This window comes from Staurois parvus, unplaced genomic scaffold, assembly GCF_062004578.1.
Source record: "Staurois parvus isolate SC_StPar_1 unplaced genomic scaffold, SC_StPar_1.0 ptg000218l, whole genome shotgun sequence".
Lineage (NCBI taxonomy): Eukaryota > Metazoa > Chordata > Amphibia > Anura > Ranidae > Staurois > Staurois parvus.
In genome coordinates this window covers 9,131,850-9,276,028 of record NW_028318014.1, presented here as the reverse complement: position 1 = coordinate 9,276,028, position 144,179 = coordinate 9,131,850, and positions in this window count along the sequence as shown.

The window sequence follows — 144,179 nt, the reverse complement described above, 5'->3', positions numbered from 1 at the left end:
GTATTGACAATGCAATAGGATTCTGAAAGTTAGAGATACGTTCTCAGTGAATCCAAGGGCAATTAAAGTCTCATCAGATATTAACTGGAGCATCCCAGATATAGTCAACATATGGGAGCACTTTATTGACCTTCATACCAAAATATTGCTCTGCAAAAACCAACACTTCAATTTGCAGCTAATGCGATTTTGTAAAACCATCAAAAATGTGTTTCTTCCTCACAATATGGCAATGTGAGGGTGTTTCATAAATCCTTGATGTGCAGAGTAACCCCAGGAATCCCAAGTTCTGCTTATGAAATTGGCTTATTCCTTTCCTCATAAATCTGCACTGAGTTACAAATAAAGGAGTTTCATTTTAGTGAGATTGTTCATGAGGCTCATAAACTTTTAAAGAGATATAGATATGCCATGTCATGCAAAACACAAAGTGAATGAGTTGTATTCAATCAATTATTTTGATTGCTCACACTGATATTACTGGCCAGTAACTCTCCTGAACTAGCAATTAGCTTCCCTGCATAGACCTGATGAAGAGAAGGTGTGTTTGGCCCACAGAACGTGTTGACTCTATTCCGCTATGAATACATTTTCCCATTAAATTACCTTGGATTTTTGGACTTGTGGCACTCTCATTGGATTGCATGTGTGAGTTGTAATCAACACAGTAATTTTTGTAACTATAATGCTGTACAAACATTAAAAAAAAGCTTCATAAACAAAAGTATAACTTGCTATCTGTAACAGTCTTCCGCTAACTCCAATAAAATAAAAACTCCTCTGTGATATCACTGGACACCATTATAAACACTCTGAGCTTTTACTAGAGGTTTAAGCATCAAGAATATAAGAGGTCAAATGGATCTTATAGACGAACTTCCATACAGTGAAAAAACGGAGATATCAGCTGGCCCTCCATCTATTTGAGAGGAGCATAACGTGATGACATCACTATGTTGTGTGGAAGATTGCAGGACAATGAGAAGAAGGTTTTGCCTGCTTGCTTTTTTGTACACTTACCATTGTAAGTTTTATTCTTGTTTTTATAAATAAATGTGAAGCTTTAGTCCTTCATATGAGAGTTTTCCTATAAGCACCTCTTATCTTCTTCTATAATCACCGCTTATGATCTTGAGGTCTAAACCTCTGGTAAGATTCCACAGTGTTCATAGTGTGGTGGTCAGTGATATCAGGAGTTTTTATTTTATTACGGTTGGCGATGGACCATTCAAGATCACGTTATATATTTTGTTTATGAAGATTATTTTGGGGGACCTTTAGACTGCATCATAACTATAAAAATCACTGTTTGATTACACCTCTTTCACTTTCTGTTTTTCAAAAATCTTGCAATGTAATGTATTTTTTTTCCAACAAAACTGAAGTTACACTTCAATTATCTTCACAAGTATAGTATTCACACTGTGATAGAACCTTAAAGTGGAAGAAAAGCCAAAATGTAATTGCAAGATTTCCCTCCCTCCTCCTCCTCCTACCAATCCTGCCTAACTTATATAAAAAAGATCTGTATACGTATCTATTTTTAATCTGCTTTGGTCCAGTCACATGATCCTTCAGCTTCAGCTCCCCTGTGTCAGTGAATGGCTTGGTTACTGCAGGGGAGAGGAGGGAGCATTGATAATGGCTGAAGCCAATGAGTGACACCACAGCTCATGGAATTCACAGCTGTTGTTGAGCATTCCCTTACACAGAGCTGCAGGCACACATGAACTGTGCAGAGAAGATTGAAAATAATTAAATACACAGATCTTTTTTAACAGATTAGGCAGGATAGGTAGGAGGATGGTGGAGGGAACATTTTATAATAATTGTGATAGCTAGGGTTTTCTTTGACTGTATTATTTGCTGTGTACCTGATTGCAAATGAATGGTCTGAACCATTTTAGTCTATGAAGATGTAGAGCAAAGGTTGACTACTGTGCCCTTCAGGGAAGTCCCTAAACAAGGGATTGACAATGCATAGGAAATATACTGTATATATGCACAGAATAAAAGGTACTGAGTAGTTTGAAATATACTACATTGCCAAAAGTATTTAGACGTCTGCCTTTACAAGCACATGAACTTTAATGGCATCTCAGTCTTCGTCCATAGGGTTAAAAATTAAGTTGGCCCACCCTTTGCAGCTATACTAGCTTCAACTCTTCTGGGAAGGCTGTCCACAAGGTTTAGGAGTGTGTCTATGGGAATGTGTGACCATTATTCCAGAAGCGCATTTGTGAGGTCAGGCACTAATGTCGGACGAGAAGGCCTGGCTCGCAGTGTCCACTCTAATTCATCTCACAGGTGTTCTATCAGATTAAGGTCAGGACTCTGTGCAGGTCAGTCAAGTTCCTCCACACCGCTCATCCATGTCTTTATGGACCTTGCTTTGTGCACTGGTGGACAGTCATGTTGAAACAGGAAGGGGCCATCCCAAAACTGTTCCCACAAAGTTGGGAGCATGAAATTGTCCAAAATAACTTGGTATGCTAACACCTTAAGAGTTTATTTCACTGGAATTAAGGGGCCAAGTCCAGCCCCTGGAAAATTACCCCACACCATAATCCCCCCTTCACCAAAGTTTATACTTTTGGTACAATGCAGTCAGGCAAGTACCGGTCTCCTGGCAACTGTCAAACCCAGGCACGTCCATCCGATGGCCAGACAGAGGAGCGTGCGTTGTCACTCCAGAGAACACGTCTTCGCTGCTCTAGAGTCCTTTGAATTGCACTTGGTGATTTAAGGCTTGGATGCAGCTGCCATGGAAACACATTCCATGAAGCTCTCTAATCACTGTTGTTGTGCTAATCTAAAGGCCACATGCAGTTTGGAGGTCTTTAGCTATGGACTCTGCAGACATTTGGAGACTTCCGCGCACTGCGTGCTTCAGCATGTGCTGACCCCGTTCTGCCATTTTACATGGCCTACCGCTTTGTGGCTGAGCTGCTGTTGTTCTTAGTTGCTTCTACTTTCGTATAACACCACTAACAGTTGACCGTGGAATATTTAGTAGAAAGGAAATTTCACAGGTGGACTTTTTGCACAGGTGGCAACCTATCACGGTACCAAGCTTGAATTCACTGAGCTCCTGGGAGCAATCCATTCTTTCACAAATGTTTGCAGAAGCAGTCTGCATGTCTTGGTGCTTGATTATAAATAACTGTGGCCATACAGGTGATTGGAATACCTGAATCCAATAATCCAATGAGTGTCTCAATACTTTTGTCAATATAGAGTATGTTCAGACCAAATATATTCTTGAAGGTTTTAAGGTGTTTTACTGCTCAAATCTCTTCATTATTTATTAATTTGTTATCTTAAGCAATTACAAATGTATTGCCAAATAAACAGGACTTTAGCAGAAATGTATAAATTGCTCTGATCCGTAAAAGGGATAGAGGTGAAAAAGCTGAACTGGTTAGGACTGGAAGTCCACCTTTACAGGGCTAAATACCATATTCATCCATGATTCTTCACACATTTGTTGATCACTTGCCTGATTTATAAAGCTGTTTGATCATTATTATTCACCAACACATATGGCCTGATTTACCATGTGCCCGCAATGTATGCTAAGATGTGTGCACAGGGATCAGCGTACGTACAGAGAGTTGACCAATATGCTTGCTTTTATTTGCAGTATACATGCTCACGTCTGCATGGCTAAGTGATGGGATGTCTAAAATAAAAAAGGTAATATTGTCTGATGTTTTCGTTTTTTTCCTGACTTTTGTTATAGATTTTAATTGTTTATGCAGGTGTGGGCAGGTTAGCAGCCCTAAACAAATTCAATGTGCTTTTGGGGCCACTCACCTGCACCTACATGCCTGTCTCATTAGGACGATCAGCTGTGTCCTTGCAGCCACTTCATCCTTAGAGGTTTCAATGGACTGCCTGCACGCAGAACTTTGAAGTTAGAAACTCTGGAAAAAATAGTCCATTTCCACTATATTCATGAGCATTATCACCCTGGTGGAGGAGGCCAACAAAGTAAGTGCACAGCATCTCTTTATATGTTTTGTGTATCCCTCTTTTGGGAGGGTTATAACAAATGACCCTCCCCAAACAGGATATGGTGTTAAACCTGTAGGTAAATAAGAGAACCAGAGCCTTCACTAATTGGAACAGTGGGTTTGATAATAAAGTTGTCAGTGCCTCCACCCAGGACAGGGCCTCAGTGAACAGAGGGGATCTAAACAAAGTAATTGGGAGCCGAGGAACTATTGCAACCAATATATACATTGCATCCAGAAAGTATTCACAGCACTTAACTATTGACACATTTTGTTATGTTACAGCCTTATTCCAAAATGGATTAATTTTTTTCCTCAACATTTTTACAAACAATATCCCATAATGACAACGTGAAAGAAGTTTGTTTTGAAATCTTTGCAATTTATTAAAAATAAAATATGAAAAAACTACATGTACATAAGTATTCACAACCTTTGCCATGACACTCAAAATCGAGCTCTAGTGCATCCTGTTCCCACTGTTCATCCTTGAGATGTTTCCGCAACTTGATCGGAGTCCACCTGTGGGAAATTCAGTTGATTGGACATGATTAGGAAAGGCATAAACTTGTCTATATATGGTCCCACAGTTAACAGTGCATGTTAGAGCACATACCAAGCCATGAAGTCCAAGGAATTGTCCATAGACCTCCGAGACAGAATTGAATCAAGGCACAAATCGTGGAAGGGTACAGAAAAATGTCTGCAGCGTTGAAGGTCCCAATGAGCACAGTGGCCTCCATCATCCATAAATGGAAGAAGTTTAGAACCACCAGAAGTCTTCCTAGAGAGGGTGACCCGGCCAAAATGAGCGATCGAGGGAGAAGGGCCTTAGCCGGGAGGTAACCAATACTTACCTTGTGTCTTGTTGCTGTGCTCAGTCTTGCCTTGCTGTATGACTGTGACATGAAACGTTTCTACAACCTCACCTTAGTAGCATAGTTTGGCTGTTCCTCACTCAGTTTTAAGCCTCCTACATGGATGTTTCTGTTTCAGTTAATGGCTGTGTTTCAATCTACATATTAAATTGATGATCATTAGCATCTGCTTGGTGTAATTGGTTAATCATACACCTGGCACTAATCCTACAAAATCTCTGACTTTGTGCAAGTAAGTGTACAAAGTGTGCAAGTGAATGAATTGATGCTGGTTTAAAGCCAAAGTATAGTCACACCAAACATTGATTTGATTTAGATTTTTCTTCTGTTAACTTTGCATTTTAAAAATAGTACATACTGTACATTTGATGTACAGGCAGGTATTATCAGCAAAGTTTCCAACAAGAGTCCTGGTGGAATTGGGCACATACAGTGCCTTGAAAAAGTATTCATACCCCTTGAAATTTTTCACATTTTGTCATGTTACAACCAAAACGTAAACATATTTTATTGGGATTTTATGTGATAGACCAACACAAAGGAGCACATAATTGTGAAGGAAAATGACAAATGGTTTTTAAACTTATTTACAAATAAATCTGTGAAAAGTGAAGCGTACATTTGTATTCAGCCCCCCTGAGTCAATACTTTGTAGAACCACCATTCGCTGCAATTACAGCAATTTTTGGGAATGTCTCTACCAGCTTAGCACATCAACAGTACAGAGTGAAAATTTTGCCCATTCTTCTATACAAAATAACTCAAGCTTTGTCAGATTGGGTGGAGAGCGTCTGTGAACAGCAATTTTCAGGTCTTGCCACAGATTCTCAATTGGACTTAGGTCTGGACTTTGACTGGGCCATTCTAACACATGAATATGCTTTGATCTAAACAATTCCATTGTAGCTCTGGCTGTATGTTTTGGATTGTTGTCCAGCTGAAAAGTGAACCTCCTCCCCAGTCTCAAGTCTTTTGCAGATTCTAACAGGTTTTCTTCTAAGTTTGCCCTGTATTTGTCTCCATCCATCTTCCCATCAACTCTGACCAGCTTCCCTGTCCCTGCTGAAGAAAAACATCCCCACAACATGATGCTGCCACCACCATGTTTCACGGTGGGGTTGGTGTTCAGGGTAATGTGCAGTGTTAGTTTTCCGCCAAACATACCGTTTTGCTTTTAGGCCTAAAAGTTCAATTTTGGTCTCATCTGACCAGAGCACCTTCTTCCACATGTTTGCTGTGTCCCCCACATGGCTTCTCGCAAACTGCAAACAAGACTTCTTTTGGCTTTCTTTCAACAATGGCTTTCTTCTTGCCACTCTTCCATAAAGGCCAGATTTGTGGAGTGCACAACAAATAGTTGTCCTGTGGACAGATTCTCCCACCTGAGCTGTGGATCTCTGCAGCTCCTCCAGAGTTACCATGGGCCTCTTGGCTACTGCTTTGATTAATGCTCTCCTTGCCCAGCCTGTCAATTTAGGTGGATGGCCATGTCTTGGTAGATTTGCAGTTGTGCCATACTCTTTCCATTTTTGAATGATGGATTGAACAGTGCTCCTTGAGATGTTCAAAGCTTGGGATAGTTTTATGTAACCTAACCCTGCTTTAAACTTCTCCACAAATGTATCCCTGACCTGTCTGGTGTATTCCTTGGCCTTCGTGATGTTGTTTGTGACTAATCTTCTCTAACAAACCTCTGAGAGCTTCACAGAACAGCTGTATTTATACTGAGATTAAATTACACACAGATGGGCTCTATTTACTAATTAGGGGACTTCTGCAAGCAATTGGTTCCACTAGATTTTAGTTAGGGGTATCAGAGTAAAGGGGGCTAAATACAAATGCATGCCACACTTTTCAGATATTTATTTATAAAACATTTTGAAAACCATTTATCATTTTCCTTCCATTTCACAGTTATATGTCACTTTGCGTTGGTCTATCACATAAAATCGCCATAAAATAAATTCACATTTTTGGTTGTAACATGACAACATGGGGAAAATTTCAAGGGGTAGGAATACTTTTTCAAGGCACTTTATACCTTGATATACAGTTATTACCAAAGACACATTCAGATTATTGTTGCACTAAAGTTTCAGTTGCAGGGACCCCTGAAGAAGCTTGCAATATGGCATCTGTCTTGGCGCAAAAGACCTGAAGACAAGATCAGCAATGATGGGGAGATTTCCCAACCATTGTCCAACCAGCCTGGAATGTAGCTTCTCACCAGCAGAAATTGTGATGTGGCACTGGAACTCAGTCTATCTATACCAGGACATAGCAGCTTCTAATCTGTGATGCAATTGGACCTCTAACAATAAAGTGGCTGTTGGATGCCTTACCTTGCTCTAGCTTATGCTGGTTATTGAACCCTGAACTAAAACTAGTTATAGAATCCCAGACCAAAAGGGACAAGGTTAACTATATCAACAGGAGCTGCATATAAACTCTATTGCAATAAACAAGTTCATCTACTAATATACTGGAAGGTTATCACTACATACATACAGTTGCACAACCCTAGCTACTTGGCAATGTGCATGTGAGATAATAACAATAGGTCAGAGACTTGTCTGTCACTAGGATTCAGATAAAGAACGTATGTGCAATCACAGTTAAACAGTCAGAACACAGGACAGTTACCTAATAGTCTCCACTTCTGGTTTGGATACAATACAGCAGTAACTCCATTATGTGGACATGTGGTCTCTGAAAAAAACCCTCTGTGACAATTGTGTGCAATAGAGACAGGGACGCTGTATGTGACAGACATCTTGTTAGAACTCAGCCATTTTGTCTCTCCTCTCCTCCCTTGAAATGGAATTTGTAGCTGTAAGTTGAAAGGACTTCAGAAGGGCCTTTTATTGTAAATAAAAGACAGATAGATGAGCTCCAGAGCTGTAAACTGCTAATTAGTCTGTTGCAGGAGGTCTGCTTTGAAAACCACTTTCCTCTGCCCGATCGTAAAACAATAACTCAGTCAGTCATGACTTGTTAGGCCATTAGGGTTAGAGCATGCCATAAAACGTCCATTCCACACGAAACCATTTCACATACAATTCATAAAGTTCAGCAGGAGCTGGGCACATTAGTATTAGGTATATATTTGGATAGATAATTTTAATATGAGTCAAACAAGGCCATACACGATCATATTAGCACCTAGGAGAGAGAAGAAAGCAGTCTCTTCCCTCCTGGGTGACAAAGGTACGCTGTGTTTGGTATCCCTGGGTTTGAAATATAATAATGATTATTAATCTGCCAGTTGCTAGAATACCACCTGTACATACTGGAAGTTATTAATATTAGTATGAAACTGCAGTTGGGACTTGGGTTGCAGTTGGGTGATAACTTTGGTTACCGCCTAGCACCCAACTCCAAACTGAATGATTGGTCATTTGTTCTCAGGCAACACCCCTTTAATATCATAGAAAAGTCTGACAGGCCTGGAGAAGAGAGCTCTCATTTAACATCAACCAAGAAACATCTAACGGACTTGAGAGCGAAGGCAACCTTTTTGCTCGGAAAATTGGACTCTGCTTACACCAAGGATATTGCAAGTATTCTGCCTTCTTAACTCCTTTCTTTTATTTCTCTGTTGCTTTATTGTTCTCTTTTTGACTTTGTAACAACTTTTTCTGTAAATATTTTAATTGCACCATTTTGACCTTTTTAGTAATAAGTCCTATTTTGAAAAGTGTTGAAACTGTCTCTACAGCTTTTAATGCAAACTAAAGAACCCCTGTCTCTTGAAGAGTGCTACTGTATGTAATAACCCTCTGAACATACTTGTCTGTGTGTTACAGGTGCTTATGCTAAAATCATAGTGTTATTGCTAGGATTTGTGAGTTTCCTCCTTCTCTGTAAAAAGGCGGTGGTGGCAGTGTGAAGAGTTAATTGCGTAATTAACCTAACCCAGTAACAATCGCTCCTAGGCTGCTGGCACACAGAGTGTGGTCTCAGAAGCTGGAAAATCTTTGTGCAGGGCGCAGCTGAGAGTGGCATTGTTACGTAAGTGACAGCATGGTGCAAGATCGGCTGATCCTTCAGTCACGAGTTGGTGAGTAGTGCGGGGGTCAGGCGCCACGTTTCATCACACCCTCTATCTACTTACTTCCTCTGGGGTTTTTAACCCAGCCTACCAAAGACAGGAATTGCATACATTATTAACCGTGTAATAATAAGAGCGCATGTATTCACAAATACAAACAGCAAAGGGCAGCAGATCCCTACATACGTTTAGTGAGGTGACAGGGTCATTTGAAGTACTTTTTAGTCATAAGCTCAAGATAAGCATGACATAAATAAGTGTCAGAAAAATGTCAGAATTTCTTACTGTATGTCTATACCTTTTCTGGATAAGTTACAGCAACAGTCCAAGCATTAATATGGCTGCCAGGCAACAGGTATTCTCATAAGGGGAGTTTAAAAATGGTAGCCTTCATTATAATCTCATAATGAATTCCCTTCAATAAGGAATACTCGTACATATGGATTGTTTGCTTTGACAGCACAGGATTTTTTTTACCTCTGATTTGCTTGCCGCATGCACATTTCACCTCTTAGAGAGCTGGTCACAATTATTTTTTAATTCCAGTAAATTTTTGATTGCACACTTATTTCTCCTTATCTTGCAATTACAAAGGGCACTCATGCAGCATTACTTGAATGTATGCAACTAGGACGGCACTGTATACATTGAACAGGAAAGAATATGTGTTTCAGCAACTGAATTTGTGATATACTGTAAGGTTTAATTCATACTGACTTGATGCTGGGAAATGGATGTATAGTTCTATCCATTTTATTTGTGTTTTAACCTGCATTGGCTTGCATTGATGTGTGTTTTGACGTTTGATGATGCATGTTTTAGTGCGCATTAAAATACGCTGCATTTTCAGGATTTCCTGTGACATCACATCCTGTGGGTTAGAGAAGGAGTGAGTGAAGACGGGTATACCTGTTATTCTTTTGCTGGGTGTTGTACAGGATTTTATGTGCCCGAACATGGACTAAAAATTCATCAATGTCAAAAAATCCTTTAGTTATTCATAAAATTTAGGCCAGGTTCACACAGCAACGGACAGTTGCCGGACTGCTTTACCGCTTAGACAGCTGTCTATTGCCAAAAGCGGTAGCCATTGCCGGATGCGGTAGAGGGAAGTATGATGCCCATCAGATGGCTCCCTTTTCTTTTTGTTTTTTACAAACTTTATGTGAAGTGTACAAAATGTACATACGGCAGCACTGTTTCCTGTGTGTCCTTGTAGTGACAGGCATTTTACAATACAGTAAAACACCTGTCACTGTAGTATGTGTTAATTCACCCTTAGTAAAGTAGGCCAGTGTACTAAGAAAAGAAATGCGTCGTTATTTGTATTCATCATTTGTCATTTTATTAGCCTATTAACATTTATTGCTCTATACTAGCATATTCAACGTTTGAAAATACCTTCTGCAATTTTTGTACATTATTCTATTTTCCTGCACCCCCAGATATGCTGTAGATTTGTAACATTCTTTGGTTTTCATTTGCCCTCTGCAGGTAAATTCTGATCTGCTTTTAAACTTTAGCTGTAGAAAAACCTTTGACACTTCAAAGGTCTAATAACACTTTATTACATTTTAATGATTATGGGAGGAGGGATTCAAAAAAGCTACGGCTCCACATTTCTGATCCCTCTTATTAATTTGTTCCACCAAATTCATGAAACATCTGCGACACTTTTAGTTCTGACAGCGACTCATGACTTCTGTCATTTAGTGGTGGTACTGTGATGGATCAGATTTATCGGAAGGGGGTCATTGCAGCAGTGTGTAAACATCCTTTGGTGCCAAGTCGTCATGACTGATGAGGGTTTACATCACTGGGTGATGTAATTGATGTGGAAAGGAGCTTCCAGATTCCGATAAGCCCCTACTGCAAACCCCCACAACTGCTTGGGAAACAGTATAAGGCCTTTTTCTCCTCAGAAAAGGGAGCCATGGTTGGGGGAGGCTTTATCACTCCTTCTTCGCAAGATACCCTCTGAGTGGTTCAGGAAGGAGTTGCATGCCTGGATATGGGTGTGGTTTGAATTTAGGGTGTGCAGGGAGGTTAGAACCTCCTGCTCAAGTTCCTGCATTTTAAAGGAAACTTGAATAATTACCTTCAGATGAGATGAGGCTATGAATTATATTTATAGAGCATATATGTGTATGGGGAATACAGTGTCCGCCCTCGCTATATTCCACTTTTCATAAAGTCCTTCCCTGCTTATATAGCACTTCTTATCAAACAGAAACAGATCACCTTTGGAAGGACCAAACCGAACACTATACCCCTCCTAATGGCACAATTCCGATCAAGATAAGTGTTTGCAACTTGAAATATATGAAATTATAATAACATAGACAAAAGGGAGTATACAGACATCTTATAGTATTATATATACACTGCTCAAACAAATTAAAGGGACACTTTGAAAATACATCAGATGTCAATCAGGAAAAATATCATGCTGGATATATATACTGATAGGGACTGGGTAATGTGTTAGGGACGTAAGGATGCCCCATCATTTCACTGAAATGAAAAATATCAACCTACAGAGGACTAAATTCAAAGACACCCCAAAAATCAAAGTGAAAAAATTATGCAGCAGGCTAATCCATTTTGCTGAAATTTTATTGCAGCAACTCAAAATGGTACTCAGTAGTTTGTATGGCCCCCACATGCTTGTATGCATGCCTGACAATGTCGGGGCATGCTCCTAATGAGACGATTGATGGTGTCCTGGGCTATTTCCTCCGATCTAGATATTTAGACCAGGTGTCAGGGTCCTGTCTACGGCAGAAGTTCTGGAAGAACTTCTGCCAGTACTCTACATGGCCGCAGAAGTACACATCAGCCTCAGTCTGGTGCCAGATAGCCTTTATAAGGAGGCTCATCACTTCCTCTAGTTGCTGAATGATCTCTAGCTCCCTGTGCCCTGTTCCTGTTTCCTGTGATTCTGACCTGTGATTTCCTGTTACTGACTCGGCTTGCTCCTGGACCTGTTTACTCTGCTTTACCCCTGATCTGACCTCGGCTCCTCTGTGTATGACCTCGGCTGTCCCATCTGACTACGTCTGCTCTGATTCCCACCTGGTACCTGACCTTGGCTTGAACCGTCTACCCAGTAAACATCTAAATCCCGGAAGGCCTTGCATACCACGCACAGCTGCCTCCTGTCTGCAGACCTTTCTCCATGCACCAGCTGTGCTTCTGAGTGGATCACCAACCACCACTCCTACAGGCGACCTGTGCAACTTTGGGCCTGACTCCGGCTGACCGCTCTCAGGGGAGTCCGGAACTTAGCCGCAAGGAAAGCCCTCTCTCCATTGGCCTCTATCACCAGGTTCGTGATACCAGGGCATCACTGAGCTCCTGGACTGAGTCTGAGGTGCAACCTGGCGGTGCCAGATGGACCAAATCATGATATCCCAGAGGTGTTCTATTAGATTTTGATCAGGCAAGCGTGGGGGCCATTGAATGGTATCTATTCTTTCATCCTTCAGGAACTATCTGCGGTGGGGTCGGTATGCTCCTGCCACCGCTGAGCACCTTCCAGGTCCTCCCTAACCCCCCCTCCCTATCCTTCTCCTCCTTCGAGGCCCACTGCATCCGGCTCTTCTCTCCCACCCCCCTGAGGATTGCGGTAATCTATCGGCCTCCTGGTTCCGCATCCCTCTTCCTCTCCTCCGAGCTACCGACCATCATCCTAGGGGACTTCAACATCCCCATCAATGCCAACAGCCCGGCTACTTCCCAACTCCTCTTCCTAACCTCCTCCTTCACGCTCACACAGCACACACAGTCCTCCACCCACACCAATGGAAACACCCTGGACCTCGTCTTCTCCCACCTCTGCACCCCCCGCGACTTCACTAACACCCCCTTCCCCCTCTCTGACCACCACCTCCTCACATTCTCCATCTCCCCCTCCCTTAACTCCCCCCCCAAAGCATCTAACCATCACCCGCAACCTCCGCAATCTGAACCCAACCCACCTCCACCCGGCAGCTGACCGTCTGTATGACAGTATCCTCCCTCTGTCATGCCCTGACCTGGCCACTACTGTGTACAATGACTCACTGTCGGCTGCCCTCGACTCCCTGGCACCCCTAACCACGTGTAACACCAGACCCCGACTGCTTCAATCCTGGCAAAACGACCATACGAAACGTCTCAAACGACGCAGTCGCGCGCTGGAGTGCTTATGGCGCAAAAAGAGGATCCCCTTGCACGTTCTCCCTCTACAAAGCTGCCTTCCTCACCTACACCACCTCCCTCCATGCCGCCAAGCAAGCCTATTTCGTATCCCTTATCAACACCCTCTCCTCTTCTCCACTTTCAAATCCCTGCTCTCTCCCCCCCCCACCTCCACTCAGCACCTCTCTCACCGCCCATGAGATTGCCAATCATTTCCAAAACAAGATTGATGCAATCCGTAAGGACATTGTCAACTCACAATCTACCTCTCACCCAGCCCCCCACCCTCCATCATCCCCTTAACCCTCCCCTCCTCCGACCTCATAGCCACACTACCCCCCACTATGCCCAACGCCCCGCACACTATAACCTCCCCAACGCTCCGCTCCTTCAGCCCAGCTACCCCTGAGGAGGTCTTTAAGGTCTTCACCAAAGCCCACCTCACCACCTGCCCCCTGGACCCTATCCCCTCACAGCTCCTCCAGTCACCCCTCCCTCCATAATTCACTCCCTCACCCACATCTTCAATCTCTCCCTCTCCACTGGCAGTTTCCCCTCCCCTCTAAAGCACGCGCACATCACCCCCATACTCAAAAAACCCTCCCTTGATCCCACTGACCTGAACAACCTTAGACCCATCTCCCTGCTACCATTCACTTCCAAGCTCCTTGAGCGCCTGGCCTACAATCGCCTAAGCGCCCACCTCACTGGTAACAACCTACTTGATCCTCTACAGTCTGGCTTCCGTCCCCTACACTCCACCGAAACCACCCTACTTAAAATCACCAACGACCTGCTAACCGCCAAAGCTAATGGCCATTACCTCTTCAGGGAAGCCTACCCCACCCTCACCTAACAACTGACCTCCTCCACTCCTCCCACCACTCCATCCCCCACAGCCATTTCCTCCTGTACCACTTTCCCCTCCCTCCTAGATTGTAAGCTCGAAAGAGCAGGGCCCTCGAACCCCTCGTGTATTGTATTGTTTCTGTCTTGTCTCATGTTCTGTCCCCCTTGCTATTGTACAGTGCTGAGCATACCCTTTGGCGCTATATAAATACTGTATAATAATAATAATACTCTTGCCACATGAGGCCAGGCATTGTCGTGCACCAGGAGGAACCCAAGACCCACTGCATCAGTGTAGGGTCTGACAATGGGTCCAAGGATTTCATCTTGATACCTAATGGCAGTCAGGGTCCCATTGTTTAGCCTGTAGAGGTCTGTTTGTCCCTCCATGCCTCCCCAGACCATCATTGACTCAGCACCAAAATGGTCATGCTGAACAATGTTACAGGCAGCATAACATCCTCCATGGCTTCTCCAGAGCCTTTCACGTCTGTCATATGTGCTCAGGGTGAACCTGCTCTCACCTGTGAAAAGTACAGGCTCCAGTGGTGGACCTGCCAATTCTGGTGTTCAATGGCAAATGCCATTCAAGCTCTATGGTGCAGGGCAGTGAGCACAGGGCCCACTAGAGGACATTGGGCCCTCAGGCCACCGTCATGAAGTCTGTTTCTGATTGCTTGATCAGAGACATTCACACCAGTGGCCTGCTGAAGGTCATTTTGTAGGGCTATGGCAGTGCTCATCCTGCTCCTTCTTGCACAAAGAAGCAGGTATCAGTCCTGCTGATGAGTTAAGGACCTTCTACAGCCCTGTCCAGCTCTCCTAGAGTACCTGCCTGTCTCCTGGAATCTCCTCCATGCTCTTAAAGGCACAGCAAACCTTCTGGCAATGGCAAATATCGATGTGCCATCCTGGAGGAGTTGGATGCCTGTGCAACCTCTATAGGGTCCACGTATTGCCTCATGCTACCAGTAATGACACTGACCCTAGCCAAATGCAAAACTAGTGAAAAACAGAAAAGATGAGTAGGGAAAAAAAATTTCAGTGGCTTCCACCTGTAAAGCCATTCCTATTTTGGGGGTCATCACATTGTTGTCCATCTAGTGCACCTGTTGTTAATTTCATTAGCACCAAAGCAACTGAAACTGATTAACAACACCCTCTGCTACTTAACTGACCAGATAAATATCCCAGGAGTTTAATTGGCTTGATGCTATACTCTGATTAAAAAGTGTTCCTTCAATTTTTTGAGCAGTAAGGATCATATTTATCCCTATACAAGGCAACTCCGTGCAGTGCATGGATGTATGTACTGTCCCTTTAAAACATACATGCATGTACTGCATGGAGTTGCAGGGCATTCATGTATGCACTGTCCCTTTAAAACATACAAAAAAAGGTGTTGTTCTCCCTTAAAGTGTATTCCTAGATTGTAAGCTCCAAGGAGCAGGGCCCTCCTTTCCCTCTTGTATTGAACTGTATTGTTGCTGTATTGTCTCCCGTTATATTGTAAAGCGCTGAGCAAACTGTTGGCGCTATATAAATCCTGTATAATAATAATAATATACCAGATTTTATCTATGTATGGAGCCTCAGTGGCTAGGAAAGGAGGGGCAGAGATTGTGCCTTGTAATGGGGGAAGTTAAGATATGCAGCTCCTCTAAGAAATGAGTACAAGTTCCTGTTTAAAAACAGCAGCCGGCTGGGGACATGTCATTGCTAAACAAACCAGAGACAGATCATGGGTGATGTCATTGACCAAATGCCAACTAACGACAGATTACTGTCTTGTAAGCAGGTTGAAATTCTGGCTAGCGAGACAGCTGCTGCCCCAGACAGGAGGTAAAGTGTTAACCTTTTCTGCTGGGCTCTCTCTCCATGTGCTGTTAATAAAGGGTGGGAGGGATCTGTAAGGGTAACGCAGACTGGGCCCTCAAAAAGCTGTGTGTGTGTCAGCCATGTTGTTCAGAATTCACCCATGACAGGTTGTAACACAAGGAGGCCTAATGGCAGCAGAGGACTGCGAACAGGCTGTGTTCGGGTCAAACCCACGTTCAGCCTGAACCAGAAGCTAATTTCTAATCACCAAGTATTATATTGATTTATATATTGTAAATGTATTTTACAATTACTTTTACATGTTAATGCTTATAAGAGACTTTAGCAATTGGTCTCTGTTTGTGAACATTTTGCTAAAAGAAAGATGCATCTATCCACCTTTAATAGTTTAGTGTTTTCAGAAAAGTTATTTCTGATTGGTTGGTGAGCTTTACTGAACTTTCCTGTTTGCCTTATTGAACAAGTCAGAGGCCATTAATATGCTATGGTGGGTCTATCAGCCACTTTTCACCCAATTTAAATATTTTTTTTTATCCTTAAACTTTCTTAAAATCTAATTTGCAACATAGCAACCAGTGATAAAATTTGCTTTTTCATTTGTTATTAACGGATTTACCCCACTGGTAAAAGGATTGAAAAGTGCAATTTATTGTTCTTTTTGGAGTGACATGGAAAGAAAAGCTCAAAGCTGTGCATGCTGTTTTCTGAGTGGGCCATTTCAAGTCTTCTGACGAATGGTATGTCCCACTGGAATTCTCTATACACCAGGCTGAAGGAGCATGGATTAAGGCCCTTTTTGTGGATGTAAATGAAACAAAAAGAACTTTTATGATGTAGCAGCATAAAATAAGAGGCTTCATTGTAATACTGATTGCAAAGGCCCTTTGAATACACAGTCAATGTTGCTGCCTGTTATTCATTGTAGACTAGAACTGGAGTAAATGCATCTCAAGTAGAAATCCTTAGCATCACTCTCATTTCAGGCAAGGAAGAGTTTATTGGCTTGTTTTAGTTCATTTTACCCACACCTACCAAAAAAAAGGACTATAGGGAGATTTTACTCCTGTGAAATCTACTTCTAATTAAAACACATAATTAGTGTTGCTCCAGGCTTTGCGGTTTCACTCATTTTTGCCCGCCAGACTGCATTAGTTTTAAAAGGAAGCCAATTTCGAGTAATAACAAACTGTAAAAAAAGTCATTTGAAAAGTATATGAACATAAGGTTATTGTTCGGTCTCTGATTCTTTTTCTCCAGTAACGTTTACCAGCATTATATGTTTAGGGATAATACATATTACTACTTCTATAGAGGTTCATGTAATTCTCATGAGAAGAAATACTAATGTAGTCTGTTTATATAGCAGATGACATATTGTTGGCTGAACTGATATTGCTTAATGAGATTTTCTATTACACCCTCAAGTACTGGGGAAAGGAAAAGCTTCCCCATGTGTGCAGGGATGACACCATCATTGGTACATTGTGATGACATCATTCTCTACAAAAAATGTTTACAGTATGACATCATGTTTGATACAGAATTTAGGAATGCTAATGTGCTTGTAATCTCTGAAAACGTCATCAAAAGCATCAGTATGTTAGCATGAGATTTGATATTCACTGACTTTTTGCATAAAAAGCATTACATTCGGAAGAAATTGTATGTAAAACATAACAAGAAACATCTCTTGTAAAAAGGGAATGCAATGACACCAAAAGGCTGGTTAGTTGCACTGTATTAAATGTTTGAGCTTGGGCTTAAATACACTTTAAAACTATTCTGAGCAACAGCACTTGCATTCCCACAACCAGGGTAGATTTACATACCAGGAGCATATAGACACAGAAAACCTGGTACCTTAACCCCTTCATGATGGAGGGTGAAACAAATCCTAATGTCAAAACACAGTTTTGCAACTTTTACAACTGTTAATAAAACTGTACATATCATTGCAACTACTTAAAGTGACACTAAAGATTCATTACAAAAAAACCCCCCAAAAAACATGTATATACTTACTTTGTGCAGTTTTCTGATCCTCTTCTTTTTGGGTCCCTGCCAGCACTCCTTCCCCTCGAGCAGTGCCCCCAAGGAAAGCCGCTCGCCTTGGGGGTATGGGGGTACATGCTCATCCCCTACGTGCTCATCCCCGAGCCTCACCCTTCCTCCTCCCTGCTCTCTCAGCAGCAGAGGCTGTGGAGAACATCACTGGATCGGAGGGGGCTCAGGTGAGGATTGGGGGACGCTGCACACAGAAGGTTTTTTACCTTCATGCATGGATTGCATGAAGGTAAAAAACCTTAAGCCTTTAGAACCACTTTAAGACGGCCATAAATGATGTGCTTTTCTTTCCTGCAACCACGGGTTACAGGAAAGAAAATCGCTCAATCCCCCCATCAACATAGTCAGTGTTGATGGGGAGAATGCCTCCTGCAAAGCTATTATGTTCTACTGACGGTGAGGTGCGGGGGGGCACGGGGAGCCGTACCTGCTTAGAGAACACAGTGATTATTGCTAGTGGCTATAGTTGCTAGCAATAATCGCATGAAAAATCAGACAGGCTGGTTGTACCCAAGTCATACAACAATCAATTTGGGTATAATCAGCGTGCCCATAGATGGTTCTAATCTGCAGAACAGGCCGAGGTTCAAACCATCTATGACTGGCTTTAGTGTATCCAGGTGAATTAAACCTTGATATTTTCTAGATAAATTGGTTTTTCATTTGATGGTTAATGGTAAATTTTGTTTATGGTGATTAACCTCCCTAGCGGTATGATTATGTCAATTTTTCTGTGCTCAACGTGGTACATTTTTTTGCATGGAAATATGTTGTTTTTTATTGTAGGCCTGTAATTTTTAGGAATAACTCACTGAAATCTGTCTCTACAAGAGTCTAGTAAACATCCCGGGTATGCTAAAATTTGAAACATAAAATCATAAATTATAATATAATAAATATTCATAAAAAATAATAATATAATAATTCTAAATTTAATTCAATAATGTAATCAAACCAAAAACACTGAAATGTATAATAGAGTGCCAAGATCTCACATCAATGAGCTTAGTCGCAAAATCGTTTTCAGCGTCTAATGACGAATTTCCCCACGAATCATTATCACTCAATTCTGCAAGTGGTTCTGATTTACTATCGCTGTTCTCTAGCTGGTCTAAAACCGCTTTTGACCTAAAGGACGCTTTTTGGACGCCATGGACTTTTCTCAGATTTCAGGCAGAAAGAACAGTTAAAATGCAGGCAGGGCACAGGACAAAGCACTAGGGACAAAATGTATGTGAAATGCTTTGAAACAATAATGTTTTACTGTGTGATTTTAGTGTATTGAGTGAATATCACTTTTAAAATGTTTTAATTTCCAGCCCCAGTACGTCCCGTACATCCCGTTGCTCACAGGGACCGGAACCCGGAAGACGGATGCCGGCTTTGGCCGGAGGAGATGGCAAGGGACTCTGCAAGGGGGACAACGCGGGAATGCAGGACAAGGTAAGTGAAACAGGGATCCTGGAGCAACGTTGCAGGGTATTCCCAAGTGTAGCTCGGGGTTACCGCTTGTGGTGCTGAAACTTTACCTCGAGCTACACTTGGGAATACCGCCAGTGAGGTTTATGGTGATTTTTGTTTTATTACCAAAGGAAAACAATGCATATGATAGTAAAAAAATATAATTTCTTAAAATTATATGCCAAAGTTGTAGACCAATATCATTATTAAATGTTGATGTTAAAATCTTTGCAAAGATTTTGGCTCAAAGTCTCCAATACTTGATCTGTGTTTTGATAAATCAAGATCACGTTTGTTCCATTTCAGGTAGAAAAGCTACAGATAACTCTATTAGAACCCTGTTGTTATCTCACTTCACAAAACTGAATGATATTGGCTTTCTATTACTATGACCAGATGCAGAAATAATGTTTAAGCTCTTAGATTGGTAATTTTTTTTAACAAATCTACCACAATTAGGCCTGGGCCCTAAAATGCTGGCCTTGATAATGTCCTTATGTGATAACCCAACTGCTAAGGTGAAAATCAATGGATTACTCTTGGCCTCCTTTATACTGGGAAACAGCACTAGGCAAGGATACCTTTTGTCTCCTTTATTGTTCATAATTTCTTTAGAGCCATTACTAACTACAATTCAACTAAAGCCAAATATAAAGGGTATAATGATGGGCCAAAAGGAGCATAAATTGGTGGAATTTGTGGATGATGTTCTGCTGTATATTAGCTCCCCTGAAATATCTCTTCTCTCCCTCCTGCAGGAATTAACCCATTTTAGCTATATATCTTAGGTAAACAACGATAAATCTGAGATTCTTAATATTAGGTTACCTCTTTTCAGAGCATCTTATCTATATTCTCAATTTTCATTTACATGGAAGGCAAACTCTCCTTGTGTGTATATAGGCTCTGCAGTGCTCCTACTCCTTGACCTCTCTGCGGCCTTTGACACAGTCGACCACCCCCTCCTCCTCAAAAAACTACACTCCCTCGGCCTCAGAGATTCTGCTCTCTCCTGGCTCTCATCCTACCTGTCACAACGCTCTTTCAGCGTTACCTATAATGCCACCACCTCCCTCTCACTCCCCCTCTCTGTTGGGGTCCCTCAAGGCTCTGTCCTCGGGCCCCTTCTCTTCTCCATCTACACCTCCTCCCTTGGCCAACTCATACACTCTCATGGCTTCAACTACCACCTCTATGCCGACGACACACAAATCTATCTCTCAACCCCCCACCTCACCCCCTCGGTCTCCGCCCGAATCACACACCTGTTGAGCGACATATCAGACTGGATGTCGCTCCACTTCCTTAAACTGAACCTCTCCAAAACCGAGTTTCTTGTCTTCCCTCCAGCCCGGACACCACCCCCCATTGACTTCTCCATCATGTCCAACAACGCCACCATCAAACCCGCCCCGCAGGCCAGAGTACTTGGTGTCATTTTGGACTCCAACCTATCCTTCCAGCCCCAAGTCCACTCTTTAACAAACTCGTGCAGACTCCACCTCCGCAACATCGCCAAAATCCGCACGTTCCTAACTCCAGAAACCACTAAACAGCTCATCCACTCCCTCATCATATCGCGACTCGACTACTGCAACTCCCTCCTCCCTGGCCTGCCTCTCCGCTGGCTATCCCCGCTTCAGTCGATCCTGAATACGGCTGCCAGACTCATTCACCTTTCCAACCGCTCCGTTTCCGCCACCCCCCTCTGCCAATCCCTCCACTGGCTTCCGATTGCGCAACGGATCAAATTCAAAATCCTAACACTGACGTACAAAGCTGTCCACCATACTGCCCCGAACCACATCACTGACCTAATATCCAAGTACCGCCCAGCACGCACACTCCCCAACCCATCAGATTATCACCTACTCTCCTCTCCTTTAGGCGCACCCTGAAAACCCATCTCTTCAGGGAAGCCTACCCCGCCCCCTGCTAACTTGCCGACCTCCTCCACTCTTCCTACCACTCCATCCCCCACAGCTATCTCCTCCTGTGCCACCATCCCCTCCCTCCTAGATTGTAAGCTTGAAAGAGCAGGGCCCTCGATCCCCTCATGTTTTGCATTGTATTGGTATTGTTCTGTCACATGTTCTGTCCCCCTTTGTAATGTACAGCGCTGAGCGAACTATTGGCGCTTTATAAATACTGAATAATAATAATAATATCCTTGTGATTAGCACTTTGCAGGGGATTTATACATACAACATAAATGACGTCCAGACGTCCTAATTTTGACATCGTTTTTTCATTTTAATTCTGTTTGTATGTTTATGTATTTGTTGTTGTTACTGGGCACTGTGCACCACTACAATTTTTATGCATTGCAATTTTTTGCCATGAATAAATAATATTTTTAAACCACAATTTCTGATACAAGCCTTGTTTGCTGTCGAATATACCACTTGTCTCATAGAGGGGGCTTTACCCACTGTATGTGACCATTTTGTATTTTGTCTGATTATGGTTTAGACAGCAACACTAATATAGTGATAAAGGCAGTCAGCGTGTTCTACATTCCCTCCTTTTTCTCTAGTATAGTTAAAATTTTTTGGGACTCATTAAATCCATTCTGAGGACTGCAATTGCTAGGCACAGTGCTTAATAGCTACAATATAATTGTGTTGTCAGCTAATAGCCTAATGGTGTTTGTATTGGGTGATGAAATTGATCGAGAGATTTGTACAGCTTTCCAGAACGATCCATCCCAATCTAAAAGTAGTGAGGTAGAAATCCGTGAGAGATTTAAGGAATATAAGAAACTGCTAATTAAACATCCCTAGTATAGTTCTAAACTCTCTAGAGTACCTGGGGATTCATTTAACTAGTGATCTATCAAAAAGCTATAGTTATAATTTTAAAACTTTCCTTAAAGTATATGTAAACCCTCACTTGTAAAATAACCCATACAGTTTAATAGAAATGAAAGGCAAAACATCTGTGAATAGACATCAAAACCATTATAAATAGCTTTCCCCCTTTTTTTATAAGGAATCTATAATCTCTGCTCCCAGCTGCATAGAAAGGCGAAGGTGTAGAAACAGCAGTACACTGGTCTTCCCAGTAAATGGCTGTGCAGGGGGCATGTGAGCACAAGTCATAATATTGGAGAAGAGCACACTGAGCTCTCAGCACAGCCAGAAAACTGACCATGCTGTGCTCTCATGCCTAGTGTGGTCAGTGTTTAACAGGAAAGCAGAGGGACGTACAGGAACACCAGGGATTTCACACAAAAGAAGCAATAAAAAGAGAACAGGATACTTGTTTTCATGCAAGTACATGTAACAGAAGGCATATATCATGAATACGAAATGTTGGGTTTACATATTCTTAAGGGTCTCTTGGGGGATCTAGAAAGATGGAATTTGCCAAGTAGTTTTTGGCTAGAGTGTATTGAAATAGTCAAAATGAATCTTTTAGCACAATTCTTGTTTCTCTTTCAAATGTTACCAATCCCCCTAGCAATGAGCTTTATGAGGTCTCTAGAAGTTAATATAAGAGATTATTGGGGAGATTTACTAGAACTGGTGCATTCACAATCTGGTGCAGCTGTGCATGGTAACCAATCAGCTTCTAACTTCAGCTTGTTCAATTAGGCTTTGGCAATAAAACCTGGAAACTGATTGGTTTCTATGCAGAGCTGAACCAGATTTTGCACTCACCAGTTTTAGTAAATAACCCCCTCTATTTGGTTAGGTTGAAAACCCAGACTACTTTATCATTACTATTCAGACAAAAGGATTTTGGGATCCATACACTTCTGGAAATATTGTCAGGCAGTTATATTATCGAGAACGCAGGATCAGCATTATGGGAAGACTGAAAGGTTGTGAGTTTAAATCAAGGAATATCTTATGGGTCAGTACTCTGGTCATTTGCTTTGGATACAGGAAACATCCAGAAAGCTTGCTACATCAACAGTCTTATTAACTAAATATACTCTTAAGATGTGGGATACATTAAGGCAAATTAATAAATGGGTGATGAATTCACCTTTAATGTCTTTAACTGTTACTCTCAATTTATTCCAGGGTTAGACAGGCACGCATTCTATCAATAGAAAAAAAATGATGCACTTAGGCTACATGACATGATGTCAGGTACATCTATCCTTAGACTACAAGAATGTAGAACACAGTGGGGAGTTTCCCCACTGGATATCTCGAGATGGAATCAAGTCTCTGACTTTATTAGAAACCTCCAAAAACCACGGTACTTTGTGGAAGACTTCTATTCAATAGAAAATATTTTTGTCCATGCCACCTGTCCTACCCACTGCATTTTAATTCTATATAATCTTCTACTTGTTTTCGACCATATGGCCCCCTTTACCTACATAGTTGAATGGGAGAGAGACCTAGAACAGAGTTTGTCTCCAGATGAAACAAGCAAAGTATTGAAACTAGTTCATTCATCTTCAATAAACTCCATAGCAGAGAGTAACTATAAGTTGCTGACCAGGCATTATTAACCCCCAGTGTGTATAAATAAATAGGACCAGAAGGCTTCTCCCTTATGTTTGAGATGTAATAAAGAAGTGGGGACACTGCCCTATACAGTCATGGCCGAAATTGTTGGCACCCTTGATATTTCTCCAGGAAATCATGTATTTCTCACGAAACGTATTGCATTAACACATGTTTTGCTATACACATGTTTATTCCCTTTGTGTGTATTGGGACAAAACAAAAAAAGGGAGGAAAGAAAGCAAATTCGACATAATGTCACACAAACCTCCAAAAATGGGCTGGACAAAAGTATTGGCACCCTTTCACAACTGCGGATAAATAAGAATGTTACAAGCATGTGATGCTCCTGTAAACTCACCTGGGGCAAGTAACAGGTGTGGGCAATATAGAAATCACACCTGAAAGCAGATAAAAAGGAGAGACGTTCACTTAACCTTTGCATTGTGTGTCTGTCTGTGCCACACTAAGCATGGACAACAGAAAGAGGAGACGAGAACTGTCTGAGGACCTGAGAACCAAAATTGTGGCAAAATATCAACAATCTCAAGGTTACAAGTCCATCTCCAGAGAACTAGATTTGCCTTTGTCCACAGTGCGCAACATTATCAAGAAGTTTGCAACCCATGGCACTGTAGCTAATCTCCCTGGTCGTGGACGGATGAGGAAAATTGATGAAAGATTGCAACGCAGAATAGTCCGGATGGTGGATAAGCAGCCCCAAACATGTTCCAAAGACATTCAAGCTGTCCTGCAGGCTCAGGGAGCATCAGTGTCAGCGCGAACTATCCGTCGACATTTAAATGAAATGAAACGCTATGGCAGGAGACCCAGGAGGACCCCACTGCTGACACAGAGACATAAAAAAGCAAGACTACAGTTTGCCAAAATGTACTTGAGTAAGCCAAAAGCCTTCTGGGAAAACGTCTTGTGGACAGATGAGACCAAGATAGAGCTTTTCGGTAAAGCACATCATTCTACTGTTTACCGAAAACGGAATGAGGCCTACAAAGAACAAAACACAGTACCTACGGTAAAATATGGTGGAGGTTCAATGATGTTTTGGGGTTGTTTTGCTGCCTCTGGCACTGGGTGCCTTGACTGTGTGCAAGGCATCATGAAATCTGAGGATTACCAAAGGATTTTGGGTCGCACTGTAGGGCCCAGTGTCAGAAAGCTGGGTTTGCGTCCAAGATCCTGGGTCTTCCAGCAGGACAATGACCCCAAACATACGTCAAAAAGCACTCAGAAATGGATGGCAAAGAAGCGCTGGAGAGTTCTGAAGTGGCCAGCAATGAGCCCAGATCTAAATCCCATTGAACACCTGTGGAGAGATCTTAAAATTGCTGTTGGGAAAAGGTGTCCTTCCAATAAGAGAGACCTGGAGCTGTTTGCAAAGGAAGAGTGGTCCAAAATTCCGGGTGAGAGGTGTCAGAAGCTTATTGATGGTTATAGGAAGCGACTGATTTCAGTTATGTTTTCCAAAGGGTGTGCAACCAAATATTAAGTTAAGGGTGCCAATACTTTTGTCCAGCCCATTTTTGGGGTTTTGTGTGACATTATGTCATATTTGCTTTTCTGCCTCTGTTTTATATTTGTTCCAATACATACAAAGGGAATAAACATGTGTATAGCAAAACATGTGTTAATGCAATACCTTTTTTGTGTGAAATACTTGATTTTCAGGAAAAATATCAAGGGTGCCAACAATTTCGGCCATGACTGTATATCGTTGTATTGTTCTTTGATTTCTGCATATTGCAAATTCTTGAAGTCATGGATAAGTTCACATCAATTCCCCTCCCATATGATCCGTGGGAGGATCGGTGGTTCTGTTTCATAAAACCAACATTTTGGTCTCAAAATGCTAACTCATAAATTGAATGCAGCCAAAAGCTTATTTCCAAAGCATTGGAAATCAAAATCCAGCTATGGTGGGTGAATGGTTTCTGAGGATGTCCAAAATCTGCCTGATGAAGAAAATTAGAATTGGCAGTTTGAGTTTTCAACTTTTTACTCAGCCTGGGAGGGCTGGATAACTATTAAAACTCAGAAACCTATAGTAACTGGATGGCCAATATACCCACTGTGGTATTATCAAGTGATTCACTTCATGCAGACGGCTAATTCTAAGAAATCATTGCTGAACATCAACATTGCAAAATAAAATTGAGAAAAGATACTGAGTTGCATGTTTTCCGTCTTGTCCTGTTTGTATCATATCGTATAGTAACTTTTTCAGAAAGGAAAAAGAGATGGTTCTGAGTAAAATGCAGTATGGTATTATGTTCATTTGCAGTATGTTGTACGTATCAAAAGATTTAAAGCTGTTCATGTTGACAACACAGCCGCAGGTCTTAATGCTGCTTTGGACAGACCTGGGCGTAGCTTCGGCAAACCAGAAGCTATTGAGGATGCTTCTTTTAAATGGTTGCAAACATCTCCAAAATATATGACAGAGATATTCTAAATTTCCAAGATCTCAGTGACCTTCTCTTGGAGCTTCAACACGCCAAAGCTCATATACACCAACCTGTTACCCAGATACCGCTCCTGTGGTTAACCCAATAATCTCCAAAGTACCTTATGGTATAAAGAAAAAATGGGCATCACTTGGATAATGGCACAAGGAAGAAAACAAAATTTTCTTCATTTCCTACTTCTGTGAGTTCATTAGAAGAATTGCAGATTCTAAGATTGCAAGCTCCAAAATGTATTGTAATTGTATTGTCTCCCTTTATTTTGTAAAGTGCTACACAAACTGTTGGCACTATATAAATCCTGTATAATAATAATAATAATAATAATAATAATAATAATCCAAACTTTTCCTTTGGGCAGTCTAATCCTCTTGGTCCACTGTCTCCAAATCCTGCAAGCTCATGTATTTCACATAATTATTCCCAAGCCATAGCATGGTGGGTAGTTTACACACCAAACAGTGCATTATACTCCAGTTTCTCTACATGGACAGATGTCTGTGGAGAAGGACTCTAACAAATTGTGTGCCAAAATATGCTTAATTTGTGTATATCCTAAGGGTCAACCTGAAAAAGCAGTAAGACTGTATACTATTCTAGATGATCAGAGTAATAGATCATTTGCAAGATCAAAGCTTCTTGACCTGTTAAACATAACAGGGTGTGACTTACCACACACCCCGTGCTGATAATACAGAGGTTTCAGGCAGGAAAGCCACTGGTTTTGTAATAGCTCCACGACTGCATCCTCCCCCTGTCCTGCCCCGACTTGGCTTTGACCGCCTACAACAATGCGCTCTCAACAGCCCTTGACTCACTAGCACCTTTAACCACACGCAACATCAGACCCCGACCGCTCCAGCCCTGGCAGACTGATCACACCAAAACCCTCAAACGACAAAGTCGTGCCCTGGAGCGACTATGGCGCAAAACCAAATCCCAACAAGCCTTCACCCGCTATAAATCTGCCTTCCGCACCTACACCTCCTCCCTCCATGCTGCCAAACAGGCCTACTTCTTGACCCTCATCAAGGCCCTCTCCTCCAATCCTCGCCGACTCTTCTCTGCCTTCAGCTCTCTACTCTCTCCACCCCCACCTCCACCCAGCACCTCACTCACTGCCCTTGAGATTGCCAATCACTTCAAAAACAAGATTGACACAATTCGCAGGGACATTGCCGCAACTCACACGCCCTCTCAACCCGTCCCCTCTCACACAGCTACCCCCTTATCCCCCCTCCCCCTCAACATAACCCGCAGGGACTTCGTCGCTGCTCAAACTCTCTCCAACCCCCTCATCACCCCTCTCCCACGGCCCCACCACTGCTCTGACCTCCTCTTCCACCCCACCCTACATTCCTCATACTGAAGCTCCCCCCACACTCCGCACCTTTGACCTTACTACCATCGAGGAAGTCTCCAAGATCCTCTCTGATGCCCGCCTCACCACCTGCCCCCTCGACCCTATCCCCTCACAACTCCTACGACCTTCCTCCTCCTCCATCCTACGCTCCCTCACCCACATCTTCAATCTCTCCCTCTCCTCAGGCACTTTCCCCTCCCCTCTGAAACATGCACACATCACCCCCATACTTAAAAAGCCCTCCCTGGACCCCAATGACCCGAACAACCTCAGATCCATCTCCCTGCTCCCATTTACATCTAAACTCCTCGAGCGCCTAGTCTACACCCGCCTATGCTCTCAACGACAACAACCTCCTCGATCCCCTAAACTGCCTTACTCAAACTCTCCAATGACCTGCTAACCGCCAAAGCTAATGGCCACTATTCAGTGCTCCTACTCCTTGACCTCTCTGCGGCCTTTGACACAGTCGACCACCCCCTCCTCCTCAAAAAACTACACTCCCTCGGCCTCAGAGATTCTGCTCTCTCCTGGCTCTCATCCTACCTGTCACAATGCTCCTTCAGCGTTACCTATAATGCTACCACCTCCCCCTCACTCCCCCTCTCTGTTGGGGTCCCTCAAGGCTCTGTCCTCGGGCCCATTCTCTTCTCCATCTATACCTCCTCCCTTGGCCAACTCATACACTCTCACGGCTTCAACTACCACCTCTATGCCGACGACACACAAATCTATCTCTCCACCCCCCACCTCACCCCCTTGGTCTCAGCCCGAATCACACACCTACTGAGCGACATATCAGACTGGATGTCGCTCCACTTCCTTAAATTGAACCTCTCCAAAACCGAGTTTCTTGTCTTCCCCCCATTGATTTCTCCGTCACGTCCAACAACGCTACCATCAAACCCGCCCCGCAGGCCAGAGTACTTGGTATCATTCTGGACTCCAACCTATCCTTCCAGCCCCAAGTCCAATCTTTAACAAACTCGTGCAGACTCCACCTCCGCAACATCGCCAAAATCCGCACGTTCCTAACCCCAGAAACCACTAAACAGCTCATCCACTCCCTCATCATATCACGACTCGACTACTGCAACTCCCTCCTCACTGGCCTGCCTCGCCGCTGGCTATCCCCGCTTCAGTCGATCCTGAATACGGCTGCCAGACTCATTCACCTTTCCAACCGCTCTGTCTCCGCCACCCCCCTCTGCCAATCCCTCCACTGGCTTCCGATTGCGCAACGGATCAAATTCAAAATCCTAACGCTGACGTACAAAGCTGTCCACCATACTGCCCCGAACTACATCACTGACCTAATATCCAAGTACCGCCCAGCACACACACTCCGCTCCTCACAAGACCTCTTTCTCTCTAGTTCCCTGGTCTCCTCCTCCCATGCCCGCCTCCAGGACTTCTCCAGGGTGTCACCCATCCTCTGGAACTCCCTGCCCCAACCCATCAGATTATCACCTACTCTCCTCTCCTTTAGGCGCACCCTGAAAACCCATCTCTTCAGGGAAGCCTAACCCACCCCCTGCTAACTTGCCGACCTCCTCCACTCTTCCTACCACTCCATCCCCCACAGCTATCTCCTCCTGTGCCACCACCCCCTCCCTCCTAGATTGTAAGCTCGAAAGAGCAGGGCCCTCGATCCCCTCATGTTTTGCATTGCATTGGTATTGTTCTGTCACATGTTCTGTCCCCCTCTGTAATGTACAACGCTGAGCGAACTATTGGCGCTTTATAAATACTGTATAATAATAATAATAATAGCTGATCTGAATGGCAGTGCAGAAATACCACCACCCACTCTAAATGAGTGCAACCAGATTCCAACCAACACAGAGGAGACCCCTTCTCCTCTCACCACTTTAGAGACATAGCTGACCACATACCAGCTCCTGACAGAAATGCCAATATTTTTCTGTTTCTCAGCAGAGACATCCCAAGTGTACACAAGGCTTGCTTCTGGATTAATTGTTGGTGTAGGATTATAACTTTTTTTTTTCAGTTGAATTGGATGGACGTTTGTTGTTTTTCAGCCAGACTAACTATGTAACTATGTAATTAAATATAACTAAATTCTACAAACCTAAACTATGCTGCTACTTGGAATAAGCTGAAATCTAATAACACTAGTTATTAGGTCTTTGTTAAATGTATAATTCATAGGTCTTAGCTACTTCTGTTTGTAAAAATGTTCTGTAATGAACTGTAAAGATAACAGAAGTGTGCAAAACAAACATCCATTGTTTGATCATTTTATGATTTTCTGATTGTACTTCTTCAAAGAGATATTAGCATGCGATAGTTTGAATTTTTCTTATGGCTGATAGGAAGACCTTTGCACTTATTTAATATTGGATGGATTTTGCCTGTATAAAATATTTAGCTTGCAAAACTCAAATGCTTCCGTAACGTTTTTCTTTTTTTTATTGGATTGATTATGCAAACTATAGAATTATATTATAACCATATTGATGCAAAACCAACCACAAAAACCATATCATGTATAGATATAGAATTTAAGTTCACCACAATACCTCAATAAGACCCCTTAATAATTTAACTGGGATGTAGTCATTTCTCTCTTTATATTAAATCAAATTCACTTGGGACAAAATTAGTGTAATACACTGTATTTGTAACAGACTCCATTATGCAATAAAAGCCAAAAGGCAATTTAACATTGAGAAATATGAATTGCAAATGTTACATGGAAAGATGACATAGATAATCTCACTGTAGTATTTTAAAGCAATTTTTGGTTCAATTAAAAAATATAAATGTATTTTTAGGATTTTTCTAATATATAAGCTACACATTCAGACTTACAGGTATTGAACTGTAGCAGTAATTCACAGTTGAACTGCATTACTGTATTGCATTAACAGGTAATTAATGTCATGGATTGAGTAGGAGAGTGTAGGGTAGTGTGGGATGTCTAGATTATAGTGAAGACTTTTAAGAAGTAAAATTAAAGGTGTAATGATGTACAGCACATAAAAACCTTATTATCATGGGAGTTTAAAATGATGGTTCAGATGTTATTCCTAATTCTGAAAGTCACTATCCAATAAACAGTGTTATTGCTTATAAAGTGTTTAATAAATTGGATGTTTAATAAGAGTTAACAGCTAGGGTAGTGAGATTGGCATCAACTATTGTTTGCTGTAATTAGGTTTAGGTGATAAGTGCTCACTTTGTTTAATCACCTCCAGAGTCCAGACTGCTAAGTACCAGGAAGGAATCCACTGTTTTTTTGTGTTTGTTTATTTGTTTATGTAATGTATTTTTCTCCTGGGTCTTGTAATGTCGTGTGCCATACCTGTCTAGGGAGAAGTTTTTTAAGTATAAATGTTGTGCTGTTTGTTAATAAAGTCAGTCTTGTTTTTACTCCAACGTTGGTTCTGTCTGATGTTTGAGTTAAATTTGCTATATTCTGGTTCTGGAGGAAGCTGCAGTGTGCCGGATATATCCAGTCAGGGTGTCAGGCAGCCTGTCACAAATAATGTGTATAAATTGACACATTTCTCAGATACAAAGTACTAGAATGCAATTAAAAAAAATGTGGCTTGTCTGTAAAACAGTTGTTGATTGGGGGTATTAGTATGCTATGCCATATATACAGACACATATTAAACAACTGTTCTCATATATTATACTGGTGTAATGAAACCGGACCCCCGACTGCACTAGGGTATTTCCGTTATACTCCTGCTTCCCTGTCCGAACACAGATCCACGGACACCACCGCTGACAATACAAGGGGAGACAGCACCAGACTTGAAGGATTCCAGGTGATAGATTGCTTTATTTTAACATAGATACAAGATATATACACAGGGCGGGGAAATACACACTCAGTAACAGGCAACACATCAGCAGGCATCAAGGGGAAGGGCTGCCGGAAACACCCCCCACCAAGCCAATGCACAAACACATACATCCCATAATAGTTTGCTCCCAAGCCAGACACACAATAGAACAATGGGATGCAGCCGCATGGCAGTGAACAATGAACAACCCTACATGTCTACACAATAGTAGGACATTCCACCCTGTACCCCTAACAGGCACAGGGTGACTTACACATAAGAGGGATATGGGGAGCTGAGACAGGGGTCTCCCCACCTCTCTACAGGGGGCTGTGTTCCATGGACCCCCCACCCAAAGTGACTCCCGTCACATATCTCCCCTTTCGGCAGGAGACTAACACAGGAGTAAACCCCTGATGGGTGGACTCCGAAGTTAGTCTGTACTTCCAGTCCCCAATGCCAGCAGCCACACAGTACCCCAAGCATATTGTCCTAAACATAGCATTACTCACCCAGCCAACCTCTGCCTCTCTCGTAGAACATACCCGAAACTGGGGAGAAGTACGGACTGGTCCTTCCCCCTTAAGTCCTCTCAGCCGCTGGAGAGTAGACAGGGTGGCTCCATCATGCTGTTGGGGATCTGGGCCGACTGCCCAGCATCCCAGGGGTATCCAGGTGGTGACTGTCGTCTCATCCACTTTGACTTGATGGACATCCCCCAGTGTTTGCAAAGTAAGGTTGACATCCTCTTGTCCCAATGCCAGACCCTTTTCTGGGGTTGTGTCAGTAGAGACTGAAGTCCCATCCATGGACACCAGCTCAAGCTGCCCTTGTGAGGTGCCAATTGCATCCTCTTCCTGTAGCTTCTGCGGTGCTGATTGTTGTGGGCAGAGGTCAACAACGCCATGCCCTGGTGCCAGCTCTTCTGGTGGAGGCGCTCCGGCTGGTTCCTCCTCAGCAAAAAAGTCAATCAAATCCCCAGTCTCTGGAACTGGTGTCTGGGGATAGGGGTTCCCCATCTCCTGTCCATGGAGCCCAGAAGAGGTTACCAGTGCTGAGACGAATTCAGTAATGTTTGGCCCTGTTGCCAGCTATTCTGCTGGAGGCTCACCAGGTTATTTTTCCTCAGCAGAGAAGTCTATCAAATCCCAAGTCTCTGGAATTTCCACTGCCGATTCTTGAGCATGCTGCTGAACATCTCTGAGACCGCTGTGAGACTGAACATAGCCTCTCTGTCTTCTCGCAGGTCCTCAAGGGTAGGTTCTCCTTCATCGCCAAACACAAAAAGATCTGTAAGGCTCTCCACAGCAATCCAGGGCCGCCAAAGTCGTATCCCTCCGGAGAGCATTCTGTTGTCACCCCTAAATATTCCTGCTCTGCGTACCATTGCAGAGCCCGATACTGGTTGTCCAGCTCTATCTCCTGCTGGACCAGCCTGTCCAACTCAGTCACCCATTGCTACTGGGGTCGCTCTTCCAGGAATAGCATCCGTAACTTCCGATGGTCCCTGGCCCATTCCCCTGGGGTTGGATAGCACTTGCCCTTGTCCATACCAGCAACCTGGAGGGCTCCTCTCCAAAGCACCTCCCAAATCCACTGCCTGAGCTCCAGGTACTGATCCGCAGACACAGTCCTGGGGTATGTAGCAAGAACGGTCTGCAGCAGCCCTGGGAACTCTGATGCCAGGTCCATATCTCCACTGGGATGACCAACGTCTCCTTTCCTCATCTTGAATCCCGGTGGTGGTTTGGACGTGTTCACAGCTTGGAAGCACAATCCCACCGCTTGCCAACAATGTAACGAAACCGGACCCCCGACTGCACTAGGGTATTTCCGTTATACTCCCGCTTCCCTGTCCGAACACAGATCCACGGACACCACCGCTGACCATACAAGGGGAGACAGCACCAGACTTGAAGGATTCCAGGTGATAGATTGCTTTATTTTAACATAGATGCAAGATATATATACAGGGCGGGGAAATACACACTCAGTAACAGGAAACACATCAGCAGGCAGTCCCATCGGGGGAAGGGCTGCTGGAAACACCTCCCACCAAGTCAATGCACAAACACATACATCCCATAATAGTTTGCTCCCAAGCCAGACACACAATAGAACAATGGGATGCAGCCGCATGGCAGTGAACAATGAATAACTCCCACCTATACATGTCTACACAATAGCAGGACATTCCACCCTGTACCCCTAACAGGCACAGGGTGACTTACACATAAGAGGGATATGGGGAGCTGAGACAGGGGTCTCCCCACCTCTCTACAGGGGGCTGTGTTCCATGGGCCCCCCACCCAAAGTGACTCCCGTCACATATCTCCCCTTTCGGCAGGAAACTAACAAAGGAGTAAACCCCTGATGGGTGGACTCCAAAGTTAGTCTGTACTTCCAGTCCCCCAATGCCAGCACCCACACAGTACCCCAAGCATATTGTTCCAAACATAGCATTACTCACCCAGCCAACCTCTGCCTCTCTCGTAGAGCATACTCACGGCTTGGGAGAAGTACGGACTGGTTGTGGGTTGTGGGGGGTTGTGTTCCATGGGCCCCCCACCCAAAGTGACTCCCGTCACAACTGGGATTACTTGTTCTGCCACTAGATGGTAGTGTGTGTTATGCTTAACCTCTTAATGACACAAAAACACATATATGTAGTGTCCAGGGGGTGGGTGTTAAATCTGGGGGATGCATATATGTGTTCAGACTTAGAGTTCCAGGTCTCATGCTAATGATCAGAACCTGGGACTTCTGGTTTCCAGTCACCAGTGTGCTGTGATAGCTTCTGACTGATCATTTACTGAGCAGCCTGCCACTGTGCTTTCTTTCTCCCGTGAATGGAGAGAAAGATACATTGTATCTTTCTTTCCTAACAGCGGAAAAATATGTAAACAAACAAAAGAGTGAAAAAAAACCCCAAAACATTTAAAAATAAAAAACAAAATAGCTATATCAAGGCTTGATCTAAGTCAGTGCCAGGGTCAGTATTAGGGCCAAGGTAAGGGTCAAAGGTTGGGATCAAAGGCCAGGGTCAGTACATTTTAAATAGGATTTTTTTTTTAATGCCCTTTTTAAAATAAGTATCAGTGTCAAAGGATAAAAATAGGAAAATGCCCACTATTGTTTCTCGGTGCTACTACAGATAAATACAACAATTAACTTACACATATGGTATTGCTGCAATCGCTAGGAGCAGGAGAATTTTAGGGGGTTGTGCTGTGGTGGTAGGTTATGGTAATAGCAAGAAATATACCACTAAATTAAAAAATATAATTTTTTTGCTTTTTTTGGCCAGTGTTTCTTTGATAATAAAAAAAAAATCAGGGGACATTCATTACCATTTACCACCAAATGAAAGTACAATTTGTCCTGAAAAAAACAGGGTATAATCCCCCTGGATACACAAAGTTGCAATGATATGTACAGTTTGACTAACACATGTCAAAGTTGCAAAATTGGATCTGGCCATTAAGGCTTGTTTTACTATAAATCATAAGGAGGTTAACCATCCTGAGGATTTACCCCCCTTAATAACCAGGCCTTTTTTTTGCTATTCGGCACAGCACTATTTCAACTGGTAATTGCGCAGTCATGCAATGATGTACCCAAACTAAATTACGTCCTTTTTTTCACACCAATAGAGCTTTCTTTTAGTGGTATTTGATCACCTGTGCGCTTTTTTATTTTTTGCGCTATAAACAAAAAACCCTGAAAATTTTGGAAAAAAACAATATTTTTTACTTTCGGCTATATAAAATATATAGTAAACTCAAAGTTAGTCATAAAGTTAGGCCAAAATGTATTCTGCTACATGTTTTTCCCAATAAGTGTGTATCGATTGCTTTGTGTGAAAGTTATAGCATCTACAAACTATGGTATAGATAATGGAATTTACACAGCTTTTACTTTCTGACTGCCTATCACATTTCTTGAGGTGCTAAATTACCACGACAGTACAAACACCCCCAAATGACCCCTTTTCGGAAAGTAAACACACTGAGCTATCTGCCGAGAGGCATATTGAGCCCATGGAAGATTTATTTTTTTTGTACATGTTTTTGGAAAATTACAAAAACAGTTTTTTTTTTACACAAAGTTGTCACTTAAATGATAAAGTGTTAGTGCTTGTGAGCTACTATGGTGTATTAAAAAACAATTGTGAAACTGTGTGTTAATTCTTATTGTGGTTCGCTGACACTGTGACACATAACCATATAAATGTGTAAATTATCTAATGAAAATTATATATTAAGTGTCACGCTTCGTAATAATTACATTTAAATAGTAAATGTATTAAAAAAGGAAACTTTTATACAAGTCCACTTTAGTGTATTCAAAGTGCAATACGTGCTTTAATAATAATATTATTAAACATATATAAATATGTGAATAATGTTTAAAAAAATAGAAAATATATTATTTAAAGTGATAAAAATTAAATATTTAAATATAGCTATAGGAAATTCCCTGATGAAGCCACGTGACCCGGTAGCACAACGCTAATAAGAACTGCATGGCGAGTATAGAGGGTGTGCAGAGCACACACAGAGATTTGGCAGTTTTTTAAAAAAGTGCAATACATTATAATATAATGTGAGTGTACTACAGTTGCTTTATAAATACACTTATAAAAAGGATAAGGCACTATATTTATTCTTTTTCCATGCTAAACTACAAAGTAGAAAGACCCCTGGAGGACAGAGGGAGAAATCCATCCATCCACATCACAAACAGGGATCAGCAAGCCTGAGAGACCCCATGTGGGAAAAGTGAATCACTATATTCAGCTGCCCATCAGCTCTGGAACACAGCCAAAGTTTGGAAATTACCTTACTTGTCCAAAAAGGACAGAAAGCTATTTTAGCCTTTCTATTTCGTAGGGCTAAAAATAAGCTGAGCGCATAAGAAAGAAAGTTATATCTGTCATTTTGCTATAATCACGGAGTGGACTTTCTGGATTGGACATTATTTTGATTTCTTTTGAAATTCTGAACACCATAAATGTATTAATATATTTAAATATTTAATTTTTATCACTTATAAATAATATATTTTCTGTTTTTTTTAAACATTATTTACATATTTATATATTTTTAATAATATTATTATTAGAGCAATTATTGCACTTTGAATACACTAAGGTGGACTTGTATAACATTTTCCGTTTTTAATATATTTATATTTAAATTTAATTATTACAGAGCATGACACTAACTTAATATATAATTGTCAATTAAATGATATATTGCTCACAAAAGCCATGGGTATATGTGGAATTACACCCCAAAATACATTCTGCTACTTCTACCGAGTATAAAAGTATAAAAAAAAAAAAGAAAAAATATGTTTTTTGTTTTCTTTCTTAATTTTCCAAAAAACTTGTGGCAACAAACAAGATCTGAAAAATATTCACAATTCTTTTTATCGAATTCCTTCTGGTGTCTACTTTCCAAAAATGGGTCATTGGGGGGTGGGTTTGGTGCTATCTTGGCATTTCAGGGCCTCTGAAACTGTGAAAGGTAGTCAGGAAGTGTAATGAGGAAATAAAGCTCTTTAAAAGCCTGAAGGTGCTTATTGGATTTTGGGGTCCTGTACTTGGCTAGACTGACAAAATGTCTCTCACATGTGGTATCCCCATACTCAGGAGAAGTAGCAGAATGTATTTTGGTGAGTAATTCCACATAACCATGGCATGTGTGAGCAATAAATTATTTAAATGACAATTTTGTGTAAAAAAAATTTTTTTATAATTTTCTAAAAACTTGTGATAAAAAAATTAATTCTTCTATTGACTCAACATGCCTCTCAGAAAATAGTTTGGGGTGTCTACTTTCCAAAAAGGAGCCATTTGGGGGGTGGGGGCATTTTATGCCTAGCATTAGAAGTTTATGCCACATATCACTCACTCTTCAACCACCTGAAGACCAAGCCTTTTCTGACACTTTTTGTTCACATGAAAAAAATCTGTATTTTTGCTAGGAAATTACTTTAAACCCCCAAATATTATACATTTTTTAAAGCACACACCCTAGTGAATAAAATGGTGGGTGCTGCAATTTTTTATATCACATAGTACTCGTGCAGTGATTTTTCAAACGCAATTTTTTTTAAAAAATACACTTTTTTTACTTTTAATGCACAAAAACACAATATATTGGACAATTATTTGGTAACTTATGAACAATGATGCTATGCTGAGTCAATAGATACCAAAGATAACATGCTTTAAAACTGCATGCCCCGCACAATGGCGACAAACTGCATACATTTTTAATATACATAGGCAACGATTTGAAAGCCTTTACAATTACCTACCATGATCTGACATTCATTGCGACACCTCACATGCATGGTGCAACCGCTGTGTACATACTGGCACGGGGTCAACGCTCGAGAATGCAAGTGCATGCGTTCGGGGGGGAAGGGGCAAGGGTACTTTTTTTAATTTTAGTTATTTTGATTTTTTGAATTATTTTTACACTGTCCCTTTCATTTTTTTTGGATCACTTTTAATGCTGTCACAGGGAATGCAATTATCCCCAATAACTTCAATGGGCATTGTCATATATTCTTTTTTTTTTAATCTGAGGTCTATCAGACTCTAGATATTTCCTCTGCCCTTACATTATCTAATCTCACCAAGATTGGTGTGATCAGATGCTTTCCCAATTTACAAATGGTGCTGTTTATATCCTGCAAAACGTGATGACATGCTCATAGCTTCCAATTTCTGAGACTAAAGAGATGATTGGCACCATTCCGGTCTCCAATCAGCTCTATGGTCAGCTGGCAGAAACACCGGCTGCATTCTCAGGTTCCCCCGATGGCACGGGACTGCCTGAGATGCAGGCATCATCCTGGTATAACCACTCAAAGTCCAGTGATATACCTGTGTGTCACTGGTCCTTGTTGGGTGTATATGCTATGTTCTTTTTTCTTTGCAGCCTGTGGGCTGAATGAAAAAAAGAGAGGAAATCTCTGCCAGAAAAATGCCCACCGTTAGAATATACCTCCCTGCATCCACCCACTTCTAATGGTGGGCACACATGAAATGGGCCAACAGATATTATAAAATATATATGCCGAAGCATAGGGGCCATCCACCCACTGGCCACCCCAGACCCCCATGCTTCCGCATATATGCTCTTTTTTATCAGCGGATGAAAAATCTCATCCAACAGCACTGCGCACACCTATTTATGTATATTCTGAGACCAAGACCCTGTTGCTGTCAGAATAAACAAGTCAATGCTGCAGTTGAATGACATTCCTGCAAAGAAAACAGCAATGGTTAACAATAAAAAAGTAACTCAATAAAAAAACTTTTTTATCTCTGCCAGGAAAAGTGTGTGGTATGCCCACCACCATTAGAATATAACTCCCTGCATCCACCCACTGCTAATAGTGGGCACACATGAAATGTGCCAACAAATATTATAACATATATATGCCGAAGCATAGGGGCCATCCACCCACTGGCTGCCCCAGACCCTGATACTTTGGCATATATGCTCTTTTTTAACTGCGGATGAAAAATCTCATCCAACAGCGTTTCCCACACTGACTTATGTATATTATGAGAACAAATTCCTGTTGCTGTCAGAATAAACAGGTCGGTGCTGCAGCTGAAAGCTTTCCTGCAAAGAAAACAGCAATGGTTAACAATAAAACAGTAACAATAAAACAGCAAAAATGTAACAGTAGAACAGTAACAACAAAGACAACAACAAAAAAACTATAACTATTTTTGGTTTTTAAAATTTTTAATTTTGGGGGGGATTTGAACTTTATATTTATTTATTTTTTTACTTTTTTTTTTTTTTTTACTTTTTAAAACAGATTGTAGGGTCTCTCCAAATGTGATAGCTAGTTTTCAGTCAGTTTCCTGACTACCTAACATCTTTTGAGGCCCTATGTAATTATGTACCCTGAACTGTGCCGTGCTGTACCCTATACTAATACTCCACTAGCGTGTGGTCGCAACGGAAGCAGTCCTTGAGGCAGAGACCAGGTTGGTCAGGACAGGAGGAACAAAAAAGTAAGTGTCACGCCTAATTCCATGTCTGCTACAGACACATCTTTTTTGGGGTGCCTTTTGGGTTAAGGTACCAGGAATGGCATCGGAAAAATGCCTCTCATGCAGCTGCCTAACTGCACCTGGATTGGGGGTTTGGGGCATAGCACCTTCTGAATACAAAAGGGACGTGATGATCTCTTCCTGGAATTTTAGGAAGGATCCATTTCGTCCAGTTGCTTTGTAAAGCACAAAAGCGTTATATAGAGCCAATTGAAATAAATAGACAGTTTTTTGTACCAGCGTCTGGCTTTTTGGGAAACTAAGTATGGCTTCATCATGTGGTCGTTAAAGTCCACCCCTCCTATTTTAAGGTTATAGTCATGGACACAGAGGGGCTTCACAACAACACCAGCTGCCGTGGTAATTTGGATGGTCATATCTGCGTGAATGGAAGACAGGACGAAAACATCCCATTTGTCCTTCTACTTCACTGCGAGCAATTCCTCATTTCTCAAGCAGGCTTTTTCCTCCTTTCTAAGATGGGTATTTACAAGCCATTGGGGGAAGCCCTGGCAATTAGGTCACATGGTGCCACATGTGCCAATTCCAAGATTGTACAAATGTCTAAATAGTGGCATGCTTGAATAAAAATTGTCCACGTATAAGGGGTATCCCATATTGAAAAAGGATGACACCAAGTCCCAAACTATCTTGCCACTGCTCCACATGTAGTCTAGGCATCTGGGGGACTCCACGTGACTATCTTTTCCCTCATAAAGCTGAAACTTACATGTATAACCTATTGCCCTCTCACAGGTCTTATACATCTTGACCCCATATCTGGCATGCTTGCTGGGGATAAATTGTTTGAATGTAAGGCGGCCAGGAAAATTAATGAGGGACTCATCAACGCTGATGTTTTGCTGGGGAGTATAGACATCTGCAAATTTTTGGATAAGGTGAATTATAAGGAGCAAAATTTTGTGGAGCCGGTCAAATTCAGAGTCACCCCGAAGACAATAGAGTGTGTTGTCGCTGAAATGCATATAACACATGATACTCTCATATCTATGCCTGGCCATGGCAGCAGAAAACGGGCATATGATGAATTGGGTCTGTGGACCAATACAACCGCAATTTACATTTTTTAGTAATGCCCATGTTGAGGGTTAGGCACAAAAAAACTTTAAATTCGGAAACCGTAATGGGTTTCCATGTGAATGGTCTGGCAAGGTTTGAATTTGGGCTGGCGGCGATAAACTGTTGTGCATATAAATTGCTTTGATCCACAATCAATGCATACAGATATTCTGTGAAAAACAGCTCGAAAAAAATAAAAGGGAGTATTTAAATTTGCTGTTTCCACCTGAACTCCGGGTTGGACAGTGAATGAGGGAAGTACGGGTGCTGCAGAATTTGTGGGCTGCCAATCGGGATTTGCAGGAAGGACACTAAGGGCTCTATGGGCCTGTGTGCGATTTCTTGGTGGCTGCAGGACACTACTTGTGCTTGCCACCGCACGAGCTTGTACTGCACTTATGGGACTCACCATGTCACCAAGTGATACTGCAATGCTGGTATAAAAAAGACCAGGATATACTAGGCCCTTGGTGCTTGCCAGTTCACCAAAAGGTAGAGCTGTAATAGTATTGGAACTCTGCTGCATATGAGAGTCTTCATGCATTTGTAACATCTCTGCAACCTGAGAATGGGGTCGGGTACGCCTGATCTTAGCAGGAACTTCTTCTCCATCGTCTGAGCTATCTGTAAGGGTGTTGCTGCTGTCTACAGGTTCACATTCTGAGCTAGATTCTGTCAGTGTGTCTTCCCCTTCATTCTCACCTGACATGCTCAGAATTCTGTAGGCCTCTTCACTAGTGTACCTTTCGTTGAACATTTTGGTCACTAAATTTATAGGTACCTAGTGCGACTCACGGGAAAAAGAGCACCTAGCTGTCAGGGACTGCTTGAACTGCTACAAAAAATTTACCGGCAAGTGCTAACAGAGATCAGGCCTGATTCTGCGAACACTGCAGTTTTGTGTGCAGTGTATCAAGTGAAAGTGACCTACGGACACTGCACTTACTGGGGGAGAAAGGGGGGTAAACGTAGGGGCTAAAGGCAGGTGCTGCAGGTGCAGGGGCTTATCCCACTAACTCTGTGTTTTTGGGGACACTATACTAATGTGAATGCTGGTATAGTGCTGATCTGATCAAAGATATTGATCCGTTTAGACACTGTACTATCAATGGAGGTTTATTGTTTATGTGAGCGTGTTCCTGGCAATCAAGGGGTTAAATGTGATCACTGATGTACTAATGGGCAATCTGACGCTATATGGGAGGGGTGCTAACTGACAATAACTGACGCTAGCGCTATCTGCAGTCTCTTGTGTCCAGCATTTTCCTAATTGGTAGGAAAAATACTGTATCTGCAACAGCTTTCCAATTGACTGATCAGAAAATATAACCACTCCTTGATCTTTCTTAATGTAGCTATGGCAATAGTGACTTTCTGATTGTTATTTGTGTAGCCACTATGCCTGGTTGTTGGGGGCACTGGATATTTAGTATTAAATTGACATTTCTAGAATGTGTGATGATAGCAGTTTTGCTGTGTTTGTCTCTTGGGATAGACTGCTTAAAGTGTCACTAAACCCACAACAGTATACACAGTCTGTATATGCAGTAAAGCATGCTCTCCACTCCTTGTGGAACCTAAGGGGTTAATATTCCACATTTTGAAAAAATGCTGTTTGATCCTGTCTTCTCTTATCCTCCCCTTCTTCCACAGTCCCCAAATCCATCTGATGATAATACAGAGGCCTAGGAGGCACTCTGCACATGCTCAGTTTGGTGTGTGTTGCTAGAGCGGTTTTTTGGGGAGGATGCATGTGATCGGCACAGGGCCAATCAGCCCTTTCCAGACAGAGGATCAGGGGTCATGCAGCCTCATAGGACAGTCACAGGAGTATCAAAACTCCTCCTACACACTTTAACCAGTGCTCAGCCACACACTGATAGAAGTCACAAGACTGCTATATACTGCTGATGAGAAAAGGCATTTAACAGTTTATATTTACTAAAATATTTGCATTTCCATGTTCTGTTCAGATATAGTGAATGCAGGGTCTTGGGTTTAGTAACACTTTAAAATAGGGTGGGGGGGAAATTGTTCGGGTTGTGAGTTACAAACTGGCCACAATCAATTTCATGGCAACTCTAGCAGTAATTCCAGCTTTCAAAACAACTAAAGCAGCATATCCAGATAAAAAAACCCATAAAGCATACTTACTATTCAAGTCCATCTCTATCAAGATATTGAATCTTGTGTCCACCTCCACAAAACAGAAACTTTTTACTTACATGGCTGCCACCACAGAGTCCTTCTGTAGGCTGTTTTTCCAAGCACTGAGAGACACCCAATGAAGGAAGCTGATTGCTCAATAAGCACACATCAAAGCTTAAGGAGGCCTGGTATGACCAGCTTTTTAGGAACAAATAACACCCTTTTATAGCCAAACAGAATACCTGGTCCTTCTTTCACAAATGGGAAATAGATATATTATATACAGTATAATATACTATAATGAACTTCACTCTCTCAATTAACATTGATTATTCTTATCCCACTACTGCTATTTACTTGTTTTAAGCTTTTTTTTTGTTACATTTCCTTGGTTACTTCCTAGTTTCCAGGCCTAGGCAAATTATGTCATAAATCCCAGGAGTCTTCAGGAGAGAGGAGGGACTTTCTCAGCTAAGCACGCCCTCCTGCCTGCATGTCTAAGCTAATAACTGGTGGATTCCAGGAAGTAAATGCAACAAGAATCACCTGGCTTTACTCAACATAGCCATGGCCAGAAATGCTAGCTGTGATTCCTCAGCAAAATATAGAATGCAGACGTGAATGAATGGGTGAGCTTGCTTTGAATATTAAAAATCAATTCAATAGCGTTTTGTGGTGCTCAGATACAGTGTAGTTTCACTTTAAACAGACATTTCTTATAGTAGCAAAGCTGCAAAATTGGTATAACATAGACCCTGGCATTCATAATAGCAGCTAAAATTACAATTAAATTAAAATTGTCAGTTACCCAAGCTTTCCATTAAAATAATTGTTGTGGATTTATAAATACTTTTTGTAAAAAGCTTTATTTTAAAGGTAATACAGCTCTATGTTTTGCTAGGCTTGATTATTTATAAATACTTTTTTTTAGTATTTTTTTTAATACAATTACTTTTTAGTTTTATGGTTAACATAAAAAAAGTATTTTCTAAAATCGCATGTGACATTTCACCTCTTAGTTCCCTCATTACCACTGAAGGATACAAACATGGTATTCTTTTTCCGCCCAAACATAAGTTCTAACAGACAGAAATTTCACATAAATTGATATCTATAAAAGAGATTTTGCTCATGAAAAGATTTCTTTGACAAAAAAACATAACAAACAGCTCTGAGAGGAATGCAAATAAAAAAAAAATAATAATTGCAAACCTGTGCATTTATGTAAACTTCTTACTGGAGAACATATTTTCCTGATGGGATAATATGTTTGCTAGTTATTTAGAAGATAAAAGTATTTATGATAATGGGATACATTATTTATGTGTACCAAAGATGCAGTTTTACAGAAATTTGTACAAAAACACTCAGATTGTTCTGTATAATGATGATAGTATAAATGATCTATCATTTTGGAATACAACTCCTGTTGCATTTTCATTTTGACAATTAGTATTGTAGCAGTGAAATTGGTTAATCTGCAAACCATCACTTTTCCCCCAAAAACCTACATGTATATATATATATATATGTAAATTATGCAGTATAATAACCGCTGTCCAGTGATTGTGCCAGTAATGAGGCAAGCAATCCCAGGTTTTAACTACCATAATTGTATGAAAAAATATGTTTGCTATGAAATTAGCTGGCCTTACCATTATCCCTGCCACCTGCAGTAGTCAATCAGCAGGTGAGAAGTAAATGCCATCGGTAGATAAAATACATTTACGGTAGAGTTACAAGGCTAGGTATAAAAGCCTTCTATTTCACTCAGCTAGTTGACATGCTGCCCGACACTTCATAAGGTACTCTCAGTTGATCTTGACAAACTTATGTAGTTCTCATCTGTGGAAGGGCCTCTGTATTTTTGCCCAGTGCTCCTTTTCCAATAGTTGCACAGAACCCAAACATACAATTCCAGTCACTCTTCAAGCTTATTAAGCAGTCTAGGGGTATGCATTCTTTGATGCTTTATTGAAATCTTGAACTTGAATAGGTAAAGGGTGGCTGCAAGATACTCCAGTAACTCCTAGCAACAACTTGAGGACACTAATTTTCCTCTTAGAAATGAGAGCACAAGTCCTTGTTTGAAGAAATATTGGACTGAACATTTAAGGAACACTGTAATAGTGCATTCCCTTTAGGTAGAACCAAGATGAGCTGATTCTATTGCAAGAGGTGGAGCAGCAGCACACATTCTAAGAGATCTTTCACACAGGTCTGTATTCACTAAAAGCCCCTGAATAAATGGCGGCCTACTTACAATATCTTCAGGACTCCTTCTCCAGTGATACTGGACTAGATCTCCAAGGAAAACAATTCTCTTGGTCAGCTTCAGCAAATTAACTGTAGAAAGGGTCCCCAAACCAGCAGGACTGGGACCTTGATGAGCAGCAGAAAGCAGAAGCACCCATTGGCTCATGGTAGGGCAGCATGCCCTCTAGGCTGAACTTTCCCTCTTCAGGACAAGACCCAGCTACTCTATGTCTCAGACTATTTATACCATTTCCCAGCATCCACGTGTGCATGGCTTCATCAAGATTGGCTGGAACATTATAAACATTCATGCTGCCCATTAACATTACTCCACACCTACTGTAAGTTCCAGAACTAACTAGAGAGTTCTGACAAGACAAGAGAGAGCAATCAAACCAGCAGTCTGTGAGACAAAGAACACACCTAATAATCACATACAGCTGCAGTGGCTACAGTGAGCTACAACTAAATTTGCCTAACTCAGGAATTTCAGCCACACTGATTGCAATGGGGCAAACTAAATTTACCTAACAACAAACACAACTCCACTGAAGTTTCCTCCCACACTCCAAAGACATGCTGGTAGGTTAATTGGCTCCTGTCTAAATTAGCTATAGTATGTGTATATATGTATGAATGTGAGTTGGGGACCTTAGATTGTACGCTCCTTGAGGGCAGGGACTGATGTAAATGTACAATATATATATTTAAAGCACTGTGTAAATTGATGGCACTATATAAGTACATGAAATAAATAAATAACAGCTAGAACTAAATCTATCAAAACCTAATGCCTATCTAGGAGGGCGCTACATCTATAATGACAGTTGACTTTATTTCACTCTGCCAAAAATGTCTGTGGAATTGTGCATCCAACATTCACCACAGTACCAGTCTATTTACAAAATTGCCAACAGAAGAAGCTGCTAAACTTATACTTGCCAGCAAAGCAGAAACTCATTAATTGTTGCCTATTTTTCATCTTCAAAAACTAGCCTTCTGCATTTAATACAATGATGCAATGCTACAAATCCATTTGCCAGTCTGCCAACACAGCAAACTGGCAGCCATTTTTCTTTAGTACTGTGCTGAGCAGCAAAGTGCACTGTGGTCAAGGGCTTGCTATCTATTCAAAGGTATCGCTGATCTCCACACCTATCCTCCCCACCACCACACAAACATACCACTAGCCATTTCAGAAGGAAAGGTCCAAAATGGCAACCTCCATTACAGTATGTTATCTTTAAATCTAAACTTTAGACAGATATAAAAGACATACTTTAATGCAGCTCATTATTACTAAAAGATTATTCATTTTTTTAACTAGTTGCCGACCGCAGATAGCCGAATGACGGCTGCACTGTGGCCGGCCAGTTCTGAGTGGACGTCATATGACGTCCTCCCAGAACGCGCTCTCCTGCGCGCCCCAGGGGGCGCGCACCCGGCGATCTCCATGATCGCTGTTTCCTACGGACACAGCTGATCACGTGATGTGGTAAAAGGCCAATCACAGCGGCCTTTTACCACGTGATCAGCGGTGTCCAATGACACGCTGATCAGAGGGAAATGCAAGTGCCGGTTCTCGGCTGCACTTTCCTCACGCTGTCAGATCGTGAGGAAAGTACTGCCGAGAACCGGCAGTTGTCAGAGCGGGGATCGGCACCGATCATAAGGGCACTGATGATCAGTGCCCTGATGATCGGTGCCCAGCAGTGCCACCCGCAAGTTCCGCCCACCTGTGCCCAGCAGTGCGCCCACTAGCTCCGCCCACCTGTGCCCAGCAGTGCACCCACCTGTGCCCAGCAGTGCACCCACCTGTGCCACTCTGCAGTGTCACACACCTGTGCCCAGATGTGCCACCTACCTGTGCCCAGCAGTGCCACCCACCTGTGCCCACCCACCTGTGCCCACCAGTGCCACCCACCTGTTCCCACCCACCAGTGCTGCCCACCAGTGCCACCCACCAGTGCAGCCCAGCAGTGCTGCCAGTCAGTGCCACCAGTCAGTGCCCAGGGGTTGTGCCAGTCAGTGCCGCCAGTCAGTGCCCAGCAGTGATGCCAGTCAGTGCTGTCTATCAGTACCCATCATCAGTGTCACCTATCAGTGCCGCCTATCAGTGCTGCATATTAGTGCCGCCTATCCGTGACACCTCATTAGTGCTGTCTATCAGTGCCGCCTATCCATGCCACCTCATTAGTACTGCCTATCAGTGCCCTTTAGTGCTGCCTATCAGTGCCCATCAGTGCCGCCTATCAGTACCCATCAGTGCTGCCTCATCAACGCACATCAGTGAAGGAGAAAAAATACATGTTTGAAAAATTTTATAATAGAAACAAAGAAACTTTTTTTTTTTCAAATTTTTTGCAATTTTTTTATTTATAGCGCAAAAAGTAAAGCGCCCAGTGGCGATTAAATACCACCAAAAGAAAGCTCTATTTGTGAGAAAAAAATGATCAAAATTTCATATGGGTACAATGTTGCATGACCGCGCAATTGTCAATCAAAATGCGGCAGCGCTGAAAGCTGAAAATTGGCCTGGTAAATAAGGGGGTATAAGTGTCTGGTAGACAAGTGGTTAATTAAAAATAAAGGAAGCACCTGAACTTGATTTCAACCTTTTGCTGTCCCTGTACAGCACAGAAGAGGTCATATGGTATATGTGCTGAGAAGGAGCATGCTGACAGGAGTAGAAAGCAGAGTGACAGAGAGTTTGCATTATCACTTCTCTTTACTGTCCAGTCAGAGGCTCGGGGTGTGTACATAATAGTCTAGGCTCAGGGACCGTGGGTAGAATTATGCTAGTCATAATTCAGCTTGTAATCTCGTGGCAGAAAAGATGCCCTGCAGGGCACTGTTCTGGACTGAATGTGAGTATAGCAAGGAAATCTGCTGTTACTTCATTTTTAATGAGCTATTACCTTTTGATTGAATATCTGCTTTAAGAAAGAAACAAATGTATGCTCCTTTAAACAGTCTAAATGTTGTACTGTACATAGTTATACAATGTGATATGACACAATATGAGGTCAGCAAACTTAACAAAGGAATGAGAGCATTGGTATGGATATTAGAGTAGGTTATACTCAGCGTGTCTGCCCCGTGGAGCAACAATAGGGCAATATTTTGGTACAATACAGCACAGCAGGGCTTCGCTTTGCACATATCATATAGAAGTCATCGGGATTTAGCAGTGTTAGTGATGAGGACAAGAAATAAGCATAGTATTATTTTTGGACATTAACACAAGAACAGTAAAATAGATTTGTTTTGTGCACTGCTTCTGTATGTTAAAACAATTGCCTGATTGATAATATGTTATGCTATTTGGTGTATGCAAACAAATCATTTTCTGAATACAGAAAATAATACTATGCACTTTCTTTAGAATAAAATGCCAGCTTTTGGCAGAAAAATATGTTTCTTTTGCTATAAAATGGTGAATGTGTTAGTTCAATGATGCTTGTTTAAAATTACCTGGGGAACAAAGGATAAGGTAAGTAAAAGTCCTTGTGTCAGGCAATTCCAGTGATCAGGCTGACTTTGAGCCAGGCGCATGCGCATGGTATTGCACAGGGAAATGTAACCAAGCACGCGTGTGCAAAGGAATAGCTGTGTGCGTGAACGCAAGAGCACATCCACAATCAATGTTGCCACCAGACAGCCTATTTAAAGGATGCCTTGTTCCAGTATCAGTGCTCACTTGACTTCAGCTGTATCCTGTATCCTGCTTGTATCTTCTGTGTGTGTTTCATTGCTGACCTGGCTTGTCTTTGACCCTGATCTTGGATTCTGCCCTCACTGTTGTTTCCCTTTACTGAACTTGGCTTGCTCATGGCTTTGATCCTGCCTACATTGCTGTATTTCAATGCCCGCCTGCTGCTGACCTCAGCTACCCATATGATCATACTCCGGTCTCTGATTTGGCCCTATGTTACTACCGAGTGCCTGCTCCAGCCATCATAGTGGGTCCCTGCTACAAGTCTGTTGGGAGCTCTGACAATCCACGTTTCTTGAGTTTGTGTTGCAATGCGAGTATCTGCTTAACTCTGGCTGGTCCATCCTGCAAAGCTTCTTTTCCTAACCCAATGCCTTGCCAGTTCTACCAGGCCTGCATCTCCAGTGGCAAGTTCTACTAACATTTACCGACATTCATGTTTTTCCTGTCCCTTGGCACTATCTGTTTCACTGTCAGTGCAGCCTGGGCTGGAGATACAAGAAAGGCCAGTCTTGTCATCTCAGGCTGCTATAAGGGAATGTGACATCTTGTTATTGGTATCATAGGTATCATAGGTAAATGATCATTTAACCCTTACAGTGTGTGGGGAGATTTTTCTTTTTTCCAGAATTCAGCTTTAAAAGCATGGAGCCAGTGATAGAAGGATTTTCTGTTCTGACTAAGTCATTGTGATGATTGGCGGATGAAATGCGTCAACGTAATGGCATCATCACGCTCTGCGTAACACCATGCTGCAATGTCCATGAGGTGAAAGAGGTATACCATCACGGGTGGACTGACAACTCATGGGGCCCCTGGGCAATAGGGGATCATGGGGCCCCTGTGTCCTTGCCCACACCCAGAAAAGCCTATGAAAAAGCCAATGAAAGGTACCAGGGGCATCTCATGGCGCCCCTTACTGACCCCAGGCCCTCGGGCAGTGCCCGAGTGCTTCAATGGTCAGTCCGCCCCTGTACACCATATGCCTCCATCTTGGATATACATTGGGTAAGACGGAAACCGCCAGTACATGAGCTGACTCCCGGGAGTTCTTTCAGTAATGCATGGCGATATATAACTTCCACTGGTGGCAAGTAATTTTTGAATTGTGCTAATTATTGACATGCACTTTGTTACCTCAAGGGACATATATGTTCTTAGCCTCACAGAGAAACTTTACTACTCTTATTTAGAAGAGAAATTTTTGGGCCTAATATAGGTGACAACTTTATACACGATATGCATTGAAAATAACAATGAGAAGTTTCCAACTGACAAGATGGCTGCAATCCATTCCGTAATGATGTCACAAGCCATAGTTCCACCTAACATGTCTGTCATAAGAAAGACATCATCAGAGGCACCCTCGATACATTCTACCTGCCTGCCTTTTGACTATGGATTTAACCCTGACTATTCTGAACCTTGTCTGCCTTGTACCTGGACTGTCATTGAACCACTCTGCCTGTCTGCCAACCAGGGGTACCTGTGCACCAGTCCAGCCATTTATGTACATGGGCCTGGACAGGAGCTTCATTGATGCAGGGAGGTGTGTATATAGGTAGGTAGATGTGTATATACTGTAAAGGTCCTCCCTCATTGGCCACTTAGCTTCTACAGCACCTATATCATGTCATTGCTGTAGTCAATCACATGATTACACACTGCAGCCTTGAGCTGTTTCCTTTCACATTGATTGGGACTGTAGTAAGTAGTAAGCACTCAGACTGTAAAAAAAAATATCAGCCCCTGAGCAGTACAGTGTCATTATAGTGACATGTATTACTCTGTCTGTTGATCAGAGGTACTGACTGCTACACTGATTAAATGTATGCAAGTGCAGCAGCCAGTGTCTCTGATCATAAGCCACAGCAGTACAATGCACCATTGTGACACTACACTGCTCTGGTGACATTTTCTAAAAAAAAAAAAAAATTGGTGACTTTGTACTTCTGCGGCCGGTATCATCACTGTATATCAGTGCAGTCAGCCAGTGTCTCTGATCACTGCCACAACAGGACAATGTTACCAGACCAGTGCAGCCAGTCACAATATCCCCAATCACCACCACACCTATACCAGTGTCATCATAAGGTCTCATTCACGTGTGGTGCTCTCCGATGAGCGATATGTGTTTGGATTGCTCTTCAGAGTGCATTTGTCAGGCAGTAAGGAGGTATTGTATTGCCTCTTTACTGACTGCTTTAACCCTTTGGATCCCACACAAGCACCAACATTCACTTGAAAGGGTCACAATCAGTGAGCACTATGCCCTCCAAAAGCAACAGGGAGTATAATTTCTGCCACGGCTGTGAAGCAAAGCATTGTAGCCTTGGCATGTGTAAACACCCAGTGTCTCTGCATCTAAAAGGGGTTGTGGTTGGTTGGGGGTGGAAAAACGGCCACTGAACAGAAAGGTTTTACTGTCCCCAAATCCCATGTGTGAATAAACCCTAAAAATGCAGCCAGTCACAGTGTCCCCAATCACCGCCAGATCAGTGATGGTGTCCAAAAATGTGATGAGTAGACAGGAATTTAGATGCATAAATTATGCCCCTGGAAATCCTGAAGTAGCCTGTTGGATTTTGGCCCTCTCTATGTGGCTAGGAATTTATACGCGTAACCTATGCCCCTAAAAAGCCTGAAGGTGCTTCTTTGGATTTTGCATCTCTCTATGTGGCTAGGCTGTGAAAAAGTCTCATACATGTGGTATCACCATATTCAGGAGGAGTAGCAGAATGTGTTTTCAGCTGTATTTTTATGAAATGTGTGAGAAATTTCTTATTAGTGGCAACTTTGTGATAAAACAATTTTTTTTAAATTTCCTGTTTCCTGACTATGGGCCGGTTGGGACGTGGTTTACTAGGTACAAAAAGGAACACATTGAAAAATGTAATTTATTAATTTAGTGCATACACAACATTGACGTTCAACGCAAAAAGTCAAGGCAATTAATGGCGAAGCTGGCCAGTTTACGGGAACATGTTAATTCCCTTTTGTTATCCAAAATAAGGATGAAGATGCTTTGTTCTTTCCCCATGCTGTACAGTAGGCGCCTGTATTATAAATTTGATAATAAAGCAAGTAGGCTCCTTGCACGTTCTATCCATACTCAGTCTTCACAGGTTTGTATTCCTGCTATTGCTTCTGCGGTGAAATAAAAGGTTACCAAGTCTGTAGACATGGCAAACTGTTTCAGGCTTTATATAAACTTCCGGATCAACTATCTCATCTTTCGTCAACCCAAAAAGATGACCTTATAAGTAGATATCTTGCAGATTCTTTTCTTCCAAAGCTGTCCTGTGGTGAAAGAACAGCGCTAAACAAACCTATATTGGATGATTTCAATATGGCTATTAAAAGCCTGCCAGTTGGCAAAGCTTCTGGACCTGATGGTTTTACTTTGCTTTATTTTAAAACGTTCAGGCAAATTTTTGCACTCATGCACATATTACTGTATTGTTGAAGCTCGATAAAGATCAATCTCTCTGTGCTAGCAGCAAACCAATTTATCTCCTTAATACGGATATGAAGCTGTTTACAAAAATATTAGCATTAAGACTTATTCCCTATTTGGAGAGAGTCATTCACTTGGACCAGTCAGTTTTGTGCCTAGCAGAGAGGCAAGGGATAATACCACCAGAGATCTTAATAGTATTCATCATTATAGCTCCACTGCACTCCCAGGAATTCTTCTTTCCACAGATGCTGAGAAAACATTTGATAGGGTAAGTTGGAGATTTATGAGGGGTACTTTCCAGTATATTGGTAATGGGATTAATGTAATAAAATGAACAGGTGCCCTGCATGATCACCCATCGGCAGTGGTCAAAGCCAACGGTGCGTTATCTGCTAATTTTACATTAGCAAATGGTACCCGTCAGGATTGCCCCATTTTGCCACTTCTTTTCATACTTATTTTGGAGACTCTACTGTGATGTATTAGACTTATTCCAGATATATCAGGTGTATGAATTGGAAAGACACCTCATAAAGTAGCTCTTTTTTATTCTAATCTTTTTTATCACCAGCTCAGAAATATCTATACCCAATTTAATAAGAGAACTGGAATCCTATTCACAGATGTCAAATTATACAATCAATCTTGCACAATCTGAGGTAATGAATCTTACAATTCCATAAGATAGAGTCCCCATCAAGCTTTCTGTTAAATGTGTGACAGAGAGAATTAAGTATTTAGGAGTATATCTCACACATTCATTAACTATTATGTTTCTGCATAATTTTCCACAACTTCTGGCTAGTATCAGAAGTGATCTTTGGCGATGGCGAAATCTTAATCATACATGAGTAGATTGTCCACCTAGGATTAAGGTAGATATACTTGTTTTGCCCAAAAATCAAGGGGGTATGGGATTTCCAGACCCAGATTGGTATTATCAAGCTGTATATCTATCTCAAATTCTGGACTGGTGTAACCATAAAAAAAAGCTGGATATCTCTTGAACAATCTATTATGCCTATCCTTCTCAGAGTCCTTCTTTTGCTATGCAATACATGTCCTATCAAGGTGAAAGAACATCCTATTCTGGATACTACATGTAAAATTGTCCGATTTATTAAACAGAAGATGATACATTTTCATCATCATCAATCATGGTGCTAGAGATTGGAAACCCAGATATTCAATCCATGATTTCACCACCAATTCAAGTATGGCAGGCAATCCAGCTACGGCATTACCTTTTGTCATTATCATCTGGCTCAATGCCACTCCATATGCCTACTGCCTTTGAGCAATTATGTGCATCTGGTCAAACAATTAGACAGGGTCTCTCATCTAGGGCATATGCTGAACTGATTGCACCCCTAGAATCTTTTATTCTGTCTTATATTGGAGCATGGCAAAGAGATTTGAACACAACAATATCTACTGAGCAAAGAGATTTTATTTTTCATTTTATACATAAATCATTTATTTCCTCCAGATTGCAGGAAACTATAAGTTCCTGACTCGGTAGTATAGAACCCCATATACTTGATATTTATTTTTAAAACAGCCCAGAACTGAGGAGACTCACTAATAATATATATTGTGGGTTTTTTTGTTTGTTTGTTTTTTTTTCTTCTAGGGTGTAGGTCAGGGGTAGGCAAACTTTTTGACTTGAGGGCCGCAATGGGTTCATATATTGGACCCGGGGGCCGGACCAAGAGTAGATGAATGATGTGTATGTGTCATCCATAGTAAGTATAGTAATATTCCCCCATAGTAAGCATAGTAATTCATCCCCCATATAGTAATTCATCCCCCATAGTAATTCATCCCTCATATAGTAATTCATCCCCCCTATAGTAATTCATCCCCCTTATAGTAATTCATCCCCCATAGTAATTCATCCCACATATAGTAATTCATCCCCCATAGTAATTCATCCCCCCTATAGTAATTCATCCCCCATATAGTAATTCATCCCCCATAGTAATAGATCCCCCATAGTAATTCATCCCCCATAGTAATTCATCCCCCATATAGTAATTCATCCCCCATAGTAATTCATCCCCATATAGTAATTAATCCCCCATAGTAATTAATCCCCCATAGTAATTCATCCCCCCTATAGTAATTCATCCCCCATAGTAATTCATCCCCCCTATAGTAATTCATTCCCCATATTAATTCATCCCCCTTATTAAGTCCCCAAGTCCCCCCTGTGTCAATTCACTTACCTTTGCTCCGCGCGTTCCTCTCGCCGTGTTCCCTCGCCGTTCCGGTGTAGCATGAAAATCTGTCTCCTATGAGGATCTGTCCCCCTCGACGTATCTGCGCATGTGCCAGTTTCAGGCATTAGCAGCCGATCAGCGATCTCCGGCACATGCGCAGATACATCGAGGGGGACAGATCCTCATAGGAGACAGATTTTCATGCTACACCGGTCTTCAGGGCGGACTGTGAGAGGAGCCTAGCTCCTCTCACGTTCGTCACGCTGCCCCGCCTACACACATCCTGACAGCCATCCTGACAGTATCACGCTCCGCGGGCCGGATTAAAAGGTCCGCCGGGCCGTAGTTTGCCCATTGCTGGTGTAGGTGCTATCTGTCATTTAGTGTGAACGGTCTTGCACAATATGGAATAATTGTATCTTTACATTTTTTAAATATTGTTTATCAAGGTTTAATTGTGAACTTTCTTTGTTTTTCTGTTTGTCGCTTTTAAAAAAATAACAAAATCCATTGTTGACTCAAAGGTTCTGGTATACATTGGGGGGGGGGGGGGGTATATTCTACATAATTTTTCTTCCACTCTTGCTGTAGGATGTGCTACAGTGAAAGTGACTTTTACAAAGAAAAAAAAGATACAGTTTTAATTGCTTTCACATTATATTTTAGTAGCGGTTTCTTTAAAAAAAACAAAAAACAGCACACAGGCCCCTCCAAGGATTCCCCAAATATTTTGTGGGACCTTCAGAGTGCTCTGTATGCCTTTTTGTGTGACAAGGAGCATGAATAAATCTGTAATTTGCAGACAATTTAAACAATTTAAACAAACAATCAAAAGGTTCTATTGGACTTCATTAAACTTTCTTATTTTATTTTCTAGTGCTCATTATTGGTCTTGGTGAGCATTATCTTCAATAGAGAAACACTTCTAACTTCCTGCTGTGCCTCTGGAATAGGAAAATGAAAAACTCCTCAAATGTACATATACAAATAAAAGGTATATCAAAAAGGTATATGTTGTCATGAGAAATATATGGGTCCACCATTGCTGACCTCTCCTTTAAGAATGTTAGCCATGCTAAAGTTTCATTTCAATGGTTTCTGAGTCTCAGATCTGGAACAAATATGGATATAATAAGTAATTATGCACTTTTTACATCATGCTTGTTTCAGACCTGTGATTCAAATTAATAAAGCCAGACAAAGCTAGTCAATAGGGACGAGGTTTAAGTTCAAACTGAAACTATGAATTTTGCATGTTCAAGAGTTTGGTGAATGGCCAACCTTCAACTGGGAGTGAAACATTTGTCTTCTGTTTTACTACTGTTCCTAATTGTAACAACATCCTCCTCAGGTGGATTGTCAGGGAGCAGGTGGGTGCGGTAGCTATAAAAACTAGTGGACCATCATTGCCCAGCCCATTCCACTGTCAGTAAAAAAAGGGATGGTGGATGAAAAATGCAGCACTGGATCCCCCAAAGTTCATACTAGATCCTTCAGGCCTAGTATGTATTTCAAGTGGGAGCCTCACACAAAAACAAAAACCAAAGAAACAAAAAAAGAAAAATGCATGGGGTCCCCACCAAAATACACAGCAGACCCTTATCTGAAGGTACAGGTTCACCAGGCAAAAGGGGGTAATGTGTATACCCTCATGAACCATACCAAGCCACATGCATCATCATAGGAAGAGTCCCCATACTGATTGGCAGTCACAGCGGTCACATGATGCATCCGGAGCTTTTTGGTATCAATTTGTTACTGTGCTGGGAGCATGCAGGGAGCAGACTCTCAGACCAATAAAGTGTTTACCTAGGGCTGCATAAATGCGGGCACTCGGCGTTAAAGCCCAGAAGTGGTTAAAATCATTGCTCCCTGACAAATATAATTTTTAAACTTGTTTTTTGTTTTAGTGCATGTCCCCCAGGGCAGTGCCCAGCCCCTCCATGCCCTTTGCTTGACAACATTTTTTCTATTAACCTAGAAAATGGCCATTATTGTTTTCTAAGATTTTGCTTCTGTTGATTTCAGTGGGATTTGGATTTGGCATCTGAACTTAAAGTTCACCAAAACTACCCCAAAGACAAAAAGACATTTACATATAAAATAAAACATACAGGCCTACTATAGGTATTGCTCCTGGTCTGGTCATTTTACAAACACCTTTAACCTCTAGACAGGTTTGATTTTTAAAATAAGAATTCCTGCAGGAAATGAGGCCAGTGCAGATCATGTCATCACATGCCAATCGTTTATTTCCATCTTTGGCATCTCATTTGCCTAGCATAATTAGAAGAAAGAATAGAGTAGTAAGAATCACTTTTCAAGAAATTTTGACTCAGAGTAACAAAAAACACAAAAATGATCTCCAGAATAAAGAAATATTTGCTGATTTATTCTTATAATAGAAGAACTTTTTTTATCCAAAAGCTAAAAGCACAGGACGTAATAACATGCTTTATTTGTTGTTAATGGAAAGAAATGTAATATACATTTTGCATTATGTAAAATGTATATAGCATAGCTTAATAATACCTGTGATAATATGTGTAATTCTTGTTATTGCACATGTTAATAGCATTGGATTCGTAATACAAACACACTGAATGTCAAGATATTTTGCTGAATGCAGGAAAATGAATATGAAAAGTTGCCATAATAAATCCTTTCACTACAGCTTATTAATTACAATTACAACGCAAAGTTCAAGAAATAATCTATGAACACTGCACTTCAAGTGAATCTATTAAGAATCTCTTCTAATGGTCTAACATTCAAAGACACACTGCCCTCTCCTGGTTGAATTGTCTTCATCCCTTTCTCTCCTGTTCCATCCGTTTTTGTGCTGGAGGACACAGGGCTGAGTACATTTTCCAATATTATATATTCCAAACAAACAGGGCTACTTACAGTATGGTTATCATGTTTGTTTCCAGCATTTTATCTGTATATACAGTTAGAAGACACTAACATCTCTCCATCAGATTTCAAGTTTAATTTTTATTTTTGAATGTGTTAATTTTCATGAGAAGCAATTTTCTTTAGCATTCTTCTGCAATCTTATAAACTGTTTATTATGTTTTATTTCACAGATAATACCCATCGCACCTAATCAGCATCAACCCTATTCCGGAATCCAAATGTGACAGTAATATTGATTCTGTGTAATTACTCTGTTGCTTGCTGGACACTATTATGGTGGATTACACCACAGAGTTTGGATTATCACCACTCCTTTTGGAGCAGACTATTATTGATTTGATGTGACATTAGTAGCACATCTCTTCTTCTGTGATTAACTGATAGGGGTCCTGGGATAGGAATAAAGAATGAGGTAGCATGTCAGAGATGTGTGGGTAAGCTGGCAGGGAAAATACATAAAATCAGAGAGGTGAAATAATCATTTATTTGAAGCTATGATGAAAGAGGCCAATTTATCATGAAGTCAGAAAAAGAAAATTGTATCCTACATGATACTGGTTTTTTTTCTTTATTGGGAGGTCCCATCTTAAGGTGTATCACTTGACCCTCCTTCTTAGATTGTAAGCGCCAAGGATCAGTGTCCTCTCATTCCCCTTGTATTGAATTTTATTCTAACTGTACTGTCATTTTGTAAAGTGCTGCAAACTGTTGGTGCTATATAAATCCTGAACAATAATAATAATAATTATAATAATAAAAAAACACTGATGGCGACTACATATAGGGAATTCCGTGGATTATTACTAAAACACTAGAAATTTCACATGTAAACAGACAGATATTTGTCTTAGTTACACTTAAATTACAACATATTTAATAATTAATATCCAAAATAATTAGCAATTACCATTTTCATGGAGATATAAATTGATGGGAAAATCCACATGTTTACAGTTGTCATCAGAACAGAAGGTACAGAAATATGTATGAATTTATGTATGAATTGAGACATCTGTTTCAGTGACGTTTCAGTAACAATTGTTCAAGAGGATGTAGCCAACCACACCAATGAACAATACAGTAAAAAAAAAAAAATAAAACTTCAAAACTAAACAAACATGTTTGGATATACAGTACTTTTTAACTGAATATTTGCATAATTCTTAAGTGTAGAAAACTTTTCCAAAACCTCACTGTGCTGAGTCGCATTGATTAGGATGGTCACCATTGAAAACAATGTGATTTCCCTTGTGATGCAATTCTGTGCAACTTATCAGAAGTTGCATAGTATGGACTGAGACTAATTGTAGATAATCTGATTATCAGTGAATCTGAAAATAGACTTGATTGATTTCCTTACTTACTTCCTTCTGAACTGACCGGAGTTCCAGTGGATGTTAGGTGCTCAAATTTTCCAACTCCTCAGATCTCAAAATTTTTCAACAGATCACTGACAGTTCAGAAGCCAGTCTTGTAATGCAAATGATAATGAGTTATAATTCTATCAATAGACACTCTTTAACTATTGATAGGCAAAGTTATACAGTATAAGTGGTATTAAACCTAAAAACAAAAAATCATTATATTGCAGCTTACCAGTTCTTAGATGTGGTGGCTGCATTCGTTTTTTAGGTTTTGTTTTCTGTATTTTCACCTGGTGATACAACCTGTAAGTGTGTTATTTTTCAACAGACCAAGTTGTCCACCAAAAGTAGCAGTTAGAAGGTTAAGACAAATCATTTACCACTGATAGGGGTGTTTACAAAGATCAGCTTTTATTTATTTAGTTAGAACCTTCATCCCAAAAGGAAAAAGAAAATTTTTTGTAACTGCGTAAAATGCATTAGCTGTAGTTCAGCTTTAATTTGCTAGTCAAGTCCATCTAACTCTGCTAGTGCATCTAACACCACCCTCTCCCCAAATTGACAATGCTGCTGTCCAAATCTTGCTCTTCTATTCATATTTGTTTTTATTAAAGGATTGTAAAATGACAATTATAACAGTCAAACAGAGGTTGTTGCATAATACAATAGTAGAACAAAAGAAGTTAAGTGATCACATCTAAATAACGATCTAAGTAGACCCAATAAGATCTCAGGTAATAAACAAATTCAAGAGTAAGACAAAGATCAGCAGTTGCAATCAGAACATCACAACCCCAGTCCACCAGGAGCCAGGAGCAATAGGGTATCTGATGACAGAAAACATTTTTGTTTATAACAATACAGAAACTTAAATTAACAGTTTTACAGTGGAGAAAAGGGAGAAAGGGGAAGAGTAGGGTGCAGGTTGAGAAGGTGGGGAGAAGCCATTGTTTATGTGCTCCACAAACCACAAACGGGTCTAGAGCCACAAAAGGTCCCACAGACCTCTATAATTGAGTTTATACAGTAGAAGAAGAAAGGAAATAATAAGGATAAGGAAAGGAGATCCCAAGACAAAAAAAGGGGGAAAGGAACAAAAGCAGGGTTAACCCAGGATATCTTAAGGAACCTTATATAATAAACCACACCCACCTACAAAATAAAATCCCTCTGACCATATAATATATCTTTCCACCCTGGAAGTAAACAATAAATGTAGTTACCAGTCACCCTACATATAAACAGTGTCAGTCACCGTGAGTATAAACCAAAATGTTCAATAAATGTTGCTTTTCAGTGTAAATCCATGCACCCTATAGGATCTTCATATAGTCCCCCAGTACTTGGTGCTCTTTCACTTTTTTGTATACGTCAAACCAATACGTCCTCTTCTGTTCAGAGTACCTCAAAGCAAATAAACTAGACATAGTGCATTATCCTTAAATGCAAATATTATAAGTGCATGTGTATCACAACCAATATCACCATGATCACTTACAGTATATCCAGTGATAAATTCCTCCCTTAGCCCAAATTCATGAACAATAACTTTATGCTCCACACTCCTCAAAACATAGTGAGTATGTGCTGCGCCATTTGCAAATGGTGGTCATACAGTGCAGTCAATCAAGTGTGCCTCCTGTCAATCCATATACCCTACCAAATCAACAGGTGATACAGGCTAAATAAACCAAAATAAAGTGCTCCAAGAATCTGCTGCCACTACAAGGTCAGCTATCCCTCCTGTAGTGTGAAGCTGTGCTACGCCAAAAAGTGGTCAATATCCTCCGTTGTCTAAATAGTAAGGCACCTGTCCACCCATATACCTGGGCTTCTCATCATTGCCTTAAACACTGATAATTCCGAGTTTCCAGTGTCCAGCATATGGACGGAGCCATGTACACACGCTACTGCGCATGCGTGAATAGCTGGTGGCCATTTTGGAAACTGGCAAGTTTGCATTTTTTGCCAATCAATGCCGAATGGTGTTTGCTTACATGTGAGTGCAATATCCTCCATGGTCTAAATAGTAAGGCACCTGTCCACCCATATACCTGGGCTTCTCATCATTGCCTTACAGACTGATAATTCCGAGTTTCCAGTGTCCAGCATATGGACAGAGCCATGTACACACGCTACTGCACATGCGTGAATAGCTGGTGGCCATTTTGGAAACTGGCACGTTTGCATTTTTTGCCAATCAATGCCGAATGGTGTTTGCTTACATGTGAGTGCAACCGTACTTTAAATAAATGTTGTGATTATGGTTTTACACTATGTGGAGTGCTCTTTCTTTGCATGTTTCCCACTACGAGTCCAAGCCTTATCCTGAGTGGTTTAGCTGCCCTAATTAAGGTCCATTGTTTGGAAGATTTTAATCTGCTCTTTTGGTGATCTGGAGGAGGATTCAAATGACCGGTTTTCTGGGTTAACAAAGCACGATTGACCACTCTTAACAGGGGGCCATGCCTTTCTGGTAAGCCTTCTGTAGTGGTTGGTGACACAGCAACTGTCCTTGGATTCTTTTGTTTCATCACAGCCTCTGGGACTTTTCCTTTAATTTTGGATGGACTATTTTTTACACGTTTTTCACTGTTTTCCTATGATTATTTGTCACTCTAAGCGTTGCACTTTTATGTTTTTATTGTAATATGTAAAAGCTTTGATTAATTTTGATGGGGATCCAAGTCCTTGCACATTGTGTGAAAGCAGTCAGATGGTATTGCGCATTATCCTGGACATTGAAAATGATAAACATAAATATAAAGACTCACCCACCAGTCTGAAGGATCTTGTATCTTGATGTACCAAAAGAGTCCTCAGATAACTCTCAAAATAAAACAACAAGGAAAACAAGAAAAGGATAAAAGAAGAAAAGAGAAAAATAGAATATACTTGGGCATATAACTTCCCAGCTTCTGGTAATGCCACACAGAACTATAAAATAGAATTCAAATATAGACAATCAAGTAGTCCAGAACCTAAGTTCTGGAAGCAAAGGAGTCTTTATCAAGACTAGATGTTGCATAGACCCCTCCTGGCACTTATAGATAATTGAAGAGAGGCCCCTAGGTCAACTATAACAAAATTCAAACATAATGTATGTTATAAATAGGAAACTCAGAATCCGTAACATATGTAGGCCAGGGTCTATTCTTAATATGGTGACCAAAAAAACAAGGTTAAGGCGCTAATAACATAGGTCTAACAGAAAAATAACAAAAAAAAACAAGCAGGTGCGGTGGCTAATGTCCCAGGATACAGACCACTGAGAAGCCACCAACAAAAATGAAAAAAAAAACCCATTGGCGGTAAAAGGAAAGTTCTCAGGTCACACAAGGAATGTTAGATTTCTTCGCTGGTGGAGGCAACCATAGAGGGAGAAGTTGAGGAGAAGGATCACTGAATCTAGACCTGTTCTGAGATGAAGGACTGTGAAATATGAAGCCCAACTTCGATAAGACCTGCATAGAAAAAGAGTAGGATTTGTCATTATAGGTGAATTGCAGGTGGAAAGGATAACTCCACCTATAGCGGATATCCCTTTGAACTAATGGAGAGAGCAGGGGTTTGAAAGCTCATCTTTTCTGAATAGTAGATTGAGAGGTGTCTACGAAAATCTAAATTTTATGTCCAGAAATTTCCAGGTCAGGATGTTTCCTAGCATAGCACATGACTGCCTCCTTCACCCTGTAGAAGTGGAGTTTCACAATAGCATCTCTAGGGGGTCCATCCGGTTTCAAAGGGACCAGGGCTGTATGGATGTAGTCAATCTCCATGTGATTTTTGTCAATGTCTGGAACCACAGCTTGCATTAGAGAGTATGTGATAGGAGAGATCTTTCATCATTTCAGGAAGGCCTCTGATACAAAAATTGTAATGCCTGGCTCCATGTTCCAGATCATTGATTTTAGAATATGCCTCCTCCAGGAGATCTGAGCTACACGATCTACTGTGTCATCAACTTTAAATTCAATGCCATCCAGGCGGTGTCCCAGTTCCTGGAAATCTTGTTTCAATTCAGAGGCCAACTTAGTAGTAGGCTTTATCTAATTCTCGCTGAAGTAAATCAGCAAAGCAAGCAATAAGAACTCTCGGTCTCGCGACAAGCTGAGGCCTGTGACAGGGATTTAGCAGGGCTTGGGAGAGAGCAGGAAGGGTTTGGCTACTCACCCACAGAAGGGAAAGTAGTGGAAGGTCCAGTGATATGGAGTCCAACACCACTCAGACTATTGGTCTGGGCTAAACTGTAATTGACTTGTGGACAGGGGGCCGCTTGTGAAAGCCCATAGTGCCGGGAGCGGGCAAAGCTGGTCAGAGGCTCATTCACTCCGGCCATCTGGACATGCACCCTTGGCTTCTTACTCCTCTATTCAGAGTGGAGACACCCTATGAGGAGTGTGCTGCTGGCAGGATCACCAGGTGAAATGAAAGGAAAAAAGCCTAAAAAAAAACTAATGCAGCTATCATATTAAATGATTGGTAAGCTGCAATATATTAAAATTTTATCTGTGGGTTTAATACCACTTTAAAACTGTTCATGAGGATGTTCCGAACTCAGGAGTTAATCGTTAATTGGTGTTAAAGTGGAACTTTAGTCAGAAAATGAAGTCCTGCTAGGTCACTTCAGGCTGGACCCTTTTGCAGATAAAGCTTTGTAAAACATTAAAAATAAGTGTCTATACTGTTTAAAATCCAGTAATATACTGTCTCATTCCGCTCTGTACATGCTCAGATGCTCTCTATATTTCAGCGCTGTGATAAAAATGTAGACTCCAATCTGTTGACAGCCTAAAGATTTACTGCTGCTCAAGGCTCTGGGCTTCAGGAAAATGGCAGCCTCCAGCAAGAGGAAACAGGAACAATGCTGAAGGCAATTTACAGCACACACTAATTCTGGTTGCATAAATATTAAAGAAGTACAGCCTAAGCTCTTTTGGCTGTACTCTCCTGTGCATCACAGGAGTGCAATTCGTTCTGCACTCCTGTGACCCTTTCTCAGCTGACAGTTCACTGTTCACTGTCAGCTGACATCACTCAGCTAGGGAAAGATCCTGACTTTAAAGCTGGGATCCACCCCAGCATCTTGAGCGGCACCTGGCTTAGCCTCTCAGTGAGCCACTGACAGCCTGAGCCAGCCGCTCCCTCCCTGAACACTGGGGGCAGAGCAGACAGAAGTGACTGAAAGTCACCACCCTCTGCCCAGAGCAGCTGTAAGAACTCAGCAATCACCAGTCATGTGATCAATGAGATCTCACTCTTAGAGCTGGCAGGGCACGGATGCAGCAACAGACTGATGCTGTATCCACCTAGGTAAGTATACATTGGAGGAAAAAATGTCCTACTTCTCTTTTATTGTGGAATGTATGTTTCTTGTTAAGAACATTATTTTTTATCAAGTTGTTAAGGGTTCTACTTTAATCTTGTCAATTATATCACTCTGTACCCACTGGTCTTTGTCTCGGGGTCAGAGGGTGGTGCAAAATTACCACACTCGCCACATCAACCATCCACCAGGTATGTAACACATGCAAGAGGAATACAGAATTACATAATTTCATAGACTCTTTTATTTGTACTATATTTTTACATCAAAGCTTGGCTAATGGCTAATTTGACCAATTGATAGCCACCATAATGTAAGTATCTGAAGATATACGTATCTTTAGAGACTGGTCTCTAGCTCGACAGTGATGTCTATTAATTGTATTTATTGCTCTTTATTTATTATTATTTCTCTTATTATTTCTATTATTTCTATTCTTTCTATTATTGCTCTTTATGTATTGCTATTTATTTATAAGTGCCAGAATTTTCCATAGTAAACATTGAACACATTTACAGCTTTGCATTCTAATGCGAATCACTGATTCACTAATTTCATCTGGATATTTGCATGAAGAGCTTTCTGACTGCTGGATAATCAAGCAACTTAGGCCAGGTAGTTATGATTCATGAATTGTATGATTTACTGCAGGCTGGACAAATCAGAATGCAACTATTTGGCTGAACAGAAAATTTAATAATCTACCAGTTTTCCTGCAAACTGATTAACATCTTTACTACTTGACACCAAAGGAATTTACATTATAATATTCCCACTATAGTCCTACAAACATACTTATTGAAATAGATATATTTAAAATGTTTTTGTTTTTAAAACATAATAGCTAGCAGACATTTACTAGCCAAGGTTGCGGTAGTTGGGAATTCCAAATGTGTGTGGGGGGGAAAAGTTTAAAATGAAGGATAAAAACCTAAAAGGAGGTAGTCAGCCAGGAACAGGGGTTACCACAATGTGAGAAACTTAAAGCAAGACAACAGTGGCACAAGTAGAGAGTGGACAGGAATATGACAACAAGCCAATGTTTACAAGGTTAACATACAAGAAAGTAAACTTTGCAGTAGATCTGACTAAAAGTAAGAATAATGTCAGTTGCCCAGTTGCCAAATGTCACCAAGGGATACAGAACATGACAAAGAAAAACTAAGGCAACTACATAAGGACCAAGAATACAGACATTCTGCAAAAGACCAGTTGACAGACATTATAAAACAGTTTTAAGGCGGCCACAGATGGTGTGATTTTGTTTCCTGCAACCATGGGATTTCTTTCCTGCAAACACGGCCAGTGTTTACAATCAGCCTGCCCATACATGGTTTGACTCTCAGTTGGTCCCTACTGAACCGACCGATTTTTGAATCATCTATGGCTGGCTTTAGTCTGGATGTAGGAGGAGATGGAGGAGGGCAACAGACAATAGAGGTAAAATCAGGTCTGGTGTGTGCAAGAGGGATACAGAGCAGATAAAAAAAGACATGGATATCCATGGTCAAATCTGGATATTGGTCAGATCTTTTCAGGGAGAGCATATAGATACCATGTGAGAATTTTTGAAGGATACTAGCTATGCATGTACTCTATGGGAAAAGGTATTATCCACACAAAATTAAAAAACATTAATGATCTGGAAGTAGACAAATCAGTATCAATCTCCAGAATCACATTAAACAATTAAAAAACAAATTAAAGCAATGAGTCATTGTCCAATGAGTCATTGAATAATGTTTTCTTGCTGCAACTACAACTACAGAATCTGCAACAAAGGCTAAAAGGCTATGATTAGAGATGAGCGAATTATTCAAAAATTCGATTCGGCTGATTCGCCGAATTCGCGGAATAAATTCGATTCGAGGCGAATATATTCGCTGCGAATTTAACGTGTAAAAAGGGTGTTTCTAGGCTTCAGAGAGCCTTTATATTAGTGCAGAACACTGTACCTTTAATTTAAATGCCCTTGGAGTCTGCTGGGGAAGAGAAATAATACTGTCAGTCAGTATGACATGCAGATGAGTGCCGTCGATCTTAGAATCACCGCACACTTCACTCATTTGGACAGTCACGGGGCCAAAACCAGAGTGTGGAGCCACAGTGTGGCGGTGGAGGCAGCAGCAATGGGAGGCCATACAGCACCCTATGACAAAATGGAACCCACCAGCAGTGTGAGGAGACCTGAAAGTGGCACATGGCAGAGTGTGGCGATGGAGACAGCAGCAATGGGAGGCCGTACAGGGACCCATGACACACTCTGAACCTGGCAGCAGCATGCGGAGGTGGTACAGGGGCCCATGACAGATTATGGGCCTGGCAGCAGCATGAGGAGTCGGTACAGGGCCCATGGCAGATTACGGGCCATGGCAGAGTGGCGGAGCAGAAGCAGCTTCAATTGAAGGCCATACACAGGCCTAGGTTTAAAAGTCCCTCACAGTTAATTCCAATAACAAACTCTACTCCTCCGTGCAATCTACTTACGAGACCCTGGGCAGGTCTGGGTCCAATTTGTGGTAGAGACTGGTTTTGTTCAGCCATGCTTGAGCGAGTAATAACAGGTCTGTGCTGCCCTTTGGTGTCTGGCTTAATGCGCACAACACTGAACGTCCCAGCGTTTGTCAACGATTTGCCGTTAAGTGATGCAAACCCGCTGAACCACGTTCATGAGGAGCCGGTACAGGGGGCCATGAATCAGTATGGACCTGGCAGCAGCGTGAGCAGACGACAGAGGCACATGGCGCAGGGTGGCGGTGTAGGCAGCATTATTCTGAAGCCATACACAGGCCTAGGTTAAAAAGCGGAAGCCGTCAGCAGCGTGAGCAGACGACAGAGACACATGGCGCAGGGTGGCGGTGGATGCAGCAGTATTCGGAAGCCAAACACAGGCCTCGGTTAAAAAGCGGAAGCCGTCAGCAGCGTGAGCAGACGACAGAGGCACATGGCGCAGGGTGGCGGTGGAGGCAGCAGCAATGGAAGGCCATACAGCACCCTATCACAAAATGGAACCCACCAACAGTGTAAGGAGACCTGAAAGTGGCACATGGCAGAGTCTGGCGATGAAGTCAGCAGCAATGGGAGGCCGTACAGGGACCCATGACACACTCTGGACCTGGCAGCAGCAAGAGGAGGCGGTACAGGGGCCCATGGCAGAGTGGCAAAGCGTAAGCAGCTTAAATTGAAGGCCATACAGAGGCCTATGTTAAAAATAATAACATGTTTGGGGCATGATTCATGGCGGATTTAGTCAGTTGTGTCAGGAACTGGTGGTTTGAAATCCAGACTAATCCACGCCTGATTCATTTTCACAAACGTGAGTCTCTCCACACTTTGGGTGGACAGTCGTGTCCTCCGCGGAGTTACAATACCTCCTGCCGCACTAAACACGCGCTCCGATGCCACGCTACTGGCCGGGCATGACAGCCTTTCAAGGGCAAATTCAGCTAGTTGGGGCCAAAGGTCAAGTTTCGTTGCCCAGTAGTCAAGGGGATTGTCTACCTCGGTTGGCAGGGTGCTGTCCAAGTAGGCCCGAGCCTGTTGTTTGAGGTCCTGTTCCAGGTCCACCTGATGCTGCTGCTGCTGCGGCTGGTTAGTAGTTTCCTCACTGCGCTGGTGAAGAAAGCTACTCATCATCGACTGCAGACTGAGGCAGCCGCTGCTGGTGGAGCTGCCACTGCTCCTACCACCCCACCCCTCCCCTGCTGCCATGGCAGCGGAACGCGAGCGCACAGGGCCCACAGTGTCTGAGGATGGACGTTGGCGCAGAAAGGCAGAGACCAACTGACTACATAGGTGGTTTTTATAGTACTTTATTTTGGCCTCCCTCTCAGCAGGTGTGAAAAAGGCCACCATTTTTGAACGGTAGCGAGGGTCCAACAAGGTGGACAGCCAAAAGTCATCCCTCTGTCTGATGGTTATTATTCGGCTGTCGCTACGCAAGCAACCGAGCATGCTATGGGCCATTTGTGCCAAGGAATGCGAGGGACTCCCTGCCTCCATCTCCACAGCATACTGCCACGGTGCGTCTGGGTCTTCTGTCTCCTCCTCCTCCTCCTCTACCAGATGCTCCTGCTCCTCCACTCCTGTCCGCTGAGTGGAAAAACCACCCATTTCACTCAATAATTCCTGAGCACCAATGTCCTCCTCTACCTCCTTCTCTTCTTCCTGTCCTGCCCCCACAGGGGTCATGTGGCGTTGAGATCTGTGCGCCACGTCTACCGCACCCTGACCAGCCATTGTTAGCAGCATTTGTTCCAGGACGTGCAACAGAGGAATGACGTCGTTCATCCCATAGTCCTGCCGACTCACGAATAGCGTGGCCTCCTCAAAGGGCCTGAGCAAGCGGCAGGTGTCACGCATGAGCTGCCAATGGCTGACATCTAAGTTACACAGGGGAGTACCTTTATCCGCTTGTAACATCAGAAAATCGGTGATGGCCTTTCGCTGTTCGTAAAGGCGGTCTAACATGTGTAGGGTTGAATTCCACCTTGTTGCAACGTCGCAGATCAGGCGATGCTGTGGAATTCCGTTCTGCCGCTGCAGCTCAAGGAGGGTGTGCTTTGCGGTGTAGGAATGGCTGAAATGCATGCAAAGTTTACGTGACATTTTAAGGATGTCTTGCAGTGGGATGGTGGATTTTAGGAACCGCTTGACAACCAGATTGAACACGTGAGCCATGCATGGCGCATGGCACAACCTTCCTTGACGCAGAGCAGACACCATGTTCTTTCCATTGTCGGTCAACATGGTTCCGATTTTCAGTTTGCACGGAGACAGCCATCTGTCGATTTCTCTGTTCATTACACTGAGAAGTTCCTCCCCTGTGTGACTACGTTCGCCAAGGCATACCAGGTGCAGCACAGCGTGACACTGTTGCGCCCTGCACATGTGATATGCCGGTCGGGTAATGGGACTTGGCACGGGGGTGGCGGCTGAGGACACGGCGGAAGAAGAGGTGGTAGAGGCGGACATCTTTGCTGGACCAAGGACGTGCAAACGTGGAGGCAAAAGCGGCGTGACCTGTCCAAGTTGCTGGTGCGGCTGTGCCGGCACCACGTTCACCCAGTGGGCCGTAAATGACATGTACTGTCCCTGACCGTAGTTACAGCTCCACACGTCGGCGCTGCCGTGCACTTTGGCAGAGACCGACATGCTCAAAGACTGGCCCACCATCTCTTCTACATGTGAATGCAGGGCTGGCTCTGCCTTTTTGGCGAAGAAATGCCGGCTTGGCACTCTCCACCGCGGCTCGGCACAAGCCATCATTTCTCGGAAAGGTGCTGAGTCCACCACTTGGAAAGGGAGGGACTGCAGCACCAGCAACTTGGACAGGAGGACGTTCAGCTTCTGCACCGTCGGGTGCGTGCTCGCAAACTGTTGTCTCTTGGAAACGGATTCCAAGAAAGACTGCTGACGGAATCCGTGAAGAGGAGTAGCAGGAGAAGGAGCATCTGAACGAGCGGAAGATGCCAACGAGCGACAACTCCCCTCAGCAGAGGTGTTGGAGCCTTGACTGGCTGATAGAGGGCGATTGACGTCGGGTGACAGAGCAAGTAATGGAGCGGGTGATGGAGCGGGGGCTGGGGCAGGCAGAACCGCCGTATCTTTATCACGGTTTTCCCAGGCCACCGAATGGCGACGCTGCATATGCTGACGCAACGCTGTAGTCCCAACATGGGCCCCCTGGCCACGCTTGACTTTCTGGCCACATAGTCGACATACGGCTACGTTTACTTCCTCGGGCGGCTTGACGAAAAATTGCCACACCGCCGAGTAGGAAACTTTGCCCCCGCTACTCCTCACTGGCTGACTGCTACTTCCTCCGTGCACACCGGCACCACTACTGGCCGTGGTGGTAGGCTGTAGTGGAGCTGGTGCTCTACTCCGTGGCCGTTTGCCTCCACTGACACTGCTGCGACCCTGCTGCCTCCTGGGCAAACCACCGACTGTTTTGCTCGCTGGCAAGCTGGCACCCTCTTCTCCTGATGATGCGGAAGCAATAGCCTGATGACGACGAGGCTGCCAAGTGCGATCAGCCTCATCATCATCAATTAGGGTCTCCGCGTCACTACTAGCCCCCTCGGCTGCGTGTGGGTCAGGAGACAGACCTGTCTCTAGACTGGCTACCGAGCCACTCTCCTCGCCAGTACTTCTTCGCCTGGCTGCTGAAGAGGCGGATGTCTCCCCCCTTTCCTGACCGCCCTCTGTTAGCTCTTCCTCACTGTACAGTGGGGCTGAGCCCACAGCATGCGATACTTCGCTTGGTGAGGGAACACCAAAGGACAGGGGCAGGTAGAGGACACGTGATTTCAGTGGGCTTGCTCCCGGGCCATGCCAACTAACGGTTGTGTCTGACGTACCCACCGACCGTTGGCTGTAGGTGTCAGAGGTGACCTGGGAAGAGGAAGACGACCGAGTCAACCAATCGATGACGGCAGGGTTGTCGGTGGAGACACGACCGCTGGATGACACCGGGAGCACTGGCCTCTGGCTGCGACTAGTGCTGCCTCGACCCCTTCCTCTGCTGCCACGTCTGCTCGCTCCTGAAACATTGCCTCCTCTGCCACTCCTCTGCGTGTTGTCTGACATACTCTTTAATTCAATAGTGGTTGTGAAGCAGAAAGTAACGATTCTGTGTCCCTGAGTAACAATTCTGTGTCCCTGAGTAACGATTCTGTGTCCCTGAGTAACAATTCGGTGTCCCTGAGTAACGATTCTGTGTCCCTGAGTAACGATTCTGTGTCCCTCAGTAACAATTCTGTGTCCCTGAGTAACGATTCTGTGTCCCTCAGTAACGATTCTGTGTCCCTGAGTAACAATTCTGTGTCCCTGAGTAACGATTCTGTGTCCCTGAGTAACGATTCTGTGTCCCTGAGTAACAATTCTGTGTCCCTGAGTAACAATCCTGTGTCCCTGAGTAACGATTCTGTGTCCCTGAGTAACAATTCTATGTCCCTGAGTAACGATCCTGTGTCCCTGAGTAACAATTCTGTGTCCCTCAGTAACAATTCTGTGTCCCTCAGTAACGATTCTGTGTCCCTGAGTAACAATTCTGTGTCCCTGAGTAACAATTCTGTGTCCCTGAGAAACGATTCTGTGTCCCTGAGTAACAATTCTGTGTCCCTGAGTAACGATTCTGTGTCCCTGAGTAACAATTCTGTGTCCCTGAGTAACGATTCTGTGTCCCTGAGTAACAACTCTGTGTCCCTGAGTAACAATTCTGTGTCCCTCAGTAACGATTCTGTGTCCCTCAGTAACAATTCTGTGTCCCTCAGTAACGATTCTGTGTCCCTGAGTAACAATTCTGTGTCCCTGAGTAACAATTCTGTGTCCCTGAGTAACGATTCTGTGTCCCTCAGTAACGATTCTGTGTCCCTGAGTAACGATTCTGTGTCCCTGAGTAACAATTCTGTGTCCCTGAGTAACGATTCTGTGTCCCTGAGTAACAATTCTGTGTCCCTGAGTAACGATTCTGTGTCCCTCAGTAACGATTCTGTGTCCCTGAGTAACGATTCTGTGTCCCTGAGTAACAATTCTGTGTCCCTGAGTAACAGTTCTGTGTCCCTGAGTAACAATTCTGTGTCCCTGAGTAACGATTCTGTGTCCCTCAGTAAGAATTCTGTGTCCCTGAGTAACAATTCTGTGTCCCTGAGTAACAATTCTGTGTCTGTCCCTGAGTAACGATTCTGTGTCCCTGAGTAACAATTCTATGTCCCTGAGTAACAATTCTGTGTCCCTGAGTAACGATTCTGTGTCCCTGAGTAACAATTCTGTGTCTGTCCCTGAGTAACGATTCTGTGTCCCTGAGTAACAATTCTGTGTCCCTGAGTAATAATTCTGTGTCCCTGAGTAACGATTCTGTGTCCCTGAGTAACAATTCTGTGTCCCTGAGTAACGATTCTGTGGCCCTAAAGTCTCTGTGGCCCTAACTCTGTCCCTAATACAGACAGGTCTGTCTCTCTTGAATGACCGGAGGCTAATGGAGAATTCTAAGATGGCCGCAATTTATAGCTCCACCATTACACAGTGCTGGCTGGCTGGCTGCTGATTGGCTAATGCGATCACATGTCATGAATGAATGCATTATGGGTCAGCGCGCCTTGTCTGCGCGCCTTCCCAGAGATCCCCGCTCCGTCGCCACACATGTCGCCGCCATTTTTGGGAAAATTCGATTCGTGCATCCGAAGTTTGCTAATTTTCGGATTCGGCGCGAATCGAATTTTTCCTGATCTTCGAAACGAATTCCACTTCGCCATGTTCGATTCGCTCATCTCTAGCTATGATGTTACAGACAGAACCAGTATCATTTAAAAAAAACACAAAAAACATAAAGATGCATACAAAACAGAGGAATTCAAAGATCCAAAGTAATGGTGAGAATAATGAAGTGCTGTACTGGTATGTCCATTAAACAAATTATGAAAAACCAAATAGTCTACTAAGAAAAGTGGCCTGAAAACCAAAGATTCTGTGCTGTGATATGAGATACCATTTCTACTGTGGAATACATTGAGCATACATGTTTTTTTTATTTTGAACACTCTGATTGTAGATTGTCATTTAAATGGTACTGAAGTCAACATTCATGATAACATTTCTTACACCATCTCCACCATGCTCAATCTATATTTGGCATGGTATTCCAATCTGACACGAGTGCTTATCTGTCTATGCATTATACCCATGGCCATTGCCATTTTTGTGTAGCTTGCTGGAATTGGCACAGGGATACATTATGCACCTTCAGCTGCCATTGTGCTGTTCTAGTGTATCCCTGCACCTTTAAGTAGGAATGGTTTGGCTCCAGGCATACCTGCCCTTAATCTATCCATGGATACACAGTATACTACACTATGCTCCAACATAGAGGTTCTCATAGACTTGAGTAAGAAATACGTTGTATACACAAGGACCTTGATGAGGCGATGTGGCTTCCACATATATTTGCAAATGTTGTGCAACTAAAACCTTTTTTTGCCACAAACTGTTAGACAGTGCATTTTTTGATAGCTAGATGGTAAGTGTGTTGAGAAAAATTTTGATTTGAATTTTATGGAAAATACCTATTTCAGGTAAAATTTCATGTCTTTTTAACTAATGATGGAAAGAATGTTAGCAAGTACTAAATTAATTGTGGGTTGGTTTCAGTACATGGTTTTAAAAAAAAAAAAAAAAAAAAACAGAAATATAGTGACAGCTGAGGAATAGTTTCAAGGTAAACATGGCTGAGTGTTGGGGAGAAGTATAAGGACAAGTAAGCAGTGGATTATGAAATTTTGGTAGGGATGGATGAATCTGCCCAGGTCCGATTTTCAAATCCCATTTCAAATTTGCAAAACCTTGACTTAGCAGAAAATTCCATTAAAGGAGAAGTGGGGCCAAAGCTCTTTTGGCCCTACTTTTCCTGGGGATCTCAGAAGTGCACTTCGTTCTTCACTCCAATGACCCTTATTCAGCAAAGCGGGCTAAAGTCCACTGTTGGCTGACATCACACCCTACTCTAATGTTGTGATTTACCCAGATGTCTGAACGGCAGCTGGCTCAGGTTTTCAGTGCACCGCTAAGAGCCTAAACGAGCCACCCCCCTCCACAGCTAAGTGCTCCAGTAAGCACTGGAGGGGCAGAGCAGAGAGCTGATGACTGACAGTCACTGGCTCTCTGCTCATTGAAGACGGAGAACTGAGAGGTCAGCGGTCTTCATCCACCTAGGTGAGTATTTGTGTTTGTTTATTCATATTTCATATTTCTCTTCTAAAGTCTATGAGGATGAATATTGGTACTAAATTCTGGCCATTTTCAAGGCTAATAGACAAGATAATTGTCTGGAAAAGGCACGAGGAGCATAAGAGAAAAAAAAAATTTAATTGTCTATTTACAGTCATTGTCCTTTGGTGATACTTAGAGTAGCTAGGGAGAAACCACACAGTGTTTGCAGGGAGAGCTAGTTTCTTCCATCCTATATAATGCAGCTGAAGTTGTTGGGGATGCTTGGGGGTTTACTCATAAAATATTTTCTTTGTGAACGGCTCATCTTTTCCTAAAAGAAAAAAACAAATAATACCAGTAATGTTTATAATATAACATACACTCACTGGCCATTTTATTAGGTACACCTGTTCAATTGCTTGGTAACACAAATTGCTAATCAACCAATCACATGGCATTAACTCAGTGCATTTAGGCATCTAGACATGGTGAAGATGACTTACTGAAGTTCAAACCGAGCATCAGAATTTGGAAGAAAGGAGATTTAAGTAACTTTGAACGTGGCATGGTTGTTGATGCCAGTCGGGCTGAGTATTTTGAAAACTGCTGGTCTACTGGGATTTTAACACACAACCATCTCTAGGGTTTACAGAGAATGGTCTGAAAAAGAGAAAATATCCAGTGAGCGGCAGTTGTGTGGATGAAAATGCCTTGCTGATGTCAGAGGTCAGAGGAGAATGGATAGACTGGTTGCTGTGACAATCAAATGATAGGGTCAGAATATGGAGAAAACAACATGAAATCATGGATCCATCCTGCCTTGTATCATTGGTTCAGGCTGGTGTAGTAGTGGTATGTGGGATATTTTCTTGGCACAAGCAAGGTGTACCTAATACAGTGGCCACTGAGTGTATGTGTGTAATTGTTTATTTGTTGTCTTTCTCCAGGTGAATGTAATATTCCTTAATATATGATAATAAGAGAAAAATAGCCATTAGAACCTTTGACCATGAGAGTTAACATTTGCCATTAGAGAACATAGCCTAATACAATAGGATAAGAACATTAAAATAGGCAGGGGAAATAATATGAGGGAGACCTTTGCCCTGTGTACATCGATGATTCCTGTGAGAATGGTCAAATAAATGGAGGTTTGGATCAGCGAATCTCTAGCTGCAGTGTGAAGTGAAACATTTTGCAGTGATTATTATCACTGCTAAATGTGATTGATTCCTCCTGTTTGTTAGGAGTGGGGTCTTCCCCAAGAACCCTTTAGGTCTGGTATGAATTTTTCTTCCATAACGTTTATTAGAAACAAGAAAACAATACAAGTCAAGAATACAGCATAAAGGAGATATCATAAGAACACAATGGTCAAGGCATGTAGAAAGGCACAAGCTTTTAGGCTATACAATTAGTCTGAAACACTCAATCAATATATAAGGTGGAGAGAGGATGTAGACTACAAGAAATTACATCCAGACTAGAGGAAGAGCAAAACCAAACAAAGATTTGGTTGTAGGGTTCTGCATAAGGGCATATATGTCTATCTGATCTGAAAGTCTATTAAAATATTCTGGAATCATATGAGGATCAATGGGGGATGAAGCTTGGCACAAAACCAGGGAAGTCTACATAGGAGGGGAATGCAGATCGGAATTTCTAGTAACTGTATGTCAAACAAAGGGGTACATATTGAAAAATGTCAGAAATTAAAAGTGTGCCTGGCAATATGAAAATGGTATGAATTTTAAGGGGGTATGCCCAAATAAAAAACTCAAAAAAAATGGGATCCCCTCAAAATTCATACTAGACCCTTTTCTGAGCATGTAGACTGTGTGGCCAGGAAAGGGGGGGACTAGCAGGGAGACCTCTTGGCAAAGCACCCTGTCCCCATGTTGATGCAGACAAAGTTCTCCCCACAACCCTGGCACAGTAGGACTTTGTATTCACCTATTGCCAACATTTTTGGAACTGGACTTTTACTTATAAGCAGATGGAGACTGCTAGTCAGGCACAGTGAGCTTACTGTATATAATTTAAGCCTAATACATTTGGCAGGTAGTAGAAACCCACTTCTGTTTAGATTTACTGCCAAAACTACCTATAAAAGGCTTTTTTTCAAGCTTAATTAAATCCCTTTGGGGTTATGCTGCTGTACCTTGGCCAGGTTAAATGTAAAATGAAAACAAAATGCAAATTACACCTGCAAAATATGTTACACCAAAAAAAGGTGTCACTGATGCGGTCTGTAAGAATTGTGCTGTTCTGTAACACCACATACAGCTTAAAGTCATCTCCCAAGAATGGAGTATAATAGAATGAAATTTCTCTTTTTGCCCTTGTATGATATTTTTAAAATACATTTTTTTAGGGGCTACCCCAGTAAATACAGTGCAAATATAGCTTACTTGCTCTAAGAACTATATCATCGGCCAGCAACTCCGCTTGTGTTCAAGATGATGTTGTGTGTTGAGATGTGTTGATGTGTTGAGAAGGCCAAGGCCTTTGTTAACTTTGGCTTTTATTTATAGGCCTTTATTTTGATGGATATTTTGTGCTCTCTCCCTCTCTCTTTGCCTCCCCCCTTTTGCCTAGTCTTTGTCTGCGGACCCCATACTTCATTTTTTTTTAATTGCAAGCTCTTTTTAAGTATTCATGAAGTTCATATATGTTATTATAGGTAAGATTTCTAGGTTTTTGATACCTCCTCAGAATTTTTCATTATTTTCAGTTACTTCCTTCTCTACGCCTCTCTCCTTTTCTTCCCTTTCTTATTCCTTCCTTCCTCTTCTCCTCCTTTCTTTTTTTTCCCCTGTCTTCTCCCTTTTTTTCTCTCCTTACTTCTTCCCCTTCTTCTTCCCCCCCCCCCTTTTCTATCACTTTCATTGTCTCTCCCTTTCCCCCTTTCTTCTTTTCCTTTATATATGAGTGATATACATTTACAGTTAGGTCCATACTGTATATATTTGGACACAGGCACAATTTTAGTTTTTTTCAGGTTTTTACAAAAACATATTAAAGGTATAGTTATATCATGGATATGGGCTGAAAGTGCACACTCTCAGGTTTAATTTTAGGGTATGTACATCCAAATTGGAGGAAGGATTTAGGAATTACAGCTCTTAAGAATAGCCATCCCCCCTTTTTCAAGGGACCAAAGTAATTGGACAATTGAATAAAAAGCTGCTTGATGGCCAGGTGTGGGCTACTCCTTCATTATTTCTTCATCAATTTAGCAGGTAAAAGGTCTAGAGTTGATTCTAAGTGTGGTATTTGCATTTGGAATCTATTGCTGTGAACCTACATCATGCGTTCAAAGGAGCTGTCCATGCAAGTGAAATAGGCCATTGTAAGGCTTCAAAAACAAAACAAATTCATCAGAGAGATAGCAGCAACATTTGGAGTGGCCAGATTAACAATTTGGTACATTCTGAGGAAAGGGGAACGCACTGGTGAGCTCAGCAACATAAAAAGGCATGGACATCCACAGAAGAAAACAGTGGTGGATGATCGCAGGATCCTCTCTATGATAAAGAAAAAACCCATTCACAACATCCAGACAAACAAAGGACACTCTCCAGGAGGTGGGCATATCATTGTCACAGTCTGCAATCAAGAGAAGAAGCCAGACCAATTCTGAAAAAGCATTCTTTGGACAGATGAAACTAAGATTAATCTGTACCAGAATGATGGGAAAAAAAAGTGTGGAGAAGGCTTGGAACAGCTCATGATCCAAAGCACACAACGTCATCTGTAAAACATAGTGGAGGCAGTGTGCAGGCATGGGCATTCATGGTTTCCAGTGGCACTGGGTCATTGGTGTTTATTGATGATGTCAACCTAGATTCAGCCAAATGCAGCAAAGTTGATTGGACGGCGCTTCACAGTACAGATGGACAATGACCCCAAACACACTTCAAAAGCAACCCAGGAGCTTTTGAAGGAAAAGAAGTGGAATATTCTGCAATGGCCAAGTCAATCACCTGATCTCAACCCAATTGAGCATGCATTTCACTTGCTGAAGGCAAAACTAAAGGCAGAAAGACCCACAAACAAATAACAACTGAAGACAGCTGCAGTTAAGAGCCTGGCAAATCATCAGAAAGGAGGAAACCCAGTCTTTGGTAATGTCCATGGATTCCACAGTTCAAGCAGTCATTGCCAGTAAAGGATTCTCAACAAATTATTAAAAATGAACATTTTATTTATGATTATATTAAATTTGTCCAGTTACGTTTGAGCCCCTGAAAATGGAGAGACTGTGTATAAAAATGGTTGCAGTTCCTAAAATTTGTACTTAATATTTTTCAACCCCTTGAATTGAAGCTGAAAGTCTGCACTCAGTATTCATTTAGATTGTTTTATTTTCATTTATTTTGGTGGCATACAGAGCCAAAAGTATGAACATTGTGTCTGTGTCCAAATAGATATGGACCTAACTGTATGTTCCATTTTGACCCTCACATGCACCAGGGTTATACAATTTTTTATACTGTATATGCCAGTTTATACTATATGTTCCATTAACAAATTAAAAAAAGGTCTAACACATTTTTATCTGTTAAAATGATAAACACTCCACAGCGCAAATAAATTATATGTGAAAATTAAAAATACTATAAATTAAAGTCCAAAGAAATATCTAAAGTCCACACAAAAAATGTATATAAATTGAGCTCAATCCCAAAAAGAAACGTGTTCCAAAAATTCTTCAAACAAATGTGCTCACACCATCCATGATTAATGCTCAATCCCCACTCACCAGATGGGGTGAACTCTTTGCTGATATGGCTTAAAGTTACTGGGCATGTCCTCCCAGATAATTCTGTACTCAATATCCTCCAGAAATGACTCCCAGGATTAGATGACAATGGAAAACAAAACAAAAAACAACAAATAGTGCAATACTGTAAAAAAGCTTTAATTTTAAAAAAAGGTTACCTTCTATGCACTCACATGTTTAAAATAGTATTCAGGCTTTCATAATAGGCACAAAGGCTCATATTATAAGGCTTGCATCATTTGTAGAAGTGGACTGGCAAAGATAAACCGAAATCTCTTTCCAAATAGCAGGAAATCACTCTGGAACGCCGCAAACCAGCATGCGTTCTACTAAAAGGAAGTGTCGTCACCACGCCCCCACTGGAACTGGAAATACGTCAACGCGTTTCGCCCTCCTCCAGGGCGTTATCCAAGACATCATTTTCCGGCTCCTAGCATCTATTTATTATTTATTTCAGGTACTTATATAGCGCCGTCAATTTACGCAGCACTTTACATATATATTATACATTCACATCAGTCCCTAACCACAGGGACTCAAGGGGTGTACAATCTAAGGTCCCTAACTTACATTCATACATACACATACATACTAGGGCCAATTTAGACAGGATCCAATTTACCTACCAGCATGTCTTTGGAATGTGGAAGGAAACCAGAGTACCCGGAGGAAACCCACGCAGGCACAGGGAGAACATGCAAACTCCAGGCAGGAGGTGCCGTGGCTGGGATTTGAACCAATGACCCTAGTACTGCCAGGTGGAAGTGCTAACCATTTAGCTACTGTGCTGCCCCACATACCTCTCAACTACTCCTCCCCCTTCTCCATTGAGCCAAATCCATCTCATTAATCCTCTAACGCCTCTTCCCACCAACCCGCTTACCAATTACAATCTCCAAGCCCACATACACATAACAATATCCATATTTAAAGCAACAATCACTTAAATTTTATTTATAGCATTTTTAATTTTCACATATAATTTATTTGCGCTGTGGACTGTTTATAATTTTATTGGATTGTTTTTTAGAACAGCAGCATTTAAATTTCTTTAAGTTTATATTTTTCTGTGGCGCAAGTTTATATATATTTATTTACATTTCTGTGTTTAAAAATTAAATTTACATTTTAATTTTCAGCTCTTGCAATTTCTAAAATGGCTTTTTTCCTTCATTGCAAATGGGATTCCCTGTTTACCATACTGCAAGTAACCCACATATATCTACTTTTTGAGCTTAAGCAAGGGATTGTTACTTTTCCCAGGTGTTTGCACAAAGTTGGTAGTCAAATTATATGCATTTCCTTGCAATAGAAGCATCACGTTTTGCAGAATTATAGCAGGTGGCAGAGAAGGTGGTGTTATATGATTATTAATCAGTCAAATGATAAGACAGAGTCATTATAACTTGAAGTTTACCAAACAGGTTCAACGTTAGAATTTTTCCAGCACAGTGTCTGAATGGCTATGAATATGTAGACACTGCAGAATAATGCAAAACAGATAATTAAAGCTGCAAAAACATGGACTTTTCACAGTGATGTCTCTCTGGTTCAATCATATATGGGTGCACAGTACAGTCTCTGTCACCCTAGGTTCACATCTGGTGCTGCTGTGGATCCGCACGAAAATCCGTTGGGCCACATAGAGAAATGCAGACCCGCTGGCGGGTGCTAGTTGTAATGGTATGCTGCCCGCACTGGGAAACGCAACCGTATTGGGAACCGAGGTTCCCGTGCGGGCTGCATTTTCCAAAGAAGTGCAGGGACTTCTTCCCTGCATGTCACGGGCATGGGAGTTTATTCAAATGAATGGGCTCTCGTGCCCGAGCAAAATGCTTCCCACACAGCCGCATATATGTAAACCGGGGGTAAGAGTGTTTAGCAACACGGAGTCTAGCTGAGAACCAATAATACAGTTCAGATCATAAACAGCTGTTTGAACTTATCCTGTGATTATTGGCTAATAAAAAGGGAGGTTTAAAGACTAATCTAAGGCCTGTGGGTTAGGCCTGTGCCAAAGAACCAGGTGTCAGCTTTGTTAGTACCAAATACCAAAAACATGCACAGCTAGGCAAAGCAGCACAATGAGTTTTTTGCGGAAGATTTATACATTTCTGCAAAAATCTGCCTCACGCACCTTGTTTCAATCTGTCACAGATGGCAATTCAGACATATGAATACTAATTACAACATATAAATATTTCATATTTACTCTGTTTTCAGGCAGCAAGTGTTGAAAGAGATGCTGACTTGTAAATGCAGACCTAATGGCAGAATTTGAGTTTAGGATAAGATAATCAGCAACTCCAAAACCATTTGGGCCCATTCACACTATCTTGATACATTGCACATTAGCATCTGTTGCCTTAAAGTGTCATTAAACTCAGACTATGAAAAAAAAACTCTCATTACACGCTATATAACAGAATGTGCATACTCACAAAATGACTACAGCAGGGGTGTCCAACCTTTTAACTTTCCTAGGCCACATTAGAAGAAGAATAATTTCTTGGACCATACATAAAATACACTGTATAAAAGTCAAAGAGAGCAACATAAAACTAGCGCAAAATATTTTATTTTGATAAACTAATGCATCAGTATCTGGTTCAATGAATATAGTAGCAATTCTCAATTAATTCTCAAAAAACATAATTTATTTTTGTTCAAAATATGCCCTCCGTGTGCTTCATCCTTGACAATAGTTACTCACAAATATAGGTTTTGCTGAAAACTGATGACATGAATGAGGTGTGATTGTGAAGAGTGAGATATTTTTCTTTGAGGAGATAAAACCTATAAAAGTCCAGTAAAGAGACACTGTCAAATTTTTCTTCAGCTGCATGTGTTTGCTAAGTGTGAAAACATTTTTACAAAGCATTTTAAAAAAAAATCAACATTTTTAAGTAAGTTTATGACTTTGTGTTGGGCCACATTCATAGCCGCCTTGGACCAAATGCGGTTTATGGGCCGAAGGTTGGACACCCCTGGACTACAGTATTCATTTATGTACAGATTGTAAACCACAAAAAAAAAAACCCACAAATAGTGCATCAATTACTCTAGACTTAAAATGAATAGGAGGGTTTATCACATGTACAAAAAGTAATAGTAAATCAGACAGTGACCCACGCTCCTGCTGCTATGTGAACCAACTTAGTAAATAAGTAAGACCAACCCTCCACCTCCACCCCCTTTAAAATACTGTTAAAGGCTCCAACAACAACAAAAATGTTAAAAAGATACAAATACTTTATTCATGCAAATCTTTTATATTAAAAAATGTGTTAAAAACTAGTGGTGGCCTTGATGTTTGAGTACACACAAGAGCTGTTCGCCTGCCGCACCCCACAATGCACTGCGCCCTGACTGTGCATTGTGATTTTTTAGAAATCACTTTGAAAAACAACCCCTAGCTTTTCTAGCCACATCCATCTTGAGTAAGGGCAGATGATTCATGTAGCATTTACTTCCTGGAATCCATCTGCCCTTAGCTTAGGATTGCATGCAGGAGGGTGTGCTTAGCTGAGAAAACCCCTCTTCACTTGCTGATGACTCCTATGATGTATCCCATAATTTGCCTAGGCCTGGAAATCAAGAAGTCACTGAAGAAATGTAAAAAAAAAAAAGTTTAAAACAAGTAAATATGATATACTTTGCTATCTATTTACTATTGCTACAAGCATAAGGGCTGCAAGGGCTGGGACAATGATAATAATGGAGGATTTTAACTATTCAAAAATTGACTGGAGTAATGGTACTGCAGGAACAGTTAAAGGGCAAACATTTTTAAACCTACTACAGGATAATTTTATTGTACAGTTTATAGATGCCCTACTAGGAATGATGGACCTGGTAATCTCAAACCATGCAGAGTTTATTATGAATGTGCATATAAAAGAACATCTGGGTAGCAGGGACCATAACATGATTTCATTTATTGTTAGCTGTAAACAGGAAGCACATACGGGAAAAATAAAAACGCTCAATTTTAAGAAAGCTAATTTTCCAAGAGCTGCTCTCCAAGACTTAGACTGGGAGGAAATATTGGCATCAATGAACACAACACAGAAATAGGTGTTCTTCAAAAAGACTGCATGTGAAAACACTGCAAAATATATTCCCATGGGCAACAAGTTTAAAAGGCTAAAAATCAAATCTATGTGGCTTACGGCCAAAGTTAAAAAAAGCTATAGATAATAAGAAAAGAGCTTTTATTAACTATAAAAATGAAGGAATGCTATCATCATTTAAACATTACAAAGAATGTAATAGAATATGCAAAAAGGAAATAAAGGCCCCAAAAACAAACAAAAGATTGCAAAAGATAGCAGGACCAACCCCAAAAAATTCTTCAAATATGTTAATGGTAAAAAGGTCCGGTCCAAGCATGTAGGCCCTTTAGAAAATAATCTACATAGGTGACTGGGGACAAAGAGAAGGCAAATGTTTTAAATACCTTCTTCAGCTCTGTGTATACAAAGGAGCATGGGGGAGCATTTGTCCATAATGGGCATGGTATTGACACAGCTCCAGATGATCCACATTTGCTCACAATTTATATGATCCAAAAATATTTAGACATAATAAAGGTGAATAAAGCACCTGGATCGGATGGAATACACCCACGAGTCCTTAAAGAATTGAGCTCTGTCATTTCAAAGCCATTGTTTCTAATTTTTAGGGACTACTTAATGACTGGCATAGTACCACTGGATTGGCGTAAGGCCAATGTGGTGCCAATATTTAAAAAGGGGTCAAAATCTTTACCAATTAATTACACTGTTCAACAAATTTTTATTTTTTGCCAGTTTTGGAAACAAAAGGATCCATTTCTTAATGAATTTCACATTCTGAGTTCAAATATAACAATGAAATTTGTCAATTGGCTCTAGTTTTTCTGTAAACGGAAAGTTTTCTACTATAGGCGTAATGACTACATAATGCACAATAATTATATAGATAGATGTCTTTCCACAAATATAAAGCAAGTGATATTGACTACATAACAAAGCCTAAATGGCATAATATATTGCATAGGATTACCAAGAAAAATTATAGCCATAAGCTAAGTTGAATCATTTTAATACTTAGGATTCTCACTAGTTTTGTCTTCAGTTTGTGTCGGTTTTGCTTCTCTTGGCTTTTCTCTTGTATTCGAGGAAAGGGCTATCTCTTACAACTGCACGTGACTACACGCTTCAGGTTCTTCCTCACTTGACTCAACCACGAAAGATTCTGGTGCTTTAGGAATTGGTAGCCCCTCTCCATGAGGAACTGGACGTATTGCCGATGGAATATTTGGATATTGCACAGATAACTTTTTCTTCTTATTTAGCCATTTTACAATTGGAGGCACCATACAAAAGTAACAATTACTAACATGATCTGTTGGCTCTCTCCAAATCATTGGCACAGCGAAAGGCATAGATGCCTTTTTTCCATTCAACCATTGCTCCAGTGCCGTCCCACAAGAATTGCAGCATATATGTGGTGCCCAGCTCTTGTCCTGGTCTCCTATCTTGCAGCCAAAATACAAGTTGTAGGCTTTCTTAATCATTCCTGTTATCCTCCTTTTTTGTGAGATAAAAGTTATTTCACCGCAGATATAGCAGAAATTATCTGCTTTATTCACACAAGTTCGAGGCATTACTGAGTAGCCTATATAAGCATAAAACGAAATGTAAAGACGCTGTCGAACTACAATCAGCTACAGATACTGCAGCTTTTATGCAGTGAAGTGATGCAATTAAAGGCTAATATTGCATCATCTCAGTATACATGCAATTTTCTATTGGTCACCAGTATCAATTGCGCAATATGCAGCTGAAGTTGCATCATAATTTTGAATGGCTTACGTCATTAGATGGGTGAATATATCATGGAAACTAGAGCCAATCAACATTTTTTAGGGTCATTTTCGTTTTCAGCACCCCAAAATTATGTAAGATTAGCTAATTTTATGCCCAAAACTTTTTACCTGTTGAACAGTGTTATAGACCTGTTAGTTTAGCTTCTATAGCTGGGAAGATACTGGAGAGTTTTATAAAAGACCACATAGATGAGTTCTTGCTGGAAAAAAATATTTTAAGCAACAGACAACATGGATTCATGGAAGACAGAAGTTGTTAAACAAATCTGATTTCTTTTTATGAAGAGGTGAGCAAAACCGTGGACAGAGGGGTGGCAGTGGACGTGGTATACTTGGATTTTGAAAAAAGCTTGAGACACAGTTCCCCACACACTGCTAATGTGTCAGGTAAAGTCTACAGGCTTGGAAAAATCGGTATGTAAATGGATAGAAAGCTGGCTACAAGATCGTTTTCACAGAGTAGTGGTTAATGATTCATACTCTGAATGGTCTAGGGTTGTCAGTGGTGTACCCCATGGTTTAGTGTTACTTTTTAATATATTTAGAAATGATATATGGTCTGGGATTAAAAATACCATTTCAGTCTTTGCAGATGACACCAGTGAAATAACGTCCTTACAGGATGTCTCCAACTTACAAGCCAACTTCAATGCACTGTTTAATTGGGCACCTATGTGGCAAATAAGGTTTAATGTTGATAAATGTAAGGTTATGCACTTGGGGGCTAAGAATATGCATGCATCATACATACTAGGGGAAGTACAACTGGGGGAATCAATGGTGGAGAAGGATCTGGGAGTTCTGAAAGATCACAAGCTTAATAATGGCATGCAATGCCAAGCTGCGGTTTTTAAAGCGAGCAAAATCATCTGTTGTATTAAAAGAGGTATAGACTCCAGAGAGAGAGAGAGATATCATATCACCCTGTACAAATCATTAGTAAGACCTCATCTGGAATATGCAATTCAGTTTTGGGCACCAATTCACAAAAAGAACATTGGGGAACCAGAGAAAGTACAGAGAAGGGCAACCAAACTGATAAGAGGAATGGAGGAGCTCAGCTATGAGGAAAGATTAGAGGAACTGAATTTATTCTCTATAGAGAAGAGGAGATTAAGGGGGGATATGATCAACATGTATAAATACATCAGTGGTTCATATAGTGAACTCGGTGTAGAGCTATTTACCCTGAGGGCATCAGAGAGGACAAGGGAGCACTCTTTACCTCTGGAGGAAAAGAAATTTAATCTCCAAACATGGAAAGGTTTCTTCACATTAAGAGCTGTGAAAATGTTGAATAGACTCCCTCAAGAGTTGGCTCTGGCCAGCTCAGTGGATTGCTTTAACCTCCCTGGCGGTATTCCCGAGTGTAGCTCGGGGTAAAGTTTCAGTACCAAAAGCGGTAACCCCGAGAATACCATGCAGTGTTGCTCAGGGATTCTCTGCAGCACTTACCTTGTCCTGCGCTCCCACGATGTGTCCCCTGCAGTGTCCCTGTCCATCTCCTCCGGCCGATGTCGGCATCCGTCTTCCGGGTTCCGGTCCCTGCGAGCGTCGGGACGCACGGGACGTACGGGGGCCAGAACCGGCAGGAGATTTGAAAATTTTAAAAAGTGACATTCACAAAATACACTTAAATAACATTTTATAACATTACTGTTTCGAAGCATTTCACATACATTTTGTCCCTAATGCTTTGTCCTGTGCCCTGCCTGCATTTTTACTGTTCTTTCTGCCTGGAAACTTAGAAAAGTCCATAGCATCCAAAAAGCATCCCTTTAGGTCAAAAGCGGTTTTAGACCAGCTAAAATACAGCGATAGTAAATCAGAACCAATTGCAGAATTGAGTGATAATGATTCGTGGGGAAATTCGTCATCAGACACTGAAAACGATTCTGCGACTGAACTCAGCGATGTGCGAACTTGGCGCTATATTTCAAATTTCAGTGTTTTTGGTTTGATTATATTATTGAGTTACATTTAATATTATTATATTATTATTATTTTTATGATTATTTATTATATTATAATTTATGATTTTGTGTTTCAAGTTTTATTATACTAGGGATGTTTACTAGACTCTTGTTTGGACAGATTTCAGTGAGTTATTCCTAAAAATTACAGGCCTACAATAAAAAATGACCTATTTCCATGCAAAAAAATGTACCGCTTTCAGCACAGAAATATTGACATAATCATACCGCTTGGATACACATAACATAACTGGATACTAACATTTATAGGTAAAGTTGATCCAGGGAATATCCAATTGCCTCTCAGGGGGGATCAGGAAGGATTTTTTTCCACTGCAGGAGCAAATTGGATTGTGCTTTGCTGGGTTTTTTTGCCTTTCTCTGGATCAACTGTTGGTGTAGGATTAGAACTTTTTTTTTTTAATGGTTGAAGTGGATGGATTTTTGTCTTTTTTTGAGCCAGACTATGTAACTATAAGGAATAAACATAGTCGATGTTGATTAAGAGAGAGCAAAGTTCTGCTTTAAACTGGCATACATGGATTGAAATTTAGCCGGTTCAGCAAAGAACTGCCAAATTTCATTCCACATATGGGCAGGCTGGTTGTACACACGTCGATCTATCAATTGACTTATAACCAGCCTGCTGGAAAATTTTATCTTAATCAGCGGAGACGGCTATAGCTGTCGGTGCTAATCAGTGTATTCTGATGGCAGGGAAGTGTATGTGCTGTAGGAAATACAATATCTCAAAAGTAGGATTCCCCCATCCACATGTTCGATGTGGATGGGGAAATACAATAATGTTCTTTCATTTAACTTGCTGGTCGAATGAAAAAAAAGCCTTAGGTGACTTTGGACTAGATTTCTGGAGTTTTGAACGCTGAGCTGAAAGCCACAAACAGGATCCAGGTGTACATTATTATTACAATAAATTCCAGGATGTATTTCAGCCCCATGTTGACAGCATCCCCCACTGAAGCAACTACTTTAACTGTGTTTGTAGTCAGGTGATAAGCTACAGCAATTTGGAGAAGGAGACAATGGGGTTGATTTACTAAATGTAAATAGGCTGTGCACTGCTAGTGCACTCCAAGTGTAGTTGCTTTAGATCTGAGAGGAAGATGTGAAATGGGGTGAAGCTCTGCTGATTTCTTTCATCCAATAATTTGCAAGCAAAAATGCTTTTTTTTTATTTTCCTTGCATGTTTCCCTCAGATCTAGAGTACCTGCACTTTCAGTGCACTTGCAGTGCACTTCCAAGTGCACTCCAAGTGTACTTGCAGTGCACAGCCTATTTGCCTTAAGTAAATCAACCCAATTGCCTTTTATTAATTTCTTCAGTTGCTGGAATACTAATGTTATGCTGCACCATTCTCCTCTGGCCAGCAAGCAAGCCTATAGACTTCTATGCAGCACATTGAATATCCTAAGAATTGTAGTTTGTGATGGCAGCCATACAATGGGATAAATAGACTCCTTATACTACAGATCCCAATATACACTATACAGCAGGAGGAGAGGGGAAGTGGTGTTTATCAAACTGCACTTCCTTGGCACCGAAGGAGTGAAAGAGAAAACAGCTCTGTCTGGATATCCACCTGCCAGCAAGAGACCATATCAGTGAAGATCCGAGCCTGAGACTGGGAGTGAGGGCATTTGGGGCAGTGCAGCACTGCCCACATCACAGCACCTGCACCACTGCTGCAGGGAGACTCAAACGTCCACTCACCCTCTTTTTCACAGAACTTGAGACAGAGGAATGAAAACATGGAATACTAGAACAGCATGCTGCTAAACAGTAGCTTTTCATGCTGACAATCTCTGGATAGGGTTTAGCAACAGCAGCACTCAGCTTTCATTGAAGTAGCTGTTCACAAAACATGAGGTTCTAGTGTGGCTCCAGTTCTCTGACTCCATGTTTCAGAGTGTGGTTTCTTACACAGAAACAAGGTGAAAGGTGACAGCAGAAAAGAGACCAAGTGGTCCATCAAGTCTGCCCATTTTCTTTTTTTTTGTTTTTGTTTTTGTTTCATTTTTATACAGGTTTTGTATTTTTTAGTTTTTTGTTTTATTTTCATAAACTGTTGTCTGAGTATAGATTCTTGTTTATCCCAAGCATATTTGAAACCACTTCTTGTTGACTGACTGTTTCAAGCATCAACTACCCTTTCAGTAAAATAATACTTTCTAAGACTAGTTTTGAGCTTTCCTCCAGTTAGCTTGAGGTCACTGGTAAGGGTATTTATTCGTTACTTTAATAGAAGTGAACACGGTTTTTCACTTGTGTGGCACAACACGTTTCACTTATACACTTGCATTCTAATCACTATAGAGGAATCACAAGTGTGTTTTTTGTGGAGTGCATTCACTCAAAGTTTATTTATGTAAAAGGATAATGCACTATGTTTTTTCTTTTCTTTTTCTTTGAGGTGATTTTGATCGTGCAAGCCTGTGGGAGGCTCTAATATTTAGATTACTGTGTGGAATCACATATTTGACAACTACAAACACTGGGGTTATAGTTTTGGACTTTAGAATTTTGGACATATTTTGATTTTTTTTTTTTGTATGTTTTTGATTTATTATTTATATTAAGTGGCATTTTTTGATTAGCAAGTGTGTCCTATTACTGAAAGGTGGTGCACATGTTGCGGCCCAGTCCAGAGACTGTTAATCAAGATGGCAGACAACAGTGTTAGTGTGTGCATAGAAATGCACATGGTGTTGAATTTTCTTGTGAACAAAGGCGTAAAATCCAAGGATATCTTCAGAAGAGTTCAAGCACAGTATGGTGATGATATGTTCAACCGCAGTAATACATCTGAATGGTAAAAACATTTCAAAGATGGCCGTATGTCCATCTGTGATGATCTCGGCTATTGTGGTTCCCAGCCCACAGCTGTCATTCCTGTGAACATTCAGCGCTTGGAACGCCTGATCATGGAAAATTGATGCATAACCTGTCATGAAATTACACAAGTAATTACTCTTCCTGTGGGAACAATCAACACAGTGATGATGAAGTGAAGCAGGCTGTCCTAGGATGGTTCAGGCATACTGAAAAATCTTTCTATGCCAAAAATATTTTTCAGGCATTAGTTTGTCAAAACACCCTTTATCAAAACACCAAAATTCACTTTAAAAAAAGATTTCAAGTCATTAGTTAAACACTGGGATAAGTGTATAAATGTAGCAGGGGAGTATGTAGAAAAATAAATGCAGTTTCCACTCATTGAAATTTGTTATTGTATTATATAAACTCAGAATTCCCGGTTTGCCTTGATTGTGGCTTGCAAGTACCCAACATCAAATTGTTTTTCCCTGTAGTGCTGGCCAACATTGTACCCCCAATGTTGTACTCTCTCAAAGGGTTCTTTTTTCCTAGGTGCACTAGTTTACAGTTAGAAACATTGAACTGCAGTTTCCATTGCTTTAACCAATCATGTTAGAGACACCTCCAGAGATATCAACTCTATTACACAACTTTGTATCATCAGCAAAAAAAATACACCTTGCCCAAGAATCCTACAGGAACACAGCCTGTAAAAGGTGAGCTACTTCCCAGGCACACAGCCTGTAAGAAGGCCTATCCCTCTAGGCCCAGTGTTCCAGTCCAAGAAACTCCAGCCTTGCCAGCACACAACCTGCTCCCCAAAGGGCCATTCCAGAAGTATGTTCTTTGATGTACTGATTCTGACCTATTTCTAGGAAAAAACCTCTCAGATTTCTGTATAATCTTCCAACTGCTTATCAATGTACAATGTCATGTGAGCTTAAGGTTTGATAGACCCTGCAAAGGGTCCAGCTCTCGCTTGTACAGACTGCATGAGCATTAGCAGCAAATACAGTTCTGTTTTACTGTAAACAACATAGCAATTTACATTGCATCAGCTAAAACAATTTCACCTCATTAATTGCCCTTGTTAAAAACAGCAACAATCCATATGATCATACCTATAACTGTATTTATGTCCTCCACTTTTTTGTCACATTTGTGTAAAATTCATTGAACCGAACACCGATTTACTCACTTATCCAGGAAAAAAATGTCATGGCAGGTCAGTGTCAAGCTTCATTGGGAAAGCTAAAATGAGGAAAATTCACACTTCTGCAACAATTTACAACTAGTTTGTAAGAAAAATCCACAAGCCTACATGCGTTCACACAATTTTACTAGGTCATCTTCTGTTTCATAAAGTCAAACTGACAGTTCAAATAAGCTGTCTGCCTACAAAGTAATTGTGTATAATCACATTAGGCCAGCAAATCAACACACTGAAAAAAATCAATGTTATACAAGACTTTTAAGATAATAAAGACTTCATTTTAATAATATCTTCTAATGTAGGAATGAGTTAAACAGTAGACATAAACAAATTGCTAAGCAACTTTTTTTTCTGCTTACTGCTGAGTTATATAGAAAAAAAAAATCAGATTTCCTACTCACTGGTGGAATAATGTGATGAGCAATGAACACTAGAGGGGGGCTTAACCGTTCAGGAAAGATAAATCTCCAGCCCCTCTGGGAGAGGATCAGAGCGATGCTATAGCTACTGACTTAAACAAGCAAAGTTAAGACTTAGGTAACCATGGTTCAAAAGTCAAAAGGTCAAGCGCTGTAGAAAGCCAATTTATAGTGATTTTCTTCAAAAGACAGCAAATTGTAAGTAGAATTGAAAAGTTTGCCCTGGCTGCTAACAGAAGTGCTTAAAAACGAACTGTAAGTGAGCTGGCAGTGCTTATTAATTTTATTTTACATGAATTAAAAATGTACATTAGAAAAAAAATACAAAATACAAAGAACTATAAAATGTTGATAGGATAAATTATATTGTATTTTAGAAAAAAATCCCACCCCACCCTTTGTCAAAACATAAAAATTCACTTTAAAAAAAAGAGTGGAAAAAAAAGTTGAAAAGCACACTTAGCTTACACTAACCTTTCACACATCAGAGGGTGACAAGTACGGTCTTTCTTTAGAGCAGTCAAAAGTCCTTTAGTCCTCAGAGTAGTCAGCGACTAAATTCTCACTAGGCAATGCTCCAGCAAAGTGCAGGGGCATCTTCTTGTGAGGTTTGAAATCCTCAGCATCCCCAAGATATCACTCTTGCTTTAGCTTTTTATAATTAATTGCCACATTTTGACATGGGGGGGAGGTTGTTAGAATTTATTAAGCAGAGTTTGCATCTGGGTAAATGGGAATCAGTTAAGGGCAATCAGAAGATAGGTGGAACATATAACTACAGGGAGATTTCTTGTTTGGAATTATGATTGCATAGCCATACATGCTTATGACTGCGCGTTCATACATTGTGCAAAAAAAAACCCTGGTGCTGATCCTCCCTTAGCTTTAAATCAGATAATGGTTAACCACTTGCCCTCCAGAGGATTTACCCCCCTTCCTGACCAGGCCATTTTTTGTGTTATGGTGCTGAGTTACTTTAACTGACAACTGCGCGGTCATGCAAAGCTGCACCCAGATCAAATTTATGTCCTTTTTTCCCACGAATTGAGCTTTCTTTTGGTGGTATTTGATCGCCTGTGCGTTTTTGATTTTTTTTGTGCTATAAAAAAAAGACCCACAATTTTGAGAAAAAAACAATATTGTTGACTTTTTGCTATAAAACATGTCCAGTAAAAAAAAAATTAAAAATCGAATTTCGGCATAAATTTAGGCCAAAATGTATTCTGCTACATGTCGTTGCTAAAAAAAAATCCCAATATGTGTAAATTAAATGGTTTACGTGAAAGTTTTAGCATTTACAAATGGCGGTATAGATACTGGAATTTTTTTTTTTTCATGTTTACTCGTAATTGCGGCGATCAGCAACCTGTAGTGGGACTGCGCTGAGCATTCTGACACTGGAGTGAACTGACTTGGTGTCACTGACATCCCCACTGAGACCAATACAGTGATCAGTGCTAAAAAAGCACTGACACTGTACTAATGGCACTGGGCAGGAAGAGGTTAACATGAGGGGCGATCAAAGGGTTAACTGTGTGCTGGGAGTGTTTTACCAGGGGGCTGTGTCCGTGTGCTTCACTGTAAGCACACTGCTTTAGATGTCTGTGCTGTGCACAGCCATCCAAAGCAGTGTGCCCGAGCTGACCGGGAGGAGAACTGTTAGTAAACAAAACAGTTCTCCTCCCCATCAGAGATTGTCGGAAATCACCAGACGCCAGCGAGTAATCACCAGCCGGGACCCGGTGATTGAAAGCCATGGGTGCAAATGGCAGCACGGGTAGGACACGCGAGAGGTTTGCACGTGCCCCCTACCCGGAAATGCTATAGGGCGGATGGGAAACAATTAATCTAGTATACATCAATTTACTGTTGGAAGTCTTTTTTTTTAGCAGGTTAGTATATTCATGTACATTCAAGTCACCGAACAGTCAATACTTATCCCCACTGAGCAGAAGGAGGAAGCACAGACACATTCTAAGACAGCTTATTTCAGAAGGAAACAATTAAACAAGGTTTTCTATTTCATTAGATTATTCCTTCCCCCCTACAATTGTTTGACTAAGGCCAGTCATAGACAGTTCAACTCTCAGCCGGTTCAGCAGGAATTCAAACCATGTATAGGTGGGCTAAATGTACCAAGTTGATTGATCAATCAGTTTGGGTACAACCAGCATGCCAGATTTTTTTGTGATTATTGCTAGCGGCTACTATGGGATGGGTACATTGGCATCATGTATCCCAAAAACGTTTAATGCTGCCTGTGCAGAATTGGGAGGATTTTCTTTTATATCATGTTTTGTCTGACACCTTTAAAATAGACACATAATCAGGAGATTTACTCTTACTTCCTGTTGTCTAACACTTGTCAACTTATTCTGCTGCAGTAAACTTGATGAAAAAAATACCTAAAGGAGAACTATGGCATCCCATTAAAAAACATGCTACAGAACTTAGCACGAGCAATTTTTTCTTGGTCCCCCTGCAAAGAACCATCAAAATCTGGTTATCCTGCCAGTAAAGCCTACCTAATGCAGCTTCCTGTGAGAGTGTGGCAATTATTCTGCACTGATCCTAAATTCAGAGAAGAGTTGCCAATTACATGTAGGCTGTGCCTGCTTGCACTAAAGTGGGATGAAAAATTGTTGTAGTGGGATGAAAAGATATTATTCACATCACCACTTCTACTAAAGCTTGCAGCTCGTCAATCAGAACTTGGTCACATTTGGTAGCATCTAGACAGCTCTATCTCTGTGTCAGGGCTCCAGGGTATGACCAGAGGTATGTGAACTGACGCAGGGAAACGCAGGCTTCAGATATGTTATAAACAATGTAATTTATTAAAGACTAACAATACATAAACGCAGTGCAATACTAAAACATAACACAGTGCAAACGAACCAAACCAAACCACCCACAGATAACAATACATACAGTGCAAGCGTCGCCAGGCAGGCCGGGTCAATAACAATCAGGCAGGTAGGAACAGGAGGAGCAGGCAGAGAGTAGTCAGGTCACGAGCCGGGTACAACAACTAACGGGCAGGTAGGTACAGGGGGTCAGGCAGAGAGTGGTCGGGGTCACAAGCCAGGGATCAAACAGGAGAAGTCAGCAGAGGTCCGGATCAGGCAGGGTCAGCAACGAATCAGTCAGACAGGAACAGGGGCCCATAGAAAAGCACACACCAAGGCACAGACTGCAGGTCTGGCCATCCCTTAAATACACCTGCATAATCAGCTTCAGGTGTTTGGCTGGCTGCAGGGTTGAGTCTCTGATTGCTGAGAGCACCCGCTGGCCAGCCCTGGTACTGCAGCCCACAAGGCAGGTGAGTCCCACCATTACTGGCAAGTCCATTCCTGACACTCTGTTGCTGTAATCTCCCACTCCCAGCTGCAGTGTCTGGGAAGTAGAGTGTGTGAGACACATATGAAGGAGTATTTGACTCAGAAAGAGTAAATTAAGTCTTCTGTTTACTTTATACAGTATGAGTTGTACATTATCTAGTAACTAAATTTGATACCTCTTTAGGCTGCCATGCAGGAGTCTTCAGTTGTACATTAAAGTGTATGTAAATTCCATCAAAAAAGTTCCCTTTTTTTTTGCTGTCCCAGAGAGACACAACAGGAAAAGGAGATCTCTCCAAAGCATGCCAGAGCATGTGAATATCTCCTTATACACAGTTATCATCAAAACAGGTTCTTTTTTTCACAGCAGCAGCTACTAGATCTGATATATTTACACAAAAACTCCTGGCTTCACTGAAAGTGATAATAAACCCTTACATAAGCCAACTTAACTGACTAGACAGAAGTGACACACATGTAGTGTTACCCCACTAGGAGCCACTTTAGTAATTGTCCACATCTCCCTAATTACGCCCTGCAGCCAGGTACAAAGTAGTTTCACAACTAGGTACAGACACACATTTTCTCTTGTCTACACTGATCAGTCTAGGAGTTGTTGTTTTTGTAGTTTTATTATTGGAGAACTTGGATAGGAATGGGAAAATTCAGTAGGATACTCCAGGAATAGAACTAATTACAGCTGAGGACAGAACATCCTTAAGTAGAAGCCTTGAGCAAATTCCCAGTGGGGTTTGTAGCAATCGTACCCACAGAGATGAATGTGGTTCAACCATTTTGCTCCAACCCTCCATTTTGTTAAGCATTCTCCATGTTCTCCCATCATCCCCCCTCCCTCTCTGTTCATTTACAGTGACATGTGGCCTGAGTGATGAGAAGTGTCACAGGAGGCCAGAGCACAGCAGAGAGCTCAGAGCTATAAAACCCCCAAGGGAGCTGGGGCCTCGCTGTCTAAGAACCAGTGCATTCTGGCACCTCGTAAAAGGATAACTCAAGCCTTCCCTGAGTTCAAAGACATTCCAGAGGAGTAAGAAACTAGATAACCCTTTTAAAATCCATTTTTCCCCTATGTCTCATATCTTGGAATATGAGAGACTTAGATAAAAACCAGGCATATCTTCAGATTGGCCACGAGAAGAAAAACAGTTTGATATGTCACTCTCCTTGGCTGGAATATATAGGAAAGCAGAAAATTACATCTCTTGAACCATTCAAGTCTGTATTCTATATTTCATATCTAACCGTTCCACAGATGCGTCTGCATATTAATCTACCCGGGGGTGGAATGTTACTGGTGCCTAGGAAAAGTTATGAGCCAAAATATAAGCTAGGAGGGATTTTGGTTCTAGCTTAGGTCTCCGCCCAGATAACCCCTCCCCAAATGAGGCATTGGTCCTTGGCTTCAGAGACACCCCCTGGTGGGCGACTACAAAATAGGCTGTCATGCCTAAGAGTTGAAGTTGAAGAAATCTCCCTTTTAACATCAGAACCAACTTAGGAGATGGTGCCCTTTTGCTCTGAAACTTGATCTGCTTAACCCAGGACTTTTGGCAAGTACTCTACCTCTCTAAACTTCTTTCTGTTACCTTTTTGCTGTGTTATTGCTCTTTGTATTTATATATGCTGTATATTGGTTACATCTTTTTTCTGTAAATATTTTTATTGCACCCTTTTGACCTTTTAGTAATAAATCTTTCTTTCTGGAAGTGTTGAACTGTTTCTATAGCTCTTTAATGCAACTTACGAATTCCTGACGCTGAAGAGCACTACTATGTGTGTTTAACCCTCTGTACAAAAAGGAGGTGGTGGCAGTGTGAAGGGTTAATTGCGTAATTAACCTGACCCAGTAACAATCACGCTCAGGCTGCCGGTACATCAATTTGTGGTCCATTAGCTGGAAAATCGTTGTGCAGGGTGCAGCTGGGCATGGCATTGTTACGCACGTGACATCGTGGTTTTAGATTGGCTAGTCCTTCGGTCACAAGTTTGGTGAGAAGGTCAGGGGTCTGACGCCATGATCGTCACAGGGCTAAATGGACTGTGCTCCTAATACCAGCCAGCGTCCCCTTGTTTCAGACCTATGCTGACTATACAGCACCAGAGGGGTAGCAAATCACACAAAGTCCCCAAGGTCCCATAGTGTCTGTACTCACAAGGCCCAAGGACACAATGGTAGCTTCATTCCAATCTTCCAAGCGATGCCCTCCAGTGATACAAGACAGATCTTTGGCAGACAGCTCCCCTCAGCTTTCTGAAGAACTAGGGTCACTCTCTCTCTTACTTCGGGCCCTCAGGTCACCCATCTGAGGTAACATGGCAGCAGGTGACTGGGGAGGCAGCATGCCTGCTGCCAGGCTGCTACAATCCTCTCCAGGAAAAAAACAGAGTTCAGTGTTCCCAAGAATAAATTACCTCTTCCAGGATCCTTCAGGGCTACACTCCCTGGGATTAGCTGGAATGGCATTAATATTCATGTTGTGTTCTGCATGAGTTCCACCTATACATCCAGGACCTTCCTATACTGCTTGGGTACGTAGGAAACCAGAGGCGGCACTAGCAGCACTTGAACACACTGAGCAGGCACTACTAAACAATTTCAGCTCTCTCTGAAGCAAAAAGCCTAAGCAGATTTTCCTAACAGTTCTCCTGTTAAGTAGAGGAAACAACCATACAGGTGTAGCTCGGTTTATGAACGCCTCGGTTAATGTAATTTTCGGTTTACGAATGAAAATCCATTGAAAATAATGCCTCAGTTTACGAATTTTAAACTAATTTTTTTCGCAATATGAAGTGTATGTTGGTACTGATTTTTAAATGCAATTGCCAGCTTTTTTTTTCTTCACTATAGCTCACAGAATTAGCTGTCACTTTCCCCAGAGCTAAAGGATACTTTGTTTCTTTTATCTCAGGAAACAAACTAAAAGGAAACTTTCTTTCTTTTAGCTGGGGAGAAAGTGACAGCTCATTATCTAAGCTATAGTGAAGAAAAAAAAAGCCGGTAATTGCATTTAAAAACCAGCACTGACCAAAAGTGACAGCGACTTTTTAAAAACTTTTTTTTCTGACCTCCGGAACAGATTAATTGGTTTTCAGTGCACTCCTATGGGAAGTGTTTCAGTTTACAAATTTTTCGCAGTACGAAATGTCCCTGAGAACGCATTACATTTGTAAACCGAGGTACACCTGTAATCTATTTATCCTAGCACCTATCTAGGAGGGTGCTACACACAAAGACCAAGCAAATCCTCCTACATAAACTGTACCTGAATATTTGCAGCTTTTTATTCTCCAGAGCCATTCATGTACACAGATAAAAGGGTATTTCTCAGCTTCCAGGAGGCAGGGGGTGGGGATCTAACATCATCCACCCCTCAGCACAGAGAGTTGAGTATAATCTCTTAGATTGCAAACTCTAATGAGCAGAGCCTTCTGAATACTCCTGTATTCATTTGTATTGTAATTGTACTGTCTGCCCTTATGTTGTAAAGTGCTTGTTAAACTGGTGGCGCTATATAAATCCTGTATTATAATAAAAATCTGAAATCTGAGTGGAGGGAAAGGACACATCCCCTCTATAAAGAATCATAGGGTAACATGCACAGCCAAGGCTGTCCATCACCTGCTGTGTTCTGGAGGAAGGGAATGGGGGGCGGGCAGGACCATCTACAAAGTTTGCCTGGTATCTGGAATAAATGTGAGCAGATAGAAGCCAGCTGTTGACAGTCCCCTGCCTATTAGCCTAGGAAATGTCCTATTACTGTTTTTTTAACATTCAACTCCTGTTGACTTCAATAGGGTTTACATTTGGCACCACTAGTTCAGCAATGTTCACCGAACCTGCTCCCTACCTCTGCTTTATCCTTATTCCCTAACTCCTATCACTCCTGACGAGGGCTTTTCTTCTCAGAGAACTGGAACAGGAGAAGGAACTCCACCCTTTTGAAACACTTCTAGTCCCCCCTATCCACCTCCGAGCACCATCTCTTGGTTCTATCTCCTACCCACTGCCCAGTACCGCTCCTTTTAGAGAACACACAGTCAAGTATAATTTTATGGTCCTAATTTGTATGGGATTTGTTATTGATTAGAAGAAAAACAGTAAATAGATTTTCCACAGTCAGCAACAATAGACCCCCCTCAGCAACAACAGACCCCCCCACAACAATATATTCCCCCATCAACAATGGACCCTCACAACAAAATACCACCACAGCAACAATAGACCCCCAGCAGCAACACCAGATCTCCCAGCAGCCAGACTCAATAGAGTCTCCGTAAACCAGTGATAATAGACCAGTCCCTCAACAGTATATCCCTTCCAGCAACAATTGATCACCCAACAGCAACAATAGACTGCCACACAAAAATAAATCTCCCCAATGTTCCCTCAGCAGCAAGCATCAATAGACCTTCCAAGACACCCAAGCACCCCTTGCCATTACATACATTCAGTGCTGGAGGCGCCAGAACTTCGTTCCCCCGCGTTCCTGCTGAAAAAAGTCCTACCCCTGCTGGCAGACAGCACTACCTCATCACCCAGCAACTCTGCCCCACTGCATATTTTACCACTGTCCCTGATCCCTCCTTGCAAGGACATGTAGAGAGATTAAAAAAAGGCTGAGACGGGAGTTACTGGACTCTCTGCCCACTTCTGTTATCCTCTGTTGACATCACTTTCTCCCATGTGCAGCCTGTAGAGGTCAGTCAGTCCTCCTGTCACTAGGGGCACTGTGCACATTGTATGTGTTCCTGGGGGAAAGGAAAGGTGATGTAAGCTTTAGGACTGAGAGGAAGAGGGAAGGCAAACAATGAGATGCCCATCACCTCTATTACTATGGATCAGCCATCAAATAGATGTCCAACATCTAAAACTGCATTCACACTGTCGTGCATTCAGGCATGCACACTCATGATTTTGTTGAGGGATTTGCAGCCGATTTTGCGTGTCGTACATAGGGAAATATTCTTTATGTCTTTTACTTTCAGATAAGCATTTTATTTGAAATACACCGTTTATCACTCATCCCTCAAAAATTACTGAACCTTCTATTTTATTATTATTTTGAATATGCAATTTCTATATGAGGCCAAAACTAAGGGAGAAACTAAAATTCCATTTCATTTCCTGCTTACTTGTGTATAGCATGACTGTCAACTAAATAACTGTAAATGTATTGTAGTAAAGTAGAAAATAACTAACTGTTAAATATTGTACTCACCCAACCATAACTTAAACATAGACTATTCCAGAAGCAGGAAATTTGAGATGTTTACTTGCACATTTAAAGTTCAGAGTTTGTCATTCATTTATACACTGAACAAGACAAAATGCTGGAGTTTTAAACCCCTCTATTGCCTTCTGGGCTGCTATGGGCTGTTGAGTGTTTGTTATTTCCTTCAACTTAATGTTGATTATTCCCGCTGAGTAAAAAATGTGTACTTGCCAGCAGACACAGGCAATGCTCTTTGAGTTTGTGCTGGTTAGTACATGGTACACTGTGTTTGGTCTGATGTTAGATATTATCTGCTATCAATATTCTTTACTTCCTACTATCAAGAAGGCAAACACATCTACTGATGGTTGTGCATGTGATCACAAGACAACTAGTCCAAGAAACTTAAAGCTGTACTCCGGGCAAAAACTCCTTTACATGTCCTTGTTGCTGATTTCCTACCATCACTTAATATGTCATCCATCTTCTGGTTCACTCAGTAGTTGCTCTGAAATAGCTTATTCATTTTCAAATCAAATCGTTAGTTTTCTTTGGTTTCCTGTTTGTAAGACCAGTGGCTGCTATGCCTCCTATTCTCCCACCTACTGTTCTTGACACATCCCTTCTGTAGTTCTTTCTCCAGGAAGCAGTGATGTAATTTAGCCCCACTTAGAGTGGTGGGCGGACTGAGACTCTCAGGAACATTCAACATGTACAGGCTTAGTGTACCCGCCCACATTCCCTACAATTCCCTGTGGTTGATGGGAACTATAGTTTCCTTTTACTGCAGAGAGAGGAGAGGATATGATGTATTTCCTGTTGTTACACCTCCATGGCAGAGCAGATGATGTTAACTTTTGAATTACAGAGATGAGGTAATGAAAATTCAATTTGAATTTTATCCTAAATGGTAAGGATTTTCTAAATTTTATTAACTGTGTTTTTTAGTGGGGTGTACTAATGCATTGTTTTTCTCCCTATCCTGGAGTTCTTCTTTAAAGTGTTCCTAAATCCAGGACCCTGCCTTCACTATATCTGTTCTCGCACAGAACATAGAAATACAAATATTTTAGTAAATATAAACTGCTAAATACCTTTTCTCATCAGCAGTTAGTCTTGTGACATCTATCAGTGTCCAGCCAAGCACATGTTAAAGCTTTTAGGAGGTGTTTTCATGCTGCTCTAGGAGGATGCAGAACCCCTGACCTCTGTACTCTCCCAAGAAAAAAAAAACTTCTCTAGCAATACACACCAAACTGAGTATGTGCAGAGTGACTTCACATGAAATGTCTTATCAGGAGATAAGAAGGGGGCACTGGAAGAAGGGGAGGATCTGAGAAGACAGGATCAAATGGCGTTTTTACACAATGCAGTTGAGTAACCCCTTAGGTTCCACAGTGAGTATAACAAGTATGGTTTACTGTATATATAGACAGATTTTACTGTTGTGGGTTTAGGGTTTAAGGCTTAAATTTAATATATTGTAGTCAGGGGCGGACTGACAACTCATGGGGCCCCTGGGCAATACGGGATCATGGGGCCCCTGTGTCCTTGCCCAAACTCAAAAAAGCCTATGAAAAAGGTACCAGGGGCATCTAATGTGGCCCCGTACTGACCCCGGGCCTTCTGGCAGTGCCCGCATTTCCAAATGGTCAGTCCGCCCCTGATCGTAGTCTATCAGTCCTTAGATTTTTTTTTCAGGCTTTTTGCTTTTATTTGCACCTAGTAATCCTGTAAATAATATACATCTTGTCCCTGTTGGGCTTGTTTACTAAAGCTGGAGAGTGCAAATTCAGGCTCACTTCTGCATAGAAACCAATCAGCTTCTAACCTCAGCTTGTTCAATTAAGTTTTGGCAATACAACCTGGAAGCTGATTGGCTTCTACGCAGAAGTAAGCCTGATTTTGCGCTCTCTAGCTTTAGTAAATGAACTCCTTTATGTCTACATTCATTTGAACTTTATAGCTATGATTGTCACAACAGCTGGACTTCAAACATGGCTGCTTTTGTACATCTCCATTGCTTACTGGACTGATGAGATTAGTAGTTCACTTGATAAAGATACAATTCTTTGTGCTTTCTTTTAGGCTCACAGAAAGGGACAAGAACACTGCCATTCTGACAAGATCAACAGGTATTTTCTGTACTTGCTGAAAAGATTCTTAGCCTGTAAAGTGAAAGCAAATGTTGCCACAACATCTAAGAATTGGTAAGCTGCAAAATATTACATTTTTGTTTTTAGTTTTAGATACAATTTCAATATTAAAAAGGTAATGAGAAATGTTCAAAAACAATAGAATCAATTAACCACTTGATCTCTGGAAGGTTTTACCCCCTTCATGACTAAAGCATTTATTTTTGCTATTCAGCACTCTGCTACTTTAAATGGCCATTGTGCTGTCATGCAACACAGTACTCAAATAAAAGGCATTTGATCACCACTGGTGATTTCAATGCTTGGTCTCTGTGCTAGGAGCGTGCAGTGAGTGTGCTCTTAGCACAGACACCTTTGCCGCTCAAAGATGCATATGTACGGCATGTGACCAATAAAGTCCAACCTCTTAGCTGCTGTACATATGCATTATTTGGGCAGCAAAAGGTTTAGTTAGCTTTTAAACGTTTCATTCCTATCTTACCACTCTGTCTAATTTCTATGTGCATACTTGCCAACTGTCCCAGGTTTGCTGGAACAGGTATACTTTCTAGTTGTCTGTCCTGTGATGCCAGGAATCAATGCATAAGGCATTTACCATTTGTATTCTCAATGAACATTAGATAGAGCTGTGCAGTACACACCCCTGACCTCTAAACTCTGTGCGTTACATATGCTTGACCTTTGCACCCCTAACCCCTTACACTCTGTGTATTACAGACTTCTGCACTATGTACATTATATTGTACTTTACACATTCCTCCACCACGTACACTATATTCTATATTATATACTTCTACTTGTTCATTGTCTTAACAGTTTTAGGTTACTAAGCAGTGCATGACTATTTTAATGAAGGTCTTTAAGGTAGACTCAGAGAAAATGTTCTCTCTATTTTCAGGGTGTGCAAAATCATATGTAATGGAAGAATTTTATTTTTCAAAAAATGATTGTGCTGAGGTTTATGCATGTCTGCGAGACATTTACTTTTAGCCCAGCAATCTAAGCATTTGGCCACACCCACTTTTTGCCATCGCATGCATTGCTGCATTACTGCTCACCTCAGGGCACCCAAAGGTGTCCCAGGTCTTTTACAACTCTATAGTGTGTACTACTGTAACGGAGGTGTGGGCGGGACAGAACGCACATGGAGAGCAGTAGACACACAAGGGTTTTATTGAAGGATGTGGGACACTTGATCAGGGTAACAAGGGTAACGTCTGGGCACACAACAGAGGTACAGTTAAGGCAAAGATAATCCGGGCACACAGCAGGGGGCAAGTCAGGCAAACATAGTCCGGGCACACAGCAGTGCAGTTCAGGCAGGGATATTCTCGGCACACAGCAGGGGCAGTTCAGGCCAAGGTAGTCCAGGCACACAATAGGGGCAGTTCAGGCCAAGGTAGTCTGGGCACACAATAGGGGGCAGTTCAAGCCAAGGTAGTCTGGGCACACAATAGGGGGCAGTTCATGCCAAGGTAGTCTGGGCACACAATAGGGGAAGTTCAGGCAATGATAATCCAGACACACAGCAGAGGCAGTAGAGGCAAAGAGAGTCCGGGCACACAACGGGGGGGGCTTGCAGCTGCACTCCGCAGCAGGCAGTTTGTAGGGACACTCACGGCAGGCAGCTCGCAGGGGTGCTCAGTAGGCAGGCTTGCAGGAACACTCAGCAGCAGGCGGCTTCCAGGGGCATTCAGCAGCAGGTGGCTTCCAGGGACACTCAGCAGCGGGCGGCTTCCAGGGACGCTCACGGTAGGCGGCTTGCAGGGACACTCAGCAGCAGGCAGCTTGCAGGGACACTCAGCAGCAGGCAGCTTCCAGGGACACTCACGGTAGGCAGCTTCCAGACACTCAGCAGCAGGTGGCTTCCAGGGACACTCGGCAGCAGGCAGCTTGCAGACACTCAGCAGCAGGCAGCTTCCAGGGACACTCATGGTAGGCGGCTTGCAGACACTCAGCAGCAGGCGGCTTCCAGGGACACTCGGCAGTAGGCGGCTTCCAGGGACATTCACAGCAGTCAGCTTGCAGGGGCTGGCAGGGTCTTGGCTGTGGGGTCTGGCCGCAACTCAGACTCCTTGCTTCCAGGGACACTCACAGTAGGCGGCTTGCAGGGTCTGGCAGGGTCTTGGCTGTGGGGTCTGGCCGCAACTCAAACCCCTCACAGCACTCTGCCCTGAGCAGGGGACGAACTAGCACCTTGGGTCCTGCTCCGGTCTTTTTATCGCCAAAGCAGGACGCTTCCTGGTTGCCCCAGCAATGGACAGCCCGGTGTCGGGTTTCCGGGGCAACAAGCTCCGCCCCCTCACTCCGGCCGTGCACAGGGAGCTCGGCCTTTGTCTCCGGAGGGCGCAGAGTGCGGGAACTTTGGGGCTGCGCTGTGCCCGCCGAGACAAAGGGAGGGGGCGCGCAGAGACACCCAGGTGGCCAGCGCGTGGAAAATCCACGTGCAGGCACAGCGTAGTGTCAGACTCCTCAGCGTCCAGCCAAGGAGAGGTGCGAACCGCACCGCAGGGGCAGATCCCTGGCATCAGGCACACCACTTTGTGTGGGCTATGTGCGGGTGCAGGGACATGTAATGAGGAAGGGATGGGGGAAGCGAGGGAGTGAGAGGGGGGACCATGACAATTACAAATAAAGATTTGCCATGTGCCGCTAAAGTGTTCAGGTTTGGCTTGAAGAAAACGTGGCAACCCTAGCTATAGCATCTACAAACAATGGTATATATACTTGATTTTACACAGCTATGACTCTATACTGGTAATGGCGGTGATCAGTGGGACTATGATAGCGTGGTGGGTAATCTGGTGCTAACAGACCCTCACTGGGGGGTACACTAACTGACTGACACTGACATCAATAGTGATATTAATACAGTGATCAGATATAATACCGTACACTGTCACTGTACTAATGACTCTGGCTGGGAAGGGGTTAACATCAAGGGGAAATCAAGGGGTTAACTGTGTGCCTAATAAGTGTAATGTGTGTAATATGTGCTGCTTTTACTAAGAGATTTGACGGTTGCAAAGCGGAGAAAAGAAATAGCCAGATCACTGATCTGTGTACAGAGCTCTCTGTGTTTGTAAACAAAGGACTCTGTACTGTGATTTTCTACAGACGATCAGCAGGTCCATGGTTAAAATCATGCAGGACCCCTGCTGACCTGCTAACAAAATCACACTGTAGTCAGAGACAGTGGGGGTCAGTAGGGGGCATCCGTATGAGTGCCCTGAACCCGGTAGAAGCTGGATCACATACATGTACAGTATGTGATCCAGCCTGGCTGGGCCACCTGCTCAAAAGAAATGTACTGTAGGCAGGCAGCAAGCAGTTAAATAGTGGAACTAATTGCGGTTGGAATGGGAGCCCAATTATTGTCTAACATGTTTTTTGGTGTGTGGGAGGAAGCAAAGGCAATACAGATAGTGTTGAACTATTGAACTCAGTAGACAGCTTTTTTTTTTTAACAAAGTCTTAATCTCATAGACACGTAAAAATAAAGCCTAGAGTTGACCATCAAAAAAACTAATATTCATAATATTATCTTACATATACATTTGATGTTTTAGCCCTGGACATAATTAACCTCCCTGGCGGTATTCCCGAGTTTAGCTCGGGGTAAAGTTTCAGCACCACAAGCGGTAACCCTGAGCTACACTCGGGAATACCTTGCAGCGCTGCTCCAGGATCTCTTCTTCACTTACCTTGTCCTGCGCTCCCGCAATGTCCCTCCTGCAGTGTCCCCTGCAATGTCCTCCGGCCGATGTCGGCATCTGTCTTCTGGGTTCCGTTCCCTCCAACATCAGGACGTACGGGGATGGAACGGCAGGAAATTTAAAAATGTGAAAAAGTGACATTCACTAAATACACTAAAATCACATAGTAAAACATTACTGTATCAAACCATTTCACATACATTTTGTCCCTAGTGCTTTGTCCTGTGCCCTGCCTGCATTTTTACCGTTCTTTCTGCCTGGAAACTGAGAAACGTCCATGGCATCCAAAAAGCGTCCCTTTAGGTCAAAAGCAGTTTTAGACCAGCTAGAGAACAGCGATAGTAAATTAGAACCACTTGCAGAATTGAGTGATAATGATTCGTGGGGAAATTCGTCATCAGACACTGAAAACAATTTTGCGACTTTGCTCAGTGATGTGCGAACTTGGCGCTATATTTCAAATTTCAGTGTTTTTGTTTTGATTATATTATTGAATTAAATGTATTATTATTATATTATTATTTTTTATGATTATTTATTAAATTATAATTTATGATTTCGTGTTTCAAATTTTAACATACCCGGGATGTTTACTAGACTGTTTTTCGGACAGATTTCAGTGAGTTATTCCTAAAAATTACAGGCTTACAATAAAAAAAATACATATATCCATGCAAAAAAATGTACCGCTTTCAGCACAGAAATACTGACATAATCAGACCGCTAGGGAGGCTTCTAAAGTAGATATATACCAAGCGGTGTATATATATATATATATATATATATATATATATATATATACATATGTATATTCCCTTTTAGCTTGTGAAAAAGTTTTTTCTGTAGGAACAATTGTATCTGTGGCTTTAAAACATTAGATAAAAAAGGTGGAAAAACATTTATGCCGCTAGCAGGGCACATGGGATAAACAGAAGACTGTGTTTTATGGTCCATCATGCTTTTAAAACAAATATTGTATATCCGTAACCAGTTGTTAGTTATCCCAAGGTCCCTCTGCAAACATCTGTGCTTTGACATGCAGGTACTGTATGGGCTTCATGATTGACAGATAGGAAACAGATTTATGATTAGCTTCTTATGTATCTGAAATGTTTTGGGACACACACAAGTGGTTTTCACTCTGCAGAATATGGCATTATGATATCACATTCATATCAGTCTTTAGATGATGTCAGGTGATGTTCCCACAGAACACAGAAAAAGCAAGAAAACATACAAGTATAAACAAAGAAAACTAAGGGGAAAACATTGTAGCTAGATAAATGTCCAAAAAAAAAAGAAAAGACAAATCGCCCATTAAACCTTCTTCCAGGTCCTGAGACTACAGCCGTGTACCCATAAAGATTGTTTATTTGTACAAAATAATTATAACACCGCGGTACAATCTAAAATTGCTACGTAAAGAGTGCCTAGTGTTAAATTTTGTGAAAATTCTGAAATATATTCAGTTACCCCACTTAACACCTTATTTACCAGGTGAATACTTCCTTTGCTAAGTCTACAGTTTATACTCCTTAGGCTTCATAAGCCTACCCTGACCGCCAGCCGCAGGAAAATGCAAATTGCAGCAAAAACGCAGCACCCCCATGCACTGAAAAAAAGTTCCCATCCTGAAAGCAATTCTTCCATGTTCAGGAGAGGGAGGTTTAACCTCACCTAAACATGGAAGCTCCTAAACTCTGCTAAAAGCCTATGTGTACATGGATACTTAGAGTTTTATGGAACTGAGTTTAGGAGCTTTGGCAAAAAAATGCCAAAAGCTCCTAAACTCGAGTTTAGGAGCTACTCAAGCACATGAAGCCTTACAAAAAAAAACCACTTGTGACTTTTGCTAAGCAAATAGGCGCAAACTTTGGAAGAACTTTTTGCTTTGCTATAAAACTATAAGCCATTAGGTGCTGATTAATGTTAAACCTTTTTTTATATAGGTTAGGCTTTCCTGCATTCTGACTAGAAATGAGCTCATCTCAGGTATGAACATTGCTTAGAAACATGCCTCTTCATACTTCTGAGATGTAGCGCTGATAATGCCATTTAACACAATCTATTATAAAGTGGTGTTCTGTCAATGTGCTGATCAGGAGTATCTTTTATAGCAATAGAACAACTCACTGCCATCAGATGGAGAAGATTGCAGGAAACCGATTGACAGGAATCTCCTAATCTCACTTGCTTGAAAGATAGACATCTACTGCCTACTTCTGGTACTTCTGGTAAGGGGGCTATTTCTACAAAAACTGCTTTTCAGATGCCCTAACATTCATGCATGTGTAATGTTTGTAATACAGTATGTGTGTAATAGTTTCTATTTGTTGCCTTTTGACCAGGTGAATGTAACATTCCTTAAAGGATAAGTTCACATTTTAACAAAAAAGAAGAAATGCACTTTTTTTTTAAGGTAAAAAAATGTGCATTTACTCTTTTTTGTTTTAGGAACCTGGAAAGCATTGCACTAGTAATCAGCACATTTCTGGTGCCATGCAGTTCTGCCATGCTCACAGCACCGTAGTAGTTCATTGAGAACTACCAGCCAACATATAGAGTGACTCCCGCTTGCTGTCTTAGCCAATGAGGAGGGTGAGACTCGGGACAGCTCAGGCTGCCATGCCCATCACTGGACCTCGATGGGGCTCAGGTGAGTATTGAGTGGACTGGGGGCACTGCTGTACATGAAGGTTTATTACATTCATGCATTGGTAACTTGGAATCCAATGCATGAACGCTTGTCAAATCTAAAATTTAATTATACCAAATATAATGCCCTGAATATTTCTCTCCCACTCCCCTTACTTACCCACTGTCAGGAGCATTTCCCATTTACTTGGAAAAAAGAGGCTATCACATATCTGGGCATACAGATTCCAACAAACCTTTCAGGACTGATAGAAATCTTCGTGTTATGATGGATAAAATTCAAGATGATCTTAAGGCCTGGAATGCAAAGTGATTCTAAAGGCATGATTTTTTTAAAGAAAAAATAAAAACATGTCCATAGTTACCTGCTGTGTGTAATGGTTTTGCACAGAGCAGCCTGGATCCTCCTCTTCTCGGGTTCTCCCGCTGGCTCTCCTGGCCCCTCCCTCCTATTGGGTGCCCCCACAGCAAGCAGCTTGCTATGGGGGCACCCGCTGCTTCTTGTGTCCATTCACACACAGAGCCATGGCTCAGCCCCAACACTCTCTCTTCTCATTGAAGAGAGAGGGTTCCCGCTTCTGTCTCAGTCAATGAGAAGAGGGAGTCCCGGGATAGCCGAGGCTCCAGGGCACATCACTGGATCGAGAGGGGGCATATGTGAGAATTAGGGGGGCTGTGGGTGATGCTGCACACAGAATGTTTTTTACCTTTATGCATAGAATGCATTAAGGTAAAAAACCTTGAGCCTTCAGGACCACTTTAATATTTCATGGTTCAGGCAAGCAGCCCTGGTCAAAATGAATGTTCTTCTGTGTCTCCTTTACTTAATGCAAACCATACTGATTTCTCTTCTGATAGCTTTCTTCTCTGCATATAAAAAACATTGCACCTTATTTATTTGCAAGAATTCCCCTCCTCAAATTAAATTCTCCCATCTTACCTTGCCAAAACTCAAAAGAGGGATTGGCCTTCCAGATCCCCGCAAATACCATCTTGCATGTCTGCTCACCAGAATAGTGGATTGGAACATTCATTCTCATAGGAAAGCATGGGTCTACCTGGAAAACTCTTTTACAACCCTCCTTCTGCACCTGCTCCCTTGGCTTCCTCCTGGATCCACTTCCTTCTTGCCCACCCCCTCATTGGCCCTTACCAAAGTTAGCTTTCGGCAAACCTGCAGATCTCCTGCATTCTCGACACGTCCTGCTCCTATAACATCAGTGCGGGGCAACCCAGACTTCCCTCCAGGTATGTCCAATCATTTTCTGATTGTGATCTGCCCACATGAAGATGTCCTGACACACAATTTTTTACTAGACATAAGCTCTTTACCTTTGACCAACTGTCTGCTATCTCTCTGATGAGCTCCTTTCCATTTTGGACATATTTACAAGTGCGGCACTTTCTATTCCAACCGGGACCTCCTATGCAGTGGTCTAGATCCTGCACACAGTTTGAATCTTTATGCCTTAAGCATATACCCCAATGACAACTAATTTCTACGATCTACTCTATACTGCTCCAGGCTTCTTCCCTGACTTTGGACCATGCCAGGCAAGCATGGGAAGCAGAACTTCAACACGTCCCTACATATGAGGACTGGACTGTCATAAATGAATACTCTCACAAAGGGTCCCCCAATGTGGTCATTCAGAAGAATTGCTATAAAATACAAACACACTGGTATAAAACACCTGCTCTCCTGCACAAGTTCTCACTTGCAATACCAAACGCATGTTGGAGATGCGACACAGAAGTTGGTATGATGCTCCACATCTGGTGGGCATGACATTATCTCGATAGTTACCAATTACTTTGGACTTCACACCTGAACAATATTTTTTACATCATACATCTCTTTATAAAACAAATTATAGGAAATCCCTAGCTATGGATTTGGTCAATGCAGTTAGACTCTGCATTATGGTTCATTGACAATCCACACACATGCACCTGGTCAGAAACTGGTTCACTAGAATAAATAAAATAGAAGAGATGGAGGAACTGATCTGTATCTCCAAAGACCAACTGCACAAATTTACAACTTCTTGGTCTTGCTTGTTTCATTTTTAGACAACCGAGCAATACAAGAACCACATGCAATATATGGCCTTGCTGTGATAGGCACATTGTAAATGCCTCACCCACTTTTGGGTACATGATGTAGCTGACCCCTCTATGAGCCATCCTGGAGGGGGGGGGTGTGAGGACTGGACAAAGAAGTGGCATACTGGTTCTACCCTTTCCCCCTTCCTCTTCCCCCTTCTACCCCTCTAAGCCTTTGCCATCCTCTCCCCAAGAGCCCTCCCCCTTTTTTTCTTTTCCTCTTCTTCTTCTCCATTAGGTTTACGCTTATTTTGTTGCTTACATTTTTCTTCCCTTGCTACCATACGTCTCCTGCAAGTAACCTCCTCCAAACATACTCCTTTAGGGAACCTATGGACGGTCCACTGGCTTCATTTCTGTAGCTGTGAGGTTCATAACATGGATATCATTCTAACCTTAATGGTGGATTTTCTTTCTGTCTACTATATACCATTTTGTAGATACTGATTATTGTGCATTATATCTCTACATTGCAACTCTCTAAACTCCACTTCTGTTAATCCTCTGTTAATTTATTATCTTTGACTCTTAATTGAACAGCGATTGTAATTTGCCCTTGTATCTTGCTTTACAATTCAAATAAAACATTAATGGAAAAAAGTGTCGGGAACAGATGCATTTTAATCCTTCCCACTTTATCCAGAATTGAAAGTGTTGGGCATAGATGCACTTTAAATAATCCTTCCCACTTTATCCAGCATTAAAACGTGTTTGGAATAGATGCACTTTAAATAATCCTTCCTATTTTATCTTTCATTAAGAAAGTGTTGGGATTAGATGCACTTAAGTAATCCTCCCCACTTTATCCAACCCTAAAAAAGTGTTGAGAATAAATGCACTTTAAGTACTCCTGCCCACTTTATCCAGCATTAAAAAAGCGTTGGAAATAGATGCACTTTAAGTAATCCCAGTTTATCCATTACTAAAAAGGTGTTGGGAATAAATGCACTTTAAGTAACCCTCCCACTTTATCCAGCATTAAAAAGTGTTGGATATAGATGCACTTTAAATGGAAGTAATGTTTTTTAACCAGAATTGGAAAAGGTATAATATACTTAGCATTGATCATAAACATAATTCCTTTATTTCTACATGTATCTTTCATGTACAATAAGAAATGTATTATTTTCATTGCATATTATGTAATACTGCTGTTAAATGCCAGCATACACACACTTCCACAACAGAAAGATGCAAGTAACAAAAGCAAGAGTGGATTTTATTACCACCAAATGTTTAAGTAAAAGCAGTGTGTTTTTAGAAAATGGAAAAATATTTTGTCAATTGTATTACAACATACTGAGATGAATAAATAAGTTATGTAAAAAGGTGGGAAAAATGCATGTAAGCCAAGAAAAAATGTCAAGCAGCATGCAGCAGGGAGGAATTAATATTCAAAAGGTTAAGGTGTCTGTGAAATGTATGTAATGACTAACACTCATAGTTTGTTACTATAGGTTCATTGCCTCTAATGTTGAGGACGGCACATGGATAATTTACGATTCCCATTGTCCCCTCTGCAGGGATTAATTCTGAATTATTTATGTACCGATATGCTCACAGAACTGAAACATTTTAGTTAAAGTCAGTCATTCACTCCAAGCCTTGAAATTATTCAGCCCTTCTTGCTAAAACTGATCTTAGCCTCCTGTGATTTAAGTCATAACATTTTATTTTCAATCCCACTGAGAAAGCACACTACAAGAATAAAATACATAGCCTTAACTTTGAAATCTAAAAATATGTTTATTTTTACTCAGAAATGCAAATTTGTAGTTGTTGATACAAACATCGCCAGACTATGTGCAAGCCATAGCTGTGTCAAAACATCTATGATTATAAGTTCAGAGGCTTATGTCACATCACAGAGGAATGAAATAAATTAAATATATATTCACAAACACATACACATACATACACTTAGAAACATATGTGTTGGTATGCAATTACTATGAATTTGTGTTAGGATATGTAATTGTTTGCAACTTTAAATCTGAACTCTGCACAGATAAAAAAAAACATGAATCATTGCTAACTATTAAATACTACACCATTAAATGTATTGAATGACATGGGCTCAAAGGAGTAGTGTTGAACAATGCTAGACATCAGATTGACAACATCTAGCTGCAGAAAAATAATTTATTACAGAAATAATCTCTGGAATGAAAGTGAATATTGGGGCAAGGTTTAATTATTTTATTTTTTAATGGGTTATTCGTACTCATCTGGTATTTTTTGCAAGAGACAACATTTAAGTGACACTAATAATGATTCTAATTATTCTAATAGTATATATTGCTCTACGGACTCATATGTACAAATTAAGTATAAAATCATCACCAATATCATGTTTGCAATGTATGTTAACCACTTGACCTCATACTTACCCCCTTCACGACCAAGGCTTTTTGTGCTATTCAGCATTAGTTCTACTTTAACTGGCAATTGAATGGCCATGCAACAATGTACCCAAATGAAATTTATAGCATTTTTTTTACACAAATAGAGCTTTCTTTTGTTGGTATTTAATCACCACTGGGTTTTTTACTTTTTATATATAAACAAAACAAGATACTGAAAATTTTGAAAAAAAAACATGTTTTTCTTATTTTCTGTAAAATTTTGCAAACAAATAATCTTTCATTATAAATTTAGGCCAAAATATAGTCTGGTACATTTCTTCAGTAAAAAATACCCCAAATCAGTTTATATTATTTAGTCTGTATGAAAGTCTAAAAACTATGCTATATGACCCAAATGACCCTTTTTGGAAATTAGACAGTCCAATGTATTTATTAAGAGGCATGGTGAGTTTTTTGAAGTTGTAATGTTTTGTCACAATTAGAGATGAGCGAATCGAAGTATCCGAAGTGGAATTCGAGTCGAATATCGGAAAAATTTCGATTCGTGCCGAATCCGAAAAACAGCCTAATTCGGACGCGCGAATCGAAATTTTTCCGAAAATGGCGGCTGACATGTGCGGCGACGGAGCGGGGATGTCGGGGAAGGCGCGCAGACAAGGCGCGCTGCCCCATAATGCATGCCTCAACGACATGTGATCGCATCAGCCAATCAGCAGCCAGCCAGCCAGCACTGTGTAATGGTCGAGGTATATATAGCGGCCATTTTGGAAATCTTCATTTGCCTGCAGTCATTGAACAGAGGCAGACCGCTCTGTACTAGGGACAGGGACAGAGTTAGGGCCACAGAAACGAGAATTGGGGACAGAGAGAAGTTACTTAGGGACAGAGAACCATTACTCAGGGACACAGACTTGTTAATGAGGGCCACAGAATCGTTATTTAGGGACAAAGAAACGCTAGTTAGGGCCACAGAATTCATACTCAGGGACAGACAGAATTTTCACTCAGTGCCAGAGAATTGTTACTTAGGGCCACAGAAACGTTATTAGGGCCACAGAATTTTTACTCAGGGACAGACAGAATTGTTACTGAGTGCCAGAGAATTGTTACTCAGGGACAGACAGAATTGTTACTGAGTGCCAGAGAATTCTTACTCAGGGCCACAGAATTCATTCTCAGGGACAGACAGAATTGTTACTCAGGGACAGACAGAATTGTTACTGAGTGCAAGAGAATTGTTACTCAGGGACAGACAGAATTGTTACTGAGTGCCAGAGAATTGTTACTCAGGGACAGACAGAATTGTTACTGAGTGCCAGAGAATTGTTACTCAGGGACAGACAGAATTGTTACTGAGTGCCAGAGAATTGTTACTCAGGGACAGACAGAATTGTTACTGAGTGCCAGAGAATTGTTACTCGCACAGACACAAAATTGTTACTTGCACAGACACAGAATTGTTACTCGCACAGACACAGAATTGTTACTCAGGGCCACAGAATTCATACTCAGGGACAGACAGAATTGTTACTGAGTGCCAGAGAATTGTTACTCAGGGACAGACAGAATTGTTACTGAGTGCCAGAGAATTGTTACTCAGGGACAGACAGAATTGTTACTGAGTGCCAGAGAATTGTTACTCGCACAGACACAAAATTGTTACTTGCACAGACACAGAATTGTTACTCAGGGCCACAGAATTCATACTCAGGGACAGACAGAATTGTTACTGAGTGCCAGAGAATTGTTACTCAGGGACAGACAGAATTGTTACTGAGTGCCAGAGAATTGTTACTCAGGGACAGACAGAATTGTTACTGAGTGCCAGAGAATTGTTACTCGCACAGACACAAAATTGTTACTTGCACAGACACAGAATTGTTACTCGCACAGACACAGAATTGTTACTGAGTGCCAGAGAATTGTTACTCAGGGACAGACAGAATTGTTACTGAGTGCCAGAGAATTGTTACTCAGGGACAGACAGAATTGTTACTGAGTGCCAGAGAATTGTTACTCAGGGACAGACAGAATTGTTACTGAGTGCCAGAGAATTGTTACTCGCACAGACACAAAATTGTTACTTGCACAGACACAGAATTGTTACTCGCACAGACACAGAATTGTTACTCAGGGCCACAGAATTCATACTCAGGGACAGACAGAATTGTTACTGAGTGCCAGAGAATTGTTACTCAGGGACAGACAGAATTGTTACTGAGTGCCAGAGAATTGTTACTCAGGGACAGACAGAATTGTTACTGAGTGCCAGAGAATTGTTACTCGCACAGACACAAAATTGTTACTTGCACAGACACAGAATTGTTACTCGCACAGACACAGAATTGTTACTCAGGGCCACAGAATTCATACTCAGGGACAGACAGAATTGTTACTGAGTGCCAGAGAATTGTTACTTAGGGACAGACAGAATTGTTACTGAGTGCCAGAGAATTGTTACTCAGGGACAGACAGAATTGTTACTGAGTGCCAGAGAATTGTTACTCAGGGACAGACAGAATTGTTACTGAGTGCCAGAGAATTGTTACTCGCACAGACACAAAATTGTTACTTGCACAGACACAGAATTGTTACTCGCACAGACACAGAATTGTTACTCAGGGCCACAGAATTCATACTCAGGGACAGACAGAATTGTTACTGAGTGCCAGAGAATTGTTACTCAGGGACAGACAGAATTGTTACTGAGTGCCAGAGAATTGTTACTCAGGGACAGACAGAATTGTTACTGAGTGCCAGAGAATTGTTACTCGCACAGACACAAAATTGTTACTTGCACAGACACAGAATTGTTACTCGCACAGACACAGAATTGTTACTCAGGGCCACAGAATTCATACTCAGGGACAGACAGAATTGTTACTGAGTGCCAGAGAATTGTTACTTAGGGACAGACAGAATTGTTACTGAGTGCCAGAGAATTGTTACTCAGGGACAGACAGAATTGTTACTGAGTGCCAGAGAATTGTTACTCGCACAGACACAAAATTGTTACTTGCACAGACACAGAATTGTTACTCGCACAGACACAGAATTGTTACTGAGTGCCAGAGAATTGTTACTCAGGGACAGACAGAATTGTTACTGAGTGCCAGAGAATTGTTACTCAGGGACAGACAGAATTGTTACTGAGTGCCAGAGAATTGTTACTCAGGGACAGACAGAATTGTTACTGAGTGCCAGAGAATTGTTACTCGCACAGACACAAAATTGTTACTTGCACAGACACAGAATTGTTACTCGCACAGACACAGAATTGTTACTCAGGGCCACAGAATTCATACTCAGGGACAGACAGAATTGTTACTGAGTGCCAGAGAATTGTTACTCAGGGACAGACAGAATTGTTACTGAGTGCCAGAGAATTGTTACTCAGGGACAGACAGAATTGTTACTGAGTGCCAGAGAATTGTTACTCGCACAGACACAAAATTGTTACTTGCACAGACACAGAATTGTTACTCGCACAGACACAGAATTGTTACTCAGGGCCACAGAATTCATACTCAGGGACAGACAGAATTGTTACTGAGTGCCAGAGAATTGTTACTTAGGGACAGACAGAATTGTTACTGAGTGCCAGAGAATTGTTACTCAGGGACAGACAGAATTGTTACTGAGTGCCAGAGAATTGTTACTCAGGGACAGACAGAATTGTTACTGAGTGCCAGAGAATTGTTACTCGCACAGACACAAAATTGTTACTTGCACAGACACAGAATTGTTACTCGCACAGACACAGAATTGTTACTCAGGGCCACAGAATTCATACTCAGGGACAGACAGAATTGTTACTGAGTGCCAGAGAATTGTTACTCAGGGACAGACAGAATTGTTACTGAGTGCCAGAGAATTGTTACTCAGGGACAGACAGAATTGTTACTGAGTGCCAGAGAATTGTTACTCGCACAGACACAAAATTGTTACTTGCACAGACACAGAATTGTTACTCGCACAGACACAGAATTGTTACTCAGGGCCACAGAATTCATACTCAGGGACAGACAGAATTGTTACTGAGTGCCAGAGAATTGTTACTTAGGGACAGACAGAATTGTTACTGAGTGCCAGAGAATTGTTACTCAGGGACAGACAGAATTGTTACTGAGTGCCAGAGAATTGTTACTCGCACAGACACAAAATTGTTACTTGCACAGACACAGAATTGTTACTCGCACAGACACAGAATTGTTACTCAGGGCCACAGAATTCATACTCAGGGACAGACAGAATTGTTACTGAGTGCCAGAGAATTGTTACTCAGGGACAGACAGAATTGTTACTGAGTGCCAGAGAATTGTTACTCAGGGACAGACAGAATTGTTACTGAGTGCCAGAGAATTGTTACTCGCACAGACACAAAATTGTTACTTGCACAGACACAGAATTGTTACTCGCACAGACACAGAATTGTTACTCAGGGCCACAGAATTCATACTCAGGGACAGACAGAATTGTTACTGAGTGCCAGAGAATTGTTACTCAGGTACAGACAGAATTGTTACTGAGTGCCAGAGAATTGTTACTCAGGGACAGACAGAATTGTTACTGAGTGCCAGAGAATTGTTACTCAGGGACAGACAGAATTGTTACTGAGTGCCAGAGAATTGTTACTCAGGGACAGACAGAATTGTTACTGAGTGCCAGAGAATTGTTACTCGCACAGACACAAAATTGTTACTTGCACAGACACAGAATTGTTACTCGCACAGACACAGAATTGTTACTCAGGGCCACAGAATTCATACTCAGGGACAGACAGAATTGTTACTGAGTGCCAGAGAATTGTTACTCAGGGACAGACAGAATTGTTACTGAGTGCCAGAGAATTGTTACTCAGGGACAGACAGAATTGTTACTGAGTGCCAGAGAATTGTTACTCGCACAGACACAAAATTGTTACTTGCACAGACACAGAATTGTTACTCGCACAGACACAGAATTGTTACTGAGTGCCAGAGAATTGTTACTCAGGGACAGACAGAATTGTTACTGAGTGCCAGAGAATTGTTACTCAGGGACAGACAGAATTGTTACTGAGTGCCAGAGAATTGTTACTCAGGGACAGACAGAATTGTTACTGAGTGCCAGAGAATTGTTACTCGCACAGACACAAAATTGTTACTTGCACAGACACAGAATTGTTACTCGCACAGACACAGAATTGTTACTCAGGGCCACAGAATTCATACTCAGGGACAGACAGAATTGTTACTGAGTGCCAGAGAATTGTTACTCAGGGACAGACAGAATTGTTACTGAGTGCCAGAGAATTGTTACTCAGGGACAGACAGAATTGTTACTGAGTGCCAGAGAATTGTTACTCGAACAGACACAAAATTGTTACTTGCACAGACACAGAATTGTTACTCGCACAGACACAGAATTGTTACTCAGGGCCACAGAATTCATACTCAGGGACAGACAGAATTGTTACTGAGTGCCAGAGAATTGTTACTCAGGGACACCTAATCGTTGAATTAAATAGTATGTCAGACAACATGCAGAGGAGTGGCAGAGGAGGCAATGTTTTAGGAGCGAGCAGACGTGGCAGCAGAGGAAGGGGTCGAGGCAGCAGTATTCGCAGCCAGAGGCCAGTGCTCCCGGTGTCATCCAGCGGTCGTGTCTCCACCGACAACCCTGCCGTCATTGATTGGTTGGCTCGGTCGTCTTCCTCTTCCCAGGTCACCTCTGACACCTACAGCCAACGGTCGGTGGGTACGTCAGACACAACCGTTAGTTGGCATGGCCCGGGACCAAGCCCACTGAAATCACGTGTCCTCTACCTGCCCCTGTCCTTTGCTGTTCCCTCACCAAGCGAAGTATCGCATGCTGTGGGCTCAGCCCCACTGTACAGTGAGGAAGAGCTAACAGAGGGCGGTCAGGAACGGGGGGAGACATCGGCCTTTTCAGCAGCCAAGCGAACAAGTACTGGCGAGGAGAGTGGCTCGGTAGCCGGTCTAGAGACAGGTCTGTCTCCTGACCCAGACGCAGCCGAGGGGGCTAGTAGTGAGGCGGAGACCCTACTTGATGATGAGGAGGTTGATCGCACTTGGCAGCCTCGTCGTCATCAGGCAATTTCTTCCGCATCATCAGGAGAAGAGGGTGGCAGCTTGGCAGCGAGCAAAACAGTCGGTGGGTTGCCCAGGAGACAGCAGCAGGGTCGCATCAGTGTCAGTGGAGCCAAACGTCCACGGAGTAGAGCACCAGCTCCACTGCAGCCTACCACCACGGCCAGTAGTGGTGCCGGTGCGCACGGAGGAAGTAGCAGTCAGCCAGTGAAGAGTAGCGGGGGCAAAGTTTCCTACTCGGTGGTGTGGCAATTTTTCCTCAAGCCGCCCGAGGAAGTAAACGTAGCCGTATGTCGACTATGTGGCCAGAAATGCAAGCGTGGCCAGGGGGCCCATGTTGGGACTACAGCGTTGCGTCAGCATATGCAGCGTCACCATTCGGTGGCCTGGGAAAACCGTGATAAACATACGGCGGTTCTGCCTGCCCCAGCCCCCGCTCCATCACCCGCTCCGTTACTTGCTCCGTCACCCGACGTCGTCAATCGCCCTCTATCAGCCAGTCAAGGCTCCAACACCTCTGCTGAGGGGAGTTGTCGCTCGTTGGCATCTTCCGCTCGTTCAGATGCTCCTTCTCCTGCTACTCCTCTTCTCGGATTCCGTCAACAGTCTTTCTTGGAATCCGTATCCAAGAGACAACAGTTTGCGAGCACGCACCCGACGGTGCAAAAGCTGAACGTCCTCCTGTCCAAGTTGCTGGTGCTGCAGTCCCTCCCTTTCCAACTGGTGGACTCAGCACCTTTCCGAGAAATGATGGCTTGTGCCGCGCCGCGGTGGAGAGTGCCAAGCCGTCATTTCTTTGCCCAAAAGGCAGTGCCAGCCCTGCATTCACATGTAGAAGAGATGGTGGGCCAGTCTTTGAGCATGTCGGTCTCTGCCAAAGTGCACGGCAGCGCCGACGTGTGGAGCTGTAACTACGGTCAGGGACAGTACATGTCATTTACGGCCCACTGGGTGAACGTGGTGCCGGCACAGCCGCACCAGCAACTTGGACAGGTCACGACGCTTTTGCCTCCACGTTTGCACGTCCTTGGTCCAGCAAGCATGTCCGCCTCTACCACCTCTTTTTCCGCCGTGTCCTCAGCCGCCACCCCCGTGCCAAGTCCCATTACCCGACCGGCATATCACATGTGCAGGGCGCAACGGTGTCACGCTGTGCTGCACCTGGTATGCCTTGGCGAACGTAGTCACACAGGGGAGGAACTGCTGAGTGTAATGAACAGAGAAATCGACAGATGGCTGTCTCCGCGCAAACTAAAAATCGGAACCATGTTGACTGACAACGGAAAGAACATGGTGTCTGCTCTGCGTCAAGGAAGGTTGTGCCATGCGCCATGCATGGCTCACGTGTTCAATCTGGTTGTCAAGCGGTTCCTAAAATCCACCATCCCACTGCAAGACATCCTTAAAATGTCACGTAAACTGTGCATGCATTTCAGCCATTCCTACACCGCAAAGAACACCCTCATTGAGCTGCAGCGGCAGAACGGAATTCCACAGCATCGCCTGATCTGCGACGTTGCAACAAGGTGGAATTCAACCCTACACATGTTAGACCGCCTTTACGAGCAGCGAAAGGCCATCACCGATTTCCTGATGTTACAAGCGGATAAAGGTACTCCCCTGTGTAACTTAGATGTCAGCCATTGGCAGCTCATGCGTGACACCTGCCGCTTGCTCAGGCCCTTTGAGGAGGCCACGCTATTCGTGAGTCGGCAGGACTATGGGATGAACGACGTCATTCCTCTGTTGCACGTCCTGGAACAAATGCTGTTAACAATGGCTGGTCAGGGTGCGGTAGACGTGGCGCACAGATCTCAACGCCACATGACCCCTGTGGGGGCAGGACAGGAAGAAGAGGAGGAGGTAGAGGAGGACATTTGTGCTCAGGAATTATTGAGTGAAATGGGTGGTTTTTCCACTCAGCGGACAGGAGTGGAGGAGCAGGAGCATCTGGTAGAGGAGGAGGAGGAGGAGACAGAGGACCCAGACGCACCGTGGCAGTATGCTGTGGAGATGGAGGCAGGGAGTCCCTCGCATTCCTTGGCACAAATGGCCCATAGCATGCTCGGTTGCTTGCGTAGCGACAGCCGAATAATAACCATCAGACAGAGGGATGACTTTTGGCTGTCCACCTTGTTGGACCCTCGCTACCGGTCCAAAATGGTGGCCTTTTTCACACCTGCTGAGAGGGAGGCCAAAATTACGTACTATAAAAACCACCTATGTAGTCAGTTGGTCTCTGCCTTTGTGCGCCAACGTCCATCCTCAGACACTGTGGGCCCTGTGCGCTCGCGTTCCGCTGGCATGGCAGCAGGGGAGGGGTGGGGTGGTAGGAGCAGTGGCAGCTCCACCAGCAGTGGCTGCCTCAGTCTGCAGTCGATGATGAGTAGCTTTCTTCACCAGCGCAGTGAGGAAACTACTAACCAGCCGCAGCAGCAGCAGCAGCATCAGGTGGACCTGGAGCAGGAGCTCAAACAACAGGCTTGGGCCTACTTGGACAGCACCCTGCCAACCGAGGTAGACAATCCCCTTGACTACTGGGCAACGAAACTTGACCTTTGGCCCCAACTAGCTGAATTTGCCCTTGAAAGGCTGTCATGCCCGGCCAGTAGCGTGGCATCGGAGCGCGTGTTTAGTGCGGCAGGAGGTATTGTAACTCCGCGGAGGACACGACTGTCCACCCAAAGTGTGGAGAGACTCACGTTTGTGAAAATGAATCAGGCGTGGATTAGTCTGGATTTCAAACCACCAGTTCCTGACACAACTGACTAAATCCGCCATGAATCATGCCTCAAACATGTGCCACTTTCAGGTCTCCTCACACTGCTGGTGTGTTTAATTTTTTGACATAGGGTGCTGGCAGATTACGGGCCTCCTATAGCTGCTGCCAGGCCCCTAATCTGCCATAGGCCCCTATATACCGCCTCCTCATGCTGCTGCTAGGTCCAGAGTCTCTCATGGGTCCCTGTACGGCCTCCCATTGCTGCTGTCTCCATCGCCACACTCTGCTGCCATGTGCCACTTTCAGGTCTCTTCACACTGCTGGTGTGTTTAATTTTTTGACATAGGGTGCAGGCAGATTACGGGCCTCACATAGCTGCTGCCAGGCCCCTAATCTGCCATGGGCCCCTATAAACCGCCTCCTCATGCTGCTGCCAAGTCTAGAGTCTCTCATGGGTCCCTGTACGGCCTCCCATTGCTGCTGTCTCCATCGCCACACTCTGCTGCCATGTGCCACTTTCAGGTCTCTTCACACTGCTGGTGTGTTAAATTTTTTGACATAGGGTGCAGGCAGATTACGGGCCTCACATAGCTGCTGCCAGGCCCCTAATCTGCCATGGGCCCCTATATACCGCCTCCTCATGCTGCTGCCAAGTCTAGAGTCTGTCATGGGTCCCTGTACGGCCTCCCATTGCTGCTGTCTCCATCGCCACACTCTGCCATGTGCCACTTTCAGGTCTCTTCACACTGCTGGTGTGTTTAATTTTTTGACATAGGGTGCAGGCAGATTACGGGCCTCACATAGCTGCTGCCAGGCCCCTAATCTGCCATGGGCCCCTATATACCGCCTCCTCATGCTGCTGCCAAGTCCAGAGTCTCTCATGGGTCCCTGTACGGCCTCCCATTGCTGCTGTCTCCATCGCCACACTCTGCTGCCATGTGCCACTTTCAGGTCTCTTCACACTGCTGGTGTGTTAAATTTTTTGACATAGGGTGCAGGCAGATTACGGGCCTCACATAGCTGCTGCTAGGCCCCTAATCTGCCATGGGCCCCTATATACCGCCTCCTCATGCTGCTGCCAAGTCCAGAGTCTCTCATGGGTCCCTGTACGGCCTCCCATTGCTGCTGTCTCCATCGCCACACTCTGCTGCCATGTGCCACTTTCAGGTCTCTTCACACTGCTGGTGTGTTAAATTTTTTGACATAGGGTGCAGGCAGATTACGGGCCTCACATAGCTGCTGCCAGGCCCCTAATCTGCCATGGGCCCCTATAAACCGCCTCCTCATGCTGCTGCCAAGTCTAGAGTCTCTCATGGGTCCCTGTACGGCCTCCCATTGCTGCTGTCTCCATCGCCACACTCTGCTGCCATGTGCCACTTTCAGGTCTCTTCACACTGCTGGTGTGTTAAATTTTTTGACATAGGGTGCAGGCAGATTACGGGCCTCACATAGCTGCTGCCAGGCCCCTAATCTGCCATGGGCCCCTATATACCGCCTCCTCATGCTGCTGCCAAGTCTAGAGTCTGTCATGGGTCCCTGTACGGCCTCCCATTGCTGCTGTCTCCATCGCCACACTCTGCCATGTGCCACTTTCAGGTCTCTTCACACTGCTGGTGTGTTTAATTTTTTGACATAGGGTGCAGGCAGATTACGGGCCTCACATAGCTGCTGCCAGGCCCCTAATCTGCCATGGGCCCCTATATACCGCCTCCTCATGCTGCTGCCAAGTCCAGAGTCTCTCATGGGTCCCTGTACGGCCTCCCATTGCTGCTGTCTCCATCGCCACACTCTGCTGCCATGTGCCACTTTCAGGTCTCTTCACACTGCTGGTGTGTTAAATTTTTTGACATAGGGTGCAGGCAGATTACGGGCCTCACATAGCTGCTGCCAGGCCCCTAATCTGCCATGGGCCCCTATATACCGCCTCCTCATGCTGCTGCCAAGTCCAGAGTCTCTCATGGGTCCCTGTACGGCCTCCCATTGCTGCTGTCTCCATCGCCACACTCTGCTGCCATGTGCCACTTTCAGGTCTCTTCACACTGCTGGTGTGTTAAATTTTTTGACATAGGGTGCAGGCAGATTACGGGCCTCACATAGCTGCTGCCAGGCCCCTAATCTGCCATGGGCCCCTATATACCGCCTCCTCATGCTGCTGCCAAGTCCAGAGTCTCTCATGGGTCCCTGTACGGCCTCCCATTGCTGCTGTCTCCATCGCCACACTCTGCTGCCATGTGCCACTTTCAGGTCTCTTCACACTGCTGGTGTGTTAAATTTTTTGACATAGGGTGCAGGCAGATTACGGGCCTCACATAGCTGCTGCCAGGCCCCTAATCTGCCATGGGCCCCTATATACCGCCTCCTCATGCTGCTGCCAAGTCTAGAGTCTGTCATGGGTCCCTGTACGGCCTCCCATTGCTGCTGTCTCCATCGCCACACTCTGCCATGTGCCACTTTCAGGTCTCTTCACACTGCTGGTGTGTTTAATTTTTTGACATAGGGTGCAGGCAGATTACGGGCCTCACATAGCTGCTGCCAGGCCCCTAATCTGCCATGGGCCCCTATATACCGCCTCCTCATGCTGCTGCCAAGTCCAGAGTCTCTCATGGGTCCCTGTACGGCCTCCCATTGCTGCTGTCTCCATCGCCACACTCTGCTGCCATGTGCCACTTTCAGGTCTCTTCACACTGCTGGTGTGTTAAATTTTTTGACATAGGGTGCAGGCAGATTACGGGCCTCACATAGCTGCTGCCAGGCCCCTAATCTGCCATGGGCCCCTATATACCGCCTCCTCATGCTGCTGCCAAGTCCAGAGTCTCTCATGGGTCCCTGTACGGCCTCCCATTGCTGCTGTCTCCATCGCCACACTCTGCTGCCATGTGCCACTTTCAGGTCTCTTCACACTGCTGGTGTGTTAAATTTTTTGACATAGGGTGCAGGCAGATTACGGGCCTCACATAGCTGCTGCCAGGCCCCTAATCTGCCATGGGCCCCTATATACCGCCTCCTCATGCTGCTGCCAAGTCTAGAGTCTGTCATGGGTCCCTGTACGGCCTCCCATTGCTGCTGTCTCCATCGCCACACTCTGCCATGTGCCACTTTCAGGTCTCTTCACACTGCTGGTGTGTTTAATTTTTTGACATAGGGTGCAGGCAGATTACGGGCCTCACATAGCTGCTGCCAGGCCCCTAATCTGCCATGGGCCCCTATATACCGCCTCCTCATGCTGCTGCCAAGTCTAGAGTCTGTCATGGGTCCCTGTACGGCCTCCCATTGCTGCTGTCTCCATCGCCACACTCTGCTGCCATGTGCCACTTTCAGGTCTCTTCACACTGCTGGTGTGTTAAATTTTTTGACATAGGGTGCAGGCAGATTACGGGCCTCACATTGCTGCTGCCAGACATGTAATCTGCCATGGGCCCCCGTACCGACTCCTCATGCTGTGACGTTGCAACAAGGTGTAATTCAACCCTACATATGTTAGACCGCCTTTACGAACAGCTAAAGGCCATCACAGATTTCCTGATGTTAAAAGCGGATAAAGGTACTCCCTGTGTAACTTAGATGTCAGCCATTGTCAGCTCATGTGTGACACCTGCGCTTGCTCAGGCCCTTTGAGGAGGCCACGCTATTCGTGAGTCGGCAGGACTATGGGATGAATGAGGTCAAATCGGCCATGGGCCCCCGTACCGCCTGTTCACGCTGATGCTGGTCCCACAGTGTGACCTGGGTCCCTGTACGGCCTCCCATTGCTTCCACTCTGCCATGTGCCACTTTGAAATCTCCTCACACTCCTGCGGTTGTCCATTTTGTTATAGGTTGCTGGCAGATTACAGGCCTTCCATAGGTGCCACCAAGCCCCATATCGGCCATGGGCCCCCGTACCGCCTGGTCACGCTGCTGCTGGGCCCACAGTGTGACCTGGGTCCCTGTACCGCCTCCCATTGCTCCCACTCTGCCATGTGCCACTTTCAGGTCTCCTCACGCTCCTGCTGGTTTCCATTTTGTCATAGGTTGCTGTATGGCCTCCCATTGCTGCTGCCTCCACCGCCACACTGTGGCTCCAAACACTGGTTTTGGCCCCGTGACTGGCCAAAGGAGTGAAGTGTGCAGTGATTCTAAGATCGACGGCACTCATCTGCATGTCATACTGACAGACAGTATTATTTCTCTTCCCCAGCAGACTCCAAGGGCATTTAAATTAAAGGTACAGTGTTCTGCACTAATATTAAGTCTCTCTGAAGCCTAGAAACACCCTTTTTTAAGTTAAATTCACAGCGAATTTATTCGACTCGAATCGAATATTGTCCACGAATTCGCCGAATCAGTCGAATCGAATTTTTCATTTCTTCGCTCATCTCTAGTCACAATTATTGAAAAATTAAGAAATTAAATATTTTTTTTACAATTTTTTTACATACTGTCTTCAGTGCAGTACAGTGTAATCATATGATTGGTGTGTGGTAGTGAAAAAAAAAATGCATTGAATTTTTTAAACTTTTTTCAACAATTGTTTTTCTTTTTTTACTATTTATTTACATACCATGGTGCCACTGTACTACTTTGAGGGTGCCACTGTACTACATTTTACAATGTTATTGCTTATTACAGTGATAATTGCTATAATAAGCAATAGTTTTAACTGTCATGTATGACAGTTCTTCCTCATTATACATCAATAAAGACCTGAATCAATAGGCCCCAGTGATGTTACATGCATACACCAGAGGCTGCCTAATATCAAGTGTTTTGGGGTTGGGTCATTTTTTTATATATTTCATTTACTAAGCTACTTTCATTTCCAAATACATTTCAAAATACTCTGCATGGGCAACTCTACCTCTATTTGCTCTTGTCACCTTTTCTGTCCTTGACTTTAAAGTGTAGCTAAAGTCAAAACTTTTTTTTTCATTTTGAATAAAGTATAGAATAGGTATGAGTCAAACATACCTGGGTTCAGTTTGAAGTTGTGTCAAATATTAAGCTTATTGAAGTCAACAGGAGATTAATGTTTAAAATCATGTGTGAGTATAACCTGTGTAGAGGACTGATCAATTAGATTGGCTGCTGCTAGCAAAATCACAAATGTGTATGTGAACAAATGTGTGAGTGCAAACATAAAAATTGCTGCGCTGCCTCTCCCAAAAACTATTTTAAATAATTATTAAATACATGAATGAACTACCTACTAAACAAAGGGTCCTCACAAATATGCATGTGCTGTAATGCCCCTTGGGCTGGCAATTATATCCCTCCTCCCCAGTGAATAAATCCCAAATAAACCAAGGTGACAATAGTGCTAAAAATAGCACATATACAATGCCATGAAACTGTGTATACAGTGAAATTGTGTAAAACTATATATATATATATATACAGTCATGGCCGAAATTGTTGGCACCCTTGATATTTTTCCTGAAAATCAAGTATTTCACACAAAAAAGGTATTGCATTAACACATGTTTTGCTATACACATGTTTATTCCCTTTGTATGTATTGGAACAAATATAAAACAGAGGCAGAAAAGCAAATATGACATAATGTCACACAAAACCCCAAAAATGGGCTGGACAAAAGTATTGGCACCCTTAACTTAATATTTGGTTGCACACCCTTTGGAAAACATAACTGAAATCAGTCGCTTCCTATAACCATCAATAAGCTTCTGACACCTCTCACCCGGAATTTTGGACCACTCTTCCTTTGCAAACAGCTCCAGGTCTCTCTTATTGGAAGGACACCTTTTCCCAACAGCAATTTTAAGATCTCTCCACAGGTGTTCAATGGGATTTAGATCTGGGCTCATTGCTGGCCACTTCAGAACTCTCCAGCGCTTCTTTGCCATCCATTTCTGAGTGCTTTTTGACGTATGTTTGGGGTCATTGTCCTGCTGGAAGACCCAGGATCTTGGACGCAAACCCAGCTTTCTGACACTGGGCCCTACAGTGCGACCCAAAATCCTTTGGTAATCCTCAGATTTCATGATGCCTTGCACACAGTCAAGGCACCCAGTGCCAGAGGCAGCAAAACAACCCCAAAACATCATTGAACCTCCACCATATTTTACCGTAGGTACTGTGTTTTGTTCTTTGTAGGCCTCATTCCGTTTTCGGTAAACAGTAGAATGATGTGCTTTACCGAAAAGCTCTATCTTGGTCTCATCTGTCCACAAGACGTTTTCCCAGAAGGCTTTTGGCTTACTCAAGTACATTTTGGCAAACTGTAGTCTTGCTTTTTTATGTCTCTGTGTCAGCAGTGGGGTCCTCCTGGGTCTCCTGCCATAGCGTTTCATTTCATTTAAATGTCGACGGATAGTTCGCGCTGACACTGATGCTCCCTGAGCCTGCAGGACAGCTTGAATGTCTTTGGAACATGTTTGGGGCTGCTTATCCACCATCCGGACTATTCTGCGTTGCAATCTTTCATCAATTTTCCTCATCCGTCCACGACCAGGGAGATTAGCTACAGTGCCATGGGTTGCAAACTTCTTGATAATGTTGCGCACTGTGGACAAAGGCAAATCTAGTTCTCTGGAGATGGACTTGTAACCTTGAGATTGTTGATATTTTGCCACAATTTTGGTTCTCAGGTCCTCAGACAGTTCTCGTCTCCTCTTTCTGTTGTCCATGCTTAGTGTGGCACAGACAGACACACAATGCAAAGGTTAAGTGAACGTCTCTCCTTTTTATCTGCTTTCAGGTGTGATTTCTATATTGCCCACACCTGTTACTTGCCCCAGGTGAGTTTACAGGAGCATCACATGCTTGTAACATTCTTATTTATCCGCAGTTGTGAAAGGGTGCCAATACTTTTGTCCAGCCCATTTTTGGAGGTTTGTGTGACATTATGTCGAATTTGCTTTCTTTCCTCCCTTTTTTTGTTTTGTCCCAATACACACAAAGGGAATAAACATGTGTATAGCAAAACATGTGTTAATGCAATACGTTTCGTGAGAAATACATGATTTCCTGGAGAAATATCAAGGGTGCCAACAATTTCGGCCATGACTGTATATATATATATATTTTGTGGGAACTCGCTTCAAATGGTAGAGCTTTGTTAAACGCACACAGCAACTCGCTTTCTTTTTTAAGGCCTTTTTAGCCCACTTTTATTTAAAGAAAATGTTCCATAAATCTTCCCACGCAGGGGTATCCACCATCAAACACATGCAAATGAAAATTCAGCCTCCTGGCTTGTACACAGTTTTATGTCTGTCTCCTACAGACTCTTTCCAAAATATGGCTCTCGCACACAGCTGGCCACTAGCACACAGCTAGTCTGGCTTCCACCTCTCCTTGGTGAAGCCCTCCTGACTCCAAGGCAGAGACCTCCTGTCTGCCAGGGTGGAGCCCTCCTGACTCCATCTGCCGGGGTGGAGCCCAGAATCATGGCCTGGCCTCCACAAAAAGGCCTGCACACACCTGTGCAATCAGCGCGCTAGCTGCTCTCAAAACATGGGCCCAGGATTGGAGATTTCATCCCTCCCAAATCTCTTAGAAATCTCCAGGCTACAGGTCCCAAAACAGGCTTTACAAACCAAAGAGGAAACTTAAAAACCAGTTTCCTCTGCATTATGAGAACTGCATGGAGCCCCTCAACCTGTATGGTTGAGAATCCTGGGTCTCCATTGTGATTTCCACCGTGGCAGGATACCGCACTGCCACAATATATATATATATATATATATATATATATATATATGTCCCAATAATTGTGCAAACATATACAAGTTCCAAAAAAATTGAAAGTTAAAAAAAAAACCCTAAGAAACCACTATCCGCATCTGGTGTGAATATCAAGTGATACAGTAGTAAATCTTCTTATCCATAGCAAATCTCTGTGTGTAGTGCTCCAATTAGTGCTCCCCCTCCAGAGCCCCACTCACCGCAGATAATTGACCACCTGGAATAGTAGGTCAAATATCGCATGAGATGTTGCAGCGCTCTCATGCAGGAAAGTTGGCTGTCTGTGTGGTCTTGACACCTCTAAACGCTGATGACAGACTCCATAGTGGAAACACCTCTAGATCAATTGTTTGCAACAAAACTCCTCCAGAACCTCCACAGTACTCCTCCACCACTGTAAAAACATCAAAGGGAAACTTCCATAGTGCAACACCGTATTTATGAGGTGAAAAACAATTAAAATTGCACTTACATAAAAACCATGTGTATGGCACTTTAAATCCCAGCAAAAAGCAATTCCTTCTCAGAGGACAAGTGTAGCACTATCAAGCCCCTCTCTACATGTTTTGTCGTATGACGTCATCAGGAAAGCATCTGATCACACTGATCTTGGTGAGATCAGATGATGTAAGGGCAGAGGAGATACATTGCATCCGAAAAGTATTTGCAGCGCTTAACTATTGCCACTTTTTGTTATGTTACAGCCTTATTCCAAAATGGATTAAATTACATTTTTTCCTCAACATTCTACAAACAATACCCCATAAGTACAACGTGAAAGAGGTTCATTTTGAAATCTTTGCAATTTATTAAAACTAAAAAAAGGAATTCGCCTCTTATCAAATTCCTTGGGGTGTCTACTTTCCAAAAAGGGGTCATTTGGGGGGGGGTTGTACTATCCTGGCATTTTAGGGCCTCTGAAACTGTGATAGATAGTGGGGAAGTGATATGAGGAAATATGCCTGGAGGTGGTCAATGGATTTTGGGGGCCTATATGTAGCTAGGCTGTCAAAAAGTCTCTCACCTGTGGTATTCCCATACTCGGTAGAAGTAGAAGAATTTGTTTTGGGGTGTTATTTCACATATAACCATAGCATGCATGAGCAATATATAATTAAAGTGATAACTTTGTGTAAAAAAATAATTGTCATTTTCAAGAAATTTGTGGCAAAAAATAAAATGTTTCATGGACTCAACATGCCTCTCTGCAAAATCCTTGGGGTGTCTACTTTCCAAAAAGGGGTCATTTTGTGGTGGGGGGGGGTTATACTGCCCTGGCATTTTAACATCTCAAGAAATGTGATAGGTAGTCAGAAAGCAAAAGCTACGGAAATTCCAATATATATACCATAGTTTGTAAATGCTATAACTTTCACACAAACCAATCAATATACATGTATTGAGATTTTTTTTTACCAAAGACATGTAGCAGAATACATTTTGGCCTAAATGTATGACTAACTTTGAGTTTATTGGACATTTTTTTTGTAACCAAAAGTGAAAAATTTATTTATTTTTTTTCAAAATTTTTGGTATTTTTTTGTTTAGCGCTTAAAGTAAAAACTACAGAGGTGATCAAATACCACCAAAAGAAAGCACTATTTGTGTGAAAAAAATGACATAAATTTTGTTTGGGTACAGCATTGCATGACCGCACAATTACTAGTTGAAATAGCGCAGTGCCAAACAGCAAAAAATTATATAGAACAGTGCAGCGCTAAAAGTAATGAATAAGTTCCCATATAAAATGAAATTGATGAGGATTCATAAAAAAGTCTATAAAGATGTGCTAGGTAGTATACAATCATCAGTGGTGGTGCTCCGTGGAAAATGGTAGAAATGCGCAATCACCAGAAATTAAATGGACATGAGCGTTGTATGAAAATTCCTCCTCAGAGGTCTAGTCAGCATGGGTAATCCTCCCTCACGTATGGTAGCAAGACTGGCCCTTGGTAGAGATGAATCAGATCCAGGTAACCAGAGGTCTCCTCAGAAGGGATGGATGGAAGGAACTTCCCATTTACAGGGAATCTTCCACCTCTTGGTGTGATGCCTGGATCGTGATACAGGGCATCTGAAAATAAACACTCCTATCAAGGAGTCAGGGAAGGATGCCCATAGTGTAGTAAGGTTGAAATAGAATTTTATTGTAAGTAAGCATAAAAATCTCGATTAGTAATCATAAAATCATCCAGATGTAGTGAGAACTGACCCCAGGAATTTCAAAAGAAGGCCGCCGGGCCTCCATGTGGCTCCGACGTCCGGGCTCCTCCTTATGCGTTACGTGCGCACGCACTTCATCAGAGGGATGGAACCAATGATGCCATGACGCGGCGGGCGGACTTATATGTGTAAAATTACATAAATAAATAGTGTAGCGCTCAAAATAAATAAGTGGCCAATTCATAAAGTTAAATATGATCACAAAATCCCCTTACAATCAAAAGTCCCTTATAATAATAAGAATGATATAAATAGTGTCAACTTATAATAAATAACCATATTTCATGTTAAACATATACACCCTATATAAATAAGGTGTTTTAAAAAATATAGTGTTTAAAGGTTACATATCGTGCTTACACACCTAAAAAAATAATCAGATAATAAAAAACCTTAATAGGGATAAAAGTGCTATAATGCCAAAAAAACGTGCAAACAAGTGTCCACTCTTTCAAAAAACAATTCAAATAATGTCCTTCTAGTGATAAACGTAATCATGCAATGTGTAGTGGTTATAAATCTATTCGTGATTGTGCCAGAATCTTCTCCTTATGGTGGCTAGATTGCCTCCTCACCTCCTCCCAATGACCCCTAGGGGCCAACAGGCTTGCAGGATCACCCTGGATCCTTAATTCATACAGGTCAGCAGCTTCCTTCCTTCAGTGGATCTCTTTATGGGGCTCCTATTTCCCCTACTCAGCCAAGGTATCTCTGAAGGACAATGGCTCCCTCATCCAGTGAGCCAAGAAAGAGAAAACCTCTAAGTGTAGAATTTAGAATAAACGACTCCTTTATTAAAACATTCAAGGGTAACACTCACATTCCCCGCAGTCCTCCCTCCTCACCGATGTGTGGGTACACTGCATGCGTATGGGACTTCCTGAGTGTAGCAAGATGGCGTCGCACGCCGGAAGTGCGTCACCACACACCGGAAACTGCGGACTCGCGAACCCACGCGTTACGTCACTGTCTGCTCGTGACTTCCTCGGGGTGATTTTTTATTTTTTTTAGGTGTGTAAGCACGATATGTAACCTTTAAACACTATATTTTTTAAAACACCTTATTTATATAGGGTGTATATGTTTAACATGAAATATGGTTATTTATTATAAGTTGACACTATTTATATCATTCTTATTATTATAAGGGACTTTTGATTGTAAGGGGATTTTGTGATCATATTTAACTTTATGAATTGGCCACTTATTTATTTTGAGCGCTACACTATTTATTTATGTAATTTTACACTGTGTTAGGTATCAGTTGGTGAGTGTTGGCAGCTATAGGCTAGTTCTCTCCATTTATAGCGCAGGAGGACCTTTGAGGACTTATATGTGTGCAGTGGCGCATGAGCGTACGCTCAGCGCCATTTTACTGGAGCTCAAAGGGAACAGCAAACACAGGCGCAGACGCGAATGTGTACTGGAAATATATGTATTTTGGATAATGGATAGTGGCCAATATAACGTAGGAAAATCACAATAGCAATGTTCATAGGGGAAAATTGCTAATTAATATGTGGCCATGTACCACTACATCCATACAAGCATATGCATATACTCATTATTGGAAATAAGAATAATATGTAACATATTAAATGGAAAAGATGCTACTGTTAAAAATATAAAACAAACAATGGTAATGGTTTACCAGGGATAAAACATGTAAGTAAATAAAACATATCACATAAAAAAATTATAAAACCTGGTTGATGATGTCTCAAAATAGAAGTAAAAATAAAAAGAAGAAATCATATAGAATAAATGTAAACATATATACATCTAATAAAGTTAGACAAACATAACATTTACATTATGAGTTATGTAAGCAACATACATATTAATAAAATGATGTAAATAAATTAAATGCAAGCATCCAATTAATGGTTAAATTAAAATAGGGGGAAGGTAAAAATCCTCACAAATAAGGTAAAAGGGCAAATATTCATAATACAAAAAAGTCTCTGAAGCGAAAACCACATTGTAACATCCCAGATGGTTTCTGAAGTTTTGGGTAGAGATATCACTAACATCAAAAATTATATCAGTTGATAATGGTAAGCACCTTAAAAGTGAACCTATTATAGTTGGTGTTGATGGAATGGATATAAGAAAAATATGAAAAATATCATGTAAATATAGCTGAAGAGGAAGATTAGCTGTTGGCAATAAAACAATTCAGGTCAAACTTAATGTTGAGACCAGCAGGGTAAAGGGTATCGAGCAGGGGCGGACTGACCATTTGAAAACTCGGGCACTGCCCGAGGGCCCAGGGTCAGTAGGGGGCCCCATGAGATGCCCCTGGTACCTTTTTCATAGGCTTTTTTGAGTTTGGGCAAGGACACAGGGGCCCCATGATCCCCTATTGCCCGGGGGCCCCATGAGTTGTCAGTCCGCCCCTGGTATCGAGTTCAAAGAAATGTTTGGTCTCCAATTGTGAGACTGCTCTAGTTTTATGTGTCCCCCTCCAGTGGGGGTTAACAATGTTTATTCCAACAAACTTAAGTGTTGAAGGGTCTCTTTTATGATGTCGCCTATAGTGTAATGACAAGGAATGATCTTTGTAGCCCTTCTTAATGTTGGAAATATGTTCACGGAGGCGATCCCTCAGCCGCCTTGTTGTTCGGCCCATGTATTGCCTAGAGCATGGGCATTCAAGCAAATACACTACAAATTTGCTATTATAGCAAATAAATTGATCAATCTCGTATGTTTTGTTGGTTTGGTTAGAGCAATATGTGCTGATTTTTTTCTTTCTATTACCACTAGCTTTACAGGCAATACACTTATTGCAGGGGTAAAATCCCTTCATATTGAATAAAGGCAGAGGCTTACCAGGGGGGGTTAATGATATTGGGAGATATCTTATCCCTCAAAGTTGTTGGTCTGTGGAAGATAACTTCGGGTGTTTCAGGAAGGATTTTCATTAAAACTGGGTCTGCTTTAAGTATACCCAATTTTTCTTTATTATATGCTGTATAGATCTAAATTGTACAGAGAATGTAATAACAAAAGGGCAAATAATGTCCTTTGTTTCTCTAGAGTTGGTACCAAGGAGATTCTCACGGTTCATATTAGCTATTGATGATATTGTCTAGGGGAATGTAGCTGTTGCGGTCAGAGACTGGCCGGAACTGGTTTTTTATAAAAGATACATCGATGATGTTTTCCTGTTATGGGAGGGTACTAAGCAATCACTTAAGAATTTCTTTATTGCGCTAAACTACAATAGCAGTAATATCAATTTCACATATAAGTATAGCTGTCTAGAAGTGAATTTTCTTGATCTGACTCTAATGAATGTCGATGGTATGATCACTGCCAAATCTTATTTTAAATCATCTGACCGCCACAGCTACATTCCCCTAGACAGCTAACACCATCCCAATTGGCTTGCGAACATCCCCAAAGGGCAATTTTTAAGATTGAGGAGAAATTGCACCAATATGGATGATTTCCAAGTACAGGCCAAAGTTTTAAAAGGTTACAAAGTTGAAACACTAGAGAACACAATATCATCAATAGCTAATATTAACCGTGAGGATCTCCTTGGTACCAACTCTAGAGAAACAAAGGACATTATTTGGCCTTTTGTTACTACATTCTCTGTACAATTTTGATCTATACAGCATCTAATAAAGGAAAATTGGGGTATACGTAAAGCGGACCCAGTTTTAATGAAAATCCTTCCTGAAACACCCGAAGTTATCTTCCACAGACCAACAGCTTTGAGGGATAAGATATCTCCCAATATCATTAACCCCCTGGTAAGCCTCTGCCTTTATTCAATATGAAGGGATTTTACCCCTGCAATAAGTGTATTGCCTGTAAAGCTAGTGGTAATAGAAAGAAAAAAATCAGCACATATTGCTCTAACCAAACCAACAAAACATACAAGATCGATCAATTTATTTGCTGTAATAGCAAATTTGTAGTGTATTTGCTTGAATGCCCATGCTCTAGGCAATATGTGGGCTGAACAACAAGGAGGCTGAGGGATCGCCTCCATGAACATATTTCCAACATTAAGAAGGGCTACAAGGATCATTTCTTGTCATTACACTATAGGCGACATCATAAAAGAGATCCTTCAACACTTAAGTTTGTTGGAATAAACATTGTTAACCCCCACTGGAGGGGGACGCATAAAACTAGAGCAGTCTCACAATTGGAGACCAAACATATCTTTGAACTCGATACCCTTTACCCTGCTGGTCTCAACATTGAGTTGGACCTGAATTGTTTTATTGTCACCAGCTAATCTTCCTCTTCAGCTATATTTACATCATATTTTTCATATTTTTCTTATATTCATTCCATCAACACCAACTATACTAGGTTCGCTTTCAAGGGGCTTACCATTATCAACTGATATAATTTTTGATGTTAGTGATATCTCTACCCAAAACTTCAGAATCCATCTGGGATGTTACAATGTGGTTTTCGCTTCAGAGACTTTTTTTTAGTATGAATATTTGCCCTTTTACTTTATTTGGGAGGATTTTTACCTTCCCCCTATTTTAATTTAACCATTAATTGGATGCTTGCATTTAATTTATTTACATCATTTTATTAATATATATGTTGCTTACATAACTCATAATGTAAATGTTATGTTTGTCTAACTTTATTAGATGTATATATGTTTACATTTATTCTATATGATTTCTTCTTTTTATTTTTACTTCTATTTTGAGACATCATCAACCAGGTTTTATAATTTTTTTATGTGATATGTTTTATTTACTTACATTTTTTTCTGAAATCCCTGTTAAACTATTACCATTGTTTGTTTTATATTTTTAACAGTAGCATCTTTTCCATTTAATATGTTACATATTATTCTTATTTCCAATAATGAGTATATGCATATGCTCGTATGGATGTAGTGACGCATGGCCGCATATTAATTAGCAATTTTCCCCTATGAACATTGCTATTGTGATTTTCCTACGTTATATTGGCCACTATCCATTATCCAAAATACATATACAGTCAGGTCCATAAATATTGAGACATCGACACAATTCTAACATTTGTGGCTCTATACACCACTACAATGGATTTGAAATGAAACGAACAAGATGTGCTTTAACTGCAGACTGTCAGCTTTAATTTGAGGGTATTTACATCCAAATCAGGTGAACGGTGTAGGAATTACAACAGTTTGCATATGTGCCTCCCACTTGTTAAGGGACCAAAAGTAATGGGACAGAAAATAATCATAAATCAAAATTTCACTTTTTAATACTTGGTTGCAAATTCTTTGCAGTCAATTACAGCCTGAAGTCTGGAACGCATAGACATCACCAGACGCTGGGTTTCATCCCTGGTGATGCTCTGCCAGGCCTCTACTGCAACTGTCTTCAGTTCCTGCTTGTTCTTGGGGCATTTTCCCTTCAGTTTTGTCTTCAGCAAGTGAAATGCATGCTCAATCGGATTCAGGTCAGGTGATTGACTTGGCCATTGCATAATATTCCACTTCTTTCCCTTAAAAAACTCTTTGGTTGTTTTTGCAGTATGCTTTGGGTCATTGTCCATCTGCACTGCGAAGCGGCGTCCAATGAGTTCTGAAGCAGTTGGCTGAATATGAGCAGATAATATTGCCTGAAACACTTCAGAATTCATCCTGCTGCTTTTGTCAGCAGTCACATCATCAATAAATACAAGAGAACCAGTTCCATTGGCAGCCATACATGCCCACGCTATGACACTACCACCATGCTTCACTGATTAGGTGGTATGCTTAGGATCATGAGAAGTTCCTTTCCTTCTCCATACTCTTCTCTTCCCATCACTCTGGTACAAGTTGATCTTGGTCTCATCTGTCCATAGGATGTTGTTCCAGAACTGTGAAGGCTTTTTTAGATGTAATTTGGCAAACTCTAATCTGGCCTTCCTGTTTTTGAGGCTCACCAATGGTTTACATCTTGTGGTGAACCCTCTGTATTCACTCTGGTGAAGTCTTCTCTTGATTGTTGACTTTGACACACATACACCTACCTCCTGGAGAGTGTTCTTGATCTGGTCAACTGTTGTGAAGGGTGTTTTCTTCACCAGGGAAAGAATTCTTCGGTCATCCACCACAGTTGTTTTCCGTGGTCTTCCGGGTCTTTTGGTGTTGCTGAGCTCACTGGTGCGTTCCTTCTTTTTAAGAATGTTCCAAACAGTTGTTTTGGCCAGGCCTAATGTTTTTGCTATCTCTCTGATGGGTTTGTTTTGTTTTTTCAGCCTAATGATGGCTTGCTTCACTAATAGTGACAGCTCTTTTGATCTCATCTTAAGAGTTGACAGCAACAGATTCCAAATGCAAATAGCACACTTGAAATGAACTCTGGACCTTTTATCTGCTCATTGTAATTGGGATAATGAGGGAATAACACACACCTGGCCATGAAACAGCTGAGAAGCTACGCCGTTCACCTGATTTGGATGTAAATACCCTCAAATTAAAGCTGTCAGTCTGCAGTTAAAGCACATCTTGTTCGTTTCATTTCAAATCCATGGTGGTGGTGTATAGAGCCAAAAATGTTAGAATTGTGTCAATGTCCCAATATTTATGGACCTGACTGTATTTCCAGTACACATTTGCGTCTGCGCCTGTGTTTGCTGTTCCCTTTGAGCTCCAGTAAAATGGCGCTGAACCTACGCGTATGCGCCACTGGACACATATAAGTCCACCTGCCGCGTCATGGCATCATTGGTTCCATCGATCTGATGAAGTGTGTGCGCATGTACCGCGTAAGGAGGAGCCCGGACGTTGTGACGCTACGCCGCCGGAGCCACGTGGAGGCCCGGCGGCCATCTTTTGAAATTCCTAGGGTCAGTTCTCACTACACCTGGATGATTTTATGATTACTAATCGCGATTTTTATGCTTACTTACAATAAAATTCTATTTTCAACCTTAGTACACTATGGGCATCCTTCCCTGACTCCTTGAGAGGAGTGTTTATTTTCAGAAGCCCTGTACCACGATCCAGGCACCACACCAAGAGGTGGAAGATTCCCTGTAAACAGGCAGTTCCTTCCATCCATCCCTTCTGAGGAGACCTCTGGTTACCTGGATCTGATTCATCTCTACTAAGGGCCAGTCTTGCTACCATACGTGAGGGAGGATTACCCATGCTGACTAGACCTCTGATGAGGAATTTTCATATGACGCTCATATCCATTTAATTTCTGGTGAGTTCGCATTTCTACCATTTTCCATGGAGCACCACCACTGATGATTATATACTACCTGGCACATCTTTATAGACTTTTTTATGAATCCTCATCAATTTCATTTTATATGGGAACTTATTCATTACTTTTAGCGCTGCACTGTTCTATATTTTTTGGTTTACTGCATATATTGGTTGCTTTGAGTGCATAGCTGCTTCTTGGATTAGAGATCACTATATATTATTTTTCAAACAGCAAAAAATGGCCTGGTCATGAAGGGGGGTAAATCCTCTGGAGGGCAAGTGGTTAAAATTGCTGGAAATTTAAAGCTTTAGCTGCTAACTTCTGTTTGTAAAAAAAGTGGCTGGAGATTTGCTTCATCTATACCAGACCTTTATCCTTGATGAGGGTCTGGCATGGATGCCAAGGGGAACACCAAGAAAAAAAAACAAAAACAAAATATTTTTTTACCAGACCCTTCAAAGCTGTTGGGGAGTTTATGGGAGAACCTCATGCAAAAATTGTGAAAATACATGTGGACCCCACCAGAAAAATCCACACTAGACCCTTATCGGAACATGCAGTCTGGCATTCTAGCAAGGAGGGGTGAGACGTGTTTGCTCCCCAAACCATACCAGGTCATTTACCCTCAACATGGGTGGGTACTTTGCTAAGAAGCACCCCCCAGCAAATTACCCTGTCCCCAAGATGATAAGAACAAGGGCTTAATCCCCACAATCCTGGCCCACTGGTTGTGGGAGTCCCCTGGCAGGAGGTTATCAGGGCTTTAGTGATAAGGGGCAAATATGTCTCACAATATAAAATCAATGTTAATCATGTTATCTAACGATGCATCCATGTCAATTATGATGAGTGAAACCCACCAACGCTGACACCATATCCATTTCCAATGACTGCTCACTTGTGAACGAAAGCTCTGGTGGATGGCAGCTAATGTAAGTAAATAGGCAAGGTCTCCTTGGTGACATCATTGACAAAATATGGACATTATCATTTTTGGTCAGTGACATCATGGGGGTTCCCATGGCGTCATTGGCCAAATATAGATGACAATCTTCATGACTGACATGGATCTGCATTGCCAGATGACATGATTGGTGATGGATGTACATTGTGGGACATTTTTGTGGTTTTTATGTTAATAAAGATGTCAGGACCTGGCTCCAGCTGCTGGGAGGATACTTAAGCCTGTCTCTAACTACATACCTTGTGTCAGTGTTTTGATTGCCTTGCTTGCTGCCAGATCCATCCTGCTCTTGAACTATCCTTGCATCCTGTTCCCTTACTGCAGCTCGCTTTGTTCCTGTACCCAGTCCTGATTCCCCCTTTTTCTTGCATTGCCGTTACCCTTGCCTGCCATATTGTATATATTTGTACATATTGTATATAATTAGTTTGCTAGGTTTCTGTTACTAAGGCATTTTTGGTTGTGGGTCACTTGTTTATATTCGCTATTTGCTGGTGTGTGCATAAAACATGCCTCATCTCTCCTACCTAAGCTGTGATATATTAAGCTTCCTACATAGTGCACAGCGAGTCTGTACAATATTTCTGACTGCATTCTCTGAATTAATACACTGTCATTTTTATTGGCATTTTAATGGGGTTAAACATCTCCCTTGAAGACCCCCAAAAATTCTTCCTCTTCACTGCCAGCACTCCATCTCCTCATGTGCAAGTGGAGGCTAGGGATATTTTTCTGTACAAAAAATGGCATTGGCTCTGGTCCCTCTGATCCAAATAATAGAAGCTTGATACCTGCCACTATGGTATAGAACATAGTACAAGAAAAAGGTGCAACAGCAGTCCAATGTGCTGCTATGCGACCTTGCCATATAAAATGGCTGTTATGCATGTCTGTGGGGAGAAGAGGAAGAAGGAAAAGGCACATTATTAGAACAAGGTCAAAAATATTGGTTGTTATAGGGCCTTTAAAAGGAGGAAAAGGCTGTGTTAAGAGTCTATAGAAATGACTGTAGCCATCCCTGCACGTCCTTGGACGTGTTTGCTATAACAAAAATTGCATGTCTATATATACTGCTAAAAAGAAAAAAATACTATCTCTGTGTGCAGAACCTATGCCCTTAACTTTAGGCCTGCTTTTACCTTTTATTAAATAATTGTAATAGCAAACGCATTGACCAGCTGCAAACAAATGGCAACTTTGCCTTTGTCACTAACAAATGTAGGCTGCCAAAGTCCTAAAAAATACAGGCTATGGTAAAATATAATAAGCCTATGGCTACAGGATTGTACATGTATTTTTTTCTGCTGCATGTCCTTCCCACTGTATGTAAGATTTACCCTCTCCACTTGCTGCTGTCCATAAGGCCAGGCCATGCCATATCTGCATGTAGCACATACCTTGTACTATCAGAATAAATAACTCTCATCTCTCTACCACTAACATTTTGGATCTTATGAGAGTTGAAACATATTCTTTCTGATATCTGGGCAATGAGTAATGAAAGCAGACAGTGTGGAACCCAGCAGTCTCAGAGTCTAAAAGGATCCTTTGATGGCTTGTCCCCCCAAGGAGGTTGCATTTGTTGTTTTACAGCCTCAAGCCTACAGGATCTTGCCATGAAGTCTGAGGTGGTACCTGCCAGAGAGTTAAGTGTTCATTAAGGTCTACAGGCCTATTCAAATTTGGTATTTGCTTTTATAACCTTTTTTCCCCAAAACATCCCCCTCTGCTCATTTTTCGCTATAATCAATGTACACTTAAAAATGCTGAACTCTCCTAAAGGCTGCATTTAGGTGCGTTTCTGAGCATTTATGCACGTCAAACATTTTTTCTGCCCAAAAGCTCCTATCAAAAACGTGATTGATACCTGCAAACTCCCTAATGTGCACGCACAAATACAGAAACATAGAGCTGCTTATACAGGCTAAAGAAAAAAAAATGCCCAAAGCCTGTATAAGCAGCATTTTTATGCCCAGTGTGCATGGACCCTAAATTGACAGCACAACAAAAGCTGCCTGCCCTAAGACACTTTGTCTGACCGAAACCTCATGCAGAGTCATCCAACTGTGCATAAAGCTCTCCACTGACTCATTCACTTTTGTATGTAAATTTCAGTGCAAGCTACTGAGTTCTGTATTGACAGTATTTTTTCAATCAGTACTAGGAAGGCAGAGGTAAACACGCAAAAAGAAGCTGAGAGCTCCTCCTGCTGGTTAAAATAAGAATCCAAAAATTTTAATCTTCAATATCTCCTAGATTGTAAGCTCTAACAAGCAGGGCCCTCTGTTTCCTCTTGTACCAAATTGTATTGTAACTGTAATGTCTACCTTCATTTTGTGCAGCGCTGCGCAAACTGTTGGTGCTATATAAATCCTGTATAATAATATAAATAATAATTTCATATTTGTCCCACTAAATCACAATTTTCTTTAATATCTGGTTTGTTGTTAAATATTATAAATAAATAAAAAAACATACAATACATTTTCTTTAGGAAAAGGGTGCCAAGATTAATTCAGCTATGCAGTAATGCAAAACTACAGTGAAACTCTAGGCACACTGCTAAATACAAAGTTGAAACACATACATACTCTATGTTAGTGATGGGCCGAACACCCCCGTGTTTGGTTAGCGATCGAACATTTAAACCTAATGAATATTCGACTGCGAACTTCGAACTCAATGCAAGTCTATGGAACTTGGACTTGTAAATTCAAAAGTGCTTATTTTTAAGGCTTACTGTATAAGTTATTGGCCATAAAAGGGGTATGGGGACTTGGGTACTGCCCTGAGGGACATGAATCAGTGAAAAAAAATTCAAAAAAGTACAGTTTTTAAAGGCTCAGTAATTTTTCATTGCTTAACGTATAAAAAAAATAATGGAAAAATTCCTTTAAATAGCATGCCTGGGGGGTCCCCTTAAACTACCTGCAAAAGGTGCACATATGTACAATGTATAGAACCTGCTGCAACAGGACTGATTTTTTTTTAAATTACATTTTTATTAAAAAAAAGATACCACACAGTTACTAAAATACTGCCTGAGTTATATTAAGTCAGCGGGCTTCCCCACTGACAGCTGAATGTCAAAAGAATTGTCAGCATTGCCGACAATTCAATTTTTTTTTAAAAACCAGCATGGGGTCCCCCTCTCCTGTCCATGCCAAGCCTTTTGGGTCTTGGGTTGGCTCCTCCCCCCCAAAGCACCTTGTCCCCATGTTGATGGGAACAAGGGCCTCTTCCCCACAACTCTAGCCGGTTATGGTGGGGGTCTGCGGGTGGGGGGTTTATCGGAATCTTGAAGCCTCCTTTAACAAGGGTTCCCCCAGATCACGGCCCCACCCATGTGAATGAGTATGCGGTACATGGTACTGCTACACATTCACAAAAAAAAAAGTGAAGTGTAAAAATGACAGGAGATAGTCTTTGACAAATCCTTTGATAAAAACAAAAATAAAAATAAGTCCCCCGAACTAGATCCAACATTAATCAAGATGTCCGCCACCACCGCCAAAAAAAGAAAGCAAAAAAAAACTCTGCTCTTGACGCTGGCTCCTGCCATCTTACAGCTCCACCGCAATGACACTTCTTAAATACCGTGATGACGTCACAAGGGGGCAGGCTTACCTCCGCCCCCTTGTGATGTCATCAAGCACTATGATTGGCCAAAGGATTGCACCTCACCTGTGGTCAGGTGCATTGCTTTAGCCAACCACAATGCACTGTTGGGGTGCATTGCACTGTGGGGTTCTGTGGGCAGTCTGCTGAACGCCCTTACCATTTGTATGTTCAGCGAACACACGAACAGCCAATGTTCGAGTCAAACTTACGCTCGACTTGAACATAAAGCCCATCACTGGTTCCATCATTGTAATCCATCGTCAATCATGGCTTCCAGTATTGTCATGACGATGCTGACTCGCCAAAATAATAAACAAAACAGACTCCCACCGACCCATCCACCTCCACCAAGCACTGGTCACAATCTGATATTTCCTAGTCAAATGTAAACAATTGGGTGGAGCCAGTGGTGACTTCACCACTAGCTCTGCCCAATTGTGCTGTGATTGGCCAAAGCATTGCACTTGACCTGTGGTCATTTGCATTGCTTTGGCCAATCACAATGCACTGTGAGAGCCTGCCAAATGCCCTTACCATTTGTGTGTTCGGTGTGAACACACGAAAGGCCAATGTTCGAGTCGAACTTACGTTCATCTCAAACATCAAGCCCATCACTACTCTGTTTACTGTTTTACTTGACAAAACGTGTATTATTATGGTCAGCCATTCTTGTGATACACACACCTCATCTAGTCTGTGAGGTCACTCTGCTATTCCCAGCTATAATCACAATTACTACTTTTTGGGTCAGCTCCCTGCTCAGTGGCCTGAGTATACGATGTCTATTTCATGCCCATTGAGGAGCCTACAGCCAAAAGAGATTGCATAGATGTGACCTACGAAGTGAAATTGCTGTGTGAATAAGCTATGTAAATAACAAGAATAGCTATGCCGAATTACAAACCCATTGGTTAGTAATACAGCAAACACATATGTATTTTAATATTTTATTTAGCTGGAACTTTAATGTTTGCTATGCAGTATATACTGTATGAATAAAGCCTTTAAAAAGCTTTACATCCCATTATAATGCAGCACAACACCGTATGTATAGCAAAAGCCTTTTTAATTCATGTCTTTTATTCTGTGTCGGCAAACTCTATGTAATTCAAATACTGTATGGATATACAAAAATTATGTTCAGTAAAAAATAAAGATTAATGCCTTAAGCTGAGAACAGAATACATTAGCGCACAACACGGAAGCATAATATGAAGAAAGGTAGTTAGCAAAAAGCAGCACAAGTAATGAACAGTA